General features: G+C 37.7%; 7 protein-coding genes across 10 annotated transcripts; 6 read left to right on the top strand and 1 right to left on the bottom strand.

The window, feature by feature from the left end:
- Positions 1-5,201: 5,201 nt before the first annotated feature.
- On the top strand, positions 5,202-10,302 carry LOC117371985 (troponin I, fast skeletal muscle-like). Its single transcript, XM_033967683.2, has 8 exons — positions 5,202-5,296; positions 5,972-6,228; positions 7,259-7,291; positions 7,983-8,019; positions 9,024-9,152; positions 9,271-9,360; positions 9,578-9,754; positions 10,122-10,302. Exons 3-8 carry the CDS (start codon positions 7,284-7,286, stop codon positions 10,194-10,196), a joined length of 516 nt encoding a protein of 171 aa, XP_033823574.1. The 5' UTR covers positions 5,202-5,296; positions 5,972-6,228; positions 7,259-7,283; the 3' UTR covers positions 10,197-10,302.
- An 881-nt stretch (positions 10,303-11,183) lies between these two features.
- On the top strand, positions 11,184-15,911 carry LOC117371982 (troponin I, fast skeletal muscle-like). Its single transcript, XM_033967682.2, has 8 exons — positions 11,184-11,258; positions 11,332-11,609; positions 12,603-12,634; positions 12,716-12,755; positions 14,099-14,227; positions 14,315-14,404; positions 14,920-15,093; positions 15,651-15,911. Exons 3-8 carry the CDS (start codon positions 12,627-12,629, stop codon positions 15,726-15,728), a joined length of 519 nt encoding a protein of 172 aa, XP_033823573.1. The 5' UTR covers positions 11,184-11,258; positions 11,332-11,609; positions 12,603-12,626; the 3' UTR covers positions 15,729-15,911.
- Positions 15,912-17,920: 2,009 nt separating this feature from the next.
- Positions 17,921-20,783, top strand: LOC129456315 (troponin I, fast skeletal muscle-like). The gene is made up of 6 exons (XM_055222487.1): positions 17,921-18,424; positions 18,981-19,020; positions 19,102-19,230; positions 19,616-19,705; positions 19,791-19,964; positions 20,469-20,783. The coding sequence occupies exons 1-6, from the start codon at positions 18,417-18,419 to the stop codon at positions 20,544-20,546; spliced, it is 519 nt and encodes a 172-aa protein (XP_055078462.1). The 5' UTR covers positions 17,921-18,416; the 3' UTR covers positions 20,547-20,783.
- A 510-nt stretch (positions 20,784-21,293) lies between these two features.
- On the top strand, positions 21,294-26,260 carry LOC117371986 (troponin I, fast skeletal muscle-like). 2 transcript variants are annotated; one of them, XM_055222488.1, is made up of 7 exons: positions 21,294-21,491; positions 22,355-22,387; positions 23,009-23,045; positions 23,117-23,245; positions 24,473-24,562; positions 25,222-25,395; positions 25,891-26,260. In XM_055222488.1, exons 2-7 carry the CDS (start codon positions 22,380-22,382, stop codon positions 25,966-25,968), a joined length of 516 nt encoding a protein of 171 aa, XP_055078463.1. In that variant the 5' UTR covers positions 21,294-21,491; positions 22,355-22,379; the 3' UTR covers positions 25,969-26,260. The 2 variants fall into 2 exon arrangements, with proteins under 2 accessions (XP_055078463.1, XP_055078464.1); XM_055222489.1 differs by lacking the exon at positions 21,294-21,491 and having other exon boundaries at positions 22,036-22,387.
- A 21,669-nt stretch (positions 26,261-47,929) lies between these two features.
- On the top strand, positions 47,930-93,951 carry lsp1a (lymphocyte specific protein 1 a). Its single transcript, XM_055222440.1, has 13 exons — positions 47,930-48,108; positions 67,688-67,831; positions 72,422-73,043; positions 73,370-73,527; positions 74,134-74,374; positions 75,853-75,987; positions 77,057-77,100; positions 81,242-81,323; positions 84,715-84,849; positions 86,675-86,770; positions 87,219-87,302; positions 88,773-88,875; positions 93,246-93,951. The coding sequence occupies exons 1-13, from the start codon at positions 48,050-48,052 to the stop codon at positions 93,251-93,253; spliced, it is 1,911 nt and encodes a 636-aa protein (XP_055078415.1). The 5' UTR covers positions 47,930-48,049; the 3' UTR covers positions 93,254-93,951.
- Positions 89,003-97,656, bottom strand: prr33 (proline rich 33). The gene is made up of 3 exons (XM_055222439.1): positions 97,503-97,656; positions 97,112-97,161; positions 89,003-92,744 (listed from the first exon to the last, which is right to left on the bottom strand). Exon 3 carries the CDS (start codon positions 92,727-92,729, stop codon positions 89,847-89,849), a length of 2,883 nt encoding a protein of 960 aa, XP_055078414.1. The 5' UTR covers positions 92,730-92,744; positions 97,112-97,161; positions 97,503-97,656; the 3' UTR covers positions 89,003-89,846.
- Positions 97,657-101,005: 3,349 nt separating this feature from the next.
- Positions 101,006-110,824, top strand: tnnt3a (troponin T type 3a (skeletal, fast)). 3 transcript variants are annotated; one of them, XM_033968047.2, is made up of 14 exons: positions 101,006-101,128; positions 102,939-102,979; positions 103,072-103,085; positions 104,087-104,257; positions 105,445-105,462; positions 106,130-106,148; positions 106,254-106,299; positions 106,389-106,505; positions 107,135-107,212; positions 107,295-107,408; positions 107,913-108,025; positions 108,099-108,189; positions 108,971-109,011; positions 110,513-110,824. In XM_033968047.2, the coding sequence occupies exons 2-14, from the start codon at positions 102,960-102,962 to the stop codon at positions 110,547-110,549; spliced, it is 879 nt and encodes a 292-aa protein (XP_033823938.1). In that variant the 5' UTR covers positions 101,006-101,128; positions 102,939-102,959; the 3' UTR covers positions 110,550-110,824. The 3 variants fall into 3 exon arrangements, with proteins under 3 accessions (XP_033823938.1, XP_055078598.1, XP_033823941.1); XM_055222623.1 differs by lacking the exon at positions 105,445-105,462 and having other exon boundaries at positions 101,007-101,128; XM_033968050.2 differs by lacking the exons at positions 104,087-104,257; positions 105,445-105,462 and having other exon boundaries at positions 101,008-101,128.
- The last annotated feature ends 638 nt before the right edge of the window (positions 110,825-111,462 follow it).

The raw sequence follows: 111,462 nt of genomic DNA, 5'->3' as shown, positions 1-111,462 counted from the left end.
ACAATAACTTTAAACAAACTACTCAGATTATGGTATTTTCAAATGCCAAAGCAATAGCTGCTGGCCCCAGAAAAGGTAAGGAATGACCAAACATGTTCCTTGATATGGGAGAACCTCTTTAGTTAATGTTTCTGTCTTTACAGAAAAGATGAGAACACCAGACCTCAGGACCACACTGGTTACTACAGGTATGTTTAATAAAGGCATCTTTCACCATACTCCCTGTAACCCCTTCAATCAGTTGCCTACTGTGGGGCCTTCCTGTGGTTTAACACTCTTTTAAATAAAATGGAAAAAACAGCGTGACGAGCTAAATGCTAAAAGGGTTATTTTGGGTAATATGACTTGTGTAGCCCATTAAGTGATGCAGGATCAGCTGTACAAAACGTGCAGCTGTCTCTTGTTCCTGGCATGCATTTGATTATTGGCATTACACCATAAATACAAATCCCACACTGGACATTAGCTAATTATTATATTATTCACAGTTTTCTGACATGAATTAGTCAGTCTTAAACTTCCATATGTAGGCCTATGACAATATAAACTCAGATTTCCCTGAACTGATTCCCTCTTACCCTGAGCAAACTTGGAGCTCAACAGTGACCAAATGTTTTGAAAAGTCTATGGGAAAAATGAATGGAAAATTGAGAATTGAGAATGGAACCTGAGCAGGGTGTCACAGTGGAGCTCCAAAACATCAGGTACTACCAAACCCAAGGAGCCAGGCACAGTAGCTCCTATGTTGTGTCATTTACTTTAAGAGGTGTGCATATTGCTGTAACAACTTTTCAATAAAATACATGTTTTTACTGCTCAAAAACAAAACAACAAAACAGGCTTAGACCTACCAGCATCAAGATTACAATCATATGAATTCATCATGCTTTATATAGCTGGCAAAGTTTTAATGACTGCACTGTGCTGAACCATTTGATCCTCCTGTTGTAATTCCATTGAGGCGGTTGTCCCATCTCTCGACACATGTCCATAACAGCACCAACTGATATCACAAATTCCCATCTTGACGTTTACATCCATCTGTCTCTGTGGGATTCAAAGGCAGCCAGCATTTGTCATTAAATATGGTACATTATTACATAACGTTTGAATGACATTTGAAATCATATTAGTCAGTGCCATTTGTATCTTTTCCCATTTAAAGCCACAAGCATTTCCAATTAGTTCTGACTTAACACCAGAACTCGTCAGCTTCAACGACGTCTTGAGCATTTGGGGTCTGGTTTCTTCATGTTAATACAGGTTATATTTGACTGCGGCGGTAGGCTAAATCATATCCTCTAATAACAGCTGCCCTCCTCTAAAGACAGAATTAGACACAAGTGCGGTGCAGGAGGGACATCTACAGAGGGGAGACGTGCCTATCCACCAGGGGAACATGGGGAAAGGCACAGACTGTGAAGTTACAGGAGTACAGGAACAATAACAACATCTGTTATTACACATTTGTACCAAGGACAGACCAGCCAAATGAACTAGGGCTGCACAGTAGACATAGACCTATACTGGGCCGATATTTTAACTTTTTAGCGCATCGACTATCAGCCTTAAATTTGAACACTTTAGTGCAAAGAGATAACAGGACAAAATATATACTACATTGCTCTCTTATAGTTATGTGGTGAGTTTATTAAATTACATAATTTGGGGACAATAATCAAAATCGGCTCAAAAGTATCGGCAGAACTTATCGGCCATCGATTGGTCTGTATTCTAAACAACTGGTATCAACAACGGCCATGGAAAAAAACTATATTGGTCGATTTCTACTGCACAGTAGTGGAAAATATTGCAATATGCGAATAACTAGATGACGAGATAACAATTACTCCAAAACGCTATGACAAAGTTGGACACTTATAAAACATACATTTTCAATAGCTATATTCTAGAAGGAAAGTGTGAAACATCTTTCATATTTAAATGTCAAAGTCTGCAGTGCCAAGTTTAGTTCGTTAACAGCCCCCACGTCTAGATGAGGACTAATCACTCTGACATCTCCAGATACTAACAAACCACAATGTGTTACAACATTTCATGAAAGCATTTTTGGACACTGTAGTAATCTTTGTTGTTTTTTGTAATCTTTGTTGTTATCTTTGTTTCAGACTTTCATTTCTCTCTGTGTTGTTGTTGTGGGCTGAATGAGGGACCGTTATCCTGAAGAGGAGAGGTAAACATGAGGTGAGTCTATGTTGAACTTGGACCCTCAGACGACCTTATCCTGATCTTAACTTGACCCTAAGAGCTCTCACTGAGGAGCCATTTGGATATGCCATGGTCCAGTATCAGGTGTTCCAGCTCCTTTACAACAACATCGGTGCTATTTAAGGCAGGCTATACAATATGTTTATGGAAGAGTTTACTAGTGCATAAAATGTTGTTCTTAAACTTTATTGAAACTTAACGGAAAGGGAAGAAATCATAAATGCAGAGGTGGGTAGAGTAGCTAAAAATGATGACATTACTTCAGAATAATATTACTTAAGTAGAAGTACAAAGTAGAGGACCAAAAAGGTAAGAGTAAAAAAGTATTTGGGAAAACGACAACCTAAGTAAAAGTAAGTTAAAGATTAAATTTCAGGGAATCTGATTTATAATTTGAAGTTAATGTAATTAAAAGAAAAGAAAAAAAAATGATGCGCAAAATCTGGTATTTTCAAAGGATAGACTCAAAAATGAGAAAAATTTGAAGGTACTGTGAATGTACACAACACAAATGTTTAAATCATTTAGTAGCTTTAAAAGCTATTGTTACTTGTAGACTTACTCAGCGCAGGAGTAGCTGTTACTTCAGTAAAGATCTTACTCAAGTAGGAGTAAAAATATGGCAATAGAAACATACATGTAATTACACAGAAATGCCTACAAAAAGTGCTATCAACCCTAGGCATTTTGGTTTCTCTTTTGGCCACTAGATGGTGTTAAATAATCAAAATATTACCAGGTGGATCATAGAACTTCTCTAAAATACCATATTGCTGTTTGTACGTGTTCTTGAGCAGAGAGGTATTTTGAATGGATAAAACATTTTTGAAATTCATCATAACTATGTATGTATGTTTTCTTGTGCATAAGCTGACAACAGTGGGGGGTAAAATCCATCCATCCTTCACACAAGCAGGTGGAGGACAGACATGCATTTAAACCAACACTGACATTCTGTAGCCGAGGCCAAGTAAACATACACATATAGCTGTGAGTGCGGATAGGCCCTGCGCTTTATCGGACCTGGCACTCAGAACATTCATCCAGATCGGGTTGTAAGTGACACATACATAGAGGGGACGTGTGCCCAGCTCTCTGACAGAATCACCCGGGGACTGCTAAATACCCAGCATGCCTCAAAATCCTCCCACCCGTGACTCACCCGGACCTGTCAGCACCTCCCCTCTGCACCCGCAGTCCCAGGTCCGACAGTTAAAGACTGCTAACACACTGGGGTCAGACGGGCTAACAGGCAATGTGATAACACTTTACAATAACCACAATTTTAATAGCCTTTATTTATAATGAATAAATAATTAATTGAGAAAAATCCAAGCTCAGTGACTAGTTAATTAATACCTACAACCTTTACTCCTTAATTAAGAAGTTAAGCAGCAGAAGCCTGAATTTTGTTCATTATGAATTATACTTATTATTATTATTATGAAGGGGTTGTTATTATAAAGTGGTACTGGTAACCAATGAGGACACTATAAATCAAGCTGGTATTTCTGAGTCTGCTTCAAAGATGGCAAAACAACAATATTTTTTACCAATAATAGCGAGTAACATAAGATAACATTTATTTGTTCCACAACTAGGAAATTCCAGTATACAAATAGTAGTAGTTTTTGTATGCCACCATTTTGAACCAGCCTTGGTCTGTCCGAAATACATCCAGGAGGGTTATGGATGACCAAGAATTGTCAGTGAATCAATAAAGTTCATGTAATTTTCCAAAACAACTGCTTGTCTCCATGTTATTGCCTTGCCTGGATTGTTCCACAGTATGACGTTCTCCATGTCAGATCTGTGGAGAGGTGAGCCAGCTCACAGTAAGAATGCATGTTTTTTTTTTATTAGCAGTTAGCAATAAAAGGTTAAGGTAAGGTGCTGTAATTGAATAAATGCAAGATCAATCAAGTTTAATGCCATACTGTCGAACATTCCAAGCAATAATATTTACATGAAGACAAGCATTTGACAAGCCCTCTACCAGAATTGTTTTATTGTGCACCTTTAAAATGATAAATCACATTTTTACTTGACAGAAAATTAAGACTAGGCCCAAAATAAAGATAACACAAATTATTGTTGATTTTGAATAGTAACAAGCAAAGATTAATTATAATTTGGATCCAAGAAGGGAAAACAGCTCCTTGTGTGAAAGTAGTAGTAGTAGGTTTCCAAATTTGCCACAAGTAAACAGTAATCTGCAGAGTGTTCGCGTTTGTCCAGAGGGAACTCGTAAGACTTCTTGAATAATATTTATCGTGCCACAGCTGAGGGTGAGGCTAGGTAAATGCAGTTATAATATATAGTAGCAACATTACCCTGATGGAAAGCCCACCATCTGAAATCTTACCAATCTATTTATATCGCCAAGTTCATATGAGATTGCCACAGCAGCCGCAGAATGGTCTGGAAGGATTTCTGGGCTATGGACCTTGAGTTGGGCTCCAAGATGAAACGCTAACCAGGGCCAGTGATGATTATGTGGTATTTATAGACGGCACACATGCATGCTGGTTAAGCACTTTTTATTTTGGGCAATAGTTAAAAGTGATATCAAAGCTTTTCTACCGCTTTCTCTCTTTTCAGATTTCTGTCTTGACCAGATGGACAATGGCGCAACTCTTCACTCGCAGTTTCAGCTTTTAGAGTTTTATTTTTATTTAGTGTTTATGTTTGTAACAATAGGGCTTTTTGTTGTCAGTAATTCGTTCTAATAGAAAATGAGCCAAACAAAGTTAAAAAATTTCTATATACTGCTCTGAATAATATTACATTTTTAGTTTAATTGATTTTTGTTTCCACGTAACCAAATCGTTGTCGTCTCTTGTTTTATAGGTCACATTGCCAATGAGAAAGCCTTAAGCCCAGTCTTCAATTACATCCCACACTGGACATTCGTTAACTTTTGAACCTCCCCTTTACTCGTTAAGGCGGCGTGACAGCTGTGAAGGAGGCCTCTTTGCTGCTAATTTTCTCAGGGAAGATGACACAACCTAAAAGTCCTTTGCCGATGTCCTGAAGTGGAAGAAGAATGGGTGCGCTACGGGCAGAGGTGAGTGGATTTGAAAGGACAACCTCTTACAGATAAACCGGTGGCTAATTGGTGGAATTTGTGGCGAGGACATTTTAACTCAGAAGTACTAAAGATAGGAGGAGTTAACGTAATGATTTTTAGTTCTATTTTCAGCAAGGTCATTTAGAGTAATTGATGTTTTAAAATGTTTTTGACGTGATGGATTGGAGAACTATCTTGGGTCCGAGAAATAAGAATAGGTATAAGACTTGGAGCGATCAGCGATCACACACACCTGATTAGGTTGCATATATTTAGGTTCTTTCATTTTCAGCTCTGTTTTAGCTGTTTGCCACTTTATGTCAAAGCATAAATCTAAAATAAATCTAAAGTAGTTAATGGACAAAACTGAGATAGAACATGTGCATGCAATCACAAATTATTGCCACAGAAATAAATGAATGTAAAAGGGTGTAAAAAGTGTAAAGAGTGGCTGTGGAAATTTTAAACCATTTAACTCTGGCATCCCTATGTGGCACAGTGAAACACAAAACTGAGTTGGAAGTAAATTTGTTCAAGTTTCCAAAATGTGTGATTTCTACTGAGCTTCGTTGTAATGAGTAAAGTGTTTCTAACCTCTTATATTATAGGTGAAAGTTTCCTCATTCACGACTAGGTTTATACTGTTCCTTTACCCACATCCTCCTTTTATAGCATCCCTGTGACCTCAGAGCCCTAAAATGATGTCCGGCCCCTCCTCACCATCTCCAGACTTACTGGGTGAAGTTGGGACTGTAAGATGACACGGGGGGCTGTGACAGGGCTATTGGCCTGAGGATTGTGCATTTCCATAAAGAGGATCTCCATATCCATATCGGCCGGCTCATATATAAATGTCCCCTCCGCCATCGACTCCCACTGTCTCTGCTACTCCCTTGCCCCTGTCCGCCTGAACGTCCTGTGTTCCTTAGGTGAGTCTTGTTTACCTGCTGCCTGCATGTATGGATGATGTTGTGCTAAAATAATGGAAGTTATAATCTCTTAAGTAGTGATGAATGCTTTTTTTTTGTATATGCATCCTTTTTGTCTATATAAACTATACAAGCTGTTTTTTGGATTTTTTTTTTTTGTTTTGATTATGGTGATGATGCTCTTTACCATTGCTATACAATTCCTATAGGTGATTATGAGATGGGGGCTGCATGACAGATTAACAGACTGCTTTATTTTTTGTTTACATTTTTTGTGGTGATATTGCTTCTCATAATCTTATTGTATGTGATTTTTATATTAAATACAATAATTATGTTTTTTTAAATATCATGGTAATGTAACTTTTGACAATTCAGAAGCAGGGTTGAGGCTGCATGACAGATTAACAGAATGCTTTATCTTCTATTTCAAATTCTTGACATTGCTTCCCCTAATTTTACATTATATGTTTATTATATTAACTAGATAATCCGATAATTGTACTGTTTTCTTATTTGTTGTTTTATAGTTTTAATTGTTTAGTTCAAGAGATGATAATGCAACACGGTGGATTTCTTGCAACTTTGCTCTGAACACACATGAATCGTTGTATTCGCCCATGGCTTGTCCCAATTAAGACATGGATCCTAAATACGTTTGGAATTATTTGTGTGAAACAGTTGGCCTTGGTGAGCGCCTCATTTGCAGACACTGGTCGGGGCTGTAGATGTTGGCAGTCAGTGTTCTGCAGCAGCACATTCTCTCAGCCCCAGATCCCACTCTATGAAAGGCATTGCTGTGTTAACTCCCAGAGGATATTTAGTTTGGAACACCTGTAAAGGAGCTTAGCACAGGCGTCAGGCCCGACATCTGACCCCTGTGCATCCAAACTTAGCTCAGTCATCGGCCCCACGCTCATCAACTGTTTTATTAGATCGCATTTCATCCACTGGAGGCTGCGCACAGCTCTTATATTCAACATCTAATTTGATTCATTTGACTCACTGATTTTCACTTCTTTCTTTACAGGCTGTGAAGAAAATAAACCGCAAATATGTCTGAGTATGTATTTTTTTAATATATATATCTCAATTATTCTTTTACTGTCATCATGCTTGTTGTTCATATTACATGCAGCATCACAGACATGCCACATTGAACAGCCACATAGAGGAGCCATTTCCCTTGGTTAATGCTAAGAGCCCTTGGCTATTTGTACAATTTCATGTTCATTTAATACATAAAGTACTGTTAAAGGATTTTACTGTTAAACTATACCGTACATATTTTTCATTTTAATCATGGTGAACCACAACGTTGATCTATAATGGCTTAATAATAGAAACAGGTCCATTGACTTCCTGTCTCAAACTGCAAAACTCTTTATAGTGGCATTTCACTGTAACAAACAGCACATTATCATTCATGTGTTTTTATTGTTAAGAAATGGATAAGGGACCTTTTCAAACTATATATATTTGATACTGAGGCTGATTTTTTTAAATAGTTGCAAGTAAGTATAGGGAAGTGGGATAGGGTGTAGGTGAAAACTGACATTTTTCTGAGGACTCAAGTGTTGAATGCTGGATAATATAGTATTAATCAAACATGCATGAACCAGTTGATTCATAAATACAACTCCAAGGAAGCTAATGATGACAAAACATAATTACTACATAGAAAAAAGTCTATTTCATGAAATATGTCACCTAAATTAAATATCTTGTCTCGTATTTTCTTCTGCATTAAACAGGAAAAAGATGACCTCCAGCCGCAGGCATCATCTGAAGGTAGGGCACAACTTGACATTTTATGCTCACTGGAGAATGTGCTAAACCCATCTGTGCTTTAATGTTACAGTTTAAATCCATGTGGTATGCTCTGAGTGATATATTTATGAATTGTCATGGTGATTTTGAGTAGGCTTTAAACCAGGAACAAATCCCTTCTCTGTAACATCTCCAGTGTCACTTGCACTTGTCATTTACACATCAGTCAGAGCTCCTATATTAGTGGTCAGGCGCCATCTACTGGCTCAAAAGTCTTAACACACAATCCAGTCAAAGATCTAACTTAATCTTCTGACTAACTAGAGCTATATATTTAAGTCTGGGGCTGAAAATATATTTTTAACACCTAGACCAGTGTTCATTTTGGTAATAGTGTTGTAGTGTTCGGGTGAAACAAAACACGCCGAATTTCTTCTGGTTGTTTATTTGCTGAACACAAGGGCTACTGTAGGCCATAACCCACGCCAAAACAAGAGCATTCTTAATGCTAGAGCCCGTCTATCAAAACCAATAGTATCTGACGAATAGGACCTTCACGTCACCTTGTCGGCATAGCAACCAAGTGTCACATACAAAAGCAGGTACATTAAAAACAACACACAAACTGTTACAAGAAGAACAAAAGGTGTCAGCTCTGAATTAAACACAAAATATTACATCATTACAGTATTTTATGTTTTTGATGTTAATTTCCTAAAATTTGAAAGTACTATATTTGTATTAATCTTGTAGTTCGACTTTTGTCCGACTGGGAATTCAAATAGAAGAAGATTCCCTCTTCCTGGTTTTGGCACACTATCGTCTTGGTTTATTGCTAGTTTAGCAACCAGGACCAGTGTTACAAAAGACTTCCAAATAAAAACTAGCGATTCTTAGTCTTCTACCCATATCTGGTTCTCTGGTCAAAGTATAGTTGAAAAATGTGACACCTACCATTGCTAAAGATTCTGGTTCTGTAAATGCATATTTCTGGTTTTAATGATTGTCTGCTTTCTGTTGGATAGAGTTTGATGCTTCAGATCGCTGCCAGCTGGATTGAGCAGGAGAAAAAAGATATTGTTGTTGCCAAAGAAGCTTACATGTCTGAGAAATGTCCCCCTCCAAACCTGGGCGGGGACCAGAGTGCTCTTATGGTAAGCCTCATACAACACCCTTATAGTGACAGTTTGAGTTTTTCCACAAATCTTACTATACAACAACTGTACAAAGTTCTAGCCTCAACAACAAGCCATCAATTTTATCTTCACTTAGGAAACTTGCAAGAAGCTGCATGCCCTCATCGACAAGATTGATGAAGAGAGGTACGACATGGAGGCTAAAGTACAGAAGGCAGACAAAGAGGTATTTGTTTTGAATGGAACATATTTCTGAAATCTAAATTGTTCATAATTTGATTTATTGGGTATGCAAAATATCTGCCACACAGTATTGTGTCTTTCAATTATGTTACTATTGTTTATTACTAGTGTCTTTTGCTACTTTATGACACAGAAGAATGTTCACTGATTTCCAAACCTTACATATGAAATGATATGACCTTCTTCACTTTGTGTCCCAGATTGAAGACCTGAAACTGAAGGTGGTGGACCTGGCTGGTGTGAAGAAGCCTGCCCTGAAGAAAGTGCGTATGTCTGCTGACGCTATGCTCAAAGCTCTGCTGGGCTCCAAACACACAGTCAACATGGACCTGAGGGCCAACCTGAAGCAGGTCAAGAAGGAGAAGAAAGAGGAGGAGGTGAGGCCTCGGACACTGGGAAGTTATACTGGGGCAGTACAGGGCTGGAAAAAAAAAATTGTTTATTTAAATTGCGTTTATGCTATAATTTGTGATTAAGTTACAATATTTTTTTTTAATTATATGGTCCGTTGCTAAGGATGATATTAATGATATGATAGCATAATGAGTCATAGATGTGGAAATTACTGCTCATCATTCACATTAATTTGACAGTTAAACCATGGCATCATTGTGATATATGAGTAATATATTTTTATATATTTGACACGTGCTTTTATTATAGTTGTTGTGCAGCCTTAGTTACAGACCATACAATAGGCTTTTGGCCCTGTTACTGATATTGCCTGTGTGTTGTGTGGTGCAGGTCGCAGACGTGGGTGACTGGCGTAAGAACGTTGAAGACAAAGCCGACAGGAAGAAGATGTTTGAGGCCTCCTAAACACACTCTAGTCGCTCTGGGCTTGTGGCACTTTTTATGGAATTTATGGAGCTTTTTCAGTGATTTCAAATCATGTGTTTCATTAAATCTGTGACTTCCATCTCCACCTGTTAGTGTATGTCACTTCAGCTCATAGTTCCACTATAAATACCTCCTATTTTTCATAGTAGCCCTGGCTTAAAGTGCATTATTTTGTAGGTAGTGATCCTGATTATTATTGTGCAAATGTTCACTTTTGACCACTTCCTGCTCTGATAGATTTTATAATAAATATATGTTTCCTAATTGACTGCCTGGAGATATTTTGTCTTCATCTCAGAGACTCATAACACTACTAAAGGTGCATGACACATCATAGCTGAGCAGTTGTCATTTTACTTAACCTTTTTTAACCTACCGCCACAAAAATGTACTCATTGTATTCCTAATTTCCATTCTGAGTAGAAAATCCAAATCAGCCAAAACTTTTAAGGAAAGTGATTCAGTGATGTTGTGTTGTGCATTTTATAGTGCTGTTTAAGTCAGTGAGAGATGGGACAGAATATCCAGACTTGCAACTCAGGAAGGTGTGAAAAGTGAATCTAACTTCTAACATACGAGTCAATGGCTGCAAACATTGTAAGAATAACTCTAATTTGATTGATTTGACAAAAACATTTAAAGAATTTGTTAATTGGCACAGGACCATTAGGGGTCAGTAGAAGACTTGCTGTAACACTCCATCTGTTGATGTGTTAAGTGGTTTCAAATGACCACTCATGTTGGGCCATATTGTGTTTAAGCGAAAGAGTAGTGTATCTAACTTCATCCTAAAAGAAATAACCCATACTCATGTCCTGTAATTGTAGGGCAGCACTCAATTTCACTCAATGTTAACTTTTATGCCACATATATTTACATGTATTTTAATTCAGAATTTTGACATTTATGTCCAAATGGAATAATTTCAAATAATGAACAGTTATTGTACAGCCTTATTTCTAGACATTACTTCACCTGATTAGTAAACATTAGTCAATTTAAAGTATTGGTCATTCGAGAAGAAGGTGTATTGATCTAGAGGTGAGACGCTACAACTGAGTCACATTATAATTCCTTATTTTATCCCAAATGTAATTCTTTGTTTCTTCCTTAGACATGTTTGCTAACAGGATTCTTGGGACTAACCCAGGACTGCTGACCACCACAGTCCAAGTGACCACTAGTCACTAATGCAGGATTTATAGCCCCAACGGTCAAAAGATGAAGGTATTTCAGGAGCTTGTTGGCCTAGTTGGTTGGTTGGCTCAAAGTTTGCCCATGCCCATAAAGAGGGTCCCCAGAAAGAAGTGGAAGCACATATATACCCCCAGAGAAATACAACTTTTAGTCTTTGACTCATCCCATCGCTGCCTCGCTATCTTTACTGTGTAGGTAAGAGGCTGTTGTGTTTGAATGTTATGTTGTGTATGTTATGAATCTAATCGATACTTAAAATTGGGAATTATTTCTTTCTTTTTTTTCTAAATCATAATTTAATTTGTATAATTGTAATTACCAATATAATCAAATTGGCATAAAAATGTAAGATCATCAAAATTGTCAAATATTGTACTAATTATGAGTAGTTTTTTAGTAGTAGATTAGTAGTAGAAGTAGTAATAGATTTTAAAATCAAATTTATCCTGTAATCACCAATATTTTGATGTTTGGATTATTTACAATGTTTCCGATATTTTTATTAGAAAACAAAAACACCTTGGTATAATCTTGTATTTTTTACCCAGATATCGTCACTGTGTAAGGCATGTTCTTCCATGATTAAATGACATTGAATACATAATATTTTCAGTATTAACTATAGTAGCAGTAGTAGCAGTTCCAATAATAGGAGTGGCAGTAGTAGTAGTAGCTTGCATAAGTACTTATGAATATCATGTTGCCAACTCAAGTAAGGAGTCAGAAGGATTTATGATACAAGTGAACATGTGAGTTTGTACCATTCAGTGGTGTAGTTTTGAAGCATATTTGTGTTTTAGTGATTGTATGCATTATTTTGTGTTTTTATATTTAAGTAGCTACAAGTTGTACTGCTAGTTATTTATCTTGTCTTTGTCAGATCAGATCAGCTGTTTAAGCTTTTCAACATAAAAACTCAAATCCTAAAGACTGCTGTTAACCTTTTGACCTCGAGCCAGAATTAAACCTGACCTTGTTGCTTGAGGTCTCCTGTTTAATAGGAATAGGGAATTTAACTTTTTAAAAATAGAACCTCTCAAGTCACAATATAAGTGTGGGAGGATTTAGACAAATCTTAACAAAGTCCGGGTAGCACTGTTCTTTACAGCACAGTATTAGCACAGCAATAGGATGGGAATAGCATGGTAACTCAAAAGCAATTTAATACATTGTTTTTGTTTCTTTTAGAGTCAGAGCCAAAAGGAAGTCAAGATGTCTGAGTAAGTCCATTTATGAGTCTTGTAAAGTAGATACGAGTATTTCAGTGTTTATAGTTTGTAATGCGTCTTTGTTTCACAAAGGGGAAAGAAGATGACCTCAAGCCGCAGGCATCATCTGAAGGTAAGCAAACCTGTGCTCATCCTAACTTCATATTCAGATTTTTATAAACATACCTACCCTAATGTTCGCTTCCCAGTAGCACTTTTGTAGCCCAATGTATTGCTTGTTTATAATATATATATCCTTGAAATATCGAGATTATTAGATAACAATTCTGCAGCAGAGAAGTCTGTGCTATAGATCTGGGCAGATGGAATGCTAGGGTGCACAGATGGGTGCCAAATTTGTCAATTAAGGTCCCAAAATAATTGATATATTGCACAAGATAACCTAGAATATTTTTGACTGCTAATATTGTTAATATTGTTAAGTTATTTTAATAAGTAGCCCAGTAAATACGTCAACTGCAGTGCATTGCATAAACCACTTTCCTTGTCTCCAAATAAACAAAATATTTCTGCAAAATATATACAAAAATACTCATAACAATATAGTGATTGTTAGGACACAGTTCAGCGAGGGTCAGGGAAGTAACAAAAAACAAGATGTTCAAAGGTAAAATAGAGTGATCATTTAATAAACAGGAAAGTGTGTTGGTATGTATGTATGTACATGTATGAGTCAAAACAATAGAAACAAAGTAGAATTTACACTTAGCAAAGCAAATGTACAGAAAATAACAAAATAAATTACAAAACCACAATAACTACTAGTCACACAGGCCTATTAACAAACAAATTATAACAAGAGACACATAAAGCTCAAATAAACTACTGTCTCAAAACACACAAAGACACATTTAAAACAAAGTAACTGACGAACAAGAGACTCATACAAAATGGCATACTGGTTACAAAGGCCAGCAGCCTCCAGCAGGTCTGGAGAATCTACTTAAATAGGGGAGGCTGGTGCACGTGTGATATAGGACTGGCCAGGCAGGAGCTCAATTCACCAATCCGCAGCAAAGGCTCACACAGCCACAATGATGTGGGGAAAAGGGACAGGATTCAACCGCATATTACACTGTTTTCTGATTTATGTTATAATGTTGTTTCCTCATCACAAACATACCTGGAATTATTTTTTGTGATGTTATGTGGTAATACAGGAAGTGCTCCACTGTGTTTTTAAACTCCATACGTCTTCTCTAGAGTAATTTAGATCATTTCAGAATTGCCAATCTCTACTGAACTAAAGGCAAAACACAACTTGTGATATGTTTTTGAGGAGGTAACAACATTATAGCATTGCTTAGCTCACAAGAGTCCATTTTGTGTAATATAGAACCTGTAATATACACATACTACAACGAGAAAATGCTGAAAGCCTGCGGCCGTAGAAGAGTAGTGTCAGCTATTTCTAAACAAATAATATGAATCTGTTGTCCCCCCTTCTCTGTTCAGAGTTTGATGCTTCAGATCGCTGCTAACTGGCTGGCAGAGGAGGCCAAACAGATCGAGGAGGCCAAGGAGGCGTACATGGCCGAGCACTGCCCCGCCCCCGACTTAAGCGGAGACCAGAATGCCCTCATGGTAAAAAAAAATATATATATATTACTTTTTCACCGTAACTGATTTTACTGCAAATAAGATGTACATTAATGATATTTTGTCATTAAGGAGTTCTGCAAGAAGCTGCACCAGGCTCTAGACAAGATCGATGACGATAGATACGACACAGAGGCCAAAGTGGCGAAGGCTGACAAAGAGGTGACCAAAATATTTCACTTACTCTGTTTCATGTGTATTATATTGCGTTACACTATTTACCACTGTTACAATTTGTTATAATGAATCGATTATGTTAGAAAAAGGTAACATGCACTTTGCAATGTTTATGTAGGAGGAGGCTTTTTTAAAGGAGAGATTTTAAGGTGCACTATGAAAATCCATCCGTTATCCATCTTACATTTATTCAGCTACAGGTATTGCAGGAAAAGTTACATATTGCATGTGTCATGTATTTATGAATTTCAAAGTGATGAAATATTGAGACTGTTGCCATAGCAATTAGCAATTCAGATGATAATATTATATCTTCTGAATGTGTAAATGTGTGAAATCACTGAATGAATAGCACTGTTTTACTACAGCGGCAAACTGGGATTGGTGGACTTACTAACTCACTATCTAAGAATTGGCACAGGAAGCTCTCATTCTATAAGTTGCAAGATAATTTCAAATGATTGAAGTTAATGCGTCATATTGGTCCCGTATTGTGTTAGATTGAGGAGCTGAAGATGAGAGTGACAGAGTTGGCTGGAGTGAAGAAGCCCGCTCTGAAGAAAGTGCGTATGTCCGCTGACGCCATGCTGCAGGCTCTGCTCGGAGGAAAACACAAGGTCACCATGGATCTGAGGTCCAACCTGAAGCAGGTTAAGAAGGAGGTCAAGGAGGAGGTGAGTGGGAACCAAAGGCAATATACTGTACAGGCTCTGGGTGAATTGTATGGCAGAATGCTGGATCTGTACTTGAGTACTACATAAGGTTTATTCATTGATTTATTGATTAATTAAAGGTGCTGTACCTGATTTTTACTGTTTTCAAAGTGTAAAAAGTGTACAGTGCTCCAAAGTTATTCGTCACTGACCATATGCATCGCAAACATCCTAATCATTTATTTTAGTTTGAGTTTATAGTAGAGAGAGACACTCGTGGTGATGAAGACAAGCAGATAGAGAGGCTGAGAAGGCTGATGATTCTGCTGCTATGGCTATGAATTAGGGAGAAGTAAAGAGAGTACATTTGTATGAATAGTGAGAGAGATGATCGGTTGAGAGGCAAATGTATCTGGCTGTGACTGGCTGACAGAAACAGACAGATGACCAGATATACGAACAAGGAGGGAATACATCTAACTGCATGCCAACTGCAAATGTAGACTGCATTTATTTTATCGTTTTGCTTATTAATCTTTTTGAGGAGAATTAGAGAGTTGTTTCTGTGTATTTTTCAGAGTGCTGAGGCCGTGGGTGACTGGCGTAAGAACATTGAAGACAAAGCCGACAGGAAGAAGATGTTTGAGACTAGTTAAAGACATTTTTATTTTACCTTTTGGTCTGCCACACCCTCCTCCTCTGTTTATCCAAACTTTTTTCCTGGATTAAAAAGCTAAATTGTCATTTAATGTTCTGGGATGTTTAAGAAAAACTCACCCGCTGAAGTAATTTTGAATGTATAGATGTAAAAACACACTAGTAAAGTAAAGAAGTAGATATTTGACAATTTTGGCATGACAAAGCATATTACATACAAATACTGTAATGCATCAGACAAAAATAAAATAAATTTTTACTTTTGAAAATTTTGGAAAAGTTATAATTTGTTCAAGTCCACCAGTAAAAAATAAAAAACTAGTATTAACCACCAGATGTCAGCAGAGATCCTCCGTACTCCTGAGTTCTTATATGGATTTTACTGGACTCTCCTTCACTGCCACTGGACCAAGCGCCAATGACTTCATATGGTGAGTGCCAATTTTATTTATATTGAACATTTACGCACACAATATCTGAAGATTTGCAAATTGAATGAACTCTGCAGAGAACTGAGCCTTAACGTGAAACCATCCCTATTAATAGTAAATAGTAAAAGCTGCACTATGTAACTTTTCGTATTTTTTTGTAACTGTTCACTACTTGCGTGTCTCGTTAGAAATTGTATTCCTTTGCATTTGGCCTTGAATGTATCTATCTTGCTGTTTTATTGCAAGTAAAATACATAGAAAACATGCATTCGTACAGTGAGTGGGTTTGCCTTTCCACAGATGTGACAGGTAACTTGCCCTGTTGGTGAAAATCTGCTTGTCTCCGTTGAGATGGGTAGGAACACTCCAGGCAAAGCGGTCATTTTCATGGAGACAAGCAATTGATGGACCCACCTCCAGAAAAGTTACATACTGCCCTTTTAAATATTAGTGTAATATTTCAACAAGATTTGATCTGACACTTGAAATCGATGTATTCCAAAATTGAGAAATGGGATGTTTTTGTCCATATTGTTCCAAAATATGACACATTTATTATAATTATCTAATTGATTGTTGTGACTTTAAGTTTTTTTTAGCAATGCAGTCAGATTTTGGATTTTCCTTGTATCTGTAAGCCCTGTATTCTTGCCCCCCATTGGCTGCCCCTTATAGAACACACTGTCACCCCTCCCAGAGCATTACACCTGCCATTCATTTGTCCTGCTCTAAACAGTGGGTGGGAGTACAGTGTTTGCAGTATTCAGCCTGAGGTGCTGACTTCTGTAGATTTATGAGGTTGTTGTTGTGGTATTTCTGGCTCCCGGTGGCCCATTGGTTATTTACACTTCCATACCATAAAGAGGACTGGCCTATGTGCTGAGCGAGCTCTTATATAAGTTTAATAGTTAGTGTTTAGACGGTTCCTCTGCCCCCTCCTCTTCCTCCGCTTGTCTTTCGGGCATCGGCAGAAGCAGTAGTCCTTCATCTTCAGTTAGGTGAGCTTGTAATTGTTATTTTATATGGACAGGTCTATGGTGTGGTGCTGTTTAATATATGTATACTTATCTAAGTGTTTTTGTTGATCATTTTCACACGAGGTGACAAGTTTTTTGGGCCTTAATACTGCAGCAGTATAGCTTGGGTGGTATAAATGACTGTCTTATTTTTGGCTCTTTTTAAATGTGCATTATAATTTTTTGCCAAAGAAATTGCACTTTGAACATATTTTTCATGTTTTATTTTCAGTTTTGTTTTGTTTTTTTATCCAAATTATAGCAAAATATTGTTTTGAAAAATCTGTATCTATAAGGTTTTTTTTCCATGAATTAAATTTATTTCAGTATTATCATTTTATTTTAAAATGATACATATATGATGATAGTAATATCATATAATATTTTTTTCAATAATTTTAAAATTTCTGCAAACTATAATTTAACTTAACTACAACTTAGCAGTTGCTAAATCTCGTGAACATTATTGCATTGGTTTGTTGGGGTCACCTTGACTATTGGTGCACTAATCATTAAACTGTGTACCATTTAAAGCCAAAGTCTGTAACTTTTAAAGACATGAAATAAACTAAAATAAAAGCAGACTTGTATGTTTATGGCACTGAAAAAAATTGAAAACATATGTCCTTACTATAAGTGAGCTTGCATCTCCACAAACCTGACTTTTATTTGTCCTGGAGGAGGACCTTCTCCTGCTTGTTTCATAAGATATAATCTATGACATAAAACATATCTATCCATGGACAATGTTCCAAATTATGGTTTTAATTTTCTATTTCCATGGAAAGAAGTAATGGTTTTCTTTTGGGGATTAAGTTAATCTAGCACTAATTGAGCATCCTTGTGTTTGTCTTATCCTTAAGCCTGTGAGTATCTGAAGACTTCTTTATTGTTTGCTGGGCCCATGACTCTTGTTCTGTTTCGGGATATTGCTCATAGCTGCAACATGCCTTCTGGAGTGTTAATGGCCCTCACTGCGTGTTTGGTGGAGCCACATTTCATTCCAATGTCTTCAGAAAGAACGAAGGGCAACTGTTCTGGTCCTGGCATTTGACCCACCCAACATCCGGGTTCCTAAATTAGCTCGATTGTGATTGGTGGAGAGAGCTCAGGTTTCCAGTGGAGGTGGATGATCGATAGCATGTAATCGTTAGAACAGTGTGTTTTGTATGGCCTGCTGTTGTGAGGTCTAACTGCTGTTTTGTCTGTGAACAGGGTCTAAAGATCGATATTGGCCAAAATGTCTGAGTAAGTACAATAATCATCCGATGTTTTTTTTTTTTTTTGTTAACTGTAGATCCTCCTTTCAATGTATTACAGGATTTTCTAAGAATGGTATACTTGTTTGCTACCTAACGCTGCACAATATTAGAAAAAGCATGGCATTTAATACACAATTCACCCAATTCAAGACAGACAAAACACAATTGAAAGAAACATACAAATGGCGATGCAGTTATTTGAAGGCAGTTTTGAAGTTTATTTTCAGGGTTTATTTGAAGATGGTGAGTGTGGATGGGTGTCTGATGTGTCTAGAATGTTAATGTAAATGAAATTAGGTAAAACAGCAAAAAGTTAATTAAGTTAAATTAGACCCATATTTTTTCTGATACATTGGGCAGTCCACTCCACACAGCTTTTGAAAAACGCTACTCACTATTATACTGCATTTATTTTTCCAACAACATAATTTATTCATGTTTTAATATTAAAGGTGAATGATTTAGGGATAACTTTATGTAAAAATATAAAAAAATAAATAAATAAAAATCTGTGTACTTACCATCTCCTCTTTTTTTCATAGGGGAAAGAAAATGACCTCAAGTCGCAGACATCATCTGAAAGTAAGAACAGAGCAAAAAACATTAGTTAGTTTCACTTTCACCTTGTTTTCCACATCTAACGGTGTTGCTTGTGTTGTTTAGAGCTTGATGCTGCAGATCGCGGCTGGCTGGCTCGAGCAGGAGAAGAAGGACATAGCTGCAGCGAAAGAGGCCTATATCAATGAGAACTGCCCTTCCCCAGACCTGAGCGGAGACCAGGCGGCCCTTATGGTCAGTGCACATGTATAAAATATGTTTCTGAGATGTAGATTATGTGGTCAAACTGTTCAATTTGATAAACTTAAGATGACATCACAACTCTGTAATACTTAATGGAGATTTTGGGCAAAGACTGTTCACCCTACCGAGTTTCTCCCTTCTCTCACTCTGATGTTGATATGCAGATTTTTATTGTAATATAGTGAGTACAAGGACATAGTTGTCATTAATAGAAAAGACCAGGTGGATATTGCTATTGTATATCATATAATGGAAATAAAATGTAAACAATAACAAAAAATCTAAAAGTCATCGATAACTTTTTTCTTCCAGGTTACTCTGTACTACTATTTCAAACTTTCAAGCAGAATAAATAATGCAGTATATTGTTTGACAGGAAATCTGCAAGAAGATTTATGCTCAAATTGACAAAATTGACGATCAGAGGTATGACGCTGAGGCCAAAGTGCAGAAGACTGACAAAGAGGTAAGAGAAGACTACTTCAACTTTCTATTATAATGTTATAGGTACGTGGCTCTAAACTGGATTTGTTGGATTTCCTTTGCCTCAGATTGAGGACTTGAAGTTGAAGGTGGTGGAGTTGGCTGGAGTGAAAAAGCCCGCTCTGAAGAAAGTGCGTATGTCCGCTGACGCCATGCTGCAGGCTCTGCTCGGTGGAAAACACAAGGTCACTATGGATTTGAGAGCTAATCTGAAGCAGGTCAAGAAAGAGGTCAAAGAGGAGGTGAGGACACAGCACAGAACATGTTTATTATTGTATTTATTCTGATGATAATTATGATAATTATGAGTCACAATGATGCACAGGATTTTGTATATCATTGCATTGGATTACGTTCAGGTGCAGAGTAAACGTGAATTTTTTATTTTATCATCACAATATGTCAGGATGTTCTATTTCATCACGATTCACCAACACATCTGATGCCTCTGAAAGTCCATACTTCACTGTGATTGGTTAAAACCACTTGTCATTCAATCAGAGAAATCGGAGAAAGTGTATTGTCACTTAGATCAGATCACTATTGGATTTTTATCATCATATTGCCCAGCCCTACTGCCAACACAGTTCCACACATACACCCACACCCACAACCACACACACACACACACACACACACACACACCCCCCCCCACACACACACACACACACACACATAGGAGTAGGAGGCTGTTACAAGAATTAGCTGCTTTCTATAACAATGAAAATGTATCTTCTTCTTTGCAGCCCACTGAAGCGGTTGGCGACTGGCGTAAGAACATTGAGGATAAAGCTGACAGGAAAAAGATGTTCGAGACTTCCTAAACACCAGAATGACAAACGCACAGAGGGGGTGGGGGCATAGCTGAGGTCTGAGTGACTGGATTTCACTGTCTGGAGACATTTTTTTAAATTAAGGACTGGACTGAGTCATCTATATGCATAGTACTAGAACCAAAGACAACATAACCTTACATCTATGTACATATTCATGAAAACATTAAAAAATAAATGATTTGAAGTAACACCTATTTTTATCTATTTTTTTCTATCACAATTTAACCCAGTTGCTAGGAAAGAATTCAACCTTTTTTTTTATATATTTCTGAGTATTTTTATGAAATAATTGACCAAGACCAAAAGCATTGCAATCATGAGAAGCAAAAGGTGCATTTTAGTGCCATCTGGTGGTTATAACTCAGAAAAATATGACAAATATTGTGGATCCATTAAAGGTTAGATTTTAATAGGAAGCATTGCTATACAAATTATTAACCAAGGTTATTGCATGGGAAAATGTAAGAATTGTTCCCTCAATAGTCACTGTACACGAATCTCTCCTAGTTTTCAAATAGACCGTTAAACCGTTTAAACTGGTTTCATTCTCATAGATGAAAATGAAACCAACTGGAAATCTAGAAACAAAATCCTGTATTATAATAATTTTGTAAACCAAAAATGTTACTCCTTTGTCCCATTTGAGCACAGTCCGTGACTCGTCTCCAGCCCTTTGCTCAGATGGGGGTCTAACTGTCACTGTCCCTGCGCGGGTGGGGAGAGAGGGCGCGGGACTGGGTTGGTGGGTTGGTTGGATGTATTTCAGGAGCTCGCAGGCCCATTGGTCTGAAGGAGAATCCACTTCCATAAAGAGGTTGGAGGTTTTTGCTGAGGCACCATATATACCCTTTTTCATTTTTCACTGTCTGTGGCTTTGACAGTGTGTCCGTATCTTCCACCCAGTGTGTCTTGTCCTCTTCCTCCTCTCTATAGGTGAGAAAAAACCTTATTTTTCTATATTTTTCATTACTGAAAACAGCATCATACACTTAATAATACAATGTTTAATAGGCAAAGCGGCAGCCATTTTGAAATACCTCAAATCTAAATTACTGATCTCCACCTTTGACCTATTCTGATACTTTCTAAACTCACTCTGTTTGTTTGTCGATGACTTTTCACCTTTTGATGTCAGGGCTAAATTTATGCTTTACAATTTTCGTTTTATTGCTCTGAAGTGGTTAGAAAATAACAGGTGTATCTTGGAGCCTATGTGTCTTAGCAAGTTTAACGCTAGGAAGTAAAATGTAAAGAGTCATCTTAGCTGGTAAACAGATTGCTATAACAGCACAATTAACAATTTCTAATGTTAATACTTTCACTTTCACTTCTAAATTTCTGAAAAAAACACACACTACAAACATTAGCACTGAATAACTATTGATAATTTAACTGATTTGATATTTGCTACATTGATTGGATGTTAACCATGGTTGTTCAATGCTTTTTTACTCTAATAGTTAATTAATGAAAGTAGAATCAATTATATGCATAACTACCTTGCTTCTCTTATGATAGCTTGATAAATCAATTACCACTGCTGTTAATTGGCTAACATGTCCAAATGGTTCAAAGTTACCTATAGAGTTGTAAATGGTGGTTGCCAGTTGCCACCTGATCCTGTTAGTCCCAGTTTAGTCCAGAGAGTCTCACATCCTCAGCTGTGGCCCGCGATCACGTTACAGCTCAAATATTTCTGTCCATCCAAGTCCACCTTCTCACTGAGGAACATGTTGATCTCAGAGAACTTCTTCACGAAGGTCAAAATCACTCAAATACTGTGTGTCTCTGTGCAGGTCGTGAGCCTCAAAAAACGCCAAGATGTCTGAGTAAGTAGGCAAGACCAGGGGTGGGCAAACTTTTTGACAAATGGGCCACAATGTGTTCTAAAATTTGACAGAGGGGCCGGGCCAGGATATATATATATATGTATATATTACATTAGAGATTTTGCCTGTAACATGTATCAAAGCATGAATATGCAAGGCTCATTGTACAAATTGTTTTCCAAATGCATTAATTCAATTAATAATTCATTTATTAAATTTCAGTTAAATAAATACAGCAGAAAAACTTTGAACAAGGTTTACCCTTACCTATTTTAATATAATTTGGTCGAGTTCAGCGGGATGGATTAATAACCCCAAAGGGCTGTGTGTGGCCCCCGGGCCGTAGTTTGCCCATGTGTGGGTTAAGATAAGGCAAATATCGTAAATGTTAGGATTAGTCTACTGGAAATGAATGTAAGACAATGTAATGTCCCCATGAAGTATGGAAACCCAACATATATAGTTTGCACAAAATAATATAATTTGGTTTAGTGGGATTCAAAATAGCATCTGTATGAAAAAAACACCCGATACATCAAAACAAAGTAATAGTGTTTTTGTATTATGAATATGTACAGTCCAACTAACAAATAAAATACAATTGAACTTTCCTCTTGACAGGAAAAAGATGACATCCAGCCGCAGGCATCACTTGAAGGTATTTCTTATTAGAAGATGTGACTGTGTTTTGTTACGATAGTCTAACTAGCTCCATGTTTTCCTGTGTAGAGTGTGATCCTGCAGATTGCCCTGAACTGGCTGGAGCAGGAGAAGAAGGATATTGAGGAGGCCAAACAGGCTTACATGAATGAGCACTGTCCCGACCCCGATATGGCAGGGGACCAGGCTGCTCTCATGGTGAGAAGTCATGTTATAAGTCAGAACTGTGTTTTTTATTTTGTGTAGCTTACACTACCAGTCAAAAGTTTGGCCACACCTAACTTTTGTGATGTTTATTGCTTTCTACATTTTAGATACATACAGAAGGCATTAAATATATGGTGTTAGATGGGTGGGATTAACACAAATAAATATATAGTATATTTTATATATTCAATTCCAAATTCCTCAATGTAGCCACTCTTTGCTTTGTTGGCATCACTGATAAACGTCCAAAGCAGTCATCAAAGCAAAGGGTGGCTATTTTTTTTTTTATCTATAATTTAAAACAGTCTTTTTTAACAGGATTTTTTTTTGTTTTGTTTTTGTTTACTACATTCCATATGTGTTTATTCATATTTGAATCTGCAATACAGACTGGTAGTGGATGTGTTATCAAGAAAATCCCAATAAAATAAAACAGTTGTAATTCAAGAGAGTCCAGGTCAGAAGGCAGCAGCAATCATAGTATATAAACCAAAAAAATAGGATAAGGGTTAGCGTGCTTTGAACTTTTACATTGCATGGTCTACACTGAGACTGGAATGTTCCACAGTGTGTCATTTTTATTCACTATCAAGAAAATACTTTGGAAAAAGATTCTTACTGTAAGCATGGTCGCCTCTACGCAGATCTAAGCTGTAACTTTGTTTGTCTCCATTGAGATGGATAAGTGTAATGCCATACTGTGGAATGTTTGAGGTAATAATATCTCTATGGAGACAGGCAAATGGCAGACCATTCATCAAAAAAGTTACATTCTTTTTTAGAGTTAATTGTGTACTCCTTTGGGGTAGTCCTTGTTTAGAATTACAAATTTAGCACATGTAATCCCATTTTGACCTGGTTTATCCTTAGTTTAGACCTAGAATAGTTCTGTTCTAGACCTGGTTTAAATCTGGTGGTATTTGAAAGTTCAAATCTCTTCTTAGATGGTATTTGGTGTGAAACGTTTCAGAACCACTGGTCTTGGAAAAAGTTTTAGTTACCTAAACCTAAAATGGGATTGTACCAGGATATTAATTTCTATTAGGCACAAAGTCAATGTGACCTAGTATTTTAACTCTTTATGGAAAATGGTGAAACTTTTAGAATTAGCTGGAATTGTAGGGAAGCAATGGAAAAGGTTAAAATACCAAGCATACTACTTGTAATTCTTAGTGATCAGTCAAATTATTAATTTGTGATTATTGTTTTGGACAACAGGAGCTGGCTAAGAAAATTTACGCTCAAATCGACAAGATTGATGACGAGAGGTACGACGTCGAGGCCAAAGTGCAGAAGGCCGACAAAGAGGTAAATCAAATTAATTAATTCATATTAGTTAATATTTGGACACACTTATACTGGGACGAGACCTGGATTAAACCTGGACTAGACTGAAGCAGGACTAAAACAGAACAGGACCAAACAGTGCATCAGGACTAATCGCTCACTATTTGGTATAGTGGTGGTCCAGTCTATTGCAGTCCAGTTTGGTTATGCTTCTGTTGTAGGGAGTATTATATCCCTGATAACATAGGTCAAGATATCAAGGACTGAACTGGCCATGATTGACCTCAGTACATCCCTGTCCCTATTCAAACCCTCTTTACAGTTAGGTGTAAGATTCTGTGCAATTCTCTGCCTACAAAGCTACGTCCATGCTCCATGGTCCCACACAACAATTCTCCATAAATATACAAAAGCATGATACTGTACACAGCAACCTGACAAACCTGATGTGATGTGCAGTAGTTTCATTAGTGGGATACACACTGAATGTTTTGTGACAGTGCTCTGAAGGGGAAGTGACTTAACGTGGAGATCAAATGCAGGGGGGATTTAGAGAGTCAAAAACAAAAGTCAAACTTACAAAACATGTTAATATGTTGTTTTCAGTGAATATAGCACTGTCAAAATGGTAAGAGTTAGAGTTTTGTAAATATCAAATAATAATAGTGTGTGTGTTCCAGATTGAAGACTTGAAGATCAAAGTGGTGGACCTGGTAGGAGTGAAGAAGCCCGCTCTGAAGAAAGTGCGTATGTCCGCTGATACCATGCTCCAGGCTCTGCTGGGCTCCAAACACAAGGTCACCATGGATCTGAGGTCCAATCTGAAGCAGGTCAAGAAGGAGGTCAAAGAGGAGGTGAGTCCAGTGAAATACAACAGCAACCTACCAGTCTTCATGTGTATTTGATCTGAAGAACATCACTTTACTATTTAATTAAATTTGTATTTTCAATTATATTTTATTTATTTAATGTTATACGTGGTGGATAAAAATTAATAATACTATAATTCATCATGTGTTGGTACTGAAGTGTCAGTTAGTCAGTATGTTAGTCCTCAGTCTAAATACACAAGCTCGTGAAGTTATAAAGTGATTGGTAGTAATACATGCAAGATGGCTACGTTTAATGCCCTATTGTGTAACATTCTAAGTAAAGCAATAGCATATTCATGAGGCAAGCAGCTGGTGGACCCCCTTCTAGAAAAGTTACATTATTCATCTTTAATATTTCACGACAAAACGTTTAAAATAATTTAATCTTTTTGGGGTTTCGTGATGTAGTTTCCATCTTTCGGTCAACTATTACCCAGACTCACTGATCACTGACTTATTACTGTCTTTCTCCTCCAGTCGTCAGAAGCTGTGGGCGACTGGCGTAAGAACATTGAGGACAAGGCTGACAGGAAGAAGATGTTCGAGACCTCCTAAGTCTGCGTCTGAGCGTGTGTGAACCCCATAGCTCGCACCAGCCCTGAGCGCCCAGAGGAAGTGGACAGTGATCACATGTTTTTTAAAAGGTTGTTTTTGCACTTTGCCTGAAAGAAAGAGAGACAAAGAGAGGGGGGAGAGAGGGAGAGAGGGAGAGGGGGAGGGAGGAATGGAGAGAAGCACCAAGAGTTTCTGAAGGTTCACAATCATCCCTCCATCAAGCATCAAGTCTTAACCCCGCACACAGGAAATCAAGCTGTACCCAACAATAAAGTCTTATGTGGATGAACAAGTGTCAAGTGTCTCTTCATTCAGATGGGTAAGAGGGTCTGTTGAGAAAAATCTGGAAAAGAAATGCAATACAAATATTCTTCTTATATTTGCACATTTCAGAATAATATATAGTTTATGGTATTATTTGTATTAGAAAGTAATGTGGAGATGATTATATTATAGTATTACTTTTTTATACTTCATAATTTGACCACCTCATATTAAAAGAACCTGACTGACTACAATTTATGAATAAAATATATAAAAGTGGCCAGCAGCTAAAAAAAAGGGGTACTTCCTTTGTCAACATACATAGAATGAAACAAAAGCAAGAAAAGTCTGTTTTTCAAAATTAAATTATATAAAGTTGAAATAATCTTGCTATTATCATTTGGGTTTATAGTGGGCTTGTACTAATCCAAACATCTTTCAGCATTAGGTCGGATTTAGATACTAAACATTCACATTCACAGTTTCAAAATCTCACATGGTTAATAGTCACAGGTACATGGTTGATCAATACAGTCTCTGGGCACTCAAGGAGCTACTCACCCACAGACACACGCAATGAACTTGGGGCAAGTTAAGTGCCTTGCCCAAGCACACAATGGCAGTATGTAATGGCAGGAGCTAGGATTTAACTGCCAACCTGCTGATCATTAGAACAAAACTCTACAAACCTAACTGCTACTAGAGATATAAAATAATCAAGAACAACCTCTTTCTTTAAGGGAGGCATAAAGGAAAACTTGTTAGGTTGATTATGGCTTTCTTTACCTTAAATCTTTATTTGTATTATGGATCTTTTTGACCTAACCTTCGCGTTTTTGTCATTTTGGTCTCATAAAATACAATCTTTAATGTGAAAACAACAAAAACTTACAATCTGCACCAAAATATATGTTATTTTTTCATTTATTCAATAGCTCTTCCATAGCTTTATATGGGGCAGTGTAACATACATGCACCAAACATTAAAATCACATAATTAACAAGAGTTTGACCAATCTAATTCTCAGTCTGATTTAGATTTTACTTACTAATATGAATTTTTAGAGTAGTTTTCAGTAAGATCTAGTTTACTCAAATACTAAGTAAGATACCCAAAATCCCTCTGTACTTTTTTTTTGTATCTAATATAATATGACAGATTCATATGTCCCAAATATGGTAATTTTTGTCAACGTTTACACTTGTAAGTTTATACACTTATAAAACTTCATCAATATGACTAAAACTTCATTCATGTGACAAAACTATAGACGGTGTTTCAAATGGATATCTAAACTAAAGATTGTTTCCTGTTCACCGGCAGTACCTTGCGTTCCTGTCAATATATTACTATGAAAAGCTACAGTAATCTAACATGCACAGTACTTTTGGTCTTAGTCAAATCCCCCCCCACACTTTCTTGTATACTCACACAGTATTACATTATACATACACCCACAGCAGTAAACTATTAATAGCACTATATGTGCACTTGACTGAAAAATATGTTTAAGAGGTGAGAACGGCATCTGAAAGCGACCATAGTTAAACAACCCGCAACAGGTGCAAATGACAAGCACGTGTAAGTTATAGATGAAAAAAACCAAAAACATATTGTAGTATTAGTATTATTGAGTCACACTGGTGCTAACTATTTCTCTCTAGGGCAGAATAAAGGTTATGTTCATATGATACTGTCCAAAGAATTCTATGATGTAATTAGCTGTCAATATCTGATACTTTGGTTTAAGGGAAACAGTATTATATAATCACAAATAAATGGCTGTTTGAGTCACAAGATTAAATGTGGAGAGTTTGTGGGCCCAATTTCAGAGTAAAAGCAACGTTGCTTCAAAAATAATGTTACTCAAGTAGAACTACAAAGTAATGATACAAGTAAGTCTCAAGTTAAAGTGAAAAGGTACTACTTAAGTAAGTAACTAAAAGAGTAAGCATCAGGACGTAAGATCTGATTTTTTATTTAAATTGAATGTAATTTGAAGGACAAAACGTTAAATAATGCGAACAATTTGGTATTTTCAAAGGACATAACGTAAAAAATGTAAACACAAATGTTCAAATCATTTCATGTAGTTAATATAAAGTAACTACAACTTTTACTTAAGTAAGAGTACTGTTACTTCAACAATAATATTAAACAAGTTGGAGTAAAAGTATGCTCTGAAAAGTATATGTAGTCTGAGTATATATGTTTTCAAAATGATGAGCAGAGGTGGATGAAGTACTCAACTGTGTAACTTAAGTAAAAGTACAGATACAGAGGTAAAATGTAACTCAAATAAAAATATCACATGACAAAATCTACTTAAGTAAAAGTATTTAAGTATCTGTTTAAAAAATGTATGTTCAGAGTAAAAAGTAAATGTAATTCACACAAGTGTTGTTAATTTGTTAAAGGGTTAAATGTAGTGATATTGATTAAAACTAAACTGATTTTGGTCAACAGTAACTTATGAATTTTGTGTATTTATTTTTGTTTGCCCAAAGCCGAATCATGAACTCGAAACCTCTAGTCAGGATGTTACCACGTTTTTGTTTTATTTTGGTTCATTTTTTTAGTGATACTGATACATTCTAGCTTCTTAAACAGTAGTCACAGTGTTAGACTTAGGTTCTCTGCTCCTCTGCGTCACCCCGTGGTCCGAGTTCCTTGTATGGACCTTCCTTCTGGGTCCCCACGGCTCCTCTGGATCTTAAGTTTCTTCTGGAGCTAACTTTATCCCCTCAGCTCAGTGGGAGTGTCAAGAGGTGCCTGCAGTTATATTTAAGACGGGCTAAATTATTATCAAAGTTGTAGGTCTACTGAAAAGTATTTGAGATGTTATGACCACAAATATGATGAAAATACAACGTCTGATGTGTTATAGGTTAAAAACTGGAGTTATACTGAGACTAGACTACATCAAAACTAAACCAGGACGAGAAGAGGATCAAACCACGACAAGTGTGAACGGAGTCTAAGTGACGTAACAGATTTGTGTAGTTATTAATATGTGAGGTGAATATACTGTATAAGCATTCATCAACAACACTTAAAAACATGAACTTTTGACCCTAAATAAATAGATTTTTACACTTATTTGTATGCTTTACAATTACTTCATAATTAATGTACATGGATCATCTTAAAAACTAAATGATTAGCTTTGGATTAACATAAAATGATGATGTGGAAACAAGCAGAGGACGTTTTTTTTTTCAAATTAACTTGAATCTTACCACATGACGTCACTCATTATAACCATTCATTATCATGTCATGTCCACTAGAGTGTATTCCATTATTTTTCTATGTAGCTTAATAACACACCTGACATTACAGTGCCACCATTATTTTGATAAACATACAAACTCATGATACCACTTTTCAATTACTACAGCTCATAACCAGTGGTGGAATGCAACAAAGTAAAAGTAGTAAAATACTGTACTAAAGTCAGATTTGTAGGTGTCTGTAATTCACTTATGTAAATTTGAAAGTAGCTGTTTGAGTCACAAGATTAGTATTACTTTTACTTCACAGCATTGGAGAGCAGTTATCTGTACCTTCTACTCCACTACATTTTTCAACAGGACCGAAAAGTAGCAAGTAGTTTGAGCAAACAAAAATATACGATTAAAAACAGCACAAACCTTTATCAAAATTACAATATTTGAAGCATTATAAGGCCTGTGTGAAATACTTGTACTTTTTACTCTTGAAGTACATTTTTAAACAGCTACCATACTTCAATACTTTTACTTTTATGTCAATTATTATTTTTTGTTTCTTTTACTTGAGTACTTTTTTTTTTGCTCCAGTATCTGTACTTTTACACAAGCAACAAAACTGAGTACTTCTTCCACCACTGCACACAACTAACTACACTTTTGACAGCTTAGTAACTACTTAATGATGATGCTGGGTCTGACCACCGGCTTGTCTCCACGGAAATGTTATTGTTATGTTCCACAGTAGGGCATTAAACTACCGTACACCTATGTTTATTCAGTCACAGGTGTTTTTTATTGCTTGAAAAACATGCATTCTTACTGTGAGTGGACCGTCCTCTCCACAGATCTGACTTGTAACTGGGCCCGGTGGCGTCACTTGCTTGTCTTCATAATTTTAATGTTGCACTGTGTAACATTCCAGACATATCCATGTTTATTAAGGCTTATTGAGGTGTAGTTATTATGCAGTGGTGGCATTACTTTGTTTTGGTCCATATGGGATTTATTGGATGTGACAGATATAATGAAATGGGGGTGAAGAGTGGGAGCGACATTGGTGATCAGTTTTTTGGAGGTTATAGCTATGGTCAGATGTAGACAGTTGAACCCCAGTGTTGGTCTTTGGATCAGGTTTCAGTCCGGTCTTTGGGTCTGCGGGTTTCTTGGTCCCTGACTCTGGGACCTCCCTGGTTCAGTGCTGTGTTTGTACCTCCACTAGCAGCTTGTCCCGCACCTGCTGCCTTTTGTCCCGTCTGTGTCTACTGCGCACCACACAGAGTTGTACAGTTATTGGGTACATTTCAAAACCTGCAAACACGGTAAAAACGTTGTAATCTAACTTAACCTTTTTGCCAGGACTGCCTTAATAAAGTAGTTGTGTAGGGACAGAGTATGTGCTCAGGTAAGGATTTTAACTGGCTACCATCCAGTTACAGGGCAAACACTCAACAAATTGCGTCACAGTCAGCTATGTACAGTAAACCATTATTAGTATATAGGTAATCATTTTTAGCAGTAGTAGTATTAGTAGCAGCAATAGAAGTTGTAGTAAAGCTTGTAGCAATTGTAATAACAGTGCTAGTACAAGGCTGGTAATAATTGTTGTAAAAGTAGTTGTTATAGTAATAATATTCGTAGCAGTAGTAGTGGCAGAAGTGGTAGTAGTAGTCATTGTCATAGTAGTAATAATAGTTGTAGCAGTGTGGTCGTAGTAGTAGTAGTGGTACTAGACTAGTAGTAATTATTAAAATAGTAGTAGCAGTTGTTGATTCTTCTAATCACGTACTTTTAGACGCTGACTGTTTTTTGGTTGGCACGGTGACAGCTGGAGTGGACTCCTGGCTGATTTACAGTACGCCCACACACTCACTGACAGGAGGACAGAGGCAGACAGGGGTGGGCGGGTGCAGGCGGGGGCGGAGGGGTGGGGGCAGAGCGTAAAGTTCAAAGGGTAAACCCAGACTCCTCTAAGTACTAAGGCTGAATGGAAAAGGATGAGGTCTTATTTTCGGAGAGGGGCTTGTGAAATCTGAGGCAATGGATAAAAATACAAATTGTAGCAGACAAGAGGCAGTTAATGGGTTAAACTTCAGTACCAGCAACTGTATTTTATTTTATACATTTATAGTAGTTGTAGTAAGACTGGGTAGTAGTAATTTTAGAAAGAGGTAAAGATAAATTGTCCTGTGTAACTTGAAGAGGGTTGTTGCCGAGGTGTATATTCTTGCCATTAGGGGGCGCATTTGGTCTGTTTTTGCACTAGCAACTATTTTAACCTTGGCAAACCATGGTAAATATTTTGTGTGCATTATCTCTACCATAAGGCACAGAACAGAAATGCAAACAACTGCATGATGGGAAAAAGAAAAATATCTTTTCTTTCTTTTCTACCAGCAGCTGAACTGCACACTGATTCTGAGCCAGGTTTACCAACATCACTCCGCTAAATGATTCTAGTGACATCACAAAGTGGAACAGAGTGTTTTCAATTTGAGAGAACTTGGAGTAAACATGCAGAGTTTTGTGTGTTGAACATGTGAATGAAACAAAACAAAACTGTCTGTTTGTGATGAGGAAACAACATTATAACATACATCAGAAAAAGTGTGATATGGGCCCTTTAATGTTGATCATTGTGCAACATTTTTTTTTAAATCTTTGTATGTTGTTAAAAATGTCTCTTTATATAAAATCATGTTATATACGCCTCGTGTAACTTTATAGATGACATTTGTATGATCAGAAAAATATGCATGCATTTTATAAACCAATTTCCTGTGTTTTTAAGTGTAATAAACATATTATTTCACAAAAAAACAAAAACATTGATGGAATACAAAATGCAGAACTGACGTGTAACAGCAGGAAACTCGCCTAATGGGAAAATAACCGCAAGGAGGTCCCAAACTACAAGTACAAATTGACATCAATAATGCTTTAGTATATTTAGCACTCAAAGCAGCTTTACAGTTTCCTGCATTATGTATTCACTCTACACTCATTGGTAGTAAGATATTTCTATGGCCACAGCTGCCCTGGGGGAACCGACAGAAGAGAGGCTGCCAGTGTGCGCCATGACACACACACCCACACACCCACACACCCCCACCCCCACACACACACACACATCAGATTGATACAAAGACAAGGTGGGTGAAGTGTCTTGCCCATAGACACAACAATAATCAGAACTGAGCTCAGACCACCAGCACTGTAAAAAACAACACTGGTTTGCAAACGCTACTGAGCCACTGCTGCCCCTGAAGCTTTATCTCCACAAAAAATGTAAACTAACATTTCAAAGTAATGGGCTCAATACAGTACTCAATACCAATTTTAATACCAGAAGATTATTATTATTTTTTTTACAATTTGTCATTTTCAACCAAAATATCAGTACTTTCTTTTTGTTACCATGTAGTTAATCTTTTTTGTATCAATACTTGCTCAAATGAGTATCTAGTATCAATACGTGTTTTAATTACCATCTGATTTTCCAAGCCTTTGCCAGCCCTTCCCTTCCCGTCTCTTATTACCTCACATATTCCCCTTCGTGCGTCGCAGTGTTCCTCAAACGCCTTAGCTAATTTTTCCATCTCCTCAGCTCTCGTGCAAGGCTGTGGTGAGTGCTCAGACCATGACCCTACTGCTGCTGTTGTAATGTCACTTAACCTGATTATGTCCCACACCAGAGCAGAAGGGGGGGGGGGGGGGGGGACATTGTAAAAATCCGAACTGGGTCGTTACGTTTACTGCCTCTAAAAACCTCGTTAACTCGATTGGCCCACATGTTAGCACATTTAACATCACCTAGGGGCTGGTTTAGTCACGATAAGGGAACGGTTTGGTGAGTAGAGGAGCTGTGTACTCAAGTAAAATTAGCAGTACTTTAAAATAATGTTACTCAAGTAGATGTCAAAAGTAAGAAAACGCTACTCAAGTAACAGTTTGACATAAAATTTTGAAGTAAACATTCTCAGCGCTTCAAGAAACACAAATGTTCAAATAGTTTTATACGTAAAGCTGTCACTTGTTTACTTACTCACAGTGGAAAGAGTAACCAAAACCTTTACTGGTACTGGTACTTTAAGCTAAATATTACTCAATTAGAAGCACGGTGTTGGAAATCTACTGCGAAAAATTTAAAATGCAGATGTTTTGAGTGGGTTGATGGTTAACATAGCACATACTTGCACTTTTAGTAGCACTTAACAGCTAATTTAATTTTGGTAAGGCAATGATTTGGTGAGTGGAGTAGCCAAATGTGTACTCAAATAAGATTAGCAGTACTTCAAAATAATGTTATGTAAGTAGGCATCAAAAGTAGTAAAAATTTTTAAGTATTTGTAGAAAATGGTGAGTGTTTTCTCGTAACTGTTTGGATGGAAATTTGATGTATGGTTGAATTTAAATGTTATCTTCTTCATTATGCAAAGAAGCAAATAAGTAACTAAGTAAGTAAATGTAATCAATATACAAAAAATGCAGATCTGGTATTTTAAAAACGAGATAAAAATCATCGAAATCGAATCATTTCATATTGTCATAAAGCTTTTGTCACTTGTAGACTTACTCAAGAATAGGAAAGGTAACCAAAACTTTTACTCAAGTAAGAGTACTGTTATTTGAAACAAAGTATTAGAAGTGTGGTATTAGAAAACTACTCAGAGAAGAACAATTTACTACAGTTACTACTATAGTTACTACAAGTTACTGTATACTGCAAAGATTTAAAATTAAAATGCATATGTTTTGATAGATTGATGGTTTATATTTTCATAATTACTGGTTCAGTGTTGTAAAGAAATGCCTCAATATGTAGTTCAGGATTTGCATAATTGAAAACAACTTTTTCACATTAGAAACATTAATTAATTGGGTAATTCGTTTTCAGTTTTTACTTTTATCTTCCAAACCCCACCATTTGTCCTGCCCCCCTCAGAACACATTTAGTACTGGCTTGTACTGGTTTGTCCAGAAAGCATTGATCCTGTTACTGAGCGCTGACCATCTGCTTTCTATATGTTCAAATGTGGGTCAGGGAAAAACAACTCCAGCTCTCACACCTATAGGAGGAAAGGCACATGAAACTAAATGAACACGATACTTCTATGTTTAGCATTAGATTCGCAATGTACCGTAAAGTAGGGTCAATTCACGATAATGATAAGCTAGAGGTATTCTACTACTACAGGTCAAAATATTACGTGACAAATTGTTGGAAGTCTACCACCGCTAAAATATTATTAGACTACTATTACTACTACTACTACTACTACTACTACTACTACTACTACTACTACTACTACTATTACTGCTACTACTACTAGTACTATTAGTACTACTACTACTATACAACAACCTTTTTGAGATCCTAGTACTAATCCAATGAGAAAAAAAGCTGTAACTCATGCATGGTTGACTCCAGCATGCTACTACCACTACTATTACTGCTGCTGCTACTGCTACTACTACTACTGCTGCTACTACTACTGCAACTACTACTATTATTATTACTACTACAACTTTTTTGAGATCCTAGTAGTAATCCAATGAGAAAAAAAGCTGTGCCTCATGCATGGTTGACTCCAGCATGCTACTACTACTACCACCACTACCACCACTACTACTACTACTACTACTGCTGCTGCTGCTGCTGCTGCTGCTGCTGCTACTGCTACTACTACTTTTTTGACATCCTCATAGTAATCCAAAGAGAAAAAAAGTGTCCCTCATGCATGGTTGACTCCAGCATGCGACTACTACTACTACTTCTACTACTTCTACTACTTCTACTTCTACTACTACTACTACTACTACTACTACTACTACTACTACTACTACATTACATACATTACATACATACAAATACAGGCTACATCTGGTACAATCATATTTTCCTCAATTAGTATTTTGCCTGTAAACTTTGTTCAGCAAGAAAGTGAGCAGCGTACAATTGAGGAAAAAGAGTGGAGAGAGACATTCAGTAAATCATTTGTAATCACACTCACAACATTTGGCTGTAGCAGAACCATATAGGCCATAGTGTACCACTGTGTTAAACTGGTTATTGTTCCCTGCTGGTACATCAAAAACTACTTGGGACTCAGACAAATGTTTTTGTCCTCTAACAGATGGAGAATCCAGTGTCTCTGACCAACTGTCTCGTCGGCTTGTAAACATTCTTTGCAAGTCCATGTTCAAGAACTAGCTTTACTAATGAACTTGACTTAGGCTTATGGGTAATGACATGACGTCTTGCCCTTAAGACGACATCATGGACAAATTTGGGTCTTCAGTTTATCGAACATTTGTGACGGGAAGCAATGCTGGGCCTGTATTTTCAGAACAAACTGCTAGAGTTAGAGATACTTACTCCAATGAACAGTTTGAGTACAAATTGCAGAATAGAAGAACCAACCTCCACCTCGGCATAGTCCTGTCTGTCAAAATAATCTGTATTAAACTTTTTAGCAGGTTTTTTTTAATGTAAGACAAGGTGTTAAATTGTAGTATCTCAGTTTGCAGTGTGGTTATGGGCGGAGTTTAGGTGTTTAGTCTCACTTTAATGTTATCCCATAATTTAGTTGTAATGTTAATGCAGTTCTAAACCAGCTGAAGCACATATTACCTTTAAATTCCAAACTAATCTAATCCAAAATGAACATAATGGCTTAACCTCTAGGTAAGTTTTCTGGTAAATGTCTGCGACCTTCTTGTCTCTGTGTTATTGCTTTTTCTGGAATGTTCCGAAATATGGAATTCATCTTATCGAATACCGTGAAAACACGCATTCTTACTTTGTGCAGGGTCGCCTCTCCACAGTGGTGACTGACCTATAACGTATCCTGGTGGTGTCAGCTCCTTACCTCCATGAACAAGGAACACTAACTACTACACTCTCTATGGAAAAGTTACACAGAGCATCTTTAAATATTCAGTTTGACCACATCACTACTCTTCTTTGTTGATTTCCACAGGCTGTATTTATGGGCCTATTAGCTGTTATGTAGATGTTGGCTGCTCTGCTGTTAGACTTACCTCAGCCTGGAGGAATGCATCGATCCCACTCCACTCGGCATTAAAGAGACTGCATTCTGGTTCAAATACTCCAGTGGGTCCTCACACTCACAAGTCTCCTACAGCGTGATCGGATTGGACCAAAACAACTGCACAAACAGAAAGAGGTATTGTTGTCAGATGTTCATCATGTTTTGTTCTGGTGAAGCTAATTAAGGGAAACTTTGAGCTAGAGGTGAATAGATTAGCCAAAAATGTTGCTTGAGTAAGAGTATTATTACTTCAAACTAAAATAACACTTAAGTAAACGTACAAAAGTAGTGGTCCGAGTAAAATATTGAAGAAACTACTACTTAAAAGTACATAATGCAACTTTTTTGGTGGAGAGTGCACCATCTGCTTGCTTCTTGAATGTTTCACTATACGGCATTAGACTTAAAGTATAATATCTTGCTTTTTTTTTCAATTACAAGTGTTTTAATTGCACACCAATGCCATAGAAACATGCATTCTTAATGTGAGTGGGATTGCCTCTCCACAGATGTGACCAGTAACTTGGCCTGGTGTTGTCATCTGCTTGTCTCCATGGAGATAAGTAAGTTTAATGCTATACTGTAGAACAATATAGGTCATATATTGCAAAAAAAAAAAAAAAAAAAAAAAAAAATACTGTTGTGAGCTCCCTCTTCAAAAACATACCTGGAATAGTGTTTTATTTCATTCACACATGTTTGAGTAATCCTGCATTATTAGGCTGTTTACATCTCCAAAGCTGTTCCACCTTGTGATGTCACACAGTGGTAGTTTTCAAGTTAAGAGCTCCTTTTACTTTTAGTTCAGTAGAGATTGGCAATTACAGGACTGAAATCATCCAAATAATTCTAATGAAGATGTATGGAGCTTAAAAACACAGTGGAACATTTCCTGTATCACCAAATGACATCACAAGGTGGAACAGAGTGTTTTCAGTTTGAGAGAAGAACTCTGTCTAAATATGCAGGGTTTGCTTTTTAAAAATGTGTGAATGAAACAAAACACAACTCCAGGTCTGTTTGTGATGTGGAAACAACATTATATTATAGATTAGAAAAAAAGCATAATATGGGCCCTTTAAACAATGCACCAAATCCAGTCTTTTGAAAGGATAGATCGCACAAATTAGAAAAATTAAACCATATTAACCAAAGCTTTTACTCAAGTAAGAGTATTGCTACATTGTAAAATATATTACTCAAGTAGCAGTAAAAGTATGATGTATTTAAACTACCTTCAAAGAACTTCCAAGTTCATATTTTCCTGAAGAGAATGTGACAGTACAGTCCACTATTGTCTCAGACTGTAATATTTGTACTCCCCATAAGAAGAGGAACAAATCCTCCTGTAGATAGTATTATGGCCCATAAATCATTTTAATGTCTCCTCTGAGGGGTTTATCCTCAAATCCTCATTTTTCACAGCAACACCAGAACCTTTAAACAAACATGACACATTTTATAAGCCGTGGATATCAGACCATAAATCAGACCAGAAGTTTGGAAATGTACAGTAGTTATGGTGCACTTGTTTCTTTAAAGTTGTAATGTGCAATTTTTCTGATGGAGAGTTTGCTTGCCTCTTGGATATGTTATTGTTTTGCCTTGAATGTTCCACAAAACCAAAGCCAACTCTGTGGAGGCAGGCAGGGGACCGCAGTAGGCTCACTGTAACTGACTAAATAATGAAAAAAGATACGTTATTTATTGCCGTGCAGTGGAACATTTTAGGCAAAAACTAAAACATGCATACACTTATCACAGTACATTTCAAAGTAAGCTAACGATGAGGGAAAATCATTTTTAAAATAAGCTGCATAAAATAAAGTATACTATTTCAGCACTTTTATGTTTTTACACTGTCTGTGGTATTGGTAGTTTTCAGTTTCTAAAATATGATGATGTCTAGGGATGCACCGATAAGATACTTTAATTTGACATTGGTGCCAATACTGAAACATTTGCTGGTTCAGATATTGACTTCCAAATATCGGTTGAGCTAATATCCTGGTTGGGCATATAAATTGATGTAATAAGACCGTAATTTAAGTTGTTCAGTAGTTACTTGAGAGATAAATAACAGCTGCATAACATATTTTGATCAGTTCTGTCTTATTGCATTTTTGTTTAAAGGAAATAAAATGCTGCTACACTGGAATTGGTCAATATCAGGTATTGGCAGATACTTAAAGCTATAATATCAGAATTTGAAACTGAAAAAGTGGCATCACTGCATCCCCAATAAGCCAAATTTTCCTACTGATTACATTGTATTTGAAATATCCAAAAGGTAAATGCACAAATGTTGAACCTGATCATTTCTATTAGTGACTAGATCCAAGAACTTGCTGTATTATAACAGAAATCTGCATTTAAAATGATTAATTTTAGCTGCCCTCCACCTGTATTATTGGCCTGCTGAATGGTGTGATGTTATTTGAAACCCATTAGGTAGTAGTGCCTTGGTTTATGTGTAAAGGTAGGTCATTTAGAAAAAATTTAAACAGTAAAGGCCCCAGTATATTACCCTGTGGGACACCAACATCCACTTGTGTTGTTTCTGAGGTAACTCCATGTAGAGTTACCCACCTCTGACAACAACACACTGATGGATTGCAAAAGGCATGATCTGATTTTCAGAAAAAAAAAGAAAAAGAAAAAAAAAAGCACCTGCTCTTATTCATCATTATTATTACAAGCAGCGCTAGACAGGTCCCAATACTGCAAGTCTCTTATGGAGGTCAAAGGTGAAAGCATTTACCCCTCAGGCTTAGCTCTGCCCAAATAAACTAGCTAGCGGAGCCACCCACTTAATCCTGCTTCATCCTAAAACAGCACATCACAGCTTTTGAACCTTTAACTGTAGAAATGTGGACCCTGGGGCTGAGGCTGGACTGATGATTGAATGCCATTTTGATTCTTATATTAAGTATTTCTTTACTGTTATTCCTGTCAGCAGCGTTTCAGAGTCTGGCATTAAAGACCTAATAGAACAGAGTCTGCTTTAGCTCAAATATGCACTGGACTGTGGATTATGTGTGAACCAAGTCAAAACTAATACCAGTGATAGGTAGTTTTGGATGACGCACTGCTATGGGCTTATTGAATGATTGTGTTACAAAACTATGTGTAGGGTTAAGGGAGACATAATGCTAAAATGCTTTTATGAACTTCTAACGACGCTTACTGAGAATTGTCTTTCCACTGACTCATCCATGTTTGAGTAACTGCTGCTGTTTTTATTTGGGTATTTTGTCCCTAAACAAGACGTGAGCATTAATAACAGAACAATAGGGCACTTTCTTTCCCCAAGGTCACTCCCACTAGGGTTAGCAACAGGTTTGATTGACAGCGTTTCTAAGCACCCGCTCACTGCTAAAATAGGAGTGTGAGCGGGAAGGGGCGTTACTTTCTACAGCCTCACTTCAGATTGGCCCTTTGGTTGCTATGATACTCGCGCTCAGAATTTCAAATATGAACCTCAGCTCTAAATTCACCCCTATAACTGCTAGCCTTGACGAGCTTCATTTGGCTGGAGCTAAACGCTATGGGTAACGTCACACCCACTTATTTGTCTTCTTTATACAGACTGTGGGTCAAGGCTAAGAAAAATTAAATCACATCTGCAAGACACACTTATTTTTTATCCAATCAGGCGTCCAGTTTAATGAGAGCCATCTAGGAACAACTGTCTTTTACATTCCCAGACAGTTGCGTCATGCTTCAGCAGCACATAATGTTTACTAAACATAATGACTAATCAACTATTCAAGTCAACTATTATAATTCTCCCTTTGTCCAAATCGGACTCTATTTGCATTCCCGTATTCTGGATGTTACCATAATAAGAAGGCAGAGCACGTTGTGTAACTTGGTCCATTACAGACCAGACAAAAAGCATATGTATTTGTTGTGTGGTTTTGTCTATTTCCACCTTTAATAACTGACTTTCAGAGCTGTTGTTTAACACCTAAACCTTCACAAAGGTATTTTCAGAAGTGCTTGTTTCCTGCCAGCATGCAGAGTTAGGACAAGGCACTTAACATGAATACATTTTGTGTTCCAAGAATTCTTAAGAATTCTTGGAATAGATTTTAGTTTGAAATGTTTGAGTTTCATGAACAACATTCTCAGCTCTTTAGGGTCTAGGGTGGTCAATATTAAGTAAGGTGCAGGTAGGTATGGAGAATCTGATGATATTAAATAAAAGTGACCATGTGACAATCAATATTAAGTAATGCACAAAATCTGGTACTTTCAAAGGATAGACACAAAAATGAGACAAACTAAATCATATCTGAAGGATCGGTGCAAGAAACACAAATGTTAAAAATCATCAATCAATATAAAGCTTGGGTCACTTGTAAACTAACTGTGAGAAGAGTAAGCAAAACTTTTAGTAGTAAGAGTACTCTTACTTCAAAAAAAATATTACTCAGGCAAGAGTAAATGTGCATTGCTAGAAAAGTACTCATCAATAACGCTTAAGACAACTATGGGGAAACCATAATCACATGTTTGATTTTGCATATTATGTCTCACCCATTTCAATTTGAATTTTCAGTAACTACTCTTATAGCCAGATTTCAAAGTTCAGACAGTAGCTTTAACAGTGCAAACACAGCTGTGACAACTGCCTTTAGGTGTTACAGAGGTGGGCTAGCAGCACAGGGCACACACCACAGCGGGACAGGGGCTGAGATTGGGTAGGATCCTGTGGAGAGCTGATAACATACATGGTCCCTTCTGTTTGCTCTGAGCTAACCCAGCACTGATGGATGTGACTGTGCTCCATAGGGGCACACAGAGGAGATAAGAGGCCAAGGACAATACCCGTTTCCATGGGAGTTTCTGGACGCCATTGTCACCACATCAACCTGTAGCAATGAGTGTCCGCAGTGCATCAGCTGGGACCCTTCTGTGCATCTTGAGATAAGCTTACGGCCAGGTCAGGACTCAGGAGTACCTAGCTGGAGGACTGGATGTTTCAGATGGGGAAAAATGAGAGTGGCATGTTACATTTTGAGATGAGAAAGAAGTTGTGCATGTGGATATCAGTGGTGTGCAGAAGAGTTTGTGACAGGTATTATGAGATCTTACATTACTTCTGAGGTATTGGTAAATGGTAGATAGTCACTTTTTATAGTGCTTTTACACCCTCTAGGCACTCAAAGCACTTTACATCAAGGAACCACTCACCCATTTACACACACATTCATACACCGGTGTTCACTGACAGTAGGGTTTTTTTTATGTTGAGAGCAGGATTTGAACCAACAGTGGACAAAACACGCTACCAATAAATATGCATTGGATTTATATAGCACATTTGCAAGACACTCAAGTGGTTTACGGTGGATTATGCATTCACTCCACATTTGGTAGTGTTACGGTAGAAGACTCACACTAGGCATTGTGGGTGAAGTGTCTTGCCTAAGGACACAACAACAGTTTCCACTAGAGCCACTTCAGTCTCACTGTGTTCACCTGGTATTCTCAGTAGTGTCCCATTCAAGTAGTAACCAGACACAACCCCGCTTAGCTTCCAAGATCTGACAGAATCTGGCATTGACAAACAGGTATGGCCACAGGTGGAGTATTCTGAATGGAAGTAACTTTAACTCATTGTCACATGTAGAACATCTGCAGCTGGAGGTACAGTACGTTAGCTGAACCAGAACAAACTAAGGTCAGTGTGTAAGGTCACAAACGAGTTATGGCCTCTGAGGCAGTGGGGCAGAGGGGAGACAGAAGGGAGGAGAGACAGCCCCAGGACAGGTCTGCTCAGGCCTTTTTCTAAATCATAGTTAGCCATTAACCTGGGGAAGTGTGGGAATAAGGAAACATCACTATAACCAGTTAAGATTAGCAGATAAGATAAGAGTGTATTTATTATATTCAAAACACACATAAAAAGATATTTCAATTGTTAAGGCGAAAGGAATAAACACCAAAAAGTGAAAGTGCATGTGCAATAAAAACACAATAAAACATTATACTTTTATGGCCCCTCATGGAACTAATAATTATTGCATAGTGTTTTATATAAGGCCCGGTTTGTGGTGTGGCTCGCCCTGCTACTCCTCTGCTTCCTTGGGCTATAACAGATGCTATATCATGTGAAAATTGTCATGGGGATGATCCAAAAAGTATAAAGTTTTTTTGTGTGGTTTGTTTTTTCAGTATCTCCTTTATTTGACTGTATTTTTGTATGTATTTTTTTAATCGATATTAAGTGACCTAAGCTAACCTTCCCAAACAAGAACCTCATGACCCATCAAAGAGGTTGATTTTGGTGAACTTCCAGTAGTCTGGTCCAGTTCAAATGAAATGTGATTATTAAAAAGACCAAAGAAATCCAAACAGGAAGAGCGCCACAGAATAAAATAGCCACATTTAGGAGAGCTGAGATATCTGTGAGACCGGAAAAATGATAATTGTTGAAATAAAACAAAACATTGAAAAAATTGAAATGTTCCAGACGTTTGATACAGTCACATGTCCAGAAAATAACAAGATGCAATGTTATGTTTGTTAAATCGTTTGTTTTTGTAATGACTGAAGAAGTTTTGCTAAAAAAACAAAGAATTAGGACAAAATTATCTTTGCTGATGAATAAGAAGAAGGAACAGCATCCAAGCTCCAATGTAACAATTAGCATTTGAGTTATTTCTTTGAGTCAGCCCCATATCAGACCAGATACAAACTCTAAAGAAACACACTGAAGGACTGAAATTGGGTTTAATCACACAAGCTGACTAAAAGTATAATGGATTCAACCTCAGACCAGTGCACATTGTGTCCATTGGCAAGACACTTCACCCATGTTGCCTATATGAATGTGGTGAATGTGTGAATGATGGAGGTCAGAGGGGCCGATGGCACAGAATGGCAGCCTCAGTTCCACACCATTCTACCTCAGGGCAGCTGCGGCCAGGCGTGGAGTGAATGAAATAATGCAAACAAGCGCTTCATAAATCCAGTTGACGATTGTCATTATAGATTTGTTTAACTATGTGCGTTCATACACATAATTGGGAACTATACATATGGCTGAAATATTTTTATTCTGCACTCTTCTCTTTAAATGTTAATGTTATGATGATTATTTTTTTATTATTTATGTTTTGATTTGTTGCCTTTCTTCTTCTGTAAGGCACTTTGAATTACTTTGTGTACGAATTGTGCTATACGAAAAAACTAAAACTGTCCTGTAATATATGTACGACATCATCACTTTTTAGAAACTGAAACCGCCAATAGTTGTCTATATGTCTATGACTCAGACTGACGTGTAAAGCAGGCTTATACATTTGCATGACAATATATTGAGTAAACATCCTAAAACAAATATAAAGCATTTTGGTTAAGACTATTTTTAAACAAAATTTTAAAAAATCCACTCAATGTCCACATATGTAACCTACGTCTTCTGTTAAGTATGTGTCGTAAAGCCTCCACAGGTCTCGGCTGGACTCCTGTCTAAGTACTTGTTTGTTTTACACACTCTACACACACTCTAGTCCTGAGGTTGTGTTCAGGTCACCGGCATTCTTTGTTAAAAAAAAACACACATGGGGTTTTTACAAGGCCCTCTGAAGGCTTTTGGTGGGACAGTGTATTGGTATGACGATGGGGGGCTGGGTTAGCTCGTACACTTCCCAGAATGCACCCCTTTTGTTCGATGTCCCGTAGAGCGACACTTATCAACAGAGCGGGACAATTGTGAGGGCTAGGTTTCCATAGCGACCGGGGCATAGTAAATACAAAAACAAGGGGGTACCAAAAGCCATAGTATGACGACAGATTTTTTAGCGCTTTATAGTAATGGTATGTTGTATTTAGTTTATTTACATTGTATATATAGTTAACAAGCGGTTTAAAATGTTGATACTGTCTTAAACTGTCTTATTCAAATATAAGAGGCAGACCAATAATGTGGAAAGTATTGAGTTGATGGAATTTCTTAGCAACATGATACTAATAACTGTTGTTTTATTGCTTGTAAAGTGCAATTATTACTATACTATGAGATTTCCAGCTAATATTTTTATGAAGAAGCAGTGGGGACATAGTTTAAGGCTTTAAATCAAATCTCAAATATGTTTTAAAATATTTATTCATAACACGCTGTAAAACATTAGTGTGGTCAAAATGGCATGGTAACATATTTTGAAGTTTGATATTTTGCTCAAGTAAATGCAGACAATAAACGATAATATTGAAACTAATTTATGCCACTGACGCAACAACCCAAGAGCAGATTTAAACCACAAAAACTATTCTAAATGTCCATTAAATAAACAGCAGAAACAATGAAACACTTAAGCATCTGTAATGAGTCATAGAAGTTATTAATTCAACCTTTTTTGGCTTAAATCTTATCATATAGCCAAAAGATAACCAAAAATATTCCAGTTGTGCAAAGAAAATGTACACATGTTAAATATTGACCCCCAAAAAATATTGTTCCAGCGATGAATCAATGTAGTAATTCTCGTGACAGGCCTAGATACTTTTTTACTTTTACTTCACTAAATTAGCAGTATCTGTACTTTCTACTCCACTACATTTTTTTAACTGAACTGAAAAGTAAAAGTATTTTTTATTATAGTTTGAGACCGAAAAGGCTGAGGCTTTATTTTTAACACGTTCATACTTTGAGCAAACAAAAATATGCAAATAAAAACAGCTACAAAAAAACTAGTGATTCAGTTGTTTGTGTTGAACAAAATTCAGCACAAATGTTTATCTAAATCGCTACATTTGAAGCTTTATGATCTCAAAATCAGAGTGGAATACTTTTAGTTTTTACTCTTTAAGTACATTTTTAAACTTAACTTTTATGCAAGCAGATTTTTTCTATGCGATACTTTCAATTTTCACAAAACAGAGTACTTCTTCCACCACTGGATACAGGTAAGGTGGGTGAAGTGCCATGTCCAAGGATAGTGTAAGAATATTCATTTCACCAAAACACAGGCAACATATAATTATATTTAAGATTATACTAAACATCTTGCCAAGTTCAAGTTTTGTTTTTTTTTCCCCCCTTAATTTTACTTCCTGGTTGGACTGGGCAGCAGATGTGACATATGTAGAGGTAATTCTACAACTGTAACTTAGCAACCGTGATGTTAACAAAGGCTTGAAATTATAATTACACACTGGATGGAATTTTCCATGTTGAGGACATAGGTGGAGGTATTCCATTTTAGAATTTACTGCCACGACTTTCCTTCTCAACATTTTTCCCACAAAGTGCCCCTTGACAGCTGTAAAACTATGATAAACATCAACCACAGGTCATCCCACCAAACCAAGTGAAAATTTGAAAAACATGAAAATCTATTTATCTGTCTGTCTACATCTCCAAAGCTCAAAAAATGCTGTTACACCTTGTGACGTCATGCAGTGGTAGTTTTGAAGTTAACAGCTACGTTATATCTTTACAGTAGCCCCTTGTTTATCGCGAGGGTTACGTGCTAAAAATAACCCGCAACAAGCGAAATCCGCAAAGTAGTCAGCTTTATTTTTTTACAATTAGAGAAAACTTGCAAACATACAGCACTTCAGAGTCACACTGCGATCAAACATTTATGTAAATTTGACAAGTTGAACACATTCTGTACTGTACAGGAGACATGGCACGAAGGAGATTGATTGGCAATGGTCTACAGTCCCTTAGCCAATCAGGACGCAGGACACAATGCACGTTCATACACTGTAAAAAGAATGCAAAATTGAAACACCGAGACAGCGAAAGTGAGTGATATAGTGAGGGACAACTGTAGTTCAGTATTGGCAAGTCCAGAGCTGAAATGATCAAAAAATGATTCTAGTGAAGGTGTGTGGAGCTTAAAAACACAGTGGAGCACTTCTTGTAGTACCACATGACATCACAAAGTGGAACAGAGTGTTTTTAGTTTAAGAACTCAGCGTAAATACGTGTGCTATTTTAAACATGTGTGAATGAAACAGAACTCTATATGCTATATTTTGGATGAGAAAGTAACATTATAACATAGCTAAAAAAATAGTGTAATATGGGCCCTTTAAACCACACATCTCTAAACACTTAGCCACTACAATGTAAATAAAAATCACTTATCGCAGGTAATCAGTAGTAAAAAGCTTGTTGTCAGTTTCACAGCATGGCATGACATTATCTGACAGCATTACAAAAAGGGGCAGGGGGCTGTTTTAGACTAAACCTAAGGGCTATTGACCAAACCTGATCTGCCTCCAGGGGTCAAAGCTCCAGAGAAAGAACACTGTAACTGACTACTTCACTAGGTATTCACAATAGGGTTAGATAGTTGCTAAGTACTCATTTGAACAACTAGCAATACTGAAAGAATACACATACAAATTTGACCTTTCTTTGAAGATTTTAGAGCTTATATAGTGTTGAACAGCCTTGGTCTATAAAAGAACTAGCATCAGACCGCTGATCTATGTTATAATGTTGTTTCCTCATCCAAAACATACCTGGAGTTGTGTTTTGTTTCATTTACACCCTCCAAACACTTCATATTTAGGAGTTATTCTCTCAAACACTCTGTCCCACCTTGTGATGTCATGCGGTAACACAGAAAACGCTCAACTGTGTGTTTAAACTCCATACACCTTCACTAGAATCATTTGGATAATTTCAGCCCTGGAACTGTCGATCTCTATTGAACATAAGGTAAAAGGCAGATGCTAACTTGAAAACTGCGGCTTCATGACATGACAAGGTGGAACAGAGTATTTTGACCTATGAAGATGTAGACGAAAAACAAAAGACGAAAGACGAGGAAACGAACAGAACAGAACACAACTCCAGATATGTTGTTGAGGAGGTAACAACATTATAACGTGGCTTAAAGAGTGGATTTTTTTTTGCGTAATATAGGACCTTTAATAAAGCATGAACTATTAACTATTATACTATTGTAGTTGCCACAAAATACACAGGTAAGTTCACATTTTTGCACGAGCTAAGTTAATTAAAAATACTACCCTGAAATAAAACCTTATCATATTGTATAAACAGTCTAATCTGGAGCTGTTTTGCACTTTCTATCTCCCTGTATTGACATAACATACTTAACACTACTGCTCCATGTTGCTAATCTGCTTGGGAGATTAACATGTCTTTGTACTGAGCGGCAGAGGAGTTTTCCCCTTTTTTTCCTTCCCTTCTTGTTTGAGGAGGGGTATCTTATTTCATCCCCCTCTTCATGAAGACCACATGACTCGAAAAGTAAAAAAAAAAAAAAACTTGAAAAAGAGGAGGGATTTCTGAGATAGCTCTTCAATGAAAACCACATGGAGGAGAGAGAAGGAACGGGATGGGAGGGGGGTGATTCAAAACCCAACCTCCCGTAGAGAAAAAGGGGGAGTGAACCAAAGCAATAGTGACATTCCCGACAAGCACTGCAACACAAAAGACCAGGACAGCGAACTATCTGGCACGTTTTTGAGGATACAACCGAGGACACCGAGTTGCTTTGCTATCGAGCAAACTAACTGACCAAAAGTGCCAAGATGTCCCAAGCGTTAGTGAGAAGAAATTCCAGCAAAGTGGGGCTGCAGAATCTGATGAAGTAGGTGCACTGTTTTCTATTTGTTTTGATGTATTGTGAATGTTTAAATAGTGGTACTACATATACCTCAAAATATGGAAAAGTACACAGATGGTGGTGATATAAGGACAAGGTATGATTCACGTCTGATTAATAAAGAGTTAAAGTGACACACATTGATTTCAATTTACTGTTTAATTATACTTATGGTATATTATTTTAAAGTAACATTTGAGTAGCTTTATCTATGTGTACTACCTGGTTGAATACTTGTTTAATTCTTGTTTAGACCTGGCTTAAACCTAACTTTTGGTTATGGTTATTTATTTTATTTTTTTACTTTTTGACTTAGATTTTTTATCATTTTTAATGTATATTTTGTACTAGAATGTATACATATATCTGCATTCCTCATCATGATCACTACAAAAACATAAATTAAATATATTTTCAAATAGGGCAAAATTGGTTATTATAAGTTCACTCTACTAACTATTTTTTTTATTTCTTCTATCTCTGACATATACCAAAGTGATACAAATGTGAACTAACTGAACTCAAGTTAATCCCTCAGTGTTTGGGTTCTCTAACTTTACTTAGTGTTAATATGTAAACAGACAAATGGTTTCTCTGACATTTTGCTGGGGGTTAGAAAAAGTATGAGGCCTTATTAGCACTGTAGCACTGAAGGAGGTAACCAGGATTAATGCCACTGTTTTGGGTCATTTGAGGTTTTGGGACAGATTTGGTCTCGATTAGAAAGGACTTAATTCCATCATTAATTAAGAATAAAAGCATTCACAGTACCTTTGGTTCTATAATCTCTATTGTTGCTGTAGAAGATGATGTCAAACTCCAGTTGTATCTGGTTCTCAAACTGTGGTGCAAGTACCATTTAAGACCTGGTTACGTCCAGATTTGATGCATTATTCCTGATGTAGACTTGGTTTAGTCCTGGTTTATAACTGGTTTAAGATCTGGTTTAGACTAATCTGATTTACAGTTTCTCATCCTGGTTCAGTCCTATATTTTAGGTTTGTGTTATACTGGGATTGATTCTGGTCCTGGCTCATTTTTTTATTTTTTTATTTTTTTTTTATACTTGTTTAAGATTTGTTTTGTTTTGATTGAATTATTTTTATTTTTATTTTTATTTATGGCATGGAAAATAAACCAAATAACTTAAAATTTCTTTCTAATTTCCTGATTTTGGACTTGGTTTTGTCATGCCTTATATCTGCTTAGGCGCTGGCTTAGTCTGGTTTTGACCCAGTCCTGGTTCTGTCCCGGTTCAGCCCTGGATTAATCCTGGCTGCAGATATAGTTATATGAAATACAGGTCTCTTGTGAAGCTTAAACATTGATTTTCAAAGCAGCAGTTATACTTTGGCTTGGGGGCTCCTCTTAGGCCCAGGGAGGAAATGGTGTCATGACCCCTGCCCAAGGTCTGAGGGGGTCTGGAGTGGGCTTTTGTTCTGTGGCTGTCTGTATGTCCTGTCCCCACTATCTGTTCTAAAGCTTGTATCAGTGCTGGACATAGTTTTCTACTGTGTGTAATACATGCAAGATGTCTGTGTGCTTTGAAAAGGGCTGTGAAATCAAATAAGCCTCTGGTATGTACACAATGGACTTATCAAAAAGGCTTCACTTGACCTTCTGTGTAGATGTGTCAGAGTACACACACTGATACATAGTACATAATGGAAAAACAATATGATAGCAAACTGCAATTATTCACAGCAAAAGGCCCTGAGCATGGCAGGATAGGCCTTTAACTGGGCTCAGAAATCCGCTGCTAATTAGGTTCCATGTGTCAATGGGGCATTACTGGTTAAATAATGAATAAATAAATAAACAAATAAGTAAATAAACATCATGAGTGCTAGCTTGATTGGCTATTAGTTATGTCAGTGTACAAATGCAAACTTAAAATATAGCCTATATGAAAGATAAAAAGCAGCTGACTATTTCATGCAAGCTAGATAAAAGTTAAAAAGCCAGAGTTACAGGTTAGATCTGCGGAGAGGCTGGGCTTGCATGTGTTTTTCACCTGTAATTAAATAAATGCTAGATTTTGATGCCATGCTGTGGAACGTTCTAGGTGAAGCAATAACATCTCCATGGGGACAAGCAGATGACATAACCCCACCAGAAAAGTTGCACAGTGCACCTTTAACTGAATTTATACAAGTGTAACTGATGATTAAACAGTTGACAGACAGTTGCATAACCTATCTTGATGCCACCGTGTCTGCGTCTGCTTTGTAACCGGTGACTTGTTGATTAGTCCAAACACATATGGACTTGTCATTCCCTGATACGTAAACCTATGGGTGACTCGCGGTGAGTTATGTGACAGATAACAGCTGGGAGAGGCACGTCCTGCTCTGATTCAGTCCACTCAGCAGATGGCACCAGCCCGAGGGAAAGCATGACATCACTCCACAAACACTACATGATGTCGAGACACTGCTCAAAGCCATCACAAATGCTCTTTCGCTCAGTGCTGGGAAATACTGCAATTGTGTCACTGATTATGAGTAGTTATTGGATTGTGAGATTTGTAGCTGTGTAATCTGTGTTAACAACCTAGCAGAAAGTTTGTGCAGTCCCTCAGTCATCCAGGCATGATTCATAGTCAAAGACAAACAAAAATGTGTCAACTGGGCAAAAAGTTGTAGGAGTGAAGACTTTTTGTTGCTCCGCTTTTCAGTTCTGGTCAGATTACTGCTGGACACCTAGCAGAAACTATTACAATTCAGTGATTTGTATTATAGCTGGGCCATATCATATTGGTCTTTTGTATCAAGTAGGGTTGTCGAAAATCAGATGCTAATTGATAGTAAAGCTAGTATTGAAACGAACTTTGAGTAGGTATCAATACTAAAAATGTAACATTCACAGAACAAAAATTAGCCTTTCCTGAATAGCTTTAGAGCAGCAAGTCTGGTTGAAGCTGGGCCGCATCCACAGGTATTCCACAAAAAAAGCTTTGTTGAAATCTTCTCAAAAGTCATCGCTGTTTTCAACATACATGAGAAAATATGCCAATTCTTGTGGATTTTATGGATATACATTGTTATTTGTTGAATCTTTTGTGACGGGAGTACACGGCGCGAGGGACACGTGTGTTTGGGGTTTACCGATTTGGCAGAACCTTCTACACGAAACACGGTAATGCCACACTAACATTAAACTTTCATATTGTCCTATATTGGCTCCCGGGCCGCGAGTTTGAGACTCCTGTTTTAGAGTGATCTTGAGCGGGATCAGAACAAGTACAAGGCCACATAGACAAATATACGCCCATGGACCACTATGGAATGTACCTGGACGATTGAGGGGATACACAGATATAAGGCTACATGGTAAGATAAAAGAAAGTCCTATTATTTAATGCTGAAAATCACATTCTATTGCGCAAAAAAAGAGTGTTTTTTATTATCATTGTAGTACTGAGTATTGAGTCTATTCCGAGTCTCAAGTCAATCTTCTTAGTATCGGAATCAAGTTTGAAATTTTTATATCATGAAAACACTAGTGTCAATGTGTATATAACTACAGACGCAATATGGAATTTGAATACCATAACTATATGACATAATGTCTACATAATCCCTCAGTCATACAGGTCTAATCCATAGCAAAAGACAAAATTTAAGCCTGTCAACTGGACAAATCGTTGTAGGAGTGAAAATATGTGACATACCTATCTTAAAGGGCCAGTATCTAAGTTTTCACTCAGGAAAATTCATTTGCTGATTAAAGCCTGTTCACTCAGTGCTGGGAAATACTGCAGTTGTGTCACAAATTATGAGTAATTATGGAGACATTACTACTAGGGATGGACATGTAATCTAATCAGAGACATTGTTGGATGAAAACCATATGGAAACAACTGCCATGTGACTATCCCAGGCAGTTGTTTCTCAGTCACGGTTCAACATCAGAGTGATCTATAATCTGCTACCATAAGTACAAAAAAGCCCCAAGGTATTTTAATATTAAGATACTGTTATCTCAACAAACTGACTTTATTCCACTGATTAAACCTGAGCCAGAAAAATGTGGGTTTTTTTTGGCTTCAGACACATTTTCCAACAATTATTATAAAATTGAACTCAATTTTGTCATTAATGTTACATAAGACTTCATCTCTATAACAGACGCTTCCATCATTTTTAAATCATTCAAGATTACTTCATTGTAGGGTTGTCAAAAGTATCAAAAATCTGATACTAATCGATACTAAAACTAGTTGAAATTGAGTTTGATCGTGACAACACTACGTCATTGTTTGGTTTTTAATTAAGTCCGATTACCCAAACCAGTTCTGGCAAATTAGCAGGCTTCTAACCGGCTTTTAAACTTCACTTATTTGTTCCCAGCTGTTTTACACATGGCCTTTGCTAATTAAAAACAGACTTAATACTACATTCACACTGGTTTTAACACACTATAGACTTTTACTATGGCTTTTGGCAGAGGTGGATGGTGCTCAGTTGCATTTACTCAGTTACATTCACTTGAGTCAGTTTTTAAAGGAATTGTACTTTTCACAGTACTTTCCTAGCAGCATACTTTTACTCTTACTTACCTGTATTTTCATGGAAGTAGTTGTGTAAACATTTTGGTGACTCTACAAGTGACAAAAGCTATATGAAGACAATATGAAATTATTTGAACATTTGTGCTTCTTGCCCTGCTCCCTCAGATGATTTAGTTTTTCTAATTTTTGTGTCCATCCTTTGAAAATACCAGATTTTGTGCATTCAAATTACATCAACTTCAAATTATACATCAGATTTTACTTCAGTTACTCTTTTACGTTACTCTTACTTGTGTAGTAGTTTTCCCAAATACTTTTTACTCCAGTGATTTCTTGGACCACTTTTTGTGCTTCTACCTGAGTAATATTATTTTGAAGTAACGTTACTTTTACTTGAGTACAATATTTGCCTCCTCTACCTTTCGGTGACATAAGACAAATGAGAAACTGTAGTTTTCTTAAAGACGTCAGCACTTTAAAGACACATTCCTTTTCGTATTATTAGTGGGCAATTAGATCACAATAAAAGGCTTACAAAGTGTTCCCTCACTTCCCTTGAATCTTGGCTGTGAACGTAATCCAAACAGCTCCTAAATGCACTCAACAATAAGGGTGTTGTGCCAGATATTGTTGCTAAGGTAACGCATGATGTCACTGTAATACCTGCTAAAAGTGGCAAACAGTGGAGTGTGAATTCAGTCCTCAGACAACTTTGCTCTAAAGAATTGACAAAGTACCATGGATTCTTATTGCTTTGCTTAGAATGTCCCACTGTACTGCATTAAATATATGTCCATAAGTCTACGGTGGGGAGAGGGTGGCACCACTAGGGCAAGTTACAGGTCAGATCTATGGAGATGCAAGCCTGCACACAGCAAGAATGCAAGTTTTAAATGTTTTTTTTTTTTTTTTTTTTTTTTCCAGTAATAAAAAATGTAATATATGCATGATTGATTTATTGCCGAAAATCAGATGAGGACTCCCCCCCATCAGAAAAGTTACATAGTGCACCTTTAAGTTGAATATGCTAATGGACACATGTAATTGTTATTATTTTGACAAATTCAAATAAGAATCACATCACAAGGTAAAGACTATGTGATGAAGTATGTGAAGTATAGATAACGAGAATGTTGAGCACTCGAGCCCAAATACAATAGGATTACTTAAACATGCATGAATCAAAATCAGAGCTGGATCTTCCTATACATGGACTTGTTGTGTAGAACCCCGCAGCTGTGAGAGGCACCGCCCTTCGAGTACCAGTAGTTTTATCATTCATGTCTGTCTGCCAATCTACATGTAGTTACAATAAATGTGGTTTGCTCCTCTGCGAAAATATCACTTTCTAATTGGTAAATGGGTTGTAGTGGCACTCAAATGGCCTCCAAGCCAAATTTTGTGGTTAGATCCAGCTCTGATCAAAAGACAGCTTTGACTAACATGGTTAATAAAAGCTGATTATGCATAATAGATGAGCCTCCAACAGTGTGGCTGATCCATCCAGCAGGCACACACACACACACCCAAACACACACACACACACACAGACACACATCCCGTATACCTGCTTCAAAACATGTCCTCATCACTGTGACCTTTGACCCCTGGATCTCCCCCACATGAGGAGCTCTCCTCACTGTTTATGATAGGGCCAGATAAGGGGCGAGCTCAGGAATGCTTCAGGAGAATGGGAGGGGGGAGGAGCCTAGACCCTCCCCAGGACGGCTGCATTAAAAACACTGAGAGGGAAAGTCAACATATGAGGTATCCTGTTCCAAGATGGTTTTGCACAAATTTCGATGAAAAGTGATACAGGACATGGTTTGAAATAGTGGCCAGTAAATGTCATGTAAACAGTTAAATTGCATACGGGTAATCTGATTTCTTTCTGATTGTTCACACTTGTGCAGGTTTTGAAAAGAAAAATTATATGAAAAATGTATCTGTTTTGCTTCATTCGTAGATAGGGTTGTGAAAAATATCAAAAGTCACATTCACAGGACAGAAATGAACCTTTCCTGAATAGTTTTAAAATGATCTGGAGCTGTATCAGAACAAGTATAAGACACATAGGCTAATATACGCAGATGGACCACTATGGAATATACATGAACAACTGAGGGACTACACAGATATAAGGCCACGTGGTAATATAAAAGAAAGTCCTATTATTTAATGTTGAAAATGACATTCAGTTGTCTAAAGAAAGAGTATTGTTTTTGGTCTTTGTGGTATCGGTATTGAGTATTGAGTATATATTCCTTAGGCCTATCACTATATAGTGCTTGAGGAACTGTCCCTATACATAATTTATTCCAAGTGTCATGACAGAAAATACTAAGGCTATGGCAAACAACTTACAATGCACGCTATAGTTCTTATAATGTATGTATTCCTTAAATTTTTACAAAAGATTAATTGAAATTCTCATCCACATTGCATTCAAACTGCACCAACATCTGGTTTCTTCATCAAATTAAAATATGTACAATATACGTTATACTCCAGCTGGGTAGATGCGTGGCTATAGGTCTGGAGAAGGGTCTATTGAGAGTACCCACTGCTCCTGAAATCTCACCCCAGTAGCATTTAGAGTTGTTAAACGTATGAAAAATCAGATACTAATCGATAATAAAACTAGTATCGAAATTAGATGCAAAAAAAATCACATTAACAGGACAAAATTTGAGCTTTCCTGTTTATCATTTTGAACTTTATCAGGACTAGTATAAGATCACACAGTAACATAAAGAAAGTACTATTTTCTTCATTGAGTATCAAAATCATCTTGAAATTTTTACATCATGACGACACTAGCAGTGTTACAGAATGATTTAACAGCAGTGAAGAAATGTTCCTATGAGGGTTATAAAATCTACCTTAACATCTGGAAGCAAAACCAATTGGGTCATTTTCAAAACACGCAATTAAGGACTATCTGGTATTCCATCATTGCTGTTTTTAGATCAAACAGAATCAAACTGTGATTATACTTTTGAAAGAACAGTCACCCCACTTTCTATTTTTTCCTCAATATTCATTTTTCTGTCAATCTAAGGGTTTCATAAACATGGAAAATGCAGTTATAAATAGACCGTTTATTTTTGCGTTTTCGTAGCTTCAAAGATGATGATGTTTTGGAATAGTTCGCCACGTTCTTGCCTAATCCAGATTTGACCAACATATACACAAAGCTAAATATAATCTGTTTATGTGACAAGAACCAAAATTTTCCAACAGCAGACGTGGATTTATTTTTACAAGTTTTTGATTTTCTTTTATGTACCATACTCACGTTGGCTATCGTGTGAACTGCAGCTGATCTGAGCACACTTTTTGCCATATACATTAAGTAATACCAAAGTACTACGAAATTCTTTACATTCTTAAGTGGTGGAGTGGGTTATGTAATGGCGTAACCTGGCACAGCTATAGCGTGGTTGTAGATGACTGCTGATAAATTAGATCAGATGGGCAGACACAGTGGCACTTACCAGTTTCCTTATGTCTTATCAGTTAATCCAAATGTACGCAATGTCTCCAACACAAAATGTATAATTAGCATGTTATTTTAGCAATAGGCCTTGAAAACACGGGGAAAAAATGTAGCTATGCCAACACTGCCAACATGTTGTGAAATGGGATTCTTCTATTTGCTCATCCCTTTATATTTCCTTTATCAGATATGTTCAAATATAAAATATAACCAAGATGGCGCCATGTACAGTCGCCCTGATAATTTGGTGTTGCACTGTTAGTCTGATGTTGTTGTTGTTGTATATATTTTCTATCTCTAAGTATTTTATTTTATTTTTAATCACATCTTTTTAAACTTTATACATGCCCTTATATGTACTTATTCAGTACTTATATATGTACTTATGTTGCAATTTATCACCGAAGTAAGTTCTTAGTTTGTGACCTGTGTTCACTGACAATGGCAATAAAAGTCTTCTGCTTCTGATTCTGAAAATAAATCGTAACACTGGAATCAGAATACATGTCACAATATACATTAAAACTGTGCTGTGCTAGTAAAAATAGTCCCCACATCTAAATTTCAACAGTACTGTTCAGGGTTAAATGATCTTTACTTGACTCACATCTCATGTCTCAATTTTTTAAAAGGTTATTTGTATATTTATATAGATCAATTTACATATATCTAAAAAAAAAAAAAAGTTGAGTTATTTAACTTTTTTCCTTTATTACATAATTCCATATATCTGGTATCTTAGAGCAACAGTAGATCCATTGACTCACAGGTTGGCGATGCGATTACAGCTCCCACAGATGAATGCTGTTGTTGTGTCATTGGGCAAGACACTTAAGCCACCTTACACCTAGGGTCTGCATTCACTGGAGCATGAATATGTGTATGACTGGTGAAGTGGATCCTTGATGTAAAACAAGGTGGAAAAGTACAATATAAAAATGTGGCCTTTAACCACTTACCATCTATATTCGATGTTTTCTGTATGTATATAAAATTTAGAAATGAATAAACATAAAGAAAAAAACATTGAATGAGAGGGTATGTCCAAACTTTTAGTGCAGGGGTGTCTAAACTTTTTTCACTGAGAGCCACATACTGAAACATATTTGAAGAGGAGGGCCACAGACCAGTGTCGACACAGGGAGTCAAATGGTGCATTTAACACAGGTTTGACTGTGAGATTGTACCGTTAATACGACTTGGAAGATTATTTTTAAGTCTGTGTCACAATGCAATGTGATGTTATTCAGGTTATAGAGGTAGAATCTCTTCAGTTTGGAGTAAAAAATACTTCAATTGATCAACTGGGCCAGTTTAGAAGGAGGCATGAGGGCCAACAAAAATTGGTCTGAGGGCCGCATTTGGCCCCTGGGCTGTAGTTTGGACAGCCTTGTTTTAGTGTACCGGTATAAGTTTAATGTGAAACTGTGGAACATTCCAGGAAACGCAATAAGACCTCCATAGAGATAAACAGGAGCCAAGTCCCTACCAGAAAAGTTCCATTATACACCTTTAATTTTCACGGCAAAGTAGGCTACAGTCTTCTCATTATCCCTGAGGTCATTTTGCAACCACAGCACTTTTCATTCACTACTGAACATTAAGTCACTTACAAAAACCAAAAAAAAAATTATGGGAACTGTTGACATTTTGTGATCTCAGATGTCCGAAACGTGTTCCAACAACACCAGTGTGACCTCATCTTTCAAACGTATTCCCACCATTCCCCCCTCTCCTCTCTCTGTGAAAACAACCATGCAATTACTACGTCACTCATCCTCAGTCACCCAGTCAATGACAACTTGTGTACGCTAACAAAAGTGTAGCTGAAATCTTAATACTTCAGTCTGTTTTTATATACTTCCTTGCAGCAAATCCCCTTTTCACTCTCTTTCCGGCATCGCTAAATTAAAAGCCAAAACAACTGCAGGCGTAAGTTGTATAGTCTGAGAACATGTGTCTGAGGTGGTCTGTACCAGGTGCGACGCTTTCATCCTCTCTGTTGTGGAAATATTGCGTAGTAAAGGTTTTTTTTAATGTTGTGATGACATGACGTATATGTTTTGCTTTGAGTTAGGTAACTGCTGAAACAGACCACCAGCTAAGGCTACAACTGCTATTTTTGTGCATGATAATTGTGGTTAGATAACTGTAGATATGCAAAGGAAGTGGGATGATTATATTTACTGTAGTCTCGTTTTTGTTTGTATATGTCATAACAATCCCGGATATATGATAAGATCTCATTAAAGAAAAAAAAAAACCTTCTTTAGTTAATAGAGGAATAGTTTGCATAATTATTTACATGTTTAGCAAAGGAAGGTAAGTTTCAAGTTCATTTTCAGAGCACGATTTATTCATACTAAGTGCTTTAGAGAGAGTAAAAAGGCACGTACAGTATGTGGCTTGCATTCTTACTGATAAAATCTTTTTGCATAACTTGTCCCTGCATTTTGGATGAAATTGTCCAGATGAAAGACAGAGGTAGAGGAATTCTTCTTTTAGAACTAGCGCTAATTCCTGTATTTTTTTTTTTTAACTTTTCTTTTCTACTTTTTACACAAACTGATGTAAAACTATGATAAATATTTGCCACAGGCACTATCCCACCAAATCAAGTAATAATGTGAATATGAAGACCTGTCACAGTATCTGACTTACACTCTTGCTCCCATTACAATTGAACCTGGATTGCTAATGCCTTAACCTGCATATAAAGGGCACATACAAGTTTTTCTCATTGACAACATATGGACAGGGCATGCATAGAGGTAATTCAATAACTGTTACCTAGCACCCATAATATTAACAAGGGCCAAAACTTGTCTAAATGACATAATACTTAGGATAAAACCTATAGAAATAATAATTTACAACACTTTTATTTAGTTAGAAAAAGGGTTAAACTGTCAAAAAAAAAAACTTTTTTTCACAAACTGGTGTAAAACCATGACAAATATTTACCAAATGTGTTATCCCAACAAACCAAGTCAGAATTGGGAAAAAAAATATGAAAACCTGTCGATGTATGCGGCCTGTGCTCTTACTGCAATCACAACTGAACCTGGCTTGCCTATGCTTTAACCTGCAGTTTTTCTCATTCTCAGTATATGGACAGGCCACAGCTCATGTAAAAGCTCAGAACCTACAGAATTCATTCACTGAGCTGCAGAGGCTGCACTAGCACTGATTAATGACTGGCTACAGGTGTTTATGTAGTGAGCATTCAGATCAGAGAGAGGCATGTTAGGATTAAACCAACTGGAGGTTTACCTTGTATCTGGACACAGACAGGCAATGCTAATGCAATTTAAACCAAAACATAATTACATACTGTCCCTAAAAGATCACAATACAAACAGATATAATTTAGTTAATAATATAGCAAACCTTTACAATAGTTTGTCAAATGCTAACATGGAATGAGCTATAGTCCACATCTTTCTAACTGTTATACTTCCTTGTCACCATTAATCAGTATAATTAGTCTGTTCTCTAGGAGTTTGCTGCCTTGGTCCAGTTTCCATCTCCAACTAATACCCCCCGGTGTGCATTCCAGATCAGGACGCTGTCACATTCGACTAAATCTGTTTTGAAATGACAAATTTTGAAATTTCTATAGACATTTCTTTAGCAAATTTTGTACAATTTCTGTCTTTTTCTGCCTTGAACTTTCCAGCTTGGACACTGCACATTCCTTATAAGTATTCCCACTGGTCCGGACACTGGGCCTGCCTCCAAAGCCAAAAGAATATAATATCATTCAAGAAGTGACCTCATCGTCTGTGTCCCTGAACAGTTTTCCTCTCTGCTTCCATTGTGTCAAATGACAGTAAGAATATGTGTTTAAAGTGGATAAGACAGGTTAGACTACTCATTCCACTCAAACATAATTAAAGGCACTGTACCTGATTTTTACCTGGTTAAAAATGTGAAAAACAGACCTAGTTCATTTTAAACAGCTTGCAGTGGTCTAAAGTTATTCCTCATTTACTTTGTGCATTACTCTAATTAGTCACTGTGATGAATTTAGCTTACTAACACTTTTAACAACTTTCAGAGATCGGTGCAGAGTTTCACCATCATAAAAATGCTAACAACAACTAGCATGCTAAGCCATACTTCCTTATCAGACAATAAAACGCTTTTTAATTAGACGCAGGCAGGACACAACTGACTTATTTTGATCCCAAGAGCTGCTGCTTATACAGTATATCTGTATTGAGGCAAGACAAGTTTTGCTCTAAAACATAAGGAAAAATCAGGTACAGGGCCTTTAAGATCATTATATTTATTATTTTAAAGAGGCTAAATTACACAATAATAAGAATTAGGTGTATAGAAATTATTTACAGTACCTTTTTTAAGTTAAAATAAGGTTTAAATTGTCAAAAGCGTAACTTGTCCTTGCATTTTGGATGGATTTTGTACATTGATGACATATATAGAGGGATTCTGTTTTAGAATCCAGACCTACTTCCCATATTTTTGTACTTTTCTTTTCTACTTTTTCCCACAAAATGACACTTAACTGATGTAAAACTATGATAAATATTTACCACAGGTTGGTTTGGTGGGATAGTACCTGATTAGTACCTGAATGATTTAAAAAACAACAAAATCTGTCATATGCACTTTACATTCAGTCAGTGTAAGTCCTATATGTGTTTGCACGGCTGCACAGGTGTGTCATCCATCCTATACGCAAACGTCAATACAGGAGCTTAAGGGCACTTTTGTCATTTTATAAGCTGGGGAAGTGTAGCATGCCAGATCTTGTTCCTGTTCTTTTCGTTGAACAAAAGAAACTTGCCAGGCTACTACCGAGTTAAATTATCATGTGTCAAAAGTAGGAAAAGTACTACAAACTGTTACTTCAGGATAAGAAGTACAAGAAGTAAAACTGAATAGTTGTACTGAGTAAAGATCATACTTTCCACCACTATAGGTGTACTGCTGCTACTACTACTACTACTACTACTACTACTACTACTACCATTACTGCAACTGTTATTACTACAACTCTGGATGATGATGAAAATATTTGTACTTGTATTACTACCACTGCAACAATACATTAAGTCCATGAGGTCCAATAATTTAAATGAAAATACCACTTACTACTACTACAATAGCTTGCTTCTAATAGTACAATACTACTGCTACTACCACCACTATTACAATACAAAAACAACTACTTACTACTTCTACTACTACTACAACTACTATAACTACAACAATTGTTATGCTTCCCTAAGTTGACTTTCTTTAAAGATTTTATCAAGTTTAAGTTCATCGTATTTAGCATTTTTATTAAGTTGTAGTAGCGATAGCAGTAGTAACAGTATTAAGAGGCAATTTTCCACTTCAAATATCTGTAGTAACCAGTATAGAAAATATCCCCTGATAAAGCCCAGACAATGATTTCGACATGATTTGTGCAGTAAATGGATGACACGAGTGAGTGGACTGTTTTGGATGAAATGCAGGTCCTTAAACTAGGAACAGAGCTTAGCCTGGTACTTTAAAACATGAGTCATTTGAGTTTGAATCAGAGTTTTGAGTCAGAGCCAAAGATGACAGTATCCTTTCGAGAAGAGAGAGGATGGGGAGGAGGAGGCGGGAGTGGAGGTGGAGGAAGGAGAGGGCAGTACAGTCTATCACCACACTATCTGTTAGACCAGCATAAAAAAAACATACTGTCAAATTGCCAAAGACCAAAAGCCATTAAGATTTTGGTATCTAGAGTCACCATTCTTTATGGGCTGACAGGTGCATAGGTTGGCTCCACAAACTTGCCATTTTAATCTTAAAAGTCCTTTCAACTGACAACAATCACATCTTTGGGGTTGAATAATGGCATCATTGTGAAATAAAATCACATGTGGATAGAGCCACTAATTACAGACATATTCACCATAAACCAGCTCAACAAATGTACAATCTTACAGTTATAGAGAAAATTCTGCCATGGAATTCTGACCTGTGTGTCCTCCAGCTCATTTACATACACAAAAAGTAGCATTTTTAGTTAACGACTTGTTTAGTTATGCCTTAAAATGTTATATATTGGATCTCGTAGCTAGCTTTATTTAAATGTGTATTCAAATTGCATTGGTTTATAAAGCATTATATTCCCCTAAAGCCAAAACATACATCATATTTACCCCTTATGAATATTCTCCATGTATACACGATATGTACCTACATGGCTATACTCTAATGAATGTAATTGTGCTATTACAGGTAACATTTTAAATTAATTTCCAATTTTGACGATCACAAGACACTTCTGAAATGCAGTTGCACACACTATCCTGACTTTTCATCCACATTTGACCCATGCTCTTTTCGTCATCACCGTCCTAAACCCCATCTGACCCACGTCCGGCTGTATCCAGACCTCACCACCTACTTCCTCCTCTTCACTTCCTGTTTGATCACCTGACCTGCCCCACAGGAAGGACACACAGGCAGAGGAAGCCACTGATAGCATTGTGTTGCTATTATCCGCTAAAACAATAACTGTATTTTGAGTTCTGAGCAGCTGATTTTGAGACCAATGATTTTTTTTTACTACACATCTGTTACAGTTTAAAGTTGAAATCTTAGTGGGATCTTCTCAGTATCTTTGGGAATTTTCCTCCTCAGATTTCTGTGAACTGTTGACATTTTCCATCATCTAAAAGGAGTGGTTTTGGGAGAGGATGGATGAGGCCATTTTGTAATAGTTGGCCCTAGAGATTTGTACTGGCTTCCTGACTTTGGAAATTTGAATACAGTGTTGCCAATAAAAAAAGAAAACAAAAACAAAACTACAAGCAGGGTACTATACTTGCCCTGCAAAATATATATGTGAAGTAGGAGTAAAACTATGGTGTCTAAAAAATACATACAGATTTCAAAAGTTACTCCAGTTAAGTGTTGAGAAGATGTAACTACCCAACTCCATACTACTCAACTCTGCTTTTATACAGGGCCAGGAACAAGATTGAAACCTGCTTAATCCACAAAGCTATGAGTATAATGAACGCATTAATAAGACGCATATTGCTTTAGTTATGATGTCAGTGTCATATGAATTTCTGGTTAACCAAAAACTATGACACAACACATACTTTGTTTTATGCTTTCATTTAGGCATAGCAAGAACACCAGTTAATTGCAAGTAAAGATGCCAAATCATTGTAAAAATCCAGCCGTAAGGAATGTTTTGGCCAAAAATATAAAAATTTACACAATAAATGATGGACTGGTGTAGGCCGCACACCTTTGAAAAGTTAATGGTTTTAGTTTGGTTCCACTTGCCTATACTTCTTGTGTGAAATGTCTTATTCTCCATTTCAATTATTTTTAAGGGATTAATATACATGCAATCTCTAAATGTAATTCATGTTTTTGCACTGGACTTTTATCTTTTACTTTTTTTTAATTTCCTTTGGCAATATGCTCCCTACAACCTCTAATGTGCAATTTTGTCAACTATATGCACACATAGGTTGCAATATCTCTCTCAGTTTACCCCAGGACATATGAGGACAATAGTGCACCTCACTGCAAAGACTAATACCTTATTATGTGATGTCAATAGGGGAAAGCTTATTGTACGTAGTAGTATTTCTATGAGCAACATGTAGTAGTAGTAGTATTAGTAGTAGTAATCGCTCTAATAGTGATAGCAGTTGTATTACTCAAGCACAATGTTTGTGTTGTTGCTGTAAGATATTACCTGCCCATATATTTCAACTGCTACACGTCTCCTAAGTCGTATCTGTCAATATTCATGGAGTTTCTAATGGGTTAACATTTTTTTGGCCTCTACTTGTTTTTCACAAAGAAACAGAAAATTATATAAAAACATGGGACTAAAACAGATTCCACATCAGGACAAAACTTAAGCCTTGCAGGTTGACAGTAAACTTGTGTGTTTGTATAACAGTGCTACATTTTTGTAGAGTTGAAACTGAACTGATACGATCTCATGAAAACATGCCATAAAATTTGTATTGAAAAATGCTTCTGTTATCGTCCATCGCTAACCTCTGCAAACATCGTGATCGTTGGTGGTATTAGATCTAGTCATGGCACGTTTAAACTCTTTTGTTTGTTGCTAAGTCTGAGTGAGGCGGTGATGAGGCTGCAGCTTGTTACTAGTGGATGAAAGCTTTATCTGTGCCGGGGGTCAAAGGTCACAGGTCGTCCCACCTATGTCGAGGCCTCCCCCTGGAGAGAGAGGGAAGCGAAAGCAGAGCAGATGGAGCCTTCAGGGATGTTTTAGTGATCTTTGAGTCAGATGTGAGGCTGTAACAGGATACTTGAGTCCACATATGGAGCTCATCCACCCACCAGGCCATGGGATTTAGATGGTGAATAGAACTGAGAAAAAATCAAAAAAGGGACAAAACCACTATACAAGTGCTATTACTACTTTTAATTATACTACTGCAAATACTACTAATACTACTGCGGATAGAGCTACAACTATTACTGTGGTTCTTACTACTACTACTACTACTACTACTAGGCTACTGCTACTATAACAACAGCAGTTGCTACTATTACTGTGGTCACTAGTACTATGCATATATTACTACTATCACTACTATCATTGAAGCTGTTATTCTGCTTCTGCTACTGGTACTACTATAACTACATCTTCTGCAGTTGTTATTATTACTACTTCAGTTACTGCTACTACTGTTATTAGTATCTTTACTTTAATTACTACTACTACACTACTATTACTACTATTGCAGCCACTACTACTATGGCTACTACTGCTGTTTACCTTCCACTACTGCTACTACTTGCATAGGCATTTTCAGGTATAAGAGCCGATTTTGAAGCGACTTGAAGTAGATTTTTTAACCATTAATGTTAAATTAAAATATTTCAGTAAGACTTTTATCCCAAAGGCTATAAAAACAGAAATGATTATATACCAGACGTCACTGCATGGTCCAGTTACTCTCTATTTAAGCTCCTAGGTAAAGTTAAAAACAGTTTCTGATGGAATCTAGAGGCTTGTGTTGCCGATACACATCTCATTAAAGGACCCAGTTTGTTATTCCTATAAGCTCCTTAGAAGTGGTTGACTGGAGCCTTTGACTTCCTGCCGCATGGTGAAAGATATAAACACTCAGGTAATGCTAAAGCTAAAGCTATCCCCCGGTTGATCAGTCACAACAAACTGCATGTGACCAGTTAAGATCGAAAGCAGCTTATAGCACCAAGACAGACTGAGCTTAAAGTAGAGGCATGGGATCATTTGAAGTATTTTAAAGAAGATAGACGACTAGGACTGTTTCTACCATTGTGGGTACTTATGTAAGAGGCTTATGTACGTCCCATAGACTGTATAAAGAAATGGACTAAGTTTGACTAAGTAGGACTGTGTGTGACGTCAACCATCGCGTTTGGCTCCAGTCAAATGAAGCTCATCGAGGCAATTACAGGGACGAATTTGGAGCCGAGTTCCGACCGTGAGTATCATAGAAAGCGTAGAGCCAATCTGTAGCCAGACTGACAGTAAAACCCCTTCCCAAATCCGCTGGTTTAGCAGGGAGCCGGTGCATAGCAACGCTGTCAATCAAAGCTGTTGTACTGCTTTGCTGTTGCTTTATATACAGACACAATAAGGACATTAAAACACTAGGATCATGTAGGAGCAGGTTAATACAAACATTTCAAGACCAAAATGATGAGGCTCACTGTAGCAGTTACAGAGAGAGGGGCAACAATTCTTCAATGTAAAGAGAATTGGAGCTGGTGAAGTCAATGGAGCCGGAAGTGCCATGCTCACTTATTTGTAATGCAAAGGCTAGCATGTTAGCTATGTCTATTTATATATACCGAAGGACCCATCATAGGGTCTATGATGGGTCCTTAGGTTTTAAAAAAACAGAGAAATTACTATATTGATATATCTAACACCAAGGAGACAAGCAGGTGGTGCAATCAGGTCAAGTTACAGATCAGATCTGTCGAGTGGTGACCTCACTCACAGTCAGAATGTATATTTTTTCAAGGAATTTCTTGTAGATAAGATGATGTATGGAACATTCTATGCAAGGCATCTCCATGTAGACAAGCAGGTGAAATGTTACACAGTACACCTTTAATAAATAAGCTTAAGATACTGAAACTGCTTTTGCTGTATATATAGTGGAAGCAGTAATAGCAAAATAAACTTGTATTCAAAATATGTGCCCATTTTTATAACAAATAACTACCGGTATTTTGTTTGACATTCTGGGAAGCATTGTCCATAGAATACAATGCCACCCTCACAGCCATGTAATGAGCAGACTGTTGCTTATAGAAATTGTTTGTCAGTATAAATAAAGATTCTCATTCTCACAGATGCTCATGTTTGAAGTAGATGCAGTGATGTCAGTAGGAGGGGACGCAGTCAGCAGCACATGTTGTTTACTCATGACATAAACATTAGCTTCTTTTCTCTTGTGAGGCCCTGCAGATGTTACTAACCCACCACACCTCCACATTTTCTCCACTGTAAAAGTTTCCTAATTGTCCTTTAAATTGTAGTTATTTTTGGCTAATGCTACCAGCCAAAGTTAATGAACTGGATTAATGCTCTGTTTCTGTCGGAATTTTTCTTGTGGGGTCGCCATAGCAAATGGTCTGTGTCTTAGTAAAGAGTAACACAAAAGAGGTTGATTTAAATATGGGGCAGCTAGTAATAAACATTTTGGATCAAGGTCATCAGCTTCTGTGGACTTCTTTGGGGCTATGAAGCGGAGTGAATTTAAGACCTCCATGTAAGTGAAGGGTCTTAAGAGAATATCTGATTGCTATCTGCCCAAAGTTCGAATTCAACATAATCATCATTATCATCACATATTTCCTCTTTAGAATTTACATTAGCTGAATTCAATAAAACATCAGTGGGTAATGTATACTAGGTTCTGAGAGGGATGCCTTTACTGGATTTCCATGACTCTCAGACATGACACAAGTAAATTTTTGCCTTTCTGACCTAGTTGTGGGTGCAGTTTTCCAGACACCATTTCTTCCTCTAATTAAACTTACAACTTCTGTTACAGCTTTTCATTCAAAGTTTTCTTAGGTGAATGTCGCTCTTCAATTTCATTAAATGTATTAGTAAAAAAAAATAAGGCCATATCAGGGTCAGGGAATGCTGATCTTAACCTGATATCACTATAATACAGGTTAGAGATAAAGGCTTGCTCACTGAAACGATTATATGATCCTGAGAGAAGAACTCCAAAGCCAAAATATCCAGGGTGTTTGTTAAATGTGTGAATGAAACAAAACACAACTCCAGGTATGTTTTTGATGAGCAAACAACATTATAACATAACTAGAAAACTGTGAAATATAGGGCCTTTAATTGTATTTCAGTGTCTCCCAACTGAAAGCAGCCACAACAAAAGACATACAAGTCATTATTAAAACAACTTGACTTATTAATCAGACATAAATAATTCAAAACTATCTTAATGCACTCGAGAACATGTTTTTCGTATGTACTGTAGTGCTAACCGTGTCTTTGTCCTGCCTTTTCCCAGACTAACCGCCCAGAGGAGCATAGAGGATGCGGAGGAGGTAGAGAGGGAGCGCAGACGCAGGGCCCGAGAGGAGCTGAGGCGCAGGGACAGTGGCTCTGTGAGTGGGGAGTCTCCAGAGAGCCATACGCCCACTGAGGACAGCCAGTAAGTAACGCAACAGAAGCACATCAGTACACAGACGTATTACACGACAAGTACCACTAGAGTACTACACGCGACTGCTATTCAGAAGTATCACACATGTGTATCAGTCAAGTACCATATGGGAATACATCAAAACAAGTGTCATGAGGAGTACAACACAGCACAGAAGTATAACACACGAGTACTACACAACAGTTCCATACATGAGTGCCACATTACATTCAGTAATGTCCAGAGTGCTTAAGAGATAATAACTCACATGGCGTAATCTCGAACATGTTGTGTACACATTTCCATGACAAGTTCTTCAAAAGTCAATCTACATGAGATCAAACAGGCTGTAAATTCCTGGATCGTGTAAGCATGAGAAAACAGGAAACTATCTAATTCAAATCATTTTTCTTTTTTTTTTTTAACATGTGAACTTACTTCCTGTTTTACGTGACCTTAAGTTTAAGTAGTTTTGCTCTCAACATCATCAGAGGTGGGTAGAGTAGCCAAAATTGTACTCAAGTAAGAGTAACTTAAAGAGTAACTGCTGGGATGTTACATCACATTTAATAAAATCTGGTATTTTCAAACGATAGATCACAAAAATTTGAAAAATGATACGCTATTTTCTGACCTATGTTATAATGATGTTCCCTCATCAAAAACATACCTGGAGTGTTGTTCTTCTCTCAAACGCAAAACACTCTGTTGCACCTTGTGATGTCATGTGGTAATACAGAAAGTGCTCCAATGTGTTTTTAAACTTCATACACCTTCACTAGAATCATTTTATATAATTTAAGCCCTAGAATGGTCAATCTCTACGGAACCAAAGGTAAAAGGTAACTTAAAAACCAAAACATGACATCACAAGGTGGAACAGAGCATTTTGAACTTTGGAGATATAGACTACTAATACAAGTTTACTAAACATGTGTGAATGAAACAAAACACAGCTTCAGGGAGGTTTTTGATGAAGTAACCCTACTCTAACATGGCTAAAAGCTCGCAAGGTCCTATATTACATGATCCATTTTGTGTCATTTAGGACATTTAATATTGTCAACATAAAGCTTTTGTCACCTACTCTTAGTGTGAAGAGTAACCAAAATGTTAACTCAAATAAAAAAAACTGTTACTTCATTAAAAATATGACTCAAGTAGCAGTAAAAGTATGCTTCTACAAAAGTACTCCCTCCGCTCATCATCCATTTCCTTCAAGCTATAAGTACTGCTTTGCTTTGGCCCCATTTGTAGCCTATACATACATTTCATTACATAAAGCAAATATTTCCATCCCACCATTTTGGCTCAATGTGAGGAGAGACACACAGCTGGCTTCTCATTACCCAAGCACTGAAGAATGTTTACTACCTCCAATGTCTCCCGGAGAGAGAGAGACAGAGAGAGAGAGAGAGAGAGAAAAGCTCAAACTTGTGATTTCAAACACGGTCATTATACGCAACACCTCTCCTCCATCACCGCAACAAAAACACCAACCAACCACTGGACGTGAGCTAGGGACACGTAACCCTGTAATTGTGAAAAACAGTTTTGGTTGAGGCATACTAGTTGGGTTGTGACGCAAGGGATAACATAGTGGTTTTCTGCCCTTGAAGGTCAAAGTCCAGAGGTCGCATTTTTGTATGTTTGTTCAATGATGGCGTTTGAAAAATGGCATGAAGTTGGATGCGCTGCGATTATTGATTCCAGACACTGCGAGGTGTTAGCGGTTTCTCGTGGGCAGCCATAAATCTTGAGTAACAGGGACTGGTTTGAAAGTGGGGCCAAAATAAGTTGATGATTGAAGAGGTTTGGGTCTAGAAATATGAATTGTTTTGAAGTCTGCATTGTTTAAATGAGTGATTGATGTGATGGGGGTGGTGGAGTGTTGTGCAACTGGGCGTTTTTCTATGTGTAGACAATGGTTTGGGGCTGGAGATTTTTGTTTATTTATTGTGGGGTTTTTATAAGTTTTCTAGTTCGTATTTGCCTGGGATCCAGAATACACACTTCTTCAATACTTTACGAAGATGTGTATCTGGTCAATGGTGAATCTCCCCAAGTTCAGATGGACGTGATTGACAGGTGGATTAGCCAATCAGGGACATGCATGGTCCTTCCGTAGAAAAAACAAATATGGCTGCGTAAATCCGTCACTCTGTTTGGTTCTCGCTTGTGGCGCAAGGGAAGCAGACTGACATCCTTCGCTATCATTCTGGATTTGCCTGGTATAGTTTGCATGGAATATTGGCTTGCATTACTAGTTGGTAAAATTCCATAGTCAGGTTTGCTCAATCCAAAAAAACAGGAAAAATTGAGCAGATGTTCCAACTTTACAGTTACTCTAACAATTCGACTTACTACTGTGGCATCTCCATTGCAAATCCTCCACCAGAAAAGTTACATAGTGCACCTTAAAGTATTTTTTTTTCCTTAGTATCAAGTATTTAGTAAGTATTCGAGTTTGAAATTTTAGTATAGTGAGGTCTGATATTAGCAGTTTACCAGCGTCCCCAGCGCACCTGTCACTAGCCTGTCCATCGTGGTGTACTTCATGGATCACTGCGCTGGCACACTCAAACACAAACAAAGCTGCTCTAGAAGAGGGGCTCCCATGATGCACTGGGTCGGCCATGTCTTAATCATGTGGGGAATGCAGGAGGTGGATTCCTTTTAGGCAGCTCCTGGGAACACAAACACAAGCCAAAGATACGACAATTCATTAAAGCTTCATCAAAAGATCGGATCAGCTCACATTCTTCCAGATGATTTTGCCTGAATGTGGAAATTACAGGTATAGAGACTCGGCAATCAGTCAAGTTTAATCTGTTCCTGATGAAGTAGAAATTAGGGTAGTTTCTATGCTGTCTATCCAGTAAGTCCAAAGTAAGTGAGGGAAGAATGTCCATATAGTAGTGGTGGAAGAAGTACTCAATTTTGTTACTTAAGAAAAAGTACAGATACAGAGGCAAAAAGTTAATCAAGTAAAAGAAAAGTACCACATAAGAAAATCGAATTAAATAAAAAGACAAGAGTTGTTAATTTGTTTTAAGTGTTAAATGTAGTGATATTGATTAAAAGAAAAGATACATATTTTGATCAAGAGGAACAATAATAATAATAATAATGCATTTTCTTAATTTTTCTTATGAATTCTGTGTATTTATTTTTGTTTGCTCTAAGCTGAAGTTTGAACTCGAAAACTTTAGTCAGGATGTTACCACGAACATGGTAAAAATAACCCCTCAAATCATAGGAGGACTTTTTACTTTTCAGTCCAGTTCAAAAATGTAGTGGAGTAGAAAGTACAGATACCTGCCCTCAAATGTAGTGAAGTAAAAGTAAAAAGTATCCACTGTAAAGGCAAGGCAAGGCAAGGCAAGGCAAGTTTATTTGTATAGCACAATTCGTACACAAGGTAATTCAAAGTGCTTTACAGAATAAGAAAGACATTAAAATCACACAAATCAAAACATAAATAATCACAAATACCGTAATCATCATGAAATTAACATTAAAAGAGAAGAGTGCAGAATAAAAACCTTTCAGTCGTATGCACAGCTAAACAGAACCGTTTTGAGCCTGGATTTAAACATTGTCAAAGTAGAGGCCTGTCTCACATCTTCAGGAAGATTGTTCCAGGTTTTAGCTGCATAAAACTTAAATGCTGATTCCCCATGTTTAGTCCTGACTCTGGGCACCAGCAGGAGGCCTGTCCCTGAAGTCCTCAAATTGTGAGATGGTTCATATGGCACTAACATGTCGGAGATGTACTTTGGACCTAGGCCATGGAGACTGTAAAATGTAAAATCCCACTGTAAAATGTACTTAAGTATAGTACAGATACCTAAAAATTGTACTTAAGTAAAGTACTTTCACTTCGTTACCTTCCACTACAGCCATAAAGTGTAACAAATCTAATGATATTTCACTTTTCATTTGATCGTATCGTGGATATCGCAGATAGAGGACAAAAGTTGAACCTGACTATACCCAAGAACTCGATATATAACAAAAGAAATCTGCATTTAATAATATTCATTTTTGTCCTTCAATAACCCATTTTTGCCCTAAAAGAATGTTGCAAGTGCCTTAACCTGCATATAAAGCACACATTTTCTCATTCTCAGTTTATGGACAGGCCTCATGTGGAAGCCCAGAACCTTCAGAATTCACTCAGTGAGCTACAGAGGCTGCATTAGCACTGATTCATGATTGCTGCAGGTGCTGGGGTTCAAGTAGTGAGGATTCAGATCAGAGAGAGGTTTATACCAAGTGGATTTCAGCACTGAAACTGGCAACCCAAATGAGAAACTCTTGTGAGGCTGCTTTCTGATGAGAGCCCTGCAATACAAACAACTTGGCCTTCGTGGTAAATGTTTTTGTAAATAAGAATAAATTTGCATTGTAATTGCTATCAGTTGAAGCAATATTTGATTTGAACATGTCTACCTTGTATTTGGGCAACTTGAGGTCCTGTTTAGGAAATCTGAACCAAATGACATGTGTTTATTCAATGTGTACATTGCATTAAGAGCATTACTTAAATAAATCAGAAAAAAATCAATTACATCCAATCACTATTTTGTTTACTAGGCTGGACGACAGTTACAAGCCCAGCAGCTCCCCGTCTCTGGAGGAGGACGAGGGCTTCAGCGACTGGACCCAGAAGAGAGAGAGGCAGAGACAGCTACGTCAACAAGAGCTAACCCACAACCACCACCACCAGAAGAACGGAGCCGAGGAAGAGGAAGAAGAGGAGGAGTGTGATCCCAACACAGGGCAGAGGGGCGGCCACGGAGGCAACCATCCCTCCCTCACCACTTCCAGACTCCAAAAACAGGAACAGGAGAGGCAGGAGATGGAGAGGAGAAAGAAGAGGCAGGAGGAAGAAGTGAGAGCAGAGAGGGTTAGGAGAGAGAGGGAGAGAGAGGAGCTGGGGAGGAGGGAGAGGGAGGAACAGGGGAGGAGGGAGAGGGAGGAACAGGGGAGGAGGGAGAGGGAGGAACAGGGGAGGAGAGAGAAGGAGGAACGGGGGAAGAGGGAGGAACAGGGGAGGAGGGAGAGGGAGGAACAAGGGAGGAGGGAGAGAGAGGAGCAAGGGAGGAGGGAGAGGGAGGAGCAGGCTGAACGTGTCCGGAGGGAGAAAGAGGAGGAGCGAAGGAAGAGAGAGGAGTTGACCAAGCGAAAAGAAGAGAGCCATAGACCAAATATAGAGGTAAGAGTGCTTGTAACACCAAATTGTTTGTTACTACTACTACTACTACTACTACTAGTTCCAATAATTATGCTTTTACTCATTAATACACCAGTTTACATTGTTATGGAAATGCAAGGTGGGTCAAGTGTCTTGCCCAATGACACAGTGTTGATATTCACTGGTCCGAGGGTACACATCGAGATTCAAATTTGAGGATAAGTGCTCCAAAGAGTCACTGTCACCACAGTTTATACTACTGCTATACATGCAACTGTCATGTTTATACTACGTGCTTTAAAAATAGAATTATACTGTATTGATTAATGCTAATTCACCATCTTCAGGTTGAAAAAAGAAAAGAAATGAAAGTGTCGTACACATCCAGAGTTGTCCTGAACCAGGAGCCCAGACACTTCAACTCAAATGGTAACACCTCCCCCCAAGAGAAGGTGGTCACCCACGGCAACAGCACCACTATCAGCTGGACCAGGCGGTCCATCAAGTGAGTACATCTACTGTGAAAGATTTTTTTAGGTTTTACTCAATACTTGTTGTTTAAATAGTTCAGTAAAATAGCCTCCGTAAGAGTAAACGTAAACATTGATTCTGGCAAGCCTGGTTAATTTACTACAATCATGCTCCACAACCCACCTTGCCTGGCAAGCCAGTACATCCTATTTTCTGTTCGAATGCAAGAAGGTCTGGAAGCAAACCATAAAGAGCATATCAGAAAGTCATCTAATTTCGTGATGATCGAATCATAGTCACTTATTTGTATCTGCAGATCTCTCCTCTCGAACATTCTTGTAATATCTAGAATGAAATCTTTTACCTCAAATGTATGTGTTTAGTGTTCAATAATTGGTTGTACATACATCTATGGTATTTCTCAGTGGACTGTTATTTTTTTCTTTTTCACTTGTAACCTGCCATGTTTTTGACACAAACAGACCTTCACTTTGACTGGTTAATCAGAGAAAGGGGAGACCGAATATGGCTCCAGGCCACAATATCTCTGAAGTATTTTAACCCCATTGAATAAATGTTCAATTAAAAACTAAACATACCAGCATTTACAGTATTTCCTTCCTCTCTGTTGTGCATGTAGTCATGCCCCTGAGCCGGAGGAGAGTGAGGCCATCCAGGAGACGGAGCGGCGCTTGGAGAAGATCCGGCGTGGTCTGCAGGAGAAGGAGAGCCAGGAGCTGGAACAGCTGAGGCAGAGGCAGGTCGAAGCAGAGCACGAGCTGGAGGAGCTGAAGAGGAGGAGGGAGGAGAGGAGACTCATCAGGGAAGAAGAGGAGCGACGCAGGGAGGAGGAGGAGCAGAACCGATTGGCCAAAGAGGAGGTGTGGACCAGGGCTGGGGGATATAAAGAGAAATGATTGTAATAGCTGCAATGCAAATATAAAAAAGATATCTATAAAAGTACCATATGTTAGTTGGGCATATAACTTTCTGGAGGTGGCACGTCACCTACATCAGTGGTCCCCAACCACCGGGCCGTGGACCAGTACCGGCCATTACGCAGTTGCTACCGGGCCGCACAAAAACAGTAAATAATTTATCAGTGACCGCATCTTCGCCGACGTAACTGCCACCCGTCCCTCATGACGCTCTAATAAGCTTGTCCGTAGATATATAATGAAAATCCTGAGAGGAAAGCGCCACAAAAATCTATTTGATGTAGTGGCTAGTACATTATCTGCTCTTGTCCTCCGCGATGATCACGTTTAACGCATCAGACACGTCGCCCAAAAGTAGAGCCACAAGCGAGTGAAAATGAGCCAAAACAAAAGTCTTTGGAGAGTTTTTTAACAAAGGGGAGAAGGCCAACTGAGGCGCCAGAAGAGGAGACTATGACCTCCAAGAAAAAGAAAGCAAAATTTAACAGACAATACCAGGAGTCCTACTTAAAATATGGGTTTGTCGCTACAGGTGACTCTCGCACTCTCAAGCGCAGAGTCTGCTCTGCGTAATATGCGGGAAAAACAAATGAGGCAATGAAACCTTCAAAACTGGTTTGGCACATGCAGACTAAGCACCTGGGATTGAAAGATAAGATTTAGAGTTTTTGAAAGAAACAAATGTGAACAAGAAGGAAAGAAGAAACAAGTGCAGAGCTCTCACTGATGCAGCGGTTTGGTGAGTTGTATTTTTTATGCATTTAACTTATTTTTGCCATATTTATCTGCTATGCGTAGAAGGCCGGTCCGTGAAAATAAAACCTACATTATTCCAGTCCATGGTGCAAAAAAAGGTTGGGGACCACTGACCTACATGACTCTCATCAGTAAGGATGAATGATTTCAGTGCAATTAACAGAATTTCAACAAAGCTTTATCTTAGTCTATTTTTGGCTAAACAATGTACATATTGTGGCTTTAATTAGTCCTAATTTATTTATTTATTTTTTCATAATATTATATTTATTTCTCATTCTTATATCAATACATTGCTATAGTGTCATCTAAAATCCAGCCTATAATTGAGGTGCAAAAGTACCATTGTTAATCTACCAATATGTTTGCCTGGGATCCAGAATACACACTTCTCCAATATTTCACATACTAAACTCTGTTCAGTGGGTGACCAATGAGCTCATTCCTTTCACATGCATCACTGTCTGTCTGGATTTGCCTCAAGGTGCGATGGAGGGAGTGGTGACCAGACTGATATCTCTCTGTATGAACAATACATAGAGATATCATTCTGGATTAGCCAGGAAAACAATATGGTGTGGTTGGATAAATATAACACCAACACCAGTGCAGTGTTGAAGTACGCATGAACAAATACATTTATTCACCTGATTTTTTGTCTCAAGGAGGAGAAGAGGCGCATGAAGGAGGAAATAGAGAGGAGAAGGATGGAGGCGGCCGAGAGGATGAAGAGCCTGAGTACGTCCAGTGATGCAGAAGAAGCATTCAGTCCATTTAGTCCTAAAACACCCACACACAAGGTAACCTGACATTTAGTAACTGTTCAAACTCTATGCCCAAACTCAAAGTAAAAAGTAACTCTCTTATCTCCACAGTGGAACAATAGTGTCAGACTGTAAGTGGATTTTGTGTGGTTGGATTTGCACTGGTGCTGTGTGATGCTGTTTGTCTCACTTGTAGATATATATATGTAAACAAAATTAGAATTATAATAATACATTTTCAAAACCATAATCTTTAGAGAGGTGGATATAGTTTTGTTGTTAAAAATAAGCAGTACACAGTAGTGGTTCAAGAAATTACAAGAGAAAAAAGTATTTGAAGAATCCAAGTAAGAGTAAACTGTCTGGACGTAGCATCTGATTTATAATATGAGAAGATCTAAATCATATCAGTGAGTGGTGCAGGAAACACAAATGCTCAAATTATTTGATATTGTTAACAGAGTTTCTGTGCATATTTGCAGATCGGGAAGAGTAACCAGAACCTTTAGAGTCACACTGAAAAATATTACTTTCTGATATATTATATTAAATAGGAGTTAGATTATGGTGCCAAAAAACTACTCTGAGAAGTACAATGATTAAATGAGTACTACCCACCTCTGTTAGGGAACTCTTTGTTATTCAGTGGTTGATACAAAGTGTTGTCACAGTTTGGTGTGTGCATGACACTGCATGTTGTGTGCACTGCAGCTTGGACTGGTTTTATAGCCTACTTACTGAGTATTATAGACTTAAAGTAAGTCTTGATTGATTGTGCTAGTGCCTGGTAAATCCAGTTCAGGATTAGTTCACTAATATATTGGGATGTGCAAGTGTGTATTAAAGACCAGACCAAATATTTATCCCCAGAATGTTGTTAGCAACAAAGCAGGTTCAGTATTCTTGGGTTTCAGAATCAGATAAAAAACTGGACAATTCCCATATTAACAATTTGAAACAAATATCATGTCCTTTGAAAGAGAAAGTCCTTAAAATGTTACATTTAACAGGAAGCTGAAACCCATGAATAAATGTGATGATGTGATACCTTTATTAGAGTATGGTCATGTTATAAACTCTAATTATTCCTTGGTATGAATTGCAGATCACAGAGAGAACAGAGTCCCTCAGCAGATCACTTAAAAAGAGGTAAGTGTCAAAAAAGATAGTTGCACTAGTTAATTTTAAAGTTTGTAGTGGTCCAACATTATTCCTTTGTTAGGAGTTTAAGTTTAAGGACTTTTCACAACTTTCAGAGGCGAGAGCGGAGTTTGCTGCCAACAACTAGCATGCTAAGCATTTCCTGATTCTCAGGGAGCAAAGCACTTTAGAATAAGATGCAGGCAGTACACAGCAGACTTGCTGTATTTTGACCTGTAATTTATCTCATGGTAATGCAATTTAATCCTAACCTGGTTGTCATCATGGCTTATGTTTTATAAGCCATACCCTAATTATGCCAATTTAGCATATCTTTAAACAACAATTGCAATATGGAGCATTTTTCAATGTCTCCCATCTCCAATCACCATTTGTTTTATATGCCATTACTGTGCAATCCAAAACTATCAAATAAAAGTACACTTCACTTCTTACTATACTACATAGAAGCTGGAATATACCATAACATGACTTAATATTGCCGTAAAAATGGTACTATAAATGTTGGACTCACTCAGAAGATGTCATAAAGCAAACATATGCATACAGCTTCCGCTACAGTGTCAAGTGGGGGTTTTCAATAGCTAACCTTACATCGCACATTGTATAGTGCTCTGAACATTAACTGTATAAATGGACATAGCTAATGCACTAGCTACCACGTGCCAAATAGGAAATGAGTCAAATAGGAAATTGTCACCCTTCTCTCTGTAACTGCTGCTGTCAGACTGGTCATGTTGGTCTTAAAATGTTCGTATTAACCCACTTTACATGATATTAGTGTTTTTATTTTGCAATTTTGTCTGTAAATCAACACTATGGGTGACATCGCATTCCTTCAGTACATTTCTATTATACGGTCTATGGCTCAGAATCATTCATGGTTTTAACTAGTATTCAAATGTCACAGCCTTATTTGCGGGTCAGATTTCATGTTGTTAGGCAAAGAAGACTTGGCTAATAGTACAATGTAATTATAGTGGGGATGTTCTGGAAAGATGAACAATTTCTATCATCAAATTTGACCAAGAATATTTTTCATTTGTTTTGAGATGTCCCTAATACTGACAACCCCTCATCAGTGGTCAAACATGGACTGGCACAGATTTGGAGTTTTATGATTTTTTTCACAGTGTCTGATCCAATGAAAGGCTAGTCTGAAAAAGAGGGTCATAGTAGTCGCAGTATTGCGTCTGAATTTGAGTAAGAGTACAATTATTTAAGTGTAAATGAGGTAAATATGTGGTAAGCTAGCTCAGTTGTTAGAGCATTTGTCCACTGATCTGATTGCTGGTAGTCTGAATCCCGTTCTCGACATAAACATCATTGGTTGAGCGGTTAGATCCACTGACCCACAAGTCGGCGGTGTGATTCCAGCTCCCACAAATGAACACTGTTGTTGTGTCCTTAAACCCATCTCGCCAACGTCTGCGTACACTGGTGTATGATTGTGTGTGTGAATGGGTGAGTTGTTCCTTGATGTAAAGTGCTTTGAGGGCCTAGAAGGTGGAAAATTGCTATATAAAAATGTGACCATGACCATATATATACAAATTACTCATGAAGACAGTACAGTGTTATATCATGCTAATAAATGGTGTTTGTGACATCAATCCCCAGTTTAGGTCATGATTTGGTTCTGGTTTGAGAAAGGTTTATTTAGTTTCAATTTAATAGGGCTGCAACTAACAATTATTTAGCTTATTCTAGCAATTATTCTTTAAATAATAATCAATGAGTAGATTGTGAAAGGCTCGTAAATATGTAATTTTTACTAAATTTGACACAAACAAAGCTTAAGTAACATTGCTAGAGCCAAAGCTGATTATATTACATATTTAAAGACTAAAATAATTGTACACATTTCTTTTATCTTGAGTCATAAAACCTCTTTTGGAGACTGTGTATAGTTCAGATACAACTTTATCCCAATTTTGATTTGTTGAAGTATGCATGAACAAATACATTTATCATGCCTTGTTTTCTCAGCTCCCATGTTGAAGAGCTGCTGTGTAAAGGTAAACACGGATAAGAAGCTCGCCCTGCGCCCTCTCTCGCCCTCTCAGTGTTTTAGATTGACTTAGCTCTGATTTATAGTTTGGTTTAACTGAGTCCAGATGCAGACTGCTGTTAGCCTGGTTCACACTGTGAGCTATGGCGGCTCCACTCAGTCTGAAGCTCTACAGAACTTATCTCTGACTCAGAGGACACAGAGTCTGAGCCACTGGACTGTAGTTTGTAGTGTGTAAACAGACGAGTAAAGGGCTGACAGGAGGTGTGCTGGTGATGAAATAGGGCTGTTCGATTATGGAAAAATCATATTAACAATTACTTGAGTCATATTTGAAACCATCATTATTTGAAAGTTACTTATTTCTATCCAAAGTTAACATATAGAGTAGTAATAAGATTAATATTTAGTGATTATTATTTAAAAGTCAGAGTAGATTCAACAAGTGTCTCTTTTGAGAGGCAGTAAAACTTAAACTAATTTGGAATATTTGCTGTTTTAATAGGACGCAATAGTGCCTAATAAATAGGCATCACTTTAAAAGTAATATAATCTTATTAATGTTATGACTATTCTAAAAAAAAAAAAAATGAATCATTGCACATTTTTCTCTTTCTGGTGACAACCCACTTTGTTTGTGGTTTGATTAGACTGAGTTTTCCCTTGGTGACGCAAAAGTTTAAGAAAAAACTAAGTAGTCAGACAGATTTTGATGGTGACGTTTTGTAGATAAGACAAATACAAATAAAATGTTTGTAGTTATATAACTTATATGTACATATATGCAGTACTTTATAAACCTAGTGTTAAAATATGCACTTTTAGAAAATGTACTGGTGCAAAATACTAAATGTCTATAATGAATAAATAGAATTGTAACAACTTTCTCACCACTCTGCAGTCATGAATAAGATTAATAGCATTACTGGGATCTATGGTAAGATTAGACTGAAATAAAGACGAGGGGCGTGGCTTGGCTCAAGTCATGTTCAGACACACAATTCAGCTCGAAACAGTTTGGGAGTTTGTTTCCCGTTAAAGAGAATGACATCATCTGCAGGAAAAGACAGAAAAAGAAAGAGACAGGAGGGAGGGGGAGAAGAGACAGTGGGAGATAAAGAGAGAGAAGGAGAGAGAGGAGGAGAGAGGTTTCAGAGGACAGTGTGAGTTTGGACAGCTGCACCTCCTCCCAAACACAAACTACACAAAATACAGAGCACCATTCATCCACAAATCAACCTGATGGCTCGCATATAGTCCCAAATCTACTTTTTAACTTCTTTCTTTCATTTTTATTAATTTTAGTTTTGGAAGTTTAGTCAGATAACATGTAATAAGGGTACTTGGTGTTTAATCTTTAAACTTCTAATCTAAAGAATGTTTAGAGTAACCAGTAGGGTTGTCAAAAGTATTGAAAAGATACTAATCAGATACTAATCGATAATAAAACTAATATCAAAACTACATACTCATTTTTGCAGGTATTGATACTAAAAAAATCACATTAACAGGACAGAAAGAGGCATTACATAGATATAAGACCTCATAGCAATACAAAAAAAAAATCCTATTATTTAATATTGAAAATCACTTTCCATAGTCTAAATAAAGAGTATTGAGTATCGGTATTGTGTATCAGTCCTTGGTATCGAAGTCAAGTTTGAATTATTTTTTTACACTAGTAACCAGTACTACATACTACTATATCTTACTACTACTACTCTACTTCAATACTACATGGAGAGCAAATCAATGCTAAAACCAAAGTACAAATAAGAGTAACTAGTACTACTTACTTACTACCGTCTCTTTATCTATACTTAAATACTACCAAATTGTACCAGTACTGTTGCTACTACTACCACAACTATTTTCCCCTTCAAATTAAGCAATGTACTCTGCATCTCATTCCTTTACGTCTGTAGAACTGCATTGAACCAATACTTTTTCATTTCATCCCACAGTTTAATGATGTGTACCTTAGCACACAGAACATGATGGAAACTCGTTGGTGAAGTCATGATATTTGACCCGGAGAATGAAGCTGAACTCCTCATTTGAGTTGGCATTGTGTCTTTACGAAATGGTGATGTAATTCCCTTTATTTCGTTTGTACAGTAACAGTTTTAAGAAGACGCCACCCCTTGTCCCTACGTCAAAGATCGACGACAAACTGGAGCAGTACACTCATGCTATTGAGGTCAGTAATGTACACTACTATAGTCACAACATAAGTCACTATGGAATAGAATAACAGAGGTGGGCTGTATGTTGTCTTAAATAAAATAAAAATGTTTTGTTGACTGATTCACTGCTTTACTTAAAAATGGTGTCCACATTGTACACAATTAAAATTAAAACATATATACAATTATCCACTATTATATCTGTATCACTTTTGTGCAATATAAACCTCAATCTTACAGTGCAAAAATACATATCAATACCAAAAATACACTTCACAATACAGGTGCCATACAGAACATATATATTGTGTACAGGGCCAGTTACGCTAAACTACAGAATTATACTGTTTGTATGAAATCACTCTCTCGGACACAACACAGGTTCAGTTTCATGATTGTACTGCTACTACTTTTTAAATGTCCTTACTGTTTAACGCTGTATGGTTATAAACAGAAAGATTATGTCAAAATTATAAAGTACAAGTGTCATAAGTACTTCAAGACATTACTGTATATATTGTTTAAACCTATCAATAATAAAAACATCATTCATAAGGTTGTGATTCCTTATGAAACCTATGAAGCAAACAGTGGTTAACCCCAAACCACTGTGCCCAAAGTGGGATAGTTAGGCCACAAGAACGAGAACAAAATGTCATGGCATTTTGTTTAGTCTAATAATCTCCTTGACAGCACATCTGGAAAAGGTGTGTTTGAATAATATAGTCCTTCTTACAGTATCCTATAGTCCATACGGCGTGTGTTTGGGCTGTGGGATTCTGAGGTTCTTTTCTGGGCACACGGCTCGGAGGCTTGTGTTACGTCTGTATATTGCCGGGGGCTGATGAAGTGAATGATTGTAACTGATGAAAAGTGCAGCTGGTTTCAATACCACAGGCTGTCTGTTCTGGGCTGACGACGTTCTGAGGACTTAAGGGTCATTCTAGGTCTATTGTTGGACTATTGTCTAGTTATGTTTACATGCAACATAACAGTAATAGAACTTTATGATTTGGCATAGACTTAATCAGATGCTCTGTCTCATCCAAATTTGGAGCACTGGGTCTTGAGCAGTGGATATTTAAAAGTGCACTGTGCAGCATTTCCAATGGATGGTGCACTACCAGCTTGTTTCCATGGAGATGTTGGCTGGAATGTTTCACAGTATACTATTAATTTTGTCTATTTTGCTTTTGTAAAAATTTTGCTCAAACATGTGTTCTACTGTGAGCAAGGCCTCTCCACAGATCTGACATGGAACTAACTCCATCTGACTTGTAACTAACCCTCGTAGCATCAGCCTCCATGAAGAGAAGTTTAATGCCATACCATGGAAGATTCTAGGCAATCTTCATGTCCATGGAAACAAGCAGATGGTAGACCCTCCATTGGAAAAGTTACACAGTACACCTTTAATAATGACTCACTAAGCATTAAGACATTTGTGGGACAATTTTTTCTCTTGAGTTTGAATATTGAAATTGCACCATATCCACATATAATAAACTAAAGACCAATACAAGTAGGCTATATCTAATAGTATATATATTTTTTGTCAACATGATGAATCCAACAGAGCCATTTCAAAAAGATGGAAGGTTGTCAGGTTTAACTGTTATAGGCCTGAGGCACACAATGAGCCATCATTATCAGTCAAATAGTTGACACTTGAGACACACACTTAACAAGACAACGCATTGAGTCTCACATTCATTTCCTAAGGGCAATTTATATCACTCCACATAATGTTTTTTTTACATCTAATTATCTCTAGTTATCATTCAATGTTGTTCCGTCTTTCCTGAATAGCTTTAAAATTATCTTGAACTATTATAAGACTACTATACGTACCATGGACCACTACGGAACCTACATGAATTCCTTTGTATCGAAATCGAGTAACACTATCAAGGAATAGCATTTGTATACAGGCCCATATAGAGTCTGTTGCCATAACTATTCCAGTAAAACGGCTACTATTATTACATACAACTGCAATAATATTCCCGGAAATTGCAAAATCTGTTCTTTCATGACAGACTTCTGGTGTTGTGTTTAAGGCACATGGGACAAAACGCTACTGTGCCCTTTATTGTGCCGGGGGTCACATTTCCCAGCAGCACCTGGGGCATGACATCATCACTGTGAACTGTTTTTATAGGCGTATGTGTTGGACAGATATACAGCGAGACTAGCGCGTGTTGCTAGCGTCTTTCATTTTTATTCTTCCGTTGCCTGTTCGCGCTCCTCACCTCAGGCAGTTCCCAGGCTGATTCACTACTCACAGTTTGACCCCGGGTTAACGCTAGACACTTTTATTTATGGAGAACTTAACAAACGGGTTTAACTCAAAAGTGCTGTAAAAATGAACAAGTGAGCCATGGCATTTCAATGAGTATAGGAAATAAGGTGACATCTGATTCGACCTGTCAGTCAGACGTCAAATATGTCACTTTCATGGGTTATAGAATGATGAAAAATTAGGATAGTTGCTATAGTGATTAACAATAAAAAAAAATCTATCTTCTGAATGAGAAACGTCCTCAAAATGTTGCATATAACAGCCCAAACACATTAATTGCTGAACCTGTTTAAAAGCCATAGTATGTAACTTTTTTGCCAAAAAATAGACTAAATATAAGCATGTTTTTTCATTGTGTGTTTATTGCACTGAAAAACATGCTCACTTGCATTGGGCTTGCATCTCTATAAAATGGACTCTTATCTGGCCTTGAGGAGGGCCTCCTTCTGCTTGTTTCCATGGAAATGTTATTCCTTTGGCTATAATATTCCTCACTGTGGTATACAATGACTCTATCTCCATAGAGAGTGCTCAGAAGTATGGTTTTAACTTTATGGTTTTTAACTTTCTATGTAATCATGCAGTTCACATTCCACCTCTGGAAAATGACATATGATCACTTTAAGTTGCCAGATAAGAATTTAAGATAGAATTTGCTGATAGTATTAATGGTCAATAATACAATAATTACTTGCCACATTCATTTGAATCATAACTTGGCATATATTGTTGAGTTATTTCAACATATATTACATAAGCTCGATAAAAGATAACTGAACGAAGTTTAGCATCTTCTCTGTCAACACAAATGAACTAAAGTGAAATTACTTTTTCACTGTACTGTTAAAAGAAGCAATAGATTCAATATAATTCAATATGATTCAATACACAGGTGAGTGTTCATTAGAAATTTGATCTGCCACTAAGAATCACTAAGAAATGACAACAATGACAATGAACTTGATCTCACTGTCTACATACAGTGAGATCAAGTTCCTGATTGTGAACGCAACCTAATTAATTGAAACAAGATTAAGTTAATGTAAATTTGAAAGTACTGTGTGAAAAATGGCAACTTACATGACATTATTTTCCATTTACAGACCTCCACTGAGACCCGGTCAGTGAAGGCAGCACCATCTGACCTTCCCAGCACACCAGAAGTGGCAACAAAGAAGAACCTATTTGAAGCAGGAGAGGTTTTTTGTCAGAGCCCGACCAAAGTACCAGGCTGCAAGGTAAGAACAAGTTATTTTTAATAACTAATTTAATTTTTTTTTTTTTTTTTTTTATGTAAGTGATTATATTATGAATTATATATCATTTTAAAAGAGCTTAAAGTGGTTACAAATCATACCATTATGTCATAGAACCAGGAAGTACACATGTTATTAGTATTACTGTAACAGCTGGCCTCTGAAAGTTGTGAAAAGCACTTATAAACTCATTGCAGTGAATGATTAGGATGCTAGGAATGTGTTAGGAAAGTGAACCGTTTAAAATTAACTAGTTCAGTTTTTCACACTTTTGAGACAATAAAAATCAGGTACAGCACCTTGACCTTGGAGCGTTTGAAGCAAACTTTAAATATGTGCAATAATGGTACATACAGTTGAAACCATAAGTTTACATACACTATATAAAAATACACATACCGGTACACTTTTTTTCTCACTGTCTGACATGAAATCAGACTAAACTTTTCCTGTTTTAGGTCAATTAGGACTCCCAAAATTATTTCTATTCGCTACACGCCAGAATAATGAGAGAAGGACTTTTTAGACAATTTTTCATTACTTTCTTCAAAATCAAGGTAAAGTCAAAACAAAATCAGCCGAGATATCAGGAAGAGAATTGTGGACTTGCACAAGTCTGGTTCATCCTTGGGCGCAATTTCCAGATGCATGAATGTGCCACATTCATCTGTTCAAACAATTATATGCAAGTATAAACACCCTGGGAATGTCCAGCCATCACACCGCTCAGGAAGGAGACGGGTTCTGTGTCCCAGAGATGAACCTACGTTGGTCCGGAATGTGCATATCAACCCAAGAACTAAAGCAAAATACCTAGTGAAAATGCTGGCTGATAAGAGTATGTCATTATCCACAGTGAAACAAGTACTGTACTGGCATGGTCTGAAAGGCGACGCTGCCAGATTACAATTTGCAAATACACACAGGAACAAAGACCTTAATTTTTGGAGACATGTCCTGTGGTCTGACAAAACAAAAATTTAACTGTCTGACCATAATGAGCATTGTTATGTTTGTAAGAAAAAGGGGGAAGCTTGCAAGCCAACATCATCCCAACTCTGAAATATGGGGGTGGCAGCATCATGTTGTGGGGTTGTTTTGCTGCAGGAGGGACTGGTGTACTTCACAAAATAGATGGCATCATGAGGAAAGAACATTATGTGGAAATACTGAAACAACATCTCAAGACATCAGCCAGGAAGTTAAAGCTTGGGCACAAATTGATCTTCCAAATGGACAATGACCCAAAGCACACTGCCAAACTGGTTACAAAGTGGCTTAAGGATAACAAAGTCAATGTTTTGGAGTGACCATCATAACTAATCCTATTGAAAATGTATGGGTAGACCTGAAAAAGCATATGCGAGCAAGGCAGCCTACAAACTTAGCTCAGTTACAACAGTTCTGGCAGGAGGAATGGGCCAAAATTCCTGCCACTTATTGTGAGAAGCTTGTGGAGGGATATCTAAAATGTTTGACCCAAGTCATACAGTTAAAAGGCAATTGTATCAAATAATAATGAAATGTAAGTAAACATCTGACTAACATTATTCTGGTATTTAGCAAATAGAAATCATTTTGCTAGTCATAATTGACCTAAAATAGGAAAAGTTTAGTCTGATTATTGTCAGTGTAGAAAAAAAGTGTATGTGTCTTTTTATATAGTGTATGTAAAATTCTGCATTCAACTGTAAATATGGTTGTTTAATGGTACCATAATTTTTTGATGAGCTGGTATGAAAGATTACAGTGTCTTATAATACATGTATGATGAATGGCAGTAATTGTTTTATGTTGGTTGTAACAGGACACAGAAGGCCTGAAAGTGGGAGTGGCTAATCTGATCACTCAGTGGGTGAAGGGCCCCAATGACTCCAGTCGACAGGGGCCAGGCAAACCTACAGTAAGTTGGCAACTGCACCATTACAATCTGTTATTAATGTCCTATTTATGAGAAGACATGCCAAGTATTTCTTGAAGTATAATTTATGGTATGGTAAATGGGTGTATAGGTACAGCTGTTGAGCTCATTTTCTACAGTGGTTGAGGTGCAGTGCTAACACATTATACAAGGTATGCTGGTAACAAAGCTTAACTTAGAGTAACTAATGTATTATTTTATTTAGTCTCTTTTTATCTGTATTTTATATAATCTGTAGGTTGTTTGAATGTGAAGTTTTAACTCAGATGCCCTACCTGAAACAACTTTTGCTTACAATGACTTGTGTTAGACTATGCTGGTGGTGAAAGGGCAAATTGCAAAGACCGTGGGAAGACTATGCCCTCTATAACTATGTTTAACTGTTTCCCATTATTACCGCCATTACACTTGTTGTTATTTTGCATCCCAGGACGTCAAACCCGGAGACGTAATGCAGAAGAGGAACATGTGGGAGGGCATGGGAGAGAGCTCCATGAGGCCAGGACAGAGGAAGGTATGCCTGGATAAACAAAATGACTTTAACTTGTCCAATCTTTTCAGTTCCTATAAATCAACATGCTAAATATCAATGCCAACACGATTGTTTAAACCAGGGGTCACCAACCTTTTTTAACCTGAGAGCTACTTTATGGGCACTGAGTCATGCGTAGGGCTACCAGTTTGAGACGCTCTTCTGAAATAACACATTTTCTCAGTTTGCCTTTAGTTATACATTATTAATAATGATAAATGATAATCATCTATGTGAACACACTGATCATGTTGGAAGACACTGATCACATTAATGTTTTCTCAAAATAATTATCAACAATGAGCAAGGAGGGAAACAGATATCAGTATTCAGCATTTTAACTTTGCTAATCTTAGTAATTGTTAAATTTCCAGATGACACTTACATCACTACATCTCATAGGAAAAGTGTCCCATTTTCACTATCCATTGACAAACCTTTTTAACAAAACATAAATAATATACATTGCACCATGTTTCATAAAGTTATCAATTATGTAATGTTAAAGAAAAACAAGCTTACATATTTTTAACTAAATCTCGGTTGCGTTGTTTGACTTTTTCACGGGTGTCATGAAAAAAGCCTGTTGTTTACCCAAAGCTGCGTTTAGCTCTGGGCTTGTTCTGCCCATAGTGTGCGTCCCCGTGGGGAGTGTGCGTCCCCGTGGGTAGTTAGTGTGGAGTTTTATGAGAGGTAGTGAAGTGTCCCTCCAAATTGTGCCGCTTTGCCGTCACCACAATCGCTCCGCAGATGAGATACGCGCAGGTTTCTTTTAGTCTTAAATCGTTGTGAAAGTGATCTCTTTATTTTCTACCATGTTTTGGAGTAAGAAACTGCATTCAGCGCATCCTCACAGCGCTCGCGAGCGGAGCACTGGTTTTGTCACGCGCACAATACTGACCTTTGAAGTGAGTAGGTCAAAGTTCACCTTAACTTATCTAAACTTCACGTATAATGAACATATGTTTAAGATATTGTCAATTTTTAAATCTATATAAACGCAAGGGTGATAAAAAAAAAATAAATAGCAACAGAATAAGATTAAATTTTAGATGCAGCTCATTAGTGAGTTGTGCTTTTTTAGAACCGGTCTGCGGGCGACTCGTGGGGCTTGGGGGCGACATGGCGCCCGCGGGCATAGGGATGGTGACCCCTGGTTTAAACTATTGAGTCAAACACATAATTTAAAGCAAGTTCGTACTTTTATACTATCCATTCCTATCAACCGATCCATGTATTAAGCTCTATAGGAAAATATATCCTCTCTATATCATCACAGTTATAGCTATTGCTCTTTCCATTTAATATTTCCACTTAAATATACTGATGTTATATAAAACCTATTCTTAATATACTGTTTATTACTTGTTTAGTTACTAATTTTCATGTGTACAACAGCTTGTGCTTTTTATGTACTTTACACCCAAGTTAATTCCTATTGATTGATTTCAGGGCTCCACATCTGGTAAAAAATACAAGTTTGTTGTCACTGGTCACGGCAAATATGAGAAGATTCCTGTGGATGATGATGAGACCGAAGGACCCTTTGCTGATGGTAAGAGCAATTTCATGAGCTCATATGACTAGATCAAATTACACTACAATACGTATGGCTTCTAAGGATTGCGTTATACTTTTTAATCATAATGATTTAGGTGAGTATAAATAAATTGTCAACATGGGCAACTTTTCTCCAAATTTATTTTGAAACAGTGACTCTTCCAGAGACAGACAAATAGCAACACAAAAATGGTCTGATGATGACATTTTGCACAAACTAAAAATACTTCTTTGCGCCTACCTACTTCCCCCACCATTTCTAATAACATTCTTAACAAGCACCAAGTCAATGCAAATCTTCTCTAAACCTTACTGTTTATATACGGACAGTATTAATATAAAAAAATATTGCACCATTAAATCTATACTTGGGTACAGATGAATCTTAATGTTGTACCTGTATAGGCAAGTAGCACCAATATGAAAAATTAAAATAAATGCGAGAGATAGCTGTGTGCGTGAATGTTAGAGGCAGAACAAATAAGCAACCCAAAACGATGTTAGTTCATTAAATAATAGTCTAATGTTGTTTTGCGATGCTTTGACCTATATGTGTTGTGACATTACAGTTTGGCCCTTTTGCTTAAATATTTGCACTTACTTATTTTGATGCTTCCAAAATATTCCCACTTTCTTCCCACACAATAACAAGTGCCTCAATGAAAAAACATAAAAATGTATGAAATGGTTATAAACAAGGAACAAATGAGAAGCTCTGAGTATATTTTAAACAAAACTGTTTAATCCAAAGTGACGTCTGAATGACTGCAAGACACATACAACTCTCTGTCTACAAACATGAAAAATCTACCACACAACCAATCACACAATGTAGGTAAAAATGAAGGCCGAGTCCTCACAACACTTAACATAGACCAAGACTGTGGACCTGTACAACAACAACAACAACTGTATTTTCTGAAGCTTTACATAAATAGCATTTCCTTTACACTTCGAACATTTAGCTTAAGAAGCAGCGAACCCCCTTGCTGTTCGGTTAAAGTCTTTTGGTTCCTCGTCTTTCCCTTTCCGTCCGATCAGCCCCATTTCAAACACAGTGGAAATTTTCGTCACTGGCCTGGATGCCGCCTCTCTGAGCTTTTTAGCATCAAAGCGGGGGCTAAAAAGAAGTACGGGGAGCCGGTGTGCGAACGAAGGGATTTCAACAGGCTCGTCCTTTTTCTCCTGCTTTTTCTCCTCTTCGCTTTTGTTCATCTCGATCTGTGCCATGATGTTCTCCTTGGTGGAAAACATCTGGAAGAGGACAGCATCCCACATCTTGGTTGCTTTGGGGCTGTCCCTGTCTGAAGCTTGGCTCTCGCTTGCTGGTTTATCCTCAACTTTCTCCTCAGCTTTCTCCTCAACCACTTTGGGCTGGGTAGTATTGTCTGAAACAGTGGACTCTTTTTGGACGCCCATTTCTGGAAACTTGGGCTCCTCCTGCTCCACCACCATGTGCTTCTTTAGCCTGGACCAACCACTCATTTTGGATTTCAGGCCTTTTGGCTTTTGCATAGCTTTAAGAAGAGGCTCAGCTTGCAAGGCCCCATCCTCTTCCTTCTTCTCTGTTTGAGCAGCAGGGGTGGATTCTTCTTTCTTCTCACTTATTTTTGATTCTGCTGTTGCCATTTTGAAAGGCACAGCGGTTGGCTTTGTCTCTTCAGATTTAGTTTCACTTTTAACTCGAGGTTTTGTTTCCTCTTTTTGTTCAACCTTAGCTGTTGTGTCTACAGCTTTCTTCTCTGCTGGTGGAGCCCTTCCGAACAATTTCCTAACAGCTTTTAGTCCATCTTCGTCATCCTTTTTAGATGGCTTGACTTCAGGACTGACTTTAGTAACTTCTTCAGATTTTACAACTTTTTCACTAGGTTTCTCCTGTTCTTTTTGAGGCGCAACTTTTGTTTCTTGAATTACGGACACCTTTTCTACAATATGGCTAGACACTTTCTCCTGCATAGTTGTGGTTGCAATTGTCTCGGATGCTTGAGTCACCACAATTGTAGGTACAGATGGAATCGTCTTAGGTTTATCCAATTCTTTTATGACTTCTTTTGGTTTTGACACCTCTACAATTGCCTCCTCCTTTACAGAAACCTTTTCAGTAGTAGTTGTAGCTACTACTTTATCCTCTATTTTAGTTTCTTCTTGAGTTGTCAAAGATGTTGTGATACCAAACGCAGGAGAGTAGGTTTTAATACCTCCGTAGGCTGCATATTCAGCAGGCGTTAGTCCACGGTAGGAAGACTTGTGAGATTTATGGGCTACCTGTGTTGGAGTTTTAGGTCTCTGAAAGCCTACAGGAGATACCCCACTCACGGAAGTCCCATATGTGGGTGTTTTTGGTCTTTTGAATCCCGGGGCAGAACTCAACAGCCGGGATGCTTCATATGTAGGGGTCTTAGGTCTTTGAATGCTTTGAGAGGGCAAAGACGGCAATGGCTCAGTTGAAAGCGTGTCGGCAACAGGAGTAGTAGATTTCACTCTAGAAATATCTGACTCAGATTTTGACTTTACAATATTATCTTGGGCTGGTTTTACTTCTGGTAGCTCCGTGTGATGAACGTCCCCATTCGGTATAACTTCTGAAGATGTCACTGAGATATCGCTTATAGTGGACTTAGGGGTTCTGGATCGTTCTTGTTCTACTGTAATTGGCGACACTGCAAAGAGTAGGGGATTGGGTCTTGAGATTTCAAAAACTGGAGTTGTTGGGCGGTAAGCTGGTGTCCTGGGACGTCCCAATGATAGCCGTGATGAGTGGTAGTCATATGTTGTTTTGACTGTTATTTCAGTGGTGGAAGTGGTGCGTTTTGGTTCAGAGGTTGGAGTGACTTGCTTGATTTCTGCTGTCGGTGTTGCCCTTTTCACTTCACTAGCTGGAGTCTGAACTTGAGATTCTTGGGTAGTTGCAACCACTCCTGTCATTGTAGGGGTCCTTCTTTGTTGGTCTGAACCCAACAAGTCAGTTGTTGGCGTAATCCTCGCTCTTATCTCGGACGATGGTGTTGAATCTCTTTTGATTTCAGTTGCAGATTGTGTCACAGTCCCCCCAATAGAGGTTAGACCGGTTGTATCATACACAGGCGGGGTCCTTGATGTCTCATAGTAGGATGTACTTGCTGTGTAATTCCTAATTTGAGGGACATCGAACAATGGCTTAGGTGATCTTGAATGTTCATTTGCTTTGAAAGTCGGACGAGGGCTTTTCGACTTGACAATGGGGGTGAGCACAGTGAGAGGTCGTGTCTCTGCCAGACCGGTTGGGTAAAAGCCAGGACTTGGTGCCCTTGGTGTTGTGGGAAGCGTGATGAAGGCTGGTTTTTGCACGTCCACAGCTGTTGGTTCAAGAGCAAAGGAAGAGGGTAGTGTTATTTTGGGCACTGGTTGTTGTGGGGCGTGCGGTGTAGCAGGTGTGACAGTGGGGTATGAAGGAGAAGTGCCAATGGGTTGAGTGTACGTAGGTGGCACCACAGTTTGGGGGGACAACCCACGTCCATACGCTGCACGCTGTGGATAGGGTGATGCCACATGTTGGTATGGCTTGACCGGTTTTACTGAGAATCTTGGCGGGTGGTGGCTGTAGAAACTGTAAGGGGTCTCGGGGGTTCTGGGCGGGGTGGAGGAGTGGTCGCTACGTTCCAAATCAGGGCTAGCTTCGTTCACAGGGGAGAGGCTTGAACGGAAGGGCGCAGTGGATTGAGAGGTCTGAGCAGTGGCTTTCTTCTTGGCAGTGCGCTTGAGGAGCTTTTGCAGCCGGGCGTTGTCTTTGCCAGGCTTGGGCAGCAGGGGAGGGGGGTACTGGTGGGTAAACAGGCCCGAGTGGGGGACAGAGGTGTAAGCAAGAGCCATGAGCGCGTCTGCACCCTGCAGAAACAACACAAGGGAGAAAAATCTTTTAGTTGAATCAGAATCAGTTAGCAAAATTCACAAACTGCTTCGGCTTTATGGCACTGAATAAAACAATTAATAATAATACAAGGTATGATAAAATAACAATAAGGATTCCATTAAGTTAAGGTGAATAAAAATTGACTTTGACATACAAATACAAAATATACTGCTTCAGCAACATTTGAATGTAGAATATAGTGCCCCAAACAGCTTCCTTCTTACCTAGACAATGTTCTCTATAACTGATTCTAACATTTTCAACAAAATACTTAAATTTTTTCACAAATGCACTTTTTCATTGGATAGTAGTTACACTCTCAGACAACAATTTAGACCACAAAAAGTCAGACTATAAACACTATTATTTGTAGCCAGGGACGCAATATGTGTTATGAACAGCGAACTGAAGTGCATACACAGAAATTGCATTACAAATTGTGCAAAGTTATATTGAAGCTTTCCTTTTTCTTTCAGACCTATAGAACAACTGATGAGATGGAATTGAATCATGTACACCGCCTCCCAATAGACCAGCTGATTTCAACAACACCGAAATGGTCCCAAATATTTCATACAATACATCACAATGTTCAGTTTCTCAATCTTATGTATAAAACTAAAAAATTCAACAATTATGTATGGATTTCTTTTTTTGTGTATTTCCTAATGCTATGTACATATCTGATTGTGAGCTTTACTGTTACTGGTTGGTCCAGGTTGGTTTTCATAGAGTTTACATTTGCTATCATGTAGGCAATGCAAGATTAGAGTTTATTTTTCTTTATTACATACTATATTGGGTTATTTTCTGCACTTACGTTTTTGCTTCAAACAATCTGACTTTTTGACAATGAGGAATAAGAGTTTCTTTTAATCAATAAAAAAATGAAAAATAAATTTAAAAATGTTACAAGTGTTGTGTGTATACATTGTACTCTATTAAGATGTGATACCAAATTTTAAGACAATGGAATGATGTTACAACAATAGAATCTCTATTTTCAAATATGCTGTTACATTATTGAAATTATAAGGAATATGTTTTGTTGTCAGTGTTGGTGCCTTTAGCTTCATCTGTAAAGTGCTGCACACATTCCTAAATTTTTCTAAAATATTTTCTTAAATGCCATCTTGTGTGTTTGTAACCCCATTTGCATAAATAAATTAAACGTTTTCTGAGTCATGTTACATTTCTTGTAATGGTCAATATTAATGGGATTTTCCATGTTTTTATATAGACACACAGATGAGAGATACTGGTTGGGGGTCAAACACAGAGTAAACTTAATAAATGATCTACATGCAGACAGTAACTTTTATAAAATTTAATAGGGCTATGCCAATGCAGGTTCAGACCTTGCCCGGAAATGTCAGTGTAGAAGCTAAAGCTTCTGGGATTCAACTCTTCATTGTAAATTGGCTAAATCCACCTGTCACTCAACCTAGAGCATGTCAAATCTAACCAATAGGGACGTCATGTCTGTCAGAGATAAACGCACTGACTTGAACTATCTCTCCAGTCGGGCAGTAGGTCTTTAGTTTTTTTGTCGATTATTTGGTTGATGGTGTCTTAGATGGTATATTTAGATTATAAGGATTAATAGGGGACAACAGCAGAAAGGAGAAGATTAAAAATGTATTTATTTTTTTTTGGTATTTATATGTAAAAAGCCAGAGTCAACTCAAGTTTAATCTGTCTTTATATAAATAATTTTTTTCCTAGTACTTTTTTCTGGATAAATAGTTGCTCTTGCGTGGACTTCCGTGCAGTTGTAGTCTAGTGAGTTCAGTTTTGGTCAGATACATAGAGATCTGTAATCATTTTGAGAGCTTTTGCCACGCCCCCTTTTCAGTCAACGAATGGATTGGCAGGACATGCCATTTGTTGACTATGGCCCTACTCTCCAGAATTATTTTGATATCACTTTATCTATACCACTGGGCTAAATATCAAACACATTCTGGCTTATCACAAATCCAACTACATACATTTACAGTATTCACTTAAATTTTAGGCCAAAGACACTGGATACTAACATATTGATAACACTTATGTGGCTAGAATTTGATATTGACTCTGCAGACTTCAAAACTGAGCTAAACTCTTCCCTGATGATGTTACCACCTCACAGCTGATCCTCAGAGCTTTGACTAAGACTAATTATAGTTAGAAAGCAGAGACGAGGTCAGCCAATCACCTGCTGCCCTTATTTAAGACGCTCCAACACCTTCCTCCAAACAATAAATCAAGAAGGTGCAAAGTGGATCAAGTGGAACCACTGAATCAAAAACAAAATCTGTAGGCATCCTCTGGAGAGAGTGAAGTGACTGAGGCTAGCATTCTTTTATGACTAGCATTTTCACTCCACAACAACGCAAGGTGTTTAGTTACTTTTAAGAAATTATAACTATGTCTTTTATAATCTATTTCTTAAATTAATTGCAAGAATATATTGGTTAGGTTAGGATTTAAAGGGAGTCATCTGGTTTCTGAAATCACTTGGTTCTGGTAAGACTAATGCCTCTCTGTGAAAAAGGTGCCCAGTGTGCTCCCCATATTTCAAACAATTGCGTGAAAAAAAAAAAAAGCTGTTTCAAATGTAGCACTACTAGTTAGAGTATACGCATTTGTTCAATAAAATAAAAAAGCAACTTAAGCTATGTACAATATGTAGAGATTAGTACTAATTTAGAATACTCCAAAACATACTTCTACTATGAACTGAAAGGTAAACATGTTTTGGGTAGCAGCAAAATCTCTTTCTATAATTACCCTACTTAATTTGATTTGTTCTACTTTGGCAAGTTTGCTAAGAAGTATTGCTTACATCTTAGCCTGGTTCACAGTATCTACACTCAGACTAAAACAGATCTAAACTCAGACTTTTCTGCATCTAAGCAATACTTAGATTATTGAATTAGACAATGAATGAACTATAAAAGGTATACAGCTACTTCTAACATCTAGGCACATGTACCACAGGTACATGTGCTTCCATGAATATACAAAATAAGAAATAATTATTCATAAAAGCATATTGGTATTTGAGTCAAGTCCCTCTCATGTCTCACGCCACATAACGCACACATATGGGCTATATTCTGCTGAAGGGTGAAAGTGAATGCAGAGCAGCTGACCCCGTGACATCACAACCCTCTGACACTGGATAGGCCCCAGAAAAAACATTATCACTGAGGATCAACATATAAATAACATGAACGCGCATCGACTTAGGAGCTCAAAGCCTGCTATTATTGTTAAAGAGACAATCTAATGCACCGTTTGTACATGGTAGCTCAAGGGATAAGGGGGGGTCACGCAGAGGCTCCACCATTTAAATTCAAAGTTGAAATATATTGTGAATTTGGGATTTGTACAAGTTGTCTGCATCTGATTCAGATACCCTTCCTGATGAAAGGATTTATCCGGGCTTGGGAATGGCATAAATGGTACTCTTGTTTGTGACCTTTGACTGTAAACTTTTGAATGACCAAAAATGTGAAAGAAATGTTATATTCATGTAACAATAAAAATACACACACAAATAAAATAAAAATAAAATAAATGTCACATTTTGATATTCACAATCATAATGGTTTCCCCCCTGTAGTTTTTCAGTTAAAGGTGCACTATGTAACTTTTGTGGTGGAGGTCTGCTACCTGCTTGTTTCCATGGAGATGCTATTGCTTTGCCTGGTATTTACACAGTATGGTGTTAAAATGATCTATCAGCCATTTGTTTAATTGCAGACTGTTTAAAATTACTTTGAGAAAATTACTTTGAGAAATATATGTTCCTTGTGAGTGAGCCTGCTTCTCCACAGATCTGACCTGTAGCTTGGGTTGATCACAGGGAGATTAATGAGTTTAAGCCGTGCTGTGGAACATTCCAGCCAAAGCAATAACATATCAATGGAGACAAGCAGAAAAGTTACATAGTGCAGTATTCAGTTCAAATGGGCAGGTCTTTGGACTGCAAATGATTGGTCCCAGACATAATGCAGCCTGCTTTAGCCAACTGTTGAATGTTATCAGTTTTCTAAGTGTGTCATCCCACTGAAATGTAGGCCAGATCTGGTTGTGTTTTAAATGTACTCTGAACCACTGCTGCTGTCTGACACTCGAGAAGCTGCTCCCCCATTTAAGGCCGTGGTAGGCTCGGTATTTAGAGCGTCTTTGGGATGCAGGTTCAAAAGAGGAAAGGGTAAGAATAGCTGGTGTAATAAAGCTGGACGAGCCTCTCAATGTACAATGGACAAGTTGACGAATCCAGCCCCAAAAACCCGTTTAGCATTAATGAAGGTATCACATGACAAATAGTGATGTGGCATGTACTCACCAGGTAAAAACTTGTGTTATGGATGTTTGAGGCAGCCCAGGCAGGTACCCCTTTAAAAAGAATAAACAATGTAGATTAGTATTAAATTTCATACAATATTATAACATACAAACATATAGATGGTTGATCATTGTTAGTGAAGCTATATGTTGTTAGCATAGTGAAATAGTTGGCTAACATCCTCAGCTAAACTAATTATGAGTCAAAGCTACACACATAGATGCTAGTCACTGATTCATATTAAGTGCTCAATACAACCAAAACAATGTCTGTCCTATCAATGCCTTGGTAGTGGTCTCCTTGCAATGTCACCACTAGCCAGCCCTTAGAACAACAACGAAGTCTAGAAAACTGTATTTTAACCGAAAGAGAGTCATTTTGGTGGACTTACCTGTGCGTTTTCTGCGTAGGGGGTGGCCGGCCGGCTGCTGCCTGCTTGTCCCAGCCCAAAGTGTTAGAACGGCAGGTTCATGTTGAGCCCAACTAGACCCCCCTTCACACGAATGCAAGGAACAGACGCCATGGCAGTCCAAAAATAAACCCTGAGTCCTGGGGCAGCAGAGAGAGGCGACGCTCGCAGGACAGGCCACAGAAACTTGGGTTACAGCAGCTCAACGGAGTAAAAGCTCCATGGGCCAACCAGGGCAATGCAAGGACGGGCTAAGACTGAGGAGGGGTGAGGGCCGTGCTGTCCAGTAACTCTCATATCTTAATACTGTAAAATGACCATCACTCGGGGAAATGTTTGTTGACAATCATAAGGTTTCAAAATAATTCAGTAATGTTCTAAACTTTCCTAGGTGCCTTTAAAAGCAGCCTTATTTGCTTGCTTGAGTAAGGAGGAGTGAACTCTGCGAAGACCTTTGACCCATTGGAAATCACATATGACTCACTTTTAAAAATCTCTTCATTGGCTCTGTATGTCTTTTTTCCTTGTGTTGACCTTTAAAGCCTTAATGGCCTGGCTCCTTATACAGTTTAATTAAGTCATACACTTCTGTCTACAGCCTGAAATCATCTGGTCAAAGCTTACTACGGTTCCTCGCACTTACGTCAAAACTGGAAGAGACAAATAAAAAGCAGCTTAACACTTTCTTTTTGAGTTGAATGGTTAGGGTCACAGACTATAGGCTACTGTCTTGCCCAAGGACAAATCAACATTATGCACTGGTAGGAGTGGGAATAGAGCTACCTGCTCCACCAGGGTTAGTCTGTCATTGTCTGTCAACTGAGCGAATAACAGGAGGAATAAAATACATTTTGTCATTACTTTAAATTTTAACCATTGTACATTGTATGCCATTGATTAAATCCACACTGTTTGAAATGATCACACTGTATTTTTCAGACCAAGAAGGTAATAGTGTGACTATTATTTAGCAACCCCATGTCAACTACATTGTTGCTATGATGCAAGTAATATCTTATAAAAGTGGGTGTTTTTGTTGCTTTTTTACACTGTCCTGTTGTTGTCGTGGCCACTGTGTTTGGAGCGGGCTTTGTGTTGTGTGAAGGACTGGTAGTCAGTCATTTTAGCAGGATTATAGCCACATCACTACACGGCATGTGCATTCACCTAAAACAGTGGTTTCCAACCAGGGATGAGTGACCAAAAGGTTTGTTTTTTGGCTTAGGTTTATTTATGTGCACATAACTAGAACACAAACACAAGTTCAGACATAAAGAGAAGAAAAGGCTGCTTAAACAGACCATGGTAAGTGGAACATGAGGTTGCTCTTGGCAGAGCAGAGGTGTGTAAATGACCCAGTGTCCAGAACCTGGTTAAAAATGTTTGAAAGGTTAAAGGTTAATATTCTGTAATGGAACAGGGGGTGGAAAATAACTTTTGGTTTGCAAAATATTGGCTATAATATCAAAGGCATTCATGTTTTTAGAGGCCTGTAACAAATGACCTCAAACTACAGACTGATATCAACACGTTCAACAGAAAAATGTGGTTGAAGTCAGGTCAGTTCACATAATGTTTGAAATACACCTTTCCTCCTTCTACTTTTGTATGGAACTTGTGCTACAACGCTTGCATCTGGTTTAACCCCATGTGACTGCTATATCTATACTACAGAAAATATAATCATGTGAAGATAAACAAGCAAGGAGCTCCAGAGGCGACACAGACGCTTCAAGAGTGCCATTTTCTTTTAAAGGTTGCTTGGTAGCCTGCAGACTCCTCCCACTATGTACTAGCCTATCAGAAATACTGTACAGCAGTTTTTCATTTTGATTGGACAAAACATGCTGGATACAAAGAAATAAATTCTATCTTGGTTGTGTATGCTTATCTATTTGAGCAAAAGAAAGACAGATATAATAGGGAAATTATGGAAATTAAAGCAATATTATCTATTCTTTATTTTTATTTATGTTATTTATATTCATTTATCATATTGCATTTTTTTCTTTTACATAAATAACTTAGCTATAAATATGAACAGATCTATGCAAAGTTCCATGGCTCACAGATGCTGTAAAGTTATTGATTACATTAGGTATGGATTAGTTATTTCCTTATCTTACTTTATGACTAAACAATCCAATTTGTTAGATGATATTTAATTCATTTGGACCTTTTTGTTGTCCCCTTGAAATCCCAGCTGTTCAGTGGTTACTGCGGCGACAGGTCAGCTCACTGTTTAACAACATCCTGAAGTGAAGGGCCATGGCATGGGACTATTTGTGGCTCTGGACTGGAAATATCTGACACCTCGGCTCCATCAGACTAACTCGCTGTAAGGCTGCAGCTTTAAACCTGTCATTGTATCGCCCTCTAGAGGACAAACACAGACCCTTCAGTGAAGTTGGAAAAAAAAGCAGCCCAGAGCCTCCCCTATATTAATGAGGAGTAGAGGTGAGCTATATAATGCTTGCTACAACTTATTTGGATTGACAGCAGAGCATAGGAGTCAACTCAGGCTAATCCTAAAGGCACAGAACATTTTGTCTTTTCTTTACGGGCACTAATGTTGTATTTCAACAGCTACCACCACTAATGGAGAAAGATACTGTCAGTTGTTAGTTGAGTTAATAAACAAAAAAGAAGGAAGATTAAAGATTTAAAGATGTACTAAGTAACTTTTCTGGTGGGGATTTTGTCTCCATGGAGATGTTATTTCTTAACCTGGAATGTCTAACAGCATGGCATTTGAAGTATCTATTTTGCATTTATTCAATCAGTTATTTTTGGTGCTAAAAATGCCTAGAAAACAAACATGTATTGTCACAGGAAACAGGGTCACCTCTCCACAGATCTGACCTCTAGCTTGGATTCATTCACTCCTGTTTGTGTCCCTGGAGATAGACAGGTTTAACACCATACAATGGAACAGTGGAGCAGTCAAAGCCATAGCAACAATCAGGTAGCATATCATCCACCAAGTTACATATTGCACCTTTACAAATGAATCTGGCACAAAAATATGTAGATTTTGATACTTTTTTGCTTTTTTCAAACAAACAAATAAATACAAAATAATGAAATATATGTAAACCTATTGATGTATATTGATATGAAATAACTAGGAAACCAGCAGGACTTTGCTTTGCTTCGACTATTCCATACAAGATGTTTATGTCTATAACAGCACCTGCTTTTCTCCAAGACGCCCAAGTCTCCTCTCACTCTTTGGAGAAATGTGCTTGCCTAATGCAGCACCCCCAGAATAGCAGCCCTATGGGGGTGTATGGGGGTGTGCGGAGAGGAAGAGGACGGGGGGGGGGGGGCATCTTAGCTATCCCCTTCTCCAAACTTGAGACAGCACCCACCTTAACACTCGCCTCCTTGCATCTCCTTTTTTGAGTGCCAGCAAAAAATGGTGGTACGTGGTCGGTGGGAGGGGTGGCTGACCCAAGACAGTGCCCCTCGGTTTCCCCTTCGTCCAATGGCGTCGTGGAGGGTATCGAGTGTCACTATAACAGAAGGACATAATCAGCGCGGTAAGTTTGCAGAACCTTACAGCCTGTCTCGGCCAACGGGAGCTCACTTCTTTCAGCTTTTCTGAGGTAAGGAAAGACAGACAAAGCAGGTTAGTTAGTGTGGTAGGTTTTGAGTAGAAAAAAATCTATTGGAATTCAAGTGCTTTTGGCCCCCCTTGAAGTTGTGTCCTGAAAGCTGCATATGTTAAAATCACTGTCATGGTTAAGAACAAGCTGCTAAGGTCAAGGTTGATGTGACAAATTTGACTTTTTTGAAATGAAATGTTCAAAGTTGTATTATTTGCATAGTAGGCATAGTACTCTAGTCTTCCAGTTATGCAGATTAAGCCATTTAAATAACAAGCACCTAGGATTTCAACAGCTGCAATCCTAGGGCACTGTGTTGTTGTGTCTCTGCTCGCTCTGGTCGGGATCCAGCGGTCCATACCTGTGGGATTTACAACTGGCTTATGGCCTTTGAAGTGGCTTTCCACTTGAGAAGACAGAAGATGACACTAATAAGTTATGCAATTGGCCAGTGAGCAGTAGACGCGCCTGTTAAGTTATTGTTGACGATGGCTTACATTGGAGACAGAGGGGCATTGCATAGAGTTTAGACATTGTTAAAATACATTGTTCAGTGGGTGTGGCAGGTGTGTACAGCAAAATGGATCAACAAATTATCATCTTGAAAAGAAGCCAAGAATCTTAACAAGGCTACTGAATATTTACCTTAGTTGGCAAATTGCACAGTGGTTAGAAACTTCACTACCTAACTACCTACTTGAGACTTACACCCTCTTAAACTTCTCCTACCCAATTTGAGTTTATTTTAACTCACAGTCAGCTGGGAGGTATGCAAAAATGATTGAAGGACCCATGTGAGGGTGACAAGACCAGATAAGGGCATGGAGGTGGAATTATGGGTAGTGGTCCAAAGGCGAAGGGGAACCCAATCTTTGAACATGAAGTCGCTGAAACCGGAGACGAGACCTCCACAGCTGCCCATTGGAAATAGTTTTGATGTCCCGCGCTAATGCCGTTAATGGCCGCTTAAGCTAGCATCTAATCGCTGACAGATCTGATTATGGATAAACCCAGGTCATGTACGTTTATCATTGAAGAGTCAGTCCATTGTTAAGAGAGGTGACAGGAATACATAACAAATACTCAAACTGCAGTTATTAAATATATAATTGTAAGTATTTTTCGATAAAAAAGTTACTTCTACTTTACTTCACTGCCAAGTAGCTGAAGTCTGTCAATTAGTCTGGGTAGGTGGGCATCATATAGGCTAACAATATTTGCAAATTTTAACTCTAATTTTGTTTTTTCGTTGTTGTTTTTTTGCTGCATTTACTGCAACATTTACTTTTTAACTTACATTTTTATATGTTTATGTATGACCACATTATGGGCTATATATAAACTGCTTTAGGGCCTTTTAGACCTTTAGCTTGACCTTTTTAAAAACATTTTTAGCTTTTGGTTGCCACACCATTACTCTTGCCTTCCTCTCAGACTCTGGCATATGTCTAAGTTTGGCTACTCTTCTCACTTATCATTGCTGTAGCAGTTTCATGTCCTGGGCTCAAATTCCCCCATCCTTTAAATTATTAATTGTAAACAATCTGGAGATTATATTAGACTATTATTTGAATGTTTATGAGTTTGAAATAAATGGTTTTATAAACTTGGATTTATTTGGGGATTTTTAATGAGGTGAAGGGATGTGGGAGATATGTCAAGGCCAGTGGGGTGGGGTATGGTCAGGGTGGGGTCGGTTGCAGATATTTAAGACATTTGAAACATAATCCCAGGCTAAAAATACACATATGGCTGCTTACTTTCTTCTTGCAGGGAGACTTTAAGTTCTTCTCCTCTCTCTTCTCTCCAGGTTGGAAAGTCCACTGTCACCATGTCTGACACAGAAGAAGTGTAAGTCAAATTATTATAATCATTATTACCACAGAGTTACAGAAGGATACGTGAACTTGTGAATTGATTTTTCCTTTCATTGTGTCTTACAGTGATCAGGTGGAGGGTATGTACCCCTTTCTTTGTGACACAAATGCAAACAACATTCTGTAATACTTAGTAAAACCACGAGGTCCATGCTAATCTCCAGTGATGTTACTTTTAATGTGTATATCTAGTTTTCTGCCCTTTACATAATGACTGTGTATGAACAGGGTACAGTCGTATTTTTGCAGGTTTGGCTTGACTCCTCAGATTCCTCTGTGCAAACAATGTTTCTCTAAAAGCAAATCTGCACATACTGAATGTTACTATGCTGCTGTCGCATGGCTGCAGGTTCTATCATTGACAATAAGACAATGCTATATTTACAACAGTCATTGAAAAGTACGGGTGAAAATACAGCAGTGTCTAGTTTTCAATGATACCTGCAGCTCTGCATGACCATCTGCAATCTGCAGTCCCCTAGAGCCCAGTGTAAGACCTTTAATGGTGGAAATGCTCCCATTTACACATTAAACAGTGTCTTAAACTCTGGGGACTGTGCTGTGTATGCTTAGCATGGATCCCAGTGTACCCAGGTTTTGCTGTTAAATGTCAAAACTGGGTACAAATGGGATTTTGTTGGTAATGCTCCTTTCCTTCTTTTCTCGGATGGACGTGAAGAATACGATGGTAAGACACGGCCTGCAGACTCCTCATGTTATTCACACTAATGCAGTCACAGTTCAACGTGTGTACTTCTTACCCCAAAACAACTTTTGTGGCATGTCTCTTCACTAACGCCAACACGACTGAAAGACAGCTGAGAATATAGTGTATATCAGTAAGATATAAGACGTTTATACTGGTCTCTCCGGAAAACCATCACCTCATGATCCTGACACTTGTGAAATAACTGCTTGCTCTTTACATGCTCTAGCGCCGCCTGGTGGCAGTCCCCCAGACTGCTGCAGTCTCCATAATGTCTGACACCTGTCCTGTTGCTCTGTCCCTATGGCTCTGTCCCCACGGTCCCCCATGTTAACGCTCTGACGCCTCTCCTCCCCGTGCTTGCTGCATGTTTAGCTGTAGAAGAGGAAGTAGTAGAGGAAGTAGAAGTGGCCCCTGAGGCGGCCCCTGAGGCCGAGGCAGAGCCAGAACCAGAACCAGAGCCAGAGCCAGAGCCAGAGCCTGAACCAGAGGTAGAACCCGAGCCAGAGCCAGAACCAGAGCCCGAGCCTGAGCCCGAGCCTGAAGGTATGTGGCACCAAGGGGAGGGGTATTCTATCATCCTTAAACCCACAGACAGGTGCGCTCCACCGGCTACAGCCAGACAGACCTGCTCCAGACGCACATGTTTACATGTCTGCTAATGCTAATGCTAATGCTACCTTACCTTCACCTCTGACATAAAAGAGAGTTCATATCAACAACTAAAGCTATCAGTCTACAGTGACAGCATGACTAATCACAAGGCCAAAGCTGTAAAACTAAACTTTAAATACAATAGTTATAATCGTCTGGCTTATAATTTAAACTTTGTTGGTGTATGTGTAAAAGTGAGACAGGCCCCTTTTGCCTATATGAGAACCATATCAAACTATAATGTTGGACATCATTTGAAGCATTTAAATGCTAAATATGCTAATAGTTGGCTTAACTAGTTAGCATACAGTGTGGCTGCTTGGTGTCTTTGCACATTGTATGGCAGTGCGTTGCAAAGTAAAAAAATAGATAAATTCACTAATATGCTACTGTGTTATTACGCCTATGCTTAAAAAATAAATCATGCCACATCTGTATGCTAATAGTTTACTGAGGCAAAGTACACACTGGTACAAATGTACTTAAAAAGGCAGTCCACAGTTAAATTCCCAATGTTGGCCTCCTTCAGTGTCTGATGCTAACTATATCTGTGAACATGTACTGGCTGTTTATGGAGTACATGTCAGCTGACCTCCTCTGGTTTGGCTTTGTTTAGATTTATTACAGCAGACAGACCTGCCCTAGCATGGCATTAGATCAGTCAGACTAAGATGTGTTAAACTATATATTTTTTACCTTTGCCATAGGCTGCCATGTTCCTGGGGTTGGCCTCTGAATCTATTGCATTCACATGCTGTCTGGGTGAAATTTGTTATGGTGTAAATCATCCTATAGCATGTGGAAACAACCATTTTGGTCACTTTGCTGTAGACCTTTACTATATTTAGTATCTCAAATAGTTGCGAGTTATAACACATGAAGTTTATACATATTTATGTATAGGCTTATGTCTTGACATTTAAATGTAAACCTCCCAATGATTAGCAAATGATTAGTTTGCTAATGCTGAACCTGGCAACTATCTGAGTAGCGTATTCATGTGACTGTACAGCTGCGTGTCAGCCTGTGTGCCTGCTAACTCTGTATTCTGCTCTGTTCTCGATGCTTGCTGCATGCAGAAGCCCTTGAAGAGGAAGGTATGTTGATCTCTAATGAGACTCTGATTTTGGGGGGACCATAGTGTTCTGGTCTTCGTCTGTACTGTACTGGGCTGGAGAACGCCTGCTGTTCACAAAATGTCTGTCCAAATTTTATCTGTTTGTCCAACTCTAGGAGCGCAATTGGAGAATTTAAATCATTGCTAAAAATACAACTTACCATTATCTTTGAGTAAAGGAAAAGGGTGAAAGAATATTGACGCTAACATGTGCTTCACTGCAGCGACCCCACCGCTAAACTCTGCCACATGCTATGCCCGCATGGCATGAACTGCAGGAATCTGGTTCTTCCGAGAAACAATACACTATATGTCCTTGTCTTGCTTGTTTTAAATGATTTTGGGGTCAAGCCAACAAAACCATTAAGCAACGCAATGGACAGGGAGAAATCTAAACTATAGCTTACCAGGACTCCAGACCATAACTTCACTCACAGCAAGATGATTTATCCTTATCCTGTTAAAACTCCTCTTTTTTAATATCTTTTTTGACCATTTTCTAGTTGATCTTTTTCTAACCATAACTTTAAAAAACATGTTTTGTTATGTAACTTTATTAAAGTATAATTACTGACAAAAATGCAATAATCTTCAGTGTTTCTAACCCCAAAACATGTACTTGTCCCTTCTTCATGTTTAACTTGCAGAGGAGAAGCCAAAGTTCAAGTGAGTCCCATTTATATTGGTCACAAAGATATAAATACCTTTCTTATTAATACTAAGTCAAACATATTTTGTACAACTAAACTCAGAACTGTTCCTATTTCTTAGGCCTAGCGCTCCCAAAATCCCCGATGGTGAGAAAGTGGACTTTGATGTAAGTATATTGAATATTTCATAACTGAAGTCTATTATTTTGAGTCATTCTTGCTGCATATGACATGTTTTCTTGATTTGGTGGTACAGGACATCCAGAAGAAACGTCAGAACAAGGATCTGATTGAGCTGCAGGCCCTGATCGACCAGCACTTTGAATGCAGGAAGAAGGAGGAGGAGGAGCTCATTGCCCTGAAGGAGAGAATTGTGAGTTTACAGATCCTAACAAATACATAATGTTTAACTAAATGAGAATAGACAAGTAAGGGAATCTCAGACAATACAATTTTGGATTGTAATGGGTTTAATTTTCTACATTGGCATTTACTTTTTTTAAGCACACAAGTCATGCATACAGTCATGGTAATTAATGGCATTCATTCACACACAGTACATTTACAGTAAAACAGATAATATGAATAATCAGATACTAAATCATCTGCCCTGATGATGACCTGACCCTTTGGTGCGTGTTTATATTCACAAAAGGATTAACAAAAACACCTGGTGACATGTGCCAGTAACTGTTGTATTTGGAAGAAAAAGTAGATAGATTTTAAATAACTTTCATTTTAAATAACTTTTTTTTGCATAATTCTCCTAGTCAAAACCTCCACAGTTGTGAACAATCAGAGAAAGCAGATTACTCACGCCTGATGTAATAATTCACTACCCATTAGACCACAGAAGGCCAGTTGACAGCCAGTTTTATAAGGTGCAGCACAATCTCAGTTGCATCAAAAATAGAATGTCAAATACTAGATGTATATAATTTCTTTCATATATGAAGATTGTGTGACATTGTGTGACAATCTGTTTGTATTGCTGTGTTGCAGGAGAAGCGTCGTGCTGAGAGGGCTGAGCAGCAGAGGGTCCGTGCTGAGAAGGAGAAGGAGCGCCAGGCCAGACGTGAGGTCTGTGATAACAAATTTAACACACAAAAAACCCCACGCGCATAATAGTGACTCAAACTGTTATTCCACTTGTGATCACCAGGAGGAGAGGCGGGTCAGAGAGGAGGCTGACGCCAAGAAGAAGGCAGATGAAGAGGCCAAGAAGAAGTCCGCTCTGTCCAACATGGGCTCTAACTACAGCAGCCATCTGCAGAGAGTGAGCACTGCATGAATACACGAGTGATGGGCTAGCACTCTTGTTAACAGCACAGTAATTGCATGGGAGTAGGGTGAAAATAGCATGGTAAGTAAAAGTATAGTTATGGTATAAGGTTCTGTAATTATTCACATCTTAATCATTATCCAGATTATGTCATTTCAAATAGTCAATGATAAGACTGGATAGGTCCACTGCCAGTCCTCTCTCCTTAAAAGCTTGTGGCTCAGAGTCCAGTAATGGAGGAACAAATTTCACTTTTTGTGTTAAATATCAATGATTAAAAGATTATAATATTCACAACCATTTTATTAGTTTTAGAAAAAGTAAGAAAAACTCAAATTTGGTATTGGTATGTTAAGTACAAACTTTTGTTGGAAGCATGTTGAAATGAACAAGCATGCAATAAATGATGGGGTAGCTATACAATACAAAATCTTCAAATTAAACATATTGCGATTTTCATTTTCATTGCGTTAACTAAACTTAACCCTCTCCAAACAGGCTGACCAGAAGAGAGGAGGCAAGAAAGAGACTGAGAGAGAGAAGAAGAAGAAGATCCTGGCCGCCAGACGCAAGGCCCTCAACATTGACCACCTGAATGAGGACAAACTGAAGTATGAACCCAATATATTTATGATAGATCTTTATATTTGCTCTCTAATGCACTTACTGTTGTGCGTGAAACAGGGACAAGATCAATGAGCTGCATGACTGGATGCGTCAGCTGGAGTCTGAGAAGTTCGACCACATGGAGAGACTGAAGAGGCAGAAATATGAGGTGAGGATGCCCAACCGTTTTCACAATATAATGAAAGTGATTGAAAGGTGCACCGTGTAATTTTCTGGTGGAGTGTCCGTCATCTGCTTGTTTCTTTAGAGATGTTAATGTTCTGGCTGGCTACCAGGTTAGATCTGTGGAGAGGTGAATCTAATAGTCTCTGTATTTAAAGGTGTTTTTGAGCAAGAAAAACATTTCTAATAGAATAAATACAAGATGGATAAGTTCAATACTATACTGTAAAGTAAAGCAATAACACCTCCATGGAGACAAGCATTTTACAGACCACCCACCAGAAAAGTTATAGCCAAAAGTAAAATTGTCTCCTTTTTGAACATGATCATTGGTGACTAGGTTCTAAACTAGTCATAACATTCTGACTAAATTATAGGTATATATATATTCCCATATATAAAGATGATGGAAATACTATCTTTTTTTAACGTGTTCTATTTTTTACTCCCAGTTTGCTGAAACAGAAAGGAGTTACTGCAATTGTGGTAAAATTACATTATAAACTAACTTACCAATTATTAGTAGTAATCTGAATACTAAAATGTATTTTCATAAATGTCACCTAACATCTCATTTACATCTTTCATCTTTAACATAAACAATAAGGTCGTTGATACTAAATAAACTTTTCACCTACAGGTTTTGGACATTGCAGATTTTACTCGATTTTTTTCCTCTATAGCCCCTTGCAGATGGCTTCCTCTGATTGGCCCTGCATTGTTTACTAACTTATATTTCAATGGCGAATGTGCTCTTTGATTCCCAGGTTACAACCCTGCGTAAGAGAGTGGAGGAGCTCAGTAAATTGTAAGTAAAGCAGAGCAGTTTGTCCAGCCGCGGCTCGCTGCATGAGGCTAGCGCAGTTAGCACGGAGGAGCCCGTAACCCAGAGGACAACCAATGCACCACTGCAGCCCAGGTTTAGGGTTGGTTTACAAGTCAAATATTAACTATAAGATTAAGGCTCAAAAGTTTCATTTGTTATCGCACATAGTTAATCAATTGCATAACTTGCATTTCAGGCAAAAGGTTCCACATAGCACTTAAATATAGATAAATATTGCAATTGCAGTAAATATTTGTTATACATTCCACTTCAATTTTAAATGCCCTCATGAAACTGACATTTTTTTTTAAATACATTTGAAAAGGAGTGGTGTGTGTGTCTGGTTGTGCAGGTAAGTAAGCTATAGCTGGGGCTTCAAGCTAAAGCTGGATTTGTTTGTGAGTCTTGCTTTCCCACAATGCACTAGGAGACCCATGTGCAGTCCATGAAGAAAAAGGCGAGTTCCCACATCACAGAGGTAACATGCCAGTTGTTAAAATGGCTGCTGTGTCATTTTCAGGTGCTCACATACAGGAAGCGCATTGATGAGTGGCAGAAGCAGTAAGTACAGTGCGGTCCATGCTGCGTTTACTGACCACGAATAATCACTACATGTAACTTAAGCAATTTGAGTCACCCTAATTCATCTTACAAACAAAAACACTACTCAAAAAACTCGAGGAGAGTTCATGTACTAGAAGTGTACATTAAATTTCTAACTTTAAATTACTAGATTTCTATAACTATTGTACAAGTATTTAAAACACTACTGACCGCTTTCATGTGTAATTGACACTTGGAGCTTTAACTTAATCATGTTAAAAATGCATATCGCTCTACTTGTCATTGTCTTCTTTAACGACTAAAGCTCCAATGTGTCAATGCTCTGATCAAAATCTAATTGGATTTTCGAAACATCTTGTGTTTTAAGTAACATGTTATTGTGTCCTAGTAAAAATGATTTTCACCACTAAATATATTTTTATTTTACACTCACATTGACTGGATAAACTGTTATTTTGTGGCCATTTCAACTCATATCAGTAACATTATGGGCTATGTGGACTGGGTAATATGTTGGTCTATACTGGTAAGTCCTGCATGAGCTGAATTTGTGGGCCAAAGGTATTGCATTGCATGTTCAAATACTTTTTTTTAAGAAAGTATTTTACACCAGACTTGGCTTATAGTCCTTCCTTACTGAGTATTTAAAGTTGTAATTTACTGTGTAATGTTGCAGTGTTTGTCTTAGTTCCCCTCTGTATTTTGTGGTGTGGTGACAGATGATAGCGTAGGATTGTTCTCAAACAATTTCTTTGCATCTCAGTCATTGAATTACAGTCCATATGCACAAGTTGTTTTGTTTTTTTTATCAGTTATTCAAATTAGTCACCACAAGAACAATGTGGTCTTCAATGTGTCTTTTTCTACATGTATTTTTCTCACATTTGACATGCCTTTTTCTCATTTTTCCGTATTATAGTAGCAAGAAGGGAGCTGCTGCCCGTCGCAGAAAGTAAACAGGAAGTCCCCTCCTATCTTCAGAAACCAAACGCGATCAACTCAAACACACGCCTGACAAAGCACCGCATACAGTGGCAAAGGTCGAAGCCCCGAAGAAGCCTGTAGAGCTGAGGTTTACCCTGCAAACTCCAGTCCACTCCCAGCACACATGCGAACAGGAGCATTTAGCTGCTGATGTTGCTTATGTTGTTGTAGGGAATGTTATTGTCGCGCTTCCTCGCCTCGACTGTTTGGTTCTCAGTATTTTTGTAAATAAAGTGTGACTCTTCAAGCCATGTCTGTAGATCTGTTGTTATTCAGAAATCAATAAAGTTCAGTATTTTTAGACATGTAATTTTACAGTCATTTGTTCCACATGGTTTTTACTGACCACAAGAACGTCTCATTCACTTACCGGTATATAGAATGATGGTTATTGCATTAACCACTTAACTCAAGCACTGCTATCACTGTCACTAGTCCAGTTATTGTGGAAAATCCTTTTACATTATAAATCAAAGGGTTTAACAACATGAGTTAACACTTTTATTTCATTTTCATTTTATTTCCTGTATTTTGGTGGGTTTTGCATGAGGTTTCAAACCATTCAGCTAGCATTGAATATGAACACATTTTGTGTAATTTAATGGACACAATCTGCATCTCCAGTCATTAGGTCTGAGGGGTATTTTTACATGGTAAGTGGGGACCCTATAGGCAGGGTGGAAAGTAACTTATCACAAATACTCATGTCACTGTAACTGAGTAGGTTTTTGTGGTAATTCAGTTTTAAGTCTGTTCTTGTACTTGTGATCAAGTATAATTTTATCCATGTGGGAGTAATTTGTTACTTTTTCAGTCATACAACATACTGTACAAGTCTCAACTGTCCCAATCCACAGTTGCCTCTGCTCCTTTCTTTTCAATAGG

Source organism: Periophthalmus magnuspinnatus, chromosome 6 (genome assembly GCF_009829125.3).
Source record: "Periophthalmus magnuspinnatus isolate fPerMag1 chromosome 6, fPerMag1.2.pri, whole genome shotgun sequence".
NCBI classification, from domain to species: Eukaryota; Metazoa; Chordata; class Actinopteri; order Gobiiformes; family Gobiidae; genus Periophthalmus; species Periophthalmus magnuspinnatus.
Note: the sequence above shows the minus strand (reverse complement) of the source record. Positions and strands in the feature narration are given on the sequence as shown.

Bases quoted from the DNA above. Each gene is read 5' to 3' on its own strand.
- prr33 (XM_055222439.1), bottom strand. From the start codon at position 92,729: ATGGCTCTTGCTTACACCTCTGTCCCCCACTCGGGCCTGTTTACCCAC.
- LOC117371982 (XM_033967682.2), top strand. The intron at 14,405-14,919 runs GTGACCAAAATA...GTATTGTGTTAG, and splicing joins TGGCGAAGGCTGACAAAGAG to ATTGAGGAGCTGAAGATGAG. The intron at 15,094-15,650 runs GTGAGTGGGAAC...TGTATTTTTCAG, and splicing joins AGAAGGAGGTCAAGGAGGAG to AGTGCTGAGGCCGTGGGTGA.
- LOC129456315 (XM_055222487.1), top strand. The intron at 19,706-19,790 runs GTAAGAGAAGAC...CCTTTGCCTCAG, and splicing joins TGCAGAAGACTGACAAAGAG to ATTGAGGACTTGAAGTTGAA. The intron at 19,965-20,468 runs GTGAGGACACAG...TCTTCTTTGCAG, and splicing joins AGAAAGAGGTCAAAGAGGAG to CCCACTGAAGCGGTTGGCGA.
- tnnt3a (XM_033968047.2), top strand. From the start codon at position 102,960: ATGTCTGACACAGAAGAAGT. The intron at 108,026-108,098 runs GTATGAACCCAA...TGCGTGAAACAG, and splicing joins CTGAATGAGGACAAACTGAA to GGACAAGATCAATGAGCTGC. The intron at 109,012-110,512 runs GTAAGTAAAGCA...TCCGTATTATAG, and splicing joins GTGGAGGAGCTCAGTAAATT to TAGCAAGAAGGGAGCTGCTG.
- lsp1a (XM_055222440.1), top strand. From the start codon at position 48,050: ATGTCCCAAGCGTTAGTGAGAAGAAATTCCAGCAAAGTGGGGCTGCAG. The intron at 48,109-67,687 runs GTAGGTGCACTG...GCCTTTTCCCAG, and splicing joins GGGCTGCAGAATCTGATGAA to ACTAACCGCCCAGAGGAGCA. The intron at 81,324-84,714 runs GTCAGTAATGTA...TTCCATTTACAG, and splicing joins AGTACACTCATGCTATTGAG to ACCTCCACTGAGACCCGGTC.
- LOC117371985 (XM_033967683.2), top strand. The intron at 9,153-9,270 runs GTAAGCCTCATA...ATCTTCACTTAG, and splicing joins GGGACCAGAGTGCTCTTATG to GAAACTTGCAAGAAGCTGCA. The intron at 9,755-10,121 runs GTGAGGCCTCGG...TGTGTGGTGCAG, and splicing joins AGGAGAAGAAAGAGGAGGAG to GTCGCAGACGTGGGTGACTG.
- LOC117371986 (XM_055222488.1), top strand. The intron at 23,046-23,116 runs GTATTTCTTATT...TTTCCTGTGTAG, and splicing joins GCCGCAGGCATCACTTGAAG to AGTGTGATCCTGCAGATTGC. The intron at 24,563-25,221 runs GTAAATCAAATT...TGTGTGTTCCAG, and splicing joins TGCAGAAGGCCGACAAAGAG to ATTGAAGACTTGAAGATCAA.